Here is a 144,179-nt window from a genome sequence, read left to right as displayed (position 1 = left end):
GGCTCCTGGCAGACACACATAACCAAGTCCTTCATTAGCACATGTATGTACAGGCACCCAAGACTTTTGGTAGACACATATGCAAACACAAATGACGGGAAGAGGGGCAGTTCTTGTCACGCTCAGACCTTAGTTTGTATATCCAGCACTTAGCCCAGTATCTTAAAAGAACTGCCATCTGACTTGATTTGATCCATGAGGCTCTTGATTGACACACTCAAGACACATGAAGTAAAGCTCAGGGCACACCTAGGAATTCTAGTGGGCACCCTAGGATACACACACATACCCAGGTACCCGGAGCTTCTGGCTCACACTCCTACATACTCATGAACAGCTTGTTGTCCTTTGTTTTTGAAGTGAACCAAAACTTACTTTATTAGTCAAGTCACAGTGAATCCAGCTGTGGCTGATCAGACTAATGTGAGCTTGGAATGCTCTGCCTTGGGCTAATTCAATTCAGCTTTGCCCACAGAGCACAGGCCCTTGTCTGATGAGGGCATGCCGCTGGGCCAGTCCTGGGCCACAATCAATTCTAAAATTCTGGAGATAATTTGAGTGTCCTTGTTTTGCCTTTTCTGACCATTTTGTAAGCACTCGCCCTGTGTGAGTTCTCCATAAAATAATTTTTTTTTTGCAATTATACAAATACTGTACTGTAAAATAATATGATTTTGTCTTTAGATTACTGGTAAGTTGGATTTAACTTGAGGTAGAACTGCACAAAGTTGTCAGCCTCTCTAAAGCCACCATTGTCCAGCGGCCGGACATGCACAAGTACAGACACACAAGACACTCAGACTTCTTACTCGTACAGACATGCATGGTTAACAGGGCTTCTGGCTCGCATATGTACACATTCACATCCAAGTATTCGGGCTTCTGGCTCACACATGCATGGTTACCGGGGCTTCTGGTTCACACATGTACGAGACGCCCCGATGGCTTGGAGCGCGGGCTCCTGGTCAGGCCCATCCGGACTGCCCACGTAGGACGGCTCGGGATCATTCTTCCCCTTCCCCCCCTCTCCCTCGGGCCGGATGAACTTCAGATCCTCTCCACCGTCATTCCCATCCCTTTTCGGCCTCCCCATTCAGGCCACGTCAGTCCGCTGGTCCGCCGCGTGTGGCAGGGTACGGGAGGGCCTGTTCAGGGCCGCATGCTTGGGTCGGTCAGTACCTGGAGACTAGAACCAGCCGTGAAGCTACCACCATACATCCCAAGCTGGGGCAGGAGTGAGCCTGCGCCCGAGAGAATTATAACTACAATTCCCAGAATGCGGCTGGCTGCTCTGTTTCTATTTTCCCGCGGTTCCACCATTCCTCCCTCCCCTCCCCACAAAATCTTAATGGTTAGCATTGGTCTGGTCTATCCCTTTCAGGCACTAAGGAATCAACTGGTTCCACCCACAATGACGTCAATGTCTAAACAGACTCTGCCTGAGATGCGCCATACGGTCTCCATGGCAACCTTGAAGAGACAGTTCGGTTCTTTGCTCCTACTCAGATGTTACTGAGTGGGACAGGGAAGGATTATTTCATTTTAAAATCCTGACGTAGACTTGGAATAAAACTAGGGACTCTTTCTCCCTAAGGAAGTATACAGTATAATGGAAAGAGCTCCGAAAAAAGCGAGCAAATGACATATATATAAATATATCCATCACTACAATGATGCAAATGAAAATAGTAAAAGGCAGCTGCACTCAGTCTCAGGTTATTTTCAATAAACAATCATGATTGTGGAGAACAATGGCATAGCATCCTGAATTCTAATTGGCCTCTGACACTAGCAGTGATCCTGGATAAGTTACTGAATCTTTGCCTCAGTTTCCTCATCTACCAAATGGAGTCTAGCATAATCATAGCACTTACCCCCAGGGCTGTTTTGAAGATAACATGAGATAATGTTCATTAATGCCTTGAAACCTTAAAGAGCTGTATATAAATGCCAGCTATTATTATTAAAATAGATTATGAAACACATACTCCTCCTTGAAGTAGAGGAAGCTTGAGGGGAAATGGGTTCAGAAAAATGCAACAACTACCAAAAATAAGGACTGGTTTTTGCCTAGATGTATTTCTTTGTGTCCCTGGGAGGATTTTTACATTTGTTATAAAAGAATTCATTAGAAGTAAGGAATGAGTATGATGCTTTTCCTTCATTCTTGTAGAGGACCATGACATTAGGGAGATGATGCTATGACATGCAAGTTATTGGACTGAGGTGAGGGAAGGCTAAGCAAGGTCACCAGCCTCATTTTCTCTTCCAGAGTCACTGAGTCCAGTGGTCAGATACAAACCAGGACAACTGGAGATAGTCCTGCAGAACATAATAGGGAAATGAATGATATGAAAAACAGCAAAAAAAGGTTTCAATACAAATAATAAATTTCAAAGAAAATAAACAGCACTGAACTTGGATGCCCTAAAGACTGGGTATGAATCTTGTCTCTAACATTAGCTGTGTGACCCTAGAGCAAGTATTTTAACCTCATTGATCCACAGTTTCTATAAATGTGAATTTTTGCAATTTGTTTCCAGAGTTAAGTGGGTGTCTGAAGGTTGGAAAGGTTCTTGGGGAAGGCAGTGTTCCTTACTCAGGGATGTGCTAGAGCCAAGTCCAATCAGCTTAGAAGAGCTGATTGCTGAATTTTTCTTGTCAACACTTACATCTCAGAAATCGATGATGATTTTGTCTCCAAGTTAGAATTATTGTCTTGTTGATTGTTTAGACTAAAGTCCTAATAAACTTAAAAGAATATGTGCATACATTTCCCTTCCTTCCCCCAGAAATCAACTATTAAATATTTACTAACCCTAGAGGGAGTGTTTCTTTGAAGACTGTGGAAAAGTGGTCTTCAAATTCATTCATTTCTTTTTGAAACTGTGTTTTATATGTGCATAAAAATTTAATTTGTGGAAAAGAAAACAGTAAACACAATGACTATAACAACAATAATAACTATATAAATGGGGACATTGAAAGGAAGACAAAGACTGAATAATGGAAAAAATCAGTGAAAGTTCCAAAAAATAGGTAATGTTATACATTTTTTCCACAAGGCAGAGAAGTGGAAGACCACTGGGACAGATTATTATATATACATTATTAGATATAGTTTCTGTATTAGGTCTTAATAATTTTCTTTATTTCAATGGATGGTGCAGCTTGGAGGGGATTGGTGTTGAAATGATTGTAATGTAAATGAGAAAAGGCACATCTGGTACATTATGTTCAGCAGTTGTGGACACCAAGGTTCAAGAAGGACATTGATGAGCCTGGAAAAGATTGTAAAGAGTCATAACTTTATTCAGGTCTCTGAAGGGTCATTATATGAAGAAAGTACTAGCTTGTTCCATTTGGTCTCAGAAGTCAGAACCAGGTAGAAAGTGGAAAGAGATCAATTTAGACAAAGTCAAGAAAAACATTTCCTAAGAATTAGAGCTATCCAAAAGAATGATGGGCTGCCTCAAGAAGTAGTGGCTTCTGTGGCAGCCCTTTTTATAGTGGCTAGAAACTGGAAACTGAATGGAGAATGGCTAAATAAATTGTGGTATATGAATATTATGAAATATTATTGTTCTGTAAGAAATGACCAGCGGAATGATTTGGGGTCTCAGATTCCAGAGAGTCTGGGAGGGAGCATACTTTCCAGATGGGCCTTTTCTAAAGTAAGCAGTGTCATTCAATTGAAGATCTTGAGCAAATCACCCTCCCCATTGATCTTTTGGGGGTAGTTGGATTCCTGAAAGGGAAATTCCAGGTTCTGGGAGTTCTGGAAGATCTGGGCCAGACATTCCTATTGAGTGGCTTGAAACTCCAAGATAAGTATCTAGGCCTGGGGACATTGACTCTCTTTTCAACTGGAATCAAGCCTCAGACTTCTTACAGAAAGACAATTTTGAATTCCAAATCTCTGCAGAAGTCCAAAGTAGAATTATGCTTTGCCAAGAGAGCTCTCATCTTGACACAACTGCCTACCAGGACTCTTGCCCGCTGTGAAGACATTCTCTTTTCAGTGATAATCTTTATTTCCCTAACAGGACTCTTGCCCCTAAGAAGTCTGTCCTAGCAAAACTGGCTTGTCGGTGCCAATAAAAATCCCTCGCCATTCAGACTTTTCGGGTTCATGAATTCTTTCACGTTGGACCTGTGCCTCCAATCAAAGAGGGGATTCTCACATCAATTCTCCACCATTAGATCCACATCAAGATTACTGAGGAAGGAGAGAAGATGACCTATAGAAGATGACAACAAAAAGATTTGATCTGTGAGACATAACTGGTTAGTATAAAATTCATAAGAGGATACTGCATGATAGAGGGATAGGATTAGAACAGGGAGTGGAGAGTTGGAAGTTTGATTACCCTTCCTCACTTTATATATGAGCAATGACTGAAAAAAGGAACAGATGGCCTCAGAAAGGGTGGCCTGGAATACAGTACAATCAGGAGAAAATTAGGCTTCAGCTAGCACCAGAAGATGAAAGGATTGCAAGAGGAAATACTTGAAGATAAAAGGGGGTTGGTTAACAATTGAGTGGATATTCCAGAGGATATAGTGGTAAGAGTGAGTAGAGAATAGTGGCTTGGGAGGGGAGGGCTGAAGTAACTAGGGATTTAAGTTCTTGAAGAAATAATGAGTAAAGTGAATTTCCCCAGGGTAACCAGAAGTTTTGAATCATAAGGAATTAAAGGAGTAGGAAGTCGGCTTCTTTGGGTTGGAGTGTCAATGGGTAGGGAAAAAACTGTGGACAAAATTGGCCCCAAGATATTAATTAGAATGTTCATGTGATGTTGCCTCTATGGAATCTTATAATTGCAGTGGGGAAGAGAAATTAGACTTGTTCTACTTGGTCCCAGAGGACAGAAGTTGGAGCAAGGGGTAGAAGTAACATAAGTCAATAATTAATAATTATAAGAAAAAAAACTTCTTTATAATTAGAGTTATTAAAAATGGAATGATCTGCTTTAAGGGCTCCTAAGTAGTGTATAGTCTAAAGGATACAATCTCTGGGCTGGGAGGAAAGAGCTGGTGATGGTATAGATGATAATGGATTTCAGGAAGAGTCCTTAGTTGAATACCTTTCCAGGTTTTTTCCTCTCTCTCTCTCTCTCTCTCTCTCTCTCTCTCTCTCTCTCTCTCTCTCTCTCTCTCTCTCTCTCTCTCTTCTCTCTCTCTCTCCCCCCCCCATTTCTTCATTTTTTTTTCTTTGAGGCAATTGGGATTAAGTGACTTGCCTAGGTTCCACAGAGCTAGTAAGTGTTTGAGGTCACATTTGAACTCAAGTCTTCTTGATTGGAATCAGATGCTGGTGCTCTATCCAACTGGACAAGTTGGTGCTCTATCCACTGAGCCACTTAACTGTCTTCAAGCTATACTTTCAATGGATGTCCCATTAACTGCTCTATTGCTCCTTTGTTCTCTCCAATTTCACCTCTTCCTGTCACACATGCTTGTGAAAAACAGTCAATCTTAACACTTAGTATTGAGTACTTCCCATCATTTTCTATATAAAAGTCCAGCAGCTCCTGGGAGGGGAACCAAAAGAGTTGGGATGGAGAGGGACTGCTCAGTCTTAGCTATAAGGTTTCATATGAACAATGAAGTCATTTTGAATTTACTTTTCTGTAATTGAGATTGAAACAAGAACAGGTGACCTAATTGTATCCATATATGTTCATGCCAATATTTAGAAAGGGGTAGGCCTTCAATAAAAATAAGGATAAAAATCAGAGCACCTTAGTTATGGTTCAGAGTCAGTTATTAGCATACTATTTTTCAAAAGGCAGGGGCTGCTATTTTTATATTTGTATTCCTTATGTGATGGGCTGAACAGATTAGGTACTTAAAATGAATTTAACTTTCTGTAAGTAAGTTTAGCTTGTTGCTAGGCCATGTATTATTGCCTGGGACTCTGAGGTACCAGCTGATATTGACTGTCTATCAACTATTAGAATGAACTTTTTGAAAAACAAAAAAAACAGAGGGCATTTCATATAGAGATGAGCTGATAGGGGAATGATGTCCTCTCTCAAGAGTCTTAGCTTGGAAGATCACTACTTTTTTGGCTTTATTCTTGACTTTTGGAGTTTATCCACTCTTCCTCACCCCCAGTCTTTTTGTGGGTTTTCTTCCCTTTTCCCTTCCTTCTTGGCTTCCTTTTATGTGTCATTTTCTTCTTTAGAATGTAAATATTGAGGCTAGAGACTGTCTTTCTGCTTGTAAGTGTTCAGTTAATGCTCGTTGATTTAAAATATTCTAGAATCAACAGAATACTTAAGTAACTTTTCCAAAGAGCATGAGTTGTGAGAAACCAAGGAGCAGGGATTGTTAAATTTAATAATTCAATTCAACAAGCATTCATAAAGCACTTACTATTTGCAAGGCACTGGAAGTAGAAAGACAAATATAAAATTGTATTGCCCTCAAGAAGCTTATATTCTACTAATAGAAACAATACATACATAGATATAGCCCATGGCTCAGGGCCTCTCTAAGACTCTGCTTACAAGGATCAGTTCAGTTGTGGGGGCTGATTCCACAGGGTCATCTTCTCTTTTTGGTCCTTTCCTAATTTGGAATTCTCTGGGAAAATCTTTAAAACAAAGCTTTAGTGAGAGTGTTATCTAGTTTTCTCCAAATGTGGAACACAGAGTTCTCAATTCTACAAATAACTCAAATTACATTATGGGTACTGGGTATGTGACAGCTTTTATTATATTCAACACCAAAAATCCATAATAGGCAAAGGAGGCACAGAACTATAAAATTTTCAACTTACCCATTAAATTTATTAGAATTTCCAGGAAATTAGATATTTTGGAGGACTGCTGAACACACACCTATCTCACCCCATTAACTCAGGACTCTGTCATCTAGACAAGTCTTAGAAATGATATATCTTGTCCATTCCCTGGGCCAGTTTTCCTAGTGTTCCTTCACTCTTAAACATACTGTAAATCCCTCAAATCCAGGGAATTTGTTTTCTAGTCACACAACTTGGTCACACACAAAATAAAACTTAGTAAATATTTCTCAAATTAATGGTACTTCTTGAATGGTTAGTTATTTAACTTCTATGACATATTATCTCTTCATTCATTTTCTATCTCTTAGAAGACTTCTCTATTTTCCCCTACCAGCTCTTCTGCATCTCCTATTCCCTAAGCATACATGTTCCACAAAGCCTTCATCCCTTCCCCATCTACAGTCTCTCCTTTGGAAGGCTATAACTCCCATGATTTCAGCTATCCCCATTTAGGAAATGACTCCTAAATCTATATTTCCTACCCTTACCTCTCTCCAGGATTCCAGGTTTACATCTTCACTTGATTGAACTGTTAGCCCTCAAATTCCCCAAGTCTAAAATGAACTCACCATTCTCACAATATGAATAACTCACATTTATGTAGTGCCTTAAGTTTTGTAAAACACTCTATATACATTACATATGATCACCTTCAGCCCAAAATATGTTCTCCTTCTCCACTTGCCTATTTCAATGGCCTCATCATTCTTCCATCTCAGCCACCTATGCTAAAAACTTGAGTTATCTTTTATCACTTCTTTCCCTCATTACTCTATTAGTCATTAAATTCTATTGCTCAAATTGCCCCCATCAACTTAATCTATCCCTTTTATTTCCACTACCATACCTTAGTGTAAATCTGCCTCACTTCCAAAGAGGATTATTTCAATGGCTTCATTGCCTCTAGTCTCTCATCCCATTCCTATTCACCCTAATCCTATTCATTCTCACAAAGTAATCTTCTTAGAGCATGATTCAATCATGTTATTCTTCTATTGTAAGAGTCAATGGCTCTCCATTGACCAAGCAAAGAAAATTCAATTTCCTTTGTCTAAGCATTGAATCCCATCATAATTGAGTGCCAACCTACATTTACAAATTCCTATCATATTTTTTTCTGTACATACTCAATGTTCTATCAAAACTACACTTTCATGGACACATTTAAAACATTCCCATCTCAATGCACCATTCTCTTTTCCTAGAGTGCCCTCCTACCTTCTCAGTATGTTAAATCCAATTCATTCTTCAAGGTCCATCTGAATTGTTCCCTTCTCCAAGAAGCCACTTTTCTTGAAATGCCTTTCACCTCATAATCACTTCCTTTCCTCTTTCCATTAACCTTTCAAAGAATTTCAACATCTCTTATGCACTTAGAATCTAATATGTGGGCAAGTCATGTCTCCACTAGACTGTGAACTCTTTGAGGGTAGGAATATGTCATATATTTTTGTACCTTCTTTACAGTAAAGAATGGTATGTGTTGGAATCCTTACTAACTGCTAACTAATTAGAGTTGATCTAATCTTACAAGAAGATGTTTTGGGCAGAACCTGAAACAAGGTACTAAGTAGAACTACCCATAATCCCTCTCTCTGGAAGGAGCATAAATAGGCCAATGGGCCAGTCGGAGAGTTCTTCAGAGGAAGACGCTACAAGTCGAGATTTCACCGGAATGACATGAAGACTGGAGCTGGCTGGAGGCTGAAGAAAGCAGAGGCAGAGGCTGAAGGACCAGACCTTTGAATTTAAAGACATTTGGAGATAATAAAAGATCTGAACTTTTATCACCTGGCTGCGTTTTTGAGAAGAAAAAGCTCACCACATTTTGGCGCCCGAACAGGGACCGATTCAGATCCATCTGAACTAGATCACGACATTTTGGCGCCCAACGTGGGGCAAACAGACCCCGCCCCCCCCCCCCCCGTGGATTTCAGTGGAAAAGCTACGATCCTGATTCCAGTGGAATAGCCTCTGATCCTGATCCAGTGGAAAAGACTCTTCAACCCAGAAATTAGGGTGAGTGCAACAAAGAAATTTTGTTAGAAGAGTTAAAGTAGAATTTCAGCTAAGATGGGACAGATATTTAGAAAACAGCCTGTTTCTGTTCAAGGAAAATGTTTAGAGAGCATTATTAAAGTTATGGAAAGCCAAGGTTTAATTATAAGTTTACAGCAAATCACTGAATTTTTACAAACTGTAAAGGACATATGTCCTTGTTTCTCTCTTGATAAGGAATTAGATCTAAATGAATGGAAATTGGTTGGAGAGGATCTTTGTCAATTCTATGATAAAAATGGGCCTAACTCAATAATTAATACATATAATGTAATACAATTGGCTATAAGAAGTTATTTAAGTGATAGAATGATGAAAAGGAAAGTACAGGAGGAAAAAGTGCCAACTTTACTAGGTGAAAAGGAGGACGAATCAGATGAGAATGGAGTTAATTACAATTCTGAGTATGATACTTCACGGCAGGAGGAATTAGGTGATTCCACATCTCATGACCCTCCCCCCGCAATTAACCCTTCATGGGTGGAACAAGGGGGAGGGAGAGAGACAGAAACACAGTCAGCTTCTCCTGTAAAGCAGAATTTGACAAGATTAGAAAAAGCATTAATTAAAGCAAAAAATGAAGGAGAAGATATATCTGATTTTATAAATGCATATCCTGTGATTGAAGAGCTCAACTCCTCAGGTCAAAAAGAGAGGAAATACACTCCTTTTAATTTGGGAAAAATTAAAGATTTGAAAAAGGGTTGCACTCTTTATGGGGCTACATCATCTTATGTGAAGATGTTACTAGATAATTTGTCTTATGAAATCTTAACCCCAAATGACTGGAAATCCATCGCTAAAACTTGTCTAGAACCGGGACAAAATTTATTGTGGCTTTCGGAGTTTCATGAATTATGTAGAATTCAAGCCCAACGCAATAGGCAAACAGGAGCTATTGTACAAGTTGCTTTTGACCAACTAGCTGGAGAAGGTCAGTATGCAGAGAGTTCAGAACAGATTTATTATCCCCTAACAGTATATGAGCAAATTTCTAAGGCTGCAATAAAAGCTTGGAATTCTCTCCCTGGACAGAAAGATGGAAATAATGCTTTCACAAAAATAGAGCAAGGTCCCAATGAAACTTTTGCAGATTTTGTGGGACGTTTACAAACAGCTGTAATAAGAACCATTGGAGATAATGCTGCCACAGAAATAATGACTAGACATTTGGCTAAGGAAAATGCCAATGAGGTTTGCAAGAGAATTATATGGGGGCTAGATAAAAATGCTTCTTTAGAGGAGATCATTAGACGCTGTGCCACAGTGGGCACAAATGCTTATTATGCCCAGACTATGATGAACATGGAAAGACAAGGTCCTTCTTGGCAGAGGAATTCTAGAGAAACTTGTCGATGTTTTCATTGCGGAAAAGTTGGACATTTGAGAGCTCATTGTAGATATGGAGATAGAGTGAGAAGACAGGGTGAGAGAAAACCCAAAACCCCATGTCCAAAATGTAACCAAGGCTTTCATTGGGCCTCTAAATGTATATTGACCCAGAGGAATGAGAGGCAAGGCCCAGCTCCAAAGTATCAATCAAAGGACAGGTGGGGCATGATAGCAGCTGAGGTTACACCCAGAGAGACTTTAGAAATTCAGGACTCTGATGTCATCAACCAACAGAAAAGCAATCAGGATTACAGTTGGGAAGAATACAGGCTTTTTAAGACAACAAGACAATATCCAATGCAAACAACTCCAATGTAATTACCAGATGATGAGGAGAAATCCCAAACTTGGTAAATAGAAGAGAATTAAATAGGTTAATTGCTTGGGGAAGAGGATCTGCTTATATTTTCACAGGTGGAAAAGGCTAACAATGAGACTGTCAAAAGAACTTTAAAATCTTCAGCTTTCAGTTCCTGAAAAACCAGCAAGAATCACTGGATTCCCTGAGATGAAAAATTGTTGATGAGACCTTTTGCAGTACTTCAGAGCTTACAGGAATTATTAGATTCCTGGCACATGAACTAATGGACAATGGAATCCTATTGGACTGTTTCTAGGACTTATGGACATGTATAAATTTTCAGGATGATTCATGTTATTTGTTACATTACTACTAGCCTGTGTTATATTGCTATGTGCTTATGTAAATTATGTATAATGCCTCCCATATTGATGGATTTATGTATACCATGTATATCTGTTACAAAGTTCTGGCCCATATTGATGGATTTATGTGTATCCCCTCAGAAACCCCCTATGTTTTAAAACAAAAGAAAGGGGGAGATGTTGGAATCCTTACTAACTGCTAAGTAATTAGAGTTGATCTAATCTTACAAGAAGATGTTTTGGGCAGAACCTGAAACAAGGTAGTAAGTAGAACTACCCATAATCCCTCTCTCTGGAAGGAGCATAAATAGGCCAATGGGCCAGTCGAAGAGGTTCTTCAGAGGAAGACGCTACAAGTCGAGATTTCACCGGAATGACATGAAGACTGGAGCTGGCTGGAGGCTGAAGAAAGCAGAGGCAGAGGCTGAAGGACCAGACCTTTGGATTTAAAGACATTTGGAGATAATAAAAGATCTGAACTTTTATCACCTGGCTGCGTTTTGAGAAGAAAACGCTCACCACATTTTGGCACCTGAACAGGGACCGACAAAATACTGATTCCAGGGAAGGCACCCAGAGAGAACTCCAACATTTGAATTCCTAACATCTGAACTAGATCACAACATATATGCGTATCAAGTATTAAATAATTACATGTTAGAATATTTCCTAAGTTGCATGAATAAGGGGTTAATTATTGATTTGCTTATTAATGGGTTTAGATGAATCAATAAATTACTGAATGTTACATAAATTAATTCATTGGTAAAACAAATTAATGAAAGGATGAATAATATCTAAGAGTCAAGTGATATAAGTTGAATGAGATAGTTTTAAATGCTATTCAGAAGCACATACTGCTTTAAGACCTGCTCTCAGAAGGTGCCCTTTGGAAAGTTATCAAGTTTTAGTTGCTACTATTGCTGCTGCTGCTACAATACTTGATCACTAATACAACTATTACTATTGATAATATTAATAAACAATATTTAAAGCCACTTTAAAATTTGCAAAACTTTTTTTTAATGGTTTAAGTTGTCATTTCTTTTTTTAAATTATTATAGCTTTTTATTTACAAGATATATGCATGGGTAATTTTTCAGCATTGACAGTTGCAAATCCTTTTGTTCCAACTTTTTCCCTCCTTTCCCCTACCCCTTCCCCCAGATGGCAGGTTGACGAATACATGTTAAATATGTTAAGGTATAAGTTAAATACAATATATGTATACATGTCCAAACAGTTATTTTGCTGTAAAAAAAGAGTCGGACTTTGAAATAGTGTACAATTAGCCTGTGAAGAAAATAAAAAATGCAGGTGGACAAAAATAGAGGGATTGGGAATTCTATGTAGTGGTTCATAGTCATCTCCCAGAGTTCTTTCGCTGGGTGTAGCTGGTTCAGTTCATTACTGCTCTATTGGAACTGATTTGGTTCATCTCATTGCTGGAGATGGCCAGGTCCATCAGAATTGATCATCATATAGTATTGTTGTTGAAGTATATAATGATCTCCTGGTCCTGCTCATTTCACTCAGCATCAATTCATGTAAGTCTCTCTAGGCCTTTCTGAAATCATCCTGTTGGTCATTTCTTTCAGAGCAATAATATTCCACAATATTCATATGCCACAATTTATTCAGCCATTCTCCAATTGATGGGCATCCATTCAGTTTCCAGTTGAAAAACTCTTTATATACATTATCTCACTTGAGCCTCACACCCCTGTGAAATAGGTATTCTTATTATCCCCATTTTATAATTGAGAAAATGGAGGCAAACAGAGATTCTAAGGTCAAACAGCTACTACATATCTAAGGCTAGATTTAAACTCAAACCTAAATCCTATGCCTAGCATTCTATCCAATGTTCCATCTAGCTGCCTTTGAGTTACTAGTTTACATCAGCTAGCATGACCTCAACTGGCTTCATAAAGAATGGGGGGAAGGGAGAAGGTAGCACTGACTTGTCCCTCAGTCAGGTCTGCAGAGTTCCCTGCAATGGTAAGAGATGAGTGAAATGAAGAGTTACTTATTAATGCATCTATCCTGGCCGTGACTTTCTCTAGCTGAATCTGTCCATGGTGCTAAAAGACTTCTTTAGTCCTCAGGGGAGTTGCATTCCAATATCAGTACAAGACATCCTAAAACTAGTGTCATTTTTAAGCTATTCAGACTTTTATGATTTGAAAGGCACTAAGACTTTTGGAACACCCAGCATGTATATTACTAAAGCAAATAATCCTCAGGTAAAATTCCTTGGGGGATGATGCATCCAGCTCTTCTTGATCTCCTGAACTGGGATTTAAGAATAGGATTCTACTTGGAGCTTCAGGCAACTCTCCTGTTTTCTAATCTTCCCTAAAACATAAAATATGGAAGCTCAGCTCCCTTAGGAATTTAAGAGGATGCTGAGCATTTAAAGCTCAGAATGATACATGGCAGAATCCCAGGTACTGATGATGCTGATGAAGTGATGAGATCATATTTCTTAAGAGCTTTGAATGACTCAGTAAAAATGACCTTCTATATAATCCATGCAACAGGATCTGGATAACTGACATCAAATCCAAAGATGACTCCTTGGGGTTGCAATATCTTTGAATTAAAAAAAAAACTCATGTTTATAATCTGGCTCCAGCCTGAGAGCTCTTAGATCCTGCTTTTCAGTGTTACTACTCTGAAATATTTTAAGTGACAATAGTTAAGTGCAAGTGGTAGTTGAGACAATTATAACTATTGATACATCTCGGGATGTGAAAGGAGTGGACATGTGGTCTTGGTTTTTGGTGTTTCATAACTTATATCCAAACAAGGGGTTTAGAAATAACTTTGAGGAAATTACAAAACAACTATTTATTTTGGGTCAAGTACTGTTACATTTCAGATAACCACGAGGTGGCACTCCACTGGAGTTGTTTCCTTCTGATGTGGACAAGAGGGAAAGGGAACAAATATTTATTAATCACTTCCAGTGTACTAAGCATTTTACAAATATTATCACATTTTTTCCCCAAAACTCTATGAGGTAGGTGTTATTATTATCCTCATTTACAGTTGAGGGAAATGAGGCAGAAAGAAGTTTACTGAATTGTTCAAGGTCACAAAGCTTAGGAGATATCTGAGGCTGAATTTGAATTCAGATGTTCCTGCCTCCAGGATGAGTGCTCTATCCACTGTGTCACTCAGATATCACTCAGATACCAGGGCTATCAAAATCTTAATAGGCTGCAAATATATTTTCTGGCCAATGAAATAGCACCTTCAAACTCGGAAAAGATCTAACTATGCCTTTCCCCAGCTCTTTTCCCAACTCTTATCTCCTCTTCACCTCTGACAACTCCCTATTTTTGCCTTTTTTGACAGCTAGCCAGCAAGGGGATTTACCTCCTCATAAAAGCTACCAATTCCCAAGTCCTAGTATAGAAGATAAAATGTTCTGAATATTAATTGCTAAAATTATCTGAATCTGGCCTCCAAGCCTTAGCAGAATCATCTGTCTCAGCATCTCTTCCCTCTGTACCTATTAAATTAGACACACAACAAATAGATTGCTATAGTTTTAATAAACATGGAATGAAAGTTATTAGGAAAACAAGTAAATTGTTCTCCATTGTATAGTGATTGTTCCCCAAGTCTTCTTTTTCTTTGCTTTGTATCCCAATTTTTTATGTAGAGCTCCCTCATATAAATGAGACTAGGGCAGAGATACTTGGGACGAGACTTTTACCCATCCTTCAGAAACAAAAAATATCACCAATTTTAAGAACTCTTCCTGGCTCACCCATTTAATCTTGAAACCTCAGAAGACTCTGGATTGCAGATAAGCATGGCAAAGCATCTTCTGCTCATGGAATCCTTTGATGGACCCACTATTCTGGTGTGTGACATCTCAACCCCAAAAGTTACAAAAGGATTAATGAAAAAGAAATGAAATGCAGTCACTGTCCTTTTATTAAAGTCCTCTGTCAACAAAAAGTTGGTGTGACTTCAGGATAGCCAGATTTATAGTAAAAAGTCTTAGAATTTATCCCCTTCACCACCTTCCAAATCATTCCAGGACCCAGTAAAAATAACTCCCAATTTATCTTGATGAATTCACAAACAATTTTAATGCAAAAAGTCTTAGTATCATCTGTTTAACTAGCTTTCCTTCTTTCAGGGGAGGATTCAGGGCATAGCCAGTTCCTGGAGTTTTTGCACCTAGATTACACAGGTCAGTCACACAGGTTTAGGATACATCTTTTTCTTCTATTCTGCTCCTCTTATTTTTTCCTCCATATGAAATACTGGTCCATGGACAATATGAAGAATACTTCAAATAGGAAAGGAGGTGGATGATTCTATATTAGATATATACATCAATGTATATATGCATATCTAAGTTTTAAAAATAATTATTTAAACAATGCATAAATCTTATTTCTTGTTTTTAACATGCTGTAGGAGGAGATTCCATGTTAACATGCTTTAGGAGGAGAGTCCATGTTCTCCTTAACAAATGTGATTGACCCCTGTGGAACCTACAGGTTGTAAAAGGAGATGACATGGGTCTCCATAGAAGCATGTTATATGCTTCCTTCTTCTTAATAACCTGAATCCATCTCTGACTCAGGACAGCCATTGATCAATGTAGTTCATAGCTACAGGGGATAGATTCAGAGAGTTTATTACCAGTTTCTGATTCTCCATCTTAACTAGTTTATTAGTTGAACTCAGAACATAGAGAATGTAGATTCATCAGGGAGCAGAATCAGACATTCATAGGAAACCGATATTCATTAAATAATTTAGTTCATTGAAAGTGATCAATTTTTATTAGAGGTTTGGTGGAAGCAGGAGCTTAGATATTTATAATTAATCTACAAAACCATCAGTCTACCTTAAGAGATGATTGGTTTGTGGTTCATGAGTCCCCTCCAAAGTCTTACTTTTCCTCGTAAGTCATCCAAAAAGACTATTTTATGGAGAACTCACACATGGTAAGGGCTCACTTAGTAGTCAGAAAAAGTGGTGCAAGGACACTCTCAAGAGCTCTTTTAAGAACTTTAAAACTGATTGCACAACATTGGAGACACTGACATGGGCATCAGAGAAGGCTCAGAGTTCTGTGAGCAAAACAGAATTGAAACAGCTCAGAAGAAATGTGAGGTACACAAAGTTAGAGAATCCATTCCAAATGCTCTTCTGGATTATTTGTGCCCAACCCGTGGCAGAGCATTTTGAGCTCATTTTAGTCTGATCAGTCACAGTTACACACACTATAACTTGACTCTAACATAGTGATATCATCTTGGTCCTCTTAAGAACGAGGGACAACAGCTAACCAAGACACAAAAAATTTGATGAAATGATCTCAATGTTGAAATACACAAACATATCCGTGATGTCATCCATATGGGAGTCCTGTCCAGTGATGCAGATTATAACCAATCTGTGTCTGTCCATTCTGTACCACTCTTGTTGATGTTCTTCCAAAAGTTCTCTACAGGAACTCATCCATTTAACAAAATATCATAGTAATAGAAATATAATAGCTCCTTCTTCCAAGAAACTGGTGAATACTCTTCTACAAATATATATAATCAAGAGAAAGAATGGCTAAAGGTAGACATACAGATGGGCAAAATATATGATCAAGATATCCACTTGAAGTACACGCAGGGAGGAAACATGTCATGGCTAAGATATATGCATAGAGAATACATGTGGCCAGGACACATGTATGAAGGGATAACTCAAGCCTCTAACACTGAAGAACTGCTGACAGCTTCTAACAATATCGTATTTCCAGAAACAGCTAGATGGACAGAGTACAGAGTGTGGAATCAGCAACACTTGGTTCAAATATAGCTGTGTGACCCTGAGCAAATCACTTAATCCTTTCTCTCAGTTTCCTCATTTGTTAAATGGAGGCAATAATGTAATCAGGCTTCATTAAGAAAAGTAGAAATGTTCAAAAGTAGACATGTGAATACCATCAGATACTAATGAGATTTTTGGAACTAGAAAATATCATGGATATAGTCTAGATTCTTTATTTTACAGATAAGAAAATTTCTTATAAGGAAATGGAAGCCCAAGAAAAGTAAAAGCTTCAACCAAGTTAATGCTAAAATTGTGGCAGAGACATAACTAAAACTCAAGTCTACTGATTCCCTGAACTTGGCTCTTTCTAAATGATAATGCAATGATTACATGTCCTAATGGTGAATCTATTATCCATTGTTATTGTTAATCCTTCCTTTCAGAAGAGGACCAATGACATCACAGGTATGCTTGTGCGAGAATTGGATTTAAATGAGGCAGAGTTGCACAAAGCCATCAGCTTCTCTCTCTTCCAAAGTCATTTAAGTCCAATGGTAAGACAAAAATCAAGATCACTGGCAATGGTCTGGCTTGCTGTGGATGACTTTGGTGTCTTTGATGCCTGACCAGGGTCTAAGTAAGTGTCCCACAGCACCTGCCTTCATAGCCATTGGAATAAACTGTTTTCACCTGGCTATTCCACAGGGGAAAGTCTTCACCAAAGGATCTGAAGCTTATCTATTACCCTCAATCTGGTTTATCCTATCTGCAAAGATTTTATTAGGATATCTATAATTACTATGGAAATCACATAGAATTTCACAGTTCAGCATCCTCACCCTAGCTTCAGAATCAGTGGCTAGGTTTAAAAGCTGTGAGCATTTGTGATTTTTAAAAATTAATAATCTACATTGTAAATCTTATAACTTTGTAAAGAGCTGTGTATAGTGGGCAGAAATTGCCTCTGAGCTAAACCAAAAAGTTTATCTCTTGTCTGCAGGAGGCCAGATCCCTTGGAAATAATTGCCTAAGGATAGACAATCTCCATTTTCTGAAAGAAAGTAGAGGGAATATGAAGTCTAAAGCCAAGTCTCAAGGACAAAGAAAGGTTGGGGGTGGGGGAAAGTCTGGGCAATGGGGGACCTTGCCCCTTTCTTTTGATGGTACAATGATCTGAAGTCAGGATTCCTGGGTTCAAATCTGACCTCAGACACTAATCTTTATGTGAATCTAAGCAAATCATTTAACTTTACTGAAAGTAACTGAACAACAAATACAGTGACTAGGAAAAGCTTTCTGGAGCAGTGTTTCGGAATCCCAAAGGGCAGCTATAAATGTTGGCACTGTGTAGGAAGCATAACATAGCAGATTCCCAAAAGGAGAAACTGGATAATTATTGTTTGTCATTAACAAGTTTCTATGGGATTTGGCTCCCAAGGAACCAGGAAAGAGAAAAAGATGGAGAATTATACAAAGATCAGAGAAAAGAACGTAGGCTCTTAGAAAAAGGCCTGGAGCTCCATGCAGACCAAATATATAAGCATGATGGATGGACAAGGACAAGGGATAGATCTATAAGGTTTACTTCAATCATGCATTGTATAGCTATTGTACACTGAATTTCCCTATTGTGTCTTCTCTCCTACTGGTCTCCTTTTGCTAAGTCTATCAGTGGCCTGGAATAAGATTGTATTGATGAAGTGAAAATGATGAGGTTAATGGTAGTGAAGAGGTGTGAAAATTGGTGTGGGGAATCCCCTCTGGTCGATGTCCAATGCAAAAGAATTTGCAAACCTGAAATCTGTGTGGCAAAAGGGATTTTTATTGGCACCGAGAAGCCAGCCTGTTAGGGAGACAGACTTCTCAGTGGTCAAAAGGTCCTGTTGGGAAGGCAACAAGGGTTAACACTGAGAAGAGAATATCTTTACAGTGGGCAAAAGTCCTGGCAGGCAGCTTTGCCAAGGAGAGAGCTTTCTTGCGAGCATAATCCTGTTTAGGACTTCTGCAAAGATTCTGGATTCAGATTTGTCTTTTATTAGCAGTCTGAGGAAAATTGAATGAGATTCCTCAATGTTGTCAATGCCGAAGGCTTAGATCTCTAATAGAAAAGAGATCACTTAGGAGTTTGAGCTATTGGGGGTGGTTCAACTCAATAGAGGGTGGGACCATATCTCTGGCCAGATCTCCAACTGAATGAGAAACCACTTAACTTGGGAAGGAGAGTGTTGTCTGGGAAAGGTATGCTTTTCCCAGGGGAGAGCTTGAGACCCCAATCACCCTTCTTTTACAGATTAAAGGGACATAATTTTAGGGTTCACTTCTGTCAGTATAATCTCAATTCTTTCTACTTCTTTCCTAGTCTCAGAGCAGGAAGGACAAGATAAGAAACTTTTTTTCCTTTCTTTTTTTTAAATAACTTTTTATTGATAGAACCCATGCCAGGGTAATTTTTTACAGCATTATCCCTTGCACTCACTTCTGTTCCGATTTTTCCCCTCCCTCCCTCCACCTCTCATGTGTAAAGCAGTCCTTTACATGTTAAATATGTTGCAGTATATCCTAGATACAATATATGTGTGCAGAATCAAACAGTTCTCTTGTTGCACAGGAAGAGTTGAATTCAGAAGGTATAAATAACCCGGGAAGAAAAACAAAAATGCAAGCAGTTTATATTCATTTCCCAGTGTTCTTTCTCTGGGTGTATCTGCTTCTGTCCATCCTTGATCAGTTGAAACTGAATTAGCTCTCTTTATCGAAGAGATCCACTTCCATCAGAATACATCCTCGAACAGTATCGTTGATGAGGTATATAATGATCTCCTGGTTCTGCTCATTTCACTCAGCATCAGTAAAAGAAACTTTTCACTAAAAGCTCTGCCTCAGTTTAAAAAAAAAAACTGTACATTATTTGGACATTATTTTTGTCCGATAATAATGATGGGATGTGCTCAACATTCTCTTCCATCACTGATCAGTACCTATATCAGCCAAAGTCTATGATAAAGAGTAGGTAAGTTTAAAAAAAAAATCAAGGACTGGAGGTAAGGAGACCAATTCAATCCAATATTATCTAAGAAGTATTTGTCAAGCACACGCCATAATTTGAATCACCAGGCTACCAGAAATAAAACATTCCTTGTCCTCACAGACCTTAAATTTTACATAGAGACAGCATCTAAATAGATAAAACATAGATATCATTGTTAGTGGAGTTTTGCAAACACTAACTTGGATGATCAAGAAAGACTTTTCATAGGAGATGCTTTATAAACTGATCTTTGAAGGAAATAGGAATGCTTAAGAAATATAGGTGAATAAGAAACTCATTCCAGACATAAAAGACAGCCCAGGCAAAATAATATCTAGTTTAGGGAATGCAAGTAGAACCCAGGTCCTTCAAACCTAATTACACTGCTTTTGAAGAGGGCATTAGTGGACACGGAAAACCGAATCTCTATTTCCTATTCCTGACACATACAATTGGTATTTCTTCAGCTGATTTCATAATTTATGTGAAGTAGTAGAAAATAAAATTATCAATATAATTTACCCCTTGAAATAAGAGCCATTATTTAGAGGTTTTATTTGTGGAAGGAGATCATATTTTGTAATACTCTATTCATAGAATATATTCATGGTGTGGCCTTGAGTAAGTCACTTAACTCTGCCTCAGTTTTCTCATCTATAAAATGAGCTGGAGAAGGAAATGGCAATCCACTCCAGTATTTTGGCCAAGAAAACCATAAATAGGGTCATGAACAGTAGACATGATTGAAAAATAACTTTATAATAATAACACTCATAGAATACTTCATAACTTCCCTTATACTCCCTATTACTGTCTGTTGGACAACCTCAGAATGATTGAATAAACAAATACTGCCCTCCTCCCATCTCATTCAGTCACTCAAGGAACTCATTCAAGCTATGGAACTATATGTAAATAACTTGGTACATTCAAGTTATAGGCAGAGTAATCAGAAACTGATCTCAGAGAGGAAAGCCCTAGCACTTGATATGGAGGGGACAAGAAAAGGACTCGTGAAGAAGGTAGAATTTGAGCTGTCTAGAAAGAAGCCAAGAAAACTAGGAGGAAAAGCAAGAGGCAGAGCCAAAGTAGAGAAGTAGAGAAACAAAGTAGAGAAACAAAGACAGGAGACAGAATGTCTTACAAGGAACAGGCCAGAATGGCTGGTATAGAATGTATGAAGTACGGGAATATTGGAAAGGAAAGAAATGACCAGTTGTAAAGAGCTTTAAATGCCAGAGGACTTTGTATTTGATTCTGAAAATAATTGAAGTTTATTGAGTAGAAAAAATGATGTGATAGTAACCACCAAGCTATCTAATCTTGGAAATAATGAAGTCCAGATCCCAACATATTTTACCTTGAAAATGCATCCCTTGCAGATAATACGGTGCAGACTCTAAATTGTCTTGTCTTAGGAAAACTGTATCTTTGCCTTTACATTATCTTGTCCTAGTTTACATTTAATGCGGCAGCTGAAGTGAGATGCCTAACTTAACCGTTCCCCAACTCTACCTCTAAGATCAGTGACATGAAGTATGGTTTTCTCTCATTTTCCTATAAAAATAACTCTGTGTTCCTTGCTTATTCACTAATTCCCCTTTGGAATTTAGCCTGCTATCAGCAACATTATAACAATAAAAACTTTGCCTCTTGACTTGGAGATGGTCTATGCCTACTAATTCTTTTGAAATACCTGCAACATGTTCTAGAATATTTTTGAGGTTCCCAACAGAACCCCAATAGAATGACATATTTGCTATTCCTGACATATACTCCCTATTACTGTCTGTTGGACAACCTCAGAATGATTTATACTTCTGGAAAATCACTTTAGCTGCTTAGTGGAGGTTGGATTAGAGTGGGTAGAGGATTGAAGCAGGGAGATTAATATTTCAGGCAAGAAGTAATGAAGGCCTGTGAGAGAAGAGAGTAGGGGATGCATATGAAAGAGATTTGTAAAGGCAAACGTGACAAAATTTGGCAAAGTATGTTGAGTGAGTGAGAGTTAAGGAGTCAAGCACAATATTCAGCTTTCTGGTCTAGGTAATTGGAGGAATCATGAGAAGATGGGAAGAAAAGATTTAGGGGGAAAGTTAATGTTATGTTTGGGACATATTGAATTTGGGATCCCATAGGGCATTCAATTCAAAATGTCTAAAAGGGTAGTTGGTGGTGCAGGACTAAGTGTTGAAAAGAGATTGGGGATTAGATAAAGTTCTAATAATCACCTGCCCATGGGAGCTGAGATGATCAACTTTAACCTCCATACCTTTAGGTAATTCTTAGTGATGCTATCCTTCACTGGTTACCTTTCACCAGAGGCTCCAAGAAGCTGGTAAACGAGTCCAGATCCAGACTGAGAACATTCTTCCTGTTGAGAATGTCAAATAATTACTTTTTACTCCTCTTCAATATACCAGAAGAATTTCCCTGGAGGCAATGAATTATGATTGTGACACGACTACTTGCTGTATACTCTACTATATCACAGCCATGAGCCTTGGGCTCTGTACCCTACTAGTATCTATAAGTTGGGTTGTTAAGGTCCCTCACTTCCTCTTACATATGTTTTTCATAAATGAACTGTCCTTCTCTGCCAATAATAAAATCTTTCACTTCGGCAATAAAAGCAGCTACCATTTCTCTAGCATCTCCTATATTGCCAGGCACTGTGCTAAGCACTTTACAAATATTCTCTCATTTGAGCCTCATAATAACCCTGCAAGATAGGTGCTATTATTGGCTCCATTTTTCAGTTGAGGAAAGTGACTTGCCCAAAGTCACACAGCTACTGGGTGAATCTGGATTTGAATTTAGGTCCTGCTGACTTCATGCCCAATGTTCTATCCACTTGTACCATCTCACTGCATTAATTTTGTCTTTGCAGAAGATTTTCAGTTTCATGGAATCAACTATCTCTTCTATTTTTTGTAATTGCCTCTATCGATTATTTGGTTAAGAATACATCGCCTAGCCATACCTAAGAGGTTTTCAAGTTTCATTCTGCTGAACTATTACCCATTTTTTAAGATTCACTAAAATTTTGTGTCCTTCATAAAAGGCTCCTAGTATTTTTTTCAGCTTTAAAGAACAATGTAAATATTTACTGTCATTTTTATTATCACATATATCCCTTGGTAAGAAATGACTTTTCTGTCCCTTGAGCTACCTCTTTTATACAATTAACCTAATGTATGTTATTGAATACACATTTTGTTCTCCATGGTTGTAAGATTTATATATATATATACATATATATATTTCTTTTCTTTATTCTTCTTCATTGTGTAGTGTTCCTTACATCTGTCATGAGTAAAATTCCAACAAAGGTAAACTGAGGCACGTTTTCTCCAAGTGTAGACTGAGGCATATTTTTCTCCAAGTAATAGAAGTTTATTAGCAGGACATGAACTGTTAATAAAAGGGGCAATGAATGCCTCAGTTAAGTCAAATATTCCAAGATGACAGCTCCTTTTTCTAAACATAGAACAAAGAACAGGACCAGGGTAGGTGAGGAAATACTACAGTTCTAGGTTTGGTAGATGGGGTTGAGGAATTATGATTGGTTACATTAAGAAATGTGGGCCTATAACTTTCTATAACACATTTACCTACTTTAATCCCTCTGGCTCCTTCTCTTTCTTCTCCATTCTTCTCTACTATATTAATTTCTCCTCTCTTCACTATCTCTTCTTAAGATATCATAATACTGCAGTATCCTAAAGTTAGGATCCAGAGACATGGGTTAGATTTAGAGATATTAATATTGGTACTTTCCTTGGCTTATAACTACCCTAGTTTCTAGCCAATCAATTTTTAGGTTGATAAGTTATTTAAAATAAAATTGTAATGGTAAATTCAGAGATCTTAAGAAATCATTTAGTTTATATAATGACTAATTTTGTTGTGTGGATTTTTTGGACAAAGGGATTGGACAAAGGGATTAGTTTTACAATATGTCTGAGAAAAATAATAGTCACAACTTTTAAATGTCCCTGACTATTATAGTCAGCTGAATAATTATAAAATCATTAAATAAAATCTTATAATTCTTGAATTATGCCATCAAAAATATTCAAACGGACTCCAAGAATTATAAACCTGTAAAATCCTATATTGGATCCACCAAACTTTGGGGGAAGTACAAGAATTAAAGGTTCACAATATAATAGCAAGGAAAAGGCAAGTAGCATAGTCTAATCTCTTGACTTTTACAAGCACAAAAGGTAGAAATGACTTGCCTGAGTTAACGAACTTTTACAGCAATACAAGACGGTGGTAACAATAACTTACATTTACACACCACTTTGTTTTCCAAAAGGCTTTCCTAACAACTCCTGACCTTCATTAATTATAATTAATTATAATGACCTTCATTCTACCGTTGAAAAAATTAAGGCTCAGAGAGTTTATGACTTCCCCCAAATCACACAGATAAAAAGTGAGAAAACCAAAACTCAAACCCAAGATTTCTGAAACAAATCTATTACTTTCCATTTAGTCACAGTTTATCAGATTGACTAGAGGATGTAACATTGGCATTTTTAATGGAGAATTGACTAAAGTAATAAGACTGAAGAAGGTGAATTTCACAAAATCATAGAATGGCAGAGATAGAATTTATCTGGGAAGTCAGTTTGTTCATATCCATACCCAGAACACATATTCCACATTGAAGATCTCTAATGATGAAGAATTATTTAGCTTAATGGAAATCTATTTTATTTTAAAATGTCTTTCTCTAGCATTTTTGCACAGCATTTTAATATAAGACCAAACTTTATATTAAATAATGAAATATTGAGCATTTATTAAGTCAAAATCTGACTTTCTAGAACTTAGGATCATAAGACTGTAGTTTGTTAGTCCTAGTTATGTCCTTTGAGCCCAAATTAAATAAGATTAATACCTCTTCTACACAAGAACAATTTATATTTAAGGCAGCTTGGTATCACAATGGATAGAGTGCCCAGCTTGGAATCAAGAAAACTCATCTTCTTGAGTTCAAATTTGGCCTTAGATACTAGTTGTGTGACCCTGAGGGCAAGTCACTTAACCCTGTTTGTCTCAGTTTCCTTAATTGTAAAGTAAGCTAGAGAAGGAAATGGCAAATCACTCCAGTATCTTTGTCTTTTTTCTTTTTCTTTCTTTTCTTTTTTTCTTTTCTTTTCTTTTCTTTTTTTTTGCTGAGTTAATTGGGGTTAAGTGACTTGCCCACGGTTACACAGCCAGAAAGTGTTAAGTGTCTGAGACCAGATTTGAATTCAGGTCCTCCTGACTTCAGGGCTGATGCTCTATCCACTGCGCCACCTAACTACCCCTCCAGTATCTTTGTCAAGAAAACCACAAATGGAGTTAATAAAGAATTGGATACACTGGAAAAAATGACTGAATGATAATCATGGCTTCATTAAATCTTTCCTATATATATTCCCTACTCTTTTAACCTATCCTTATTTGACAGTTTCCAATTTTCTGTCACACGAAATTGTTGATACAGATCAAACCTGTTTGCAGCCCTCTAAAACTCCCTGATATTTTTCACATTAAAAAATGCCCTTTTCATCTTATACAATTGATTTTTTTTGGTCCACTGGTAAAACTCATTTTAACATATTAATTGAAATCATTGTTCAACCAGACAAGATCATTTTCAATCCCAATAATTATCTTTTTCAGCTTTGGATCATTTGCAGATTTGATAAGCATGACTTCCATACCTTCATTCAAATAACTGAATAAATGAACTCCATTAGAAACATCCCTTCCAGTTGAAATTAATAAGACCTATTTAGGTCAAGTTCTTTAATTCTTCTAAATACAATTAAATATGTCATCATCTAGCCTATACCTGAACATCTTGTTCAAAAGATTATTGTGTTGTCAAATCAGTATGGAAAACCTAGAATAGGAGAAGCATTGGGAAAAAACTATGAGACTATTTTGACCTTAAGATAATCATGAATCCCTGATGGCTCATACTAGTCACTGTTGTCATTCCCAAGTGTTTGTAAATCTCCCCTTTAAGAATCTGATCTATAATTTTATAGAAACAGATTTGCAGAATCTCAGAGTTAAATTAAAAGGAACCTCAAAAATCATCTAATTGAAACCACAATTGAACAAGAATTCCTTCTAAAATACCTGACAAATGGGCATTTGACCATTAAGACATAGAAGATTTCATAGATTAAAATTATATGAAGGAAGTCTGTTCATTTAAACCCCCATCTCCTCCATACATACATACTTGAGATAAATTCTAGATGTTAGGCTGGTTTTTCTTATCTCAAGCTAAAATTTTCCATTCTGTAATTTCCAACCACTGGTCCTAATTCTGTCCTAAATAGTCAAACAGAACTGGTCTTATAAGGATCCTAAAAGTGCTTTAGGGCAACTATCATATTCTCCTTAAGTCTTATCTAGTCCCTTCAATCTCTCTAAGAATAGCATAATTTTCAGTTCTCTCACCATCCCAGTTTTCTTCTGAGCACAATTCCTCTCCTTGAGGAATTGAACATCAAAGAATAAATATGGTCTGTCCCTGAACATGACTATTACTTCCCTTATTCTGGATACTATTTCTATCAATACACATTAAGATCGCATAATGTTTATTGACCCACAATAAGTTTTAAAGGTCTGTGAAAACTCCCAGATCTTCTTTCTTCTTCTAATGAAGTGGTACCTAGTTATTTCTCAACAATGCTGTACTTATAGGATTTTATATCTATCTTTATTAAATTTCATCTTATTAGATTTGATCCTTTGTTTTAATCTATTGAGATCTTTCTGAGATCTCATTATGTCACATACTATGTTGGCTATTACTCTTACCTTTGGTCATCCACAAATTTCTAAATATCAATTAAAAATTCTTTTAATAATCAATTCTAGAATTTTGCAATGAAATATTGTTAGAAGAATTGTCCTTAAACTTTTTTGAAAATTAGGACAACATTTATCCATCTGCTGTCAAGATATATTACAGGATCATTAAGTTGAAGGATAGAGGATAACTTAGACATCATCTAGTCTAACACTCATCTTATGAATGAGGAAATAGAGACCCAGAAAGATAAAAAACAACTTATCTAAATTTACCCAATTAAAGAGTTGCAGAAATAAGATTTGAACATGGGTTCTTTTATGCTAACTAATGTCACATCATCATTCCAAGTATTTTGTGCTAAGTCATATATTACTTTTACCATCCTCTATAATCTTTCAGAGATCAGTAACAGTTAAGTAGCATAACAATAGTGTCTATGATTCTTTCAATATCTTGAAATGTAAGTTTTCTGGATTTTTTTTTGACAACTTCATTAAACAGAGTCAGATGTACTAGGATTCAATTCCCTATTAACCATTTTTCCCCCTACCCTTCCAAGTTTGGATCTTGGTTTTCTTGGTAGGGAACTCAAAAAAAAAATTAAGTTAAGTAAGTTTTGTCTTCCCCTTTACTGTTATCATTGGCCCATCCATTTTATGTAGCAGTCATTTTTTTCCTTTGATTTTTCTTTTACCCACAAAATAACTTTGCAAAACTGGTTTCATAGGTCTTAATATTGCCTATTAATTGAGTTTTATTGCTTCTGGCACTATTCTTAGATGATTTGCTATATCTTGAAAAATAAAAGCCTAAGCAATAACTCTAGAAACATGATATGTTTAATATCTTTATATTTCCTTCCTTAATAATTGATTTTCTGTTTTCTCAAAGAGCAGATTTTGTAAAGGAATTTATTTGATGTTTCTTGGCAATATTTGTTATGTCAAAACAAAATACATCCGTAAATTTTTAAAGAATTAAATTTGTAATTTTAAAAGAATCAAAAATTGAGGAGATAGCAAGCTGGCTTCTATTTGCATGGGTGCTCTGCCAAAGGAAGTCTGCAATTCATGTAACAAAGGTGCTACATAACTCATAAATTTGTAATTAGTCTTTATAGATCTTACTGATCTATATCTGATGATATCACTTTCAATAAAAAATGAGACTGTATTAAGGACTATCCCTGACCATTCCTAGATTTTTCTCCCTCTTTTTCTCTGCTCCTCGCCTCCCTTTCTTCATTAAAGTCTCATTGAAAACCGCATCATGTAAGAAGTCTTTCCCAGCACCCTTATAGCTAGTACCTCCCTTTAAGGACTTTATATCCTTCCCTTTCTTTTTCAAATACTGTCAGTGTCTCTTTTTTCTGCAACTGTATCACTACTATTAATTAACCAATGGAGGGAAAAAAAGAAAAAGAAACTCTTGTTACAAATATGTACAATCAAGCAAAAAAAACCCTCCATATTAACCATGTCCAATAATTTATGTGTCATAATGCGCTGGAGTCAATAATCTTTCTCTAAAGAGTTGGAGAGCATACTTCATCATTGGTCCTTTGGAACTGCGGTCCATAATTGGGATGATCAGAGAGAGTTATTGAGTTTTTAAAAATTTTTCTTTATGATGTTGAATGTATTTCACAAATTGTTTTTTGGGTTTTTTTCCTCTTCTCTCTGTACTAGTCCCTTGAAAAAAATCAGAAAAGGGGAGAGAAAGAGAAGATGAGTGGAAGGAGACATGGCAGGGTGGAAAGGGTTAGGAGGGAAATGTCAAAGCCTGATTAATCAAGTTTCTTCCTCCACTCCCAATCAATCAGGATCTATGCATAGTGTTGAATTTCATGTAAAGACTGAATGAATTTTCCTTGGTGAAGAATTCAGATTTCCTTAAGAAACTAACTTTATATCCTAAAAAGAAGCCTAGACTCTCTAGTTCCACCAGAATTATGGGAAACTCTATTTCTCTCTTTGTTAAGTTCCCAAAGGAACATTTAGAAATTCATCTTTTCAGCATTTAAAATGGAACAGTGAGTATAATCTATACTACAAGAGGTAATAAGTCTTAGATACTAAAGATGGTGATCAAGGGATGAGATTATATTTTTCCAAGGAATTTGAGTGACTATGTAAAAGTGACCCACCATTATATAAGAAATCAAATGGAATTGATGTCTAGGCAACTGACATCAGATACAAGAAAAAAAAGAAAGAACAATCAAGATGCCAGAAGAGGAAACTGTTGTGGGATCCTGATTTAATCCCAGTCTAAGAGCTCTCAGCATCTGAATTTCAGAGCTACTACCATTACTCAATCTCCCCATTTTTAAATGACATAAAAAATAAATGGAGTGGCAATGAAGACGATAATTGACATTGATAAATTTCAATTTGTTAAAAGAAATTACACATCTTTTTTATACTAACCACAGACTACATCAATATTTTCTACTCATTCCCAATGCTCAAATTTATTTCATTTAGCGAAAAATGAGAAACAGCACAATTAATTGCATGTGAGATAGCAAAGAAAGTTATGGAAGTTGTTGCATGTTATATACATAGATCTCCACATTTTCTCTTCTCTTTTCTTTTTGCCTTTGTTCCATGTTAAATATATAATATCTCATATAACATAGGGATTAGAAAAACCTAGCTCAGATATACACACAGATACATAACCATAGCTTTAAGTTATTTTGGTAACCTGATTTCAAGACACACATCTCCTTTCTGTCTTTAAATACCTTGGGGGTGGAAGGTGCAAGTGGTGAATAATTTTTATTTTCCTTAACAAAAGAGTTTGACTTACATAAACCCAAAAACTATGCAAGTGTCTAGGAGAGGGGGAAGGGAGGGAGGAAGAAAGAAAAATTTGAAACATAAGGTTTTGCAAAGATGAATGTTAAAAAGCTATTATGTATGTATGTGTGTGTGTGTGTGTGTGTATATATATATATATATATATATATATATATATATATATATATATATATATAGTGTATGCACTTAGGGAAAAGCACAATTAAGAAATGATAGAGTTTTTCTGACCGAAATTTTTTTTAATCTTTTTTTTTATTATTGTAGCTTTTTATTTACAAAACATATGCATGGGTAATTTTTTAACATTGACCTTTGCAAAACCTTCTGTTCCAAATTTTCTTCTACTTGCCCCCACCCCCTCCCCTAGATGTCAGGTAATCCAATACATGTTAAATATGTTAAAGTATATGTTAAATCCAATATATATATGTATATATATATATTTTTTACATATATATATATATTTATACATTTATCTTGCTGCACAAGAAAAATCAGATCTAGAAAAAAAGAAACAACCTATGAAGGAAAACAAAAATGTAAGCAAACAATGTTGCAGTCCACAATCAGTTCCCATAGTCCTCTCTCTAGGTGTAGATGGTTCTCTTCATTACTAAACAATTGGAACTGTTTTGAATCATCTCACTGTTGAAAAGAACCACATCCATCTGAATATAATCTTGTTGCTCATTTCACTTAGCATCAATTCATGTAAATCTCTCCAGGTCTCTCTGAAATCATCCTGTTGGTCATTTCTTACAGAACAATAATATTTCTGACTGAAATTTAAAGCAAACCATATAACTCAAAATACATTGTGTCCATTATTTTAGTCTGAAATCTTTTGGGGTAAATTATTGATTTTGATTTTTAAAAGTTTATCAGCCACTTAAAAATAATTACTATATTAGTCTTAAAATTGATCTAAAAGCAGCTATATCTATTTGAAATTTCAATTTTAAAATGTATGATCACACAAATGGTTAAAGGACATGAACAGACAATTTTCAGACAAGTTAGTCATCTGGAAAAATGTTCTAAATCACTATTAATTAGAGAAATGATAATTAAGATGATTCTGATGTATCACTATACATTTCTCAGACTGGCTAAGATGACAGGAAAATATAATGATAAATATTGGCAGGGATGTGGGAAAACTGGGACACAAATTCATTTTTGGTGAACTGATCCAACTATTCTGGAGAGCAATTTGGAACTATGCCCAAAGGGCTATAAAACTTTGCCTACCCTTTGATCCAGCAACGTCTAATGGGTCTATATTCTGAAGAGAACCTAAAAAAAAAAAAGAAAGGGACCTCCTATGTGAAAAAAATGTTTGTAGCAGCCCTTTTTATAATGATAAGGAACTTGAAATTGAGTGAATTTCCATCAGTTGTGGAATGGCTGAAGAAATTGTGGTATGTGAAAGTAATGGAATATTATTGTTCTATAAGAAATGATGAGCAGGCTGATTTCAGAAAAACCTGGAAAAACTCACCTGAATTCTGAATAAAGTGAGTAGAACCAAGAGAACATTGTACACAGCAACAAGATTGTGTGATGATCAACTGTGATGGACTTGGCTCTTTTAAATAATGGGATGATTCAAGATACTTTCAGAAGACTTGGAATGGAAAGAACATTCTGCATCCAGAGAAAGAATGGAGACTGAGTGTGGATCACATCATAGATTTTTCACCTTTTCTTGATAGTAGTGTTGTTTGCTTGTTTGTTTTTTTATTTCTTGTGTTTTTCCCCCTTTTGATCTGATTTTTCTTGGGCAGCATGATCAATAGGGAAATATGCATAAATTTAACTTATAGTGGATTAATTGTTGGCTAGGGGATGAGGGAATAGGGAGAAAAAATTGGAACACAAGATTTTGCAAAAGTGAATGTTGAAACCTATCTTTGCATGCATTTAAAAAAACAAAAAGCTATTATGAAATATATATGTGTGTATATATGATCATAGCTAGTCAAAAGAAAATTTAGGAATCATTGAGTGCAATCCTCTCATTTTATAAATGAGGAAACTAAGGTCCTGGAAAAGTTGTAAAATATCTAAGGTCACCCTGAGACTTAGTGGTAGGGGCAGGATTTGATTCTAAATCCTTTGACTCCAAATCTAGAACTTTTTTCACTGCCCTGTGTTGTCTCTTTCCTAAGTCATCACAAGGGTTGGGAGGGAGGGAGAAAGGGGGGCAGAAATAGGAATCGGACATAGGAGTCCTAATTAATTGGAGAAATGATAAAAAATCAAATATCAATACACGATTACCAATATTTAAACAATTATCATAAAGCGGAGACCAAAAGAGCTTAGACTCTTCCTCTGCCACCAAATATTTGTTCTCCATGCCAAGAAAAGAGATAAAACAACCTAGGACAACATTGGGTCAAAACTTAAATAAATCTTTTCAAGGAGAGTGGTGGAAAATCATGAGTAGTACAACCTCACAAAAGAGCAATAATCAGTGGGGGAAAAAATAAATATACAGAAATCTTGACAAGAAAATAAAACAACTAAAAAAACAGAACAAAACAACATTTAAAAAAATAAAGGTGGAAAAATGTAGAAACTTTTATAAATTTTTTCTCCATCAATTGTATTGGAACTACCCCCTTTGGATTAATATGTGACTTACTGAAAGATGCAATAGTAGAGATAACCCTAACAATTCTGTGATTGATAATATCAAGTCGTACATAAAACAGAGTTGTTTACTTAGAAAAAATGTTTGTTACTATAACAGAAGATATTCAGTGAAGACTTCAAATGAAAAAGGGATTTCATATGTGTGTGTGTATATAGATATATAGATATATATACATATCTACTTGTGGGTGGCACTGTGCTGATTACATGAAGCCCAAGAGGTTCCTAAGATTTCTTTTATTATTATTATTATTAATTAATTATTTACAAAACATATACACGGGTAATTTTTTCCAACATTAACCCTTGCAAAACCTTTTGTTGCAAAGTTTCCCCTCCTTCCCCCCACCTCCTCCCTTAGCTGGCAGGTAATCTGTTAAATATGTTGAAATACATGTTAAATCCAATATATGTATATATATATATATATATATTTATACAGGTATCTTGCTGCACAAGAAAAATCAGATCAAAAAGGAAGAAAAAGAAAAACTGAGAAAGAAAACAAAATATGAGCAAATAACAACAGAGAGAGTGAGAATGCTGTGTTGTGTTCCACACTCTGTTACCATGATTCTCTCTCTGGGTGTAGCTGATTCTCTTTATCACTGAACAAGTGGAACTGGTTTGAATCATCTCATTGTAGAAGAGAGCCATGTCTATCAGAACTGATTGTTATATAGTTTTGTTGTTGCCATGTATAATGATCTCTTGGTTCTGCCATGTATAATGATCTCTGGTTCTTTCACTTAGCATCAGTTCATGTAGGTCTCTCCAGGCCTCTCTGAAATCATCCTGCTGGTCATTCCTTACAGAACAATAGTATTCCATAACATTCATATACCATAATTTACCCAACCATTCTCCAATTGATGGGCATCCACTCAGTTTCCAGTTTTTTACACTACAAACAGGGCTGCCACAAACATTCTTGCACATACAGGTCCCTTTCCCTTCTTTAATATCTCTTTGGGATATAAGCCCAGTAGTAACACTGCTGGACCAAAGGATATGCACAGTTTGATAACTTTTTGAACATAGTCCCAAATTGCTCTCCAGAATGGTTGGATCTGTTCACAGTTCCATCAACAATGTATCAGTGTCCCAGTTTTCCCACATCCCCTCCAACATTCATCATTATTTTTTCTGTTATGTTAGCCAATCTGACAAGTATGTAGTGGTATCTCAGAATTGTCTTAATTTGCATTTCTCTGATTAATAGTGATTTGGAGCACCTTTTATGTGACTACATATAGTTTTACTTTCTTCATTTGAAAATTGTCTGTTCATATCCTTTGACCATTTATCAATTGGAGAATGACTTGAACTATTATAAATTTGAGTCAATTCTCTACATATTTTAGAAAAGAGGCCTTTATCAGATCATTTGGATAAAAAAGTGTCTTCCCACTTTATTGCTTTCCTTCTATTCTTGCCTGCTTTAGTTTTGTTTGTACAAAAACTTTTAAACTTAATATAATCAAAATTATCTATTTTTGTGATCAATAATAGTCTCCAGTTCTTTGGTCACAAATTCCTTCCTCCTCCACTAATCTGAGAGGTAAATTATCCTGTGTTCTTCTAATTTGTTAATATTATTTTTTATGTCAGATCATGGAACCATTTTGACCTTATCTTGGTATACAAGGTTAGGTGTGGGTCTATGCCTACTTTCTGCTATACTAGTTTCCAATTTTCCCAGCACTTTTTGTCAAATAGTGAATTCTTATCCCCAAAGCTGGGGCCTTTAGGTTTGTCAAATACTAGATTGCTATAGTCATTGACTATTTTGTTCTGTGAACCTAACCTATTCTACTGATCAACTTCTCTATTTCTTAGCCAATATCAAATGGTTCTGGAGCTCCAGTGGCGCAATCGGTTAGCGCGCGGTACTTATACAATATCAAATGGTTTTGATGACTGCTGCTTTATAATATAGTTTTAGATCTGGTATAGCTAAGCCATCTTCATTTGCTTTTTTCTCCATTAATTCCTTTGAAATTTTTGAACTTTTGTTCTTCCAGATAAATTTTGTTATTTTTCCTAGGTCAATAAAATAGTTTCTTGGGAGTTTGATTGGTATAGCACTAAATAAATAGAATAGTTTAGGGAGTATTGTCATTTTTATTATATTTGCTCAACCTATCCAAGATATTTTTGGGTATTTTTCTAATTGCTTTGTGTGGAAAGTGTTTTGTAATTTTGCTCATATAGTCCTGACATCCCCTTGGCAGATAGATTCCTAAATATTTTATACTATTGACAGTTATTTTAAATGGAATTTCTCTTTGTATCTTTTGCTATTGGATTTTGTTAGTGATATTTAAAAATGCTGATGATTTCTGTGGATTTATTTTATATCCTACAACTTTGCTAAAGTTGTGGATTATTTCTAATAGTTTTTTAGGCTAAGATTTCTTATCATTCATAACAATTCAAAATAATTCTGCCTAAAGATTCAGAGAAAATACCAAGTGCATGAAGAATGCCTATATACAGTTAGATGGGTTACCAAAGAGCTCATCTTTCAGTAGATGCATCTTGAACAAATACCTTGAATGGGCACTGAGCTGGACCTAGAATTAAATAAGAGGAAGAGAATGGACAGCTTTGAATTTGGGAAATTGTTTAGTCCTTTAAATGATATAAATGAATCAAAAGTCCATTGTTTTAACAATAATATTCTTCCAGTGATGATATACAGCTATGTATGATGGAATTCAAGAGTCACAGTATATGGCAAAGTGTGGATAAGTTCACTTACCTTGGTAGTATACTTTCTACACTGATAATGGGACTGATATACACATTGACAAAGCCAGGTCAATGTTTGGGAGGTTCCAAAGGAAAGTTTGGGAGAGAAGGATTAGACTGAGTACCAAGCTGAAGGTTTACAAAGCTGTTGTGCTGACCTCATTGCTGAATGCCTGTGAAACCTGGATAGTACCAGCACCATGCCAGAAACCTGAGTCACATCCATTTGAATTGCCTTAGGAAGATTCTGAAAATTACCTGGCAGGATAACAGACCAGACATTGAGGTTCTTTCTCAAACTAAACTATGAAGCATTCCAGTTCTACTGCAGAGAGCACAACTCCACTGGACTGGCCACATTCTTCGAATGCCAAATATACACTTACAAAAAAATTTGTTTTATGGTGAAACACAGGGCAGGTGCTCACAAGGTCTATGGTACAAGGACACTCTCAAGGTATCTCTCAAGAACTTTAGAAAGGATTTATGATATGGGAGACATTGGCACAGGATGGTGTGCCCTCATCAGAGAAGATGCTGTGCTATGAGCAAAGCAGAATGGAATTAGCCCAAAGGAAACATGTGATTCGCAAAACTAGAAAAGCTACCTTAAATGCTCATATGGATTATTTGTGTCTGACCTGTGGCAGAACTTTCTGAGCTCATATTGGTCTGATCATCCACACTGTAACTCGATTCTAACATAATGATGTCATTTTGGTCCTCTTTAAGAACAAGGATAACAACTAAACTCAATCTCCAAATGCCTAAGACCTCTTCAATGAGATACCATAGTTATCCAAAAGAGAATGGTTTAATCACACACACCTGAAAAACAAAGTGAATGAAAAACATTTACTGTTGCATGCAATTGGTTGTGTAGTTCATTGAATTAGTCCACCACTACGTGTGTTTTGCATCTTTGATAGATACTGCAAAGTCACAATAATCTGAGGCAAGAATTGGATAGAAAGAGTTCAGATTTGGTCACATTAAGGAAATAATTCCATAATTTTTGTAATCTCAAACTGCAGTAGTTTACTTTTTAAATGTCAGTAATTCTTCTGGTGATATTCATCACTGTGAATCAGGGAATATCATTATCTTAAAATAATTAAAATTACAGGTGACAAAAATATAAAATGAGTATAAGTAAGCTTTAGCAAGATATTAAATAGTATTTGTGTGTACAGTGTTGTAGAAGACGTCCTCGTGGATTTATGTGATAAGAAAAGATGAACTAGGAATGTACTAAGAATGAAGAATATAGGCAGGCCAAATATTACACTGATATCCACCAAATATTGAAAAAAAAGAAGAAGGCATTCAGAATGATAGAGAATTTATGAAACTATATGGACAAGAATAATATAAGAGAATTACTTATACCAATGAAGTCATAGTCATTTAAGTATTAATGAAGCATATACCCTACATGCTCAATAAGTAATAGTTAAATGAATGAGTGGCTGGGATCTTACAGACTATCTAGGTGAACCTCCTGAAATTCCACATAGAAAAACTAAATCCCAAAAAGTTAAGGTGACTCCACATCATACTAGTTGTAAGAGAAATTCATTGCTAGATGTCTTTGACTTTTTAATAGAGAATGAGTCAAAGTAATGTTGCTGAGAACTGGAATTTCAATTATCTCATTCTTCAATTGAAATACTTTTATTCATTTCAAGGGATTTAGCGCCAAAGTTATTTATGCATTCAATTATGTTGTTCATGAAAACTTTCTGCTAATAGGCCCATGAGATGGTAACATCAAACCAGCATTTTAAAATTCCTCCTCTTGGAATTCTCTAAGGAACGAGTAGCATCAATAACTCTTGTTTTGTTTTATTTTGTCCTTGTATTCAGTTCTCATGCTTGGGAAGTAATTTGGTGGCAGAGAACTCCGAACCTAAGCTACATGAAGTTCTTCATTTCTCTATGTTAGATAGATTGTTTCAGAGAGTATACAATCTATCAACAAGAGAGTCTCTGCCCTTAAGGAGTTTATATTCTAACAAAGATTGTGGAGAACAGGTATGGAGAGGATGGCTAACATGGATCTGGCATAGTTTCACAATGTCTAGGAAGTGGCTGTGGTGCTCTGGTCCTGCACAAAATAAAGCCAAAACCTCACCATCTGAGGTGAGAGTCCTGAGGCAGAGTATAAGTTCTAGTGGGAGGAGGAGAAAGAGGAGAAGGATAGCCAGAGAGACATGGCTTGGAAAGGGTTTGCCTTTTAAAAAGCATAAAAGATTTCATCACCAGTTGGATTCTTCAGCTTCAATACTTGGCCACATAATGAGAAGAATGGGATTACTGGACTTCAATTTTGGGAAAGATTAAAGGCAAAAAGGCAAAGGGGATGGCAGAGGATGAGATGGATAGATAGCATGATGGAAATAACAAATATGAAATAGGACAGACATCAAAAAATAGTGAAGGATAGAACGGTTTGGAATACTTGGTCCATGGAATCATGAAAAGCTAAATGGCTAAATAGTGACAAAGAATTTCTCACAGGAATGAATTCTAAAAAGCCACAATGGGAATGAAAATCTCATTATCATAGATATTCTATTAGAGATGCATTAATTAGAATGTATGAATGAAAACCCTACAGATCAAACTATGAAAAATTATAAAGCACTGAGTCCATTCATTATATAGGACAAAAATATCAAGGAACATGTCAGATTTGTTTTTTCTTTATGGCTATTCTCTATGATGAAAATATCTTTTCTTGGTAAGTTCCCTAGAAGGATGATGAAGATGAGTGTGGTTCCATAAGAAGACAGATATCACTGTGTTTGACAGGATTGATTATTGTAAATTTAATGTGTTAAATTTATGTGATATATTTGCTCTTTTATAGGCTAAGAGGCTGGGGTTCTGCCCATTAGACCTCTGTCAATATGAAAAAGAAAAGGATTATGTTGGAATCCTTACTAACTGCTAACTAATTAGAGTTGATCTAATCTTACAAGAAGATGTTTTGGGCAGAACCTGAAACAAGGTACTAAGTAGAACTACCCATAATCCCTCTCTCTGGAAGGAGCATAAATAGGCCAATGGACCAGTCGGAGAGGTCTTGGGAGAGGAAGACGCTACAAGTGGAGATTTCACCGGAATGACATGAAGACTGGAGCTGGCTGGAGGCTGAAGAAAGCAGAGGCAGAGGCTGAAGGACCAGACCTTTGGATTTAAAGACATTTGGAGAGAGCTCTTGGAACCAAGCAGAGAGATAGGCCTCTAAGCTAACCGGGCTATATTGGAAACAATAAAAGATCTAAACTTTTATCACCTGGCTGCGTTTTTGAGAAGAAAAAAGCTCACCACAGGATTAAGCATTCAATCAGTTTATCTCCTGACAACCAAAACTTAGGAGGGAATCTAGAAGTCTTCTTATCTGGACCAATTCCACTGCTCATGATCATTTCTAAGTGAGAGGGAATTAGAACTTTGAGGAATAGGACAAAGGAGCTAGAAAATGAGCATCAAGAGGTTTGGAGCTCAGGAAAAATCATTATAGTTACTTATTATAAATTTGGAAGTGGTCAAGAGAAATACAACAATTACAATCCTTACCTTTTCCCATTTCTATACTCTTCATTAGTGTCTCATCAAAGCTTCAGTCTATAAGAAGGATGTGAAATGATTTTTCCTAAATCTCATAGGTGACAGTCAAGATTCAATGCCAATCAAGATTCAAACCCAAGAATGATAAATGTTTATAGAGCAAAAATGCAATATAATTAATACAGGATCAGAGGGAATAATAAGGGAGCATACATCAACAGAAAGCAGCACATTCTAGAAAGATTCTAACAACAATAATAGCTCACATTTACATGTGCTTTAAACTTTCCAAAATCTTATACTTATATTAATGAATTTACTGAATCTAATAAGGGTACCAACCCAAACCCAAACTCTGAGACAGAGACTAGGAATGGAGGAATGCATGTTATCTAATTGAAATATTCCCAAATGGTAGTATTCATGAAAAAAACTTGTGGGTTGGACAGAAAACAGAGGAGGTTAAAAGGAAGAGACAGTTCAAGGATATTCCTACTGACAAAATCCCAGAGAATAAGGTTTCAATATGAAATCCTTTTCATGTTGAATTAGAAAAAAGATCTTCCATAATATCTAGTTGTAAAGGGCAGGAACTCACTCAGTGAAAGATAAATTAAGTGGTCTCTACAATCATCAGAAACTTTTATTTCTAATCAATTAAGTCACAAAATTTTTGGTGTATCTTTGAAGATGTAAGTATATTTTATTCATACTAATGGTACTCATAAGGCTTTAATTCTAACTATGACAATTTATCATAGTGAGTCAGGATTCTAAGTCCTGTTCTTAATAAAAATCCCAACCAAGAAACAAATTGAAAATGGATCATGACATGATAGTATCTCATTTAAAGCTATGCCAAGAGTATAATAACAAGGAATATAATCAAGAGACTGCTTATTTGATTCTGTTTAGCTACCTTATCCTACTTCTCAAAGTTTAGCAATGTTATGATAAATTGTTAAATTTATTTCCTTTTATGTTAAATTTTACATTAAATAAATTAATATTTATATTAAATAGGGGGTATACAGTTTTCTGAAATAAAACCCTAAAAAGGGTTAAAACCTAAAGTTTTAAAGCCTAAAGTTCTGCTTTGTATTCTTTAATCCATCAAAAGGTAGCTTTCTACCTCTTAGAAGGGAGGTAGTGGCCAGAAGCAAAACACACTTTTGCTGAGGGACAGAGTAAAAAGAGAGAGGAAAAAAAGGATTAACAGGGAAAATAAGGTGGAGAGAAATACAGTTAATAACCATAACTGTGAATATGAATGGGATGAATTCACCCATAAAATGGAAGTAGTAGTGGAATAAATTAAAAACCAGAATCCAACAAATGTTGTTTACAAGAAACACACAGAGTAAAAATAATGAGCTGGAGCAGAATCTATTATGGTTCAGCTGAACTTTAAAAAAAAAAAAAAGTAAGGGTGTAATCATGATTTTAGACAAAGTAAAAGCAAAAATTGGACTAATTAAAAGAGATACACAGGGAAATTACATTTTATTAAAAGGTATTATAGACAATATCAATACTAAACACATATGTACTAAGTAACATAGCATCCAAATTCTCAAAGGAAAAGTTATATGAGTTATAGGAGTAAATAAAGCTAATTACAAAACAAATATAAAGAAATTAAGGAAACAAATAGATTAGGGCATAAAAAGCTCACAACCAAATGCAGAAAAGCAGGTATATTGAATGCTTCCTTTTCAAACCACAATGCAATAAAAATGACATTCAATAAAGAGCCATCGAGACATAGTTTAAGAATTGGAAACTAGATAATCTAATCCTAAAAAACAAGGCAAAGACCAAATCATAGAAATAAATAATTTCATTAAAGAGAATGATAGCAATGAGACAACATACCAAAACTTTTAGGAAGTAGCCAAAGCAGTAATTGAGAAATATTTATCAAATTATCAATTGTCCAGATTAACAAAAGAGGAAATAGAATACTTAAATAACAGTTTCCTAGAAAAAGAAATTGAACAAGCCATCAAAGAATTCCCTAAGTAAATAGTTCTAAATGGAAAGAATAAATAATTCCATTGTCATAAAAACTATTTGGAAAAATAGACAAAGAAGAAATCTTTCCAAATTTTTTTAAAGACACAAATATGGATCTATGACCAAAAAGACTATAAAACTGTGCATACCCTTTGATACAGCAATACAGTGATTAGTTCTGTGTTCCAAAAAGAGCAAAGAAAAAGGAAAAAAGATTTATTTGTACAAAAATATTTATAACAGTTTTTTTTTTTTTTGTGGTGGCAAAGGATTGAAAGTTGAATAGAACTTCCAACAATTGGGGAATGGCTCAACAAATTATAGTATATAATTGTGATGAATACTGTTGTAGTATAAGAAATGAGAATCAGGATGCTCTCAGAAAAACTTGGAAAGGCTTATATGAACTGATAATACAAATTAAAGTGAGTAGAACCAAGAAAATACTGGTACACAGTAACAATAATATTGTATGATGGTAAATTGTAAATGAGTAGTTATTCTCTTTTTTAAAAATCTTTTATTTATTTTTATTAAAGCTTTTTATTTTCAAAACACATGCATAATTTTCAACATTCACTTTTAAAAATATTTTATTTTATTTTATAATAACTTTATATTGACAAAATCCATGCCGGGGTAATTTTTTTTTACAATATTATCCCTTGCACTCGTTTCTGTTCCGATTTTTCCCCTCCCTCCCTTCACCCCTCCCCAGATGGCAAGCAGTCCTATATATGTTAGATATGTTGCAGTCTATCCTAGATACAATATATGTTTGCAGAACCGAACAGTTCTCTTGTTGCACAGGGAGAATTGGATTCAGAAGGTAAAAATAATCCGGGAAGAAAAACAAAAACAAAAACAAAAATGCAGATAGTTCACGTTCGTTTCCCAGTGATCTTTCTTTGGGTGTAGCTACTTCTGTCCATCATTTATCAATTGAAATTCAGGTCTCTTTGTCAAAGAAATCCACTTCCATCAGAATACATCCTCATACAATATCGTTGTCAAAGTTTCAACATTCACTTTTGCAAAACCTTGTGTTCCAATTTTTTTCTTCCTCTCTTCCTCCCTACTCCCTTCCCAAACAGCAAGTAATCCAATATGTTTAACATGGGCAATTCTTCTATACATATTTCCACAAATATGGTGTACAAGAAAAATCAGATCAAAAAGGAAAAAATCAAAATAAAATGCAAGCAGACAACAACAAAAAGAGTAAAAATACTATGTTGTGGTTCACACTCAGTTCCCAGAATCCTCTCTCTGGATGCAGACGGCTCTCTCCACCACAAGACCATTGGAACTGGCCTGAATCATTTTGTTGAAAAAAGATAAGTCCATCACAGTCGATCACACAATCTTGTTGCCCTATACAATGTTCTCTTGGTTCTACATTCAATATCAATTCATGTGAATCTCTCCAGCTCTTACTGAAATCGGTTCTTATAGAACAATAATATTTCATAACATTCATATACCATAACTTATTTAGCCATTCTCCAACTGATGGGCTGCCACTTAAAGTTTCCAGTTCCTTGCCATTACAATGAGTAGTTATGCTGGACAATACAATATTCTAAGACAATTCTGAAGGATTTAGGAGGAAAAATCCTTTCCACATCCCCATAAAACATATTCTAGAGTTTAAGTGCAGATCCAAGAATACTTAAAAAAAAAAAAAAAAAAAAACCTTTATTTTTTTTTACTTTTCTTTTGATTTGTTTTCGACCATATCGGCAGTAAGGAAATGTTTTGCATGAATGCACAGCTATAATCATTATCGGCTTCTTTTCTTAAGAAGAGAGGGGAAAGAGAAAGAAAAATTGGAATTCAAAATTTTAAAAAAGAATGTTAAAATTTCCTACATATGAGAAAAAAATAAGATTTTTAAAAAGGTGGCTGCCTACTAAAAAAGATGATTCTGTAAACCGTGACAAGTGCATAGAATGATTAGGTCCACGAGTGACTTTTATAGCTTTGCTTTATTTTAACTCCTCACCTAATTCTTTGCAGCTACCAAAAAAAAAAATCTTACGGAAAAAAAATCAAAAGAAAGTTAAATGTTCTTTCAAGAACAGCCGAATGTTGGAACTGCTGGGCTCTGCAAAGAGGAGGGACACAAACTTTAGAGGTAGCAAAGAGAATTAATTGGTGGATTGCGAGAACCTCAGAAGAATTTTAATTAATTTATAGCCATAAGTTTTCTAGAGGCAGTTATCTAGTTTTTATTTTTGTTTTTCTTTTTAAAGGTTATTTGAAAAAAAGTCGGCTTTAGACAACGTTCAGACGTGAATTTTTATTCTCTTAGGGAAGTCACTACATTTGTTATTAATGAGCCTCTGAACTGCACTGATGCAGGGACTTCCAGCCCTGAAAGTTTACATTCCCAACCGCCAAAATTAAAGAATTATCCCTCTCGGGAGGAGAGGAAAATCGATGGTCGTTTCTGGGAGTCCCGTGCCTGAAAGCCCACAGGTCGAGGGGAGACACTTGCGCATGTGCGACACCTGCCCAGAAAGGCCGCAAACGTCAAATTACTCAGGCTGAGCCATCAAGGGACGGATCTGAGTTTGAATAGCGCCCTTCTCTGGGGCGGGGTGGGGGGAGGAGGGGACACCTCGGCTTGAGAAAGGAGTTCTACGCGCCCGGTCCTACGCTTACAACACGGAAATTAGAATGCCGCTACAAAGTCTAAGTAGAACTAGAAAAGGACTTGACGGAAGTAGCAGCGAACTTACTTCCGGTAAGACTGTAAAGCTCCGCCCTCCGTTAGCCAAGCACCAATCACAGGGATTCCCGGGAACCCGCTCACGCAGGGTTTGAGTGCAAAGTACGCATGCTCATTCTATGTTATTGGCGTACCGGGTTGCAGGTGTTAGGTCCCTGGCTGGGGCCGGGCTCGAGCTCCAGCCAGGGCTGCTCTGGGGTCTGCGAGGCCGGCGGCACACGCGCCACTATGCGGCTGGGCTCCGGGGCCTTCGCAGCCAGCTGCGTGGTGATTGAGGTGCTCGGGGTCGCCGTCTTTCTCCGGGGTTTCTTCCCGGTGTCGGTGCGCTCTTCATCCCGGGTCCGTCCCCTGCCCCCTGCGCCGGAGCCCGCGGCAGGTACGGAGGCTGGGCCTCCCCTCCCTCGGTCCTGGGGCCCTTGCTCCGCTCCTATCCTTTCCCTGCCCGTTCTCCCTTCTCCCTTTCCTGGAGCCCCCCCTTCCCCTCAGGTTAGAGAGGGCACGTTCCTGCCGTGCTCCTTTCCTGTAACTTCCGTGTTTTGACTTCCAGCACACCTGGGGGGGGGGGGCGGGGTGCTCCTTCCCTTGATACACTTTCCTTCCTAAGATCCCTTTTGTCTTTCCTCTGGGCATACATCTCAGATGAGGAAGGGTCTCTCCCTTCCAGTCTTTCTATAATAGTCTTCCATTCATAATTTTCCCCGGGAACTTCTCTCTTATGCCTCCTCTCCCGCCCCCTTCCCCCGCCCCCATACACCTCAGGTTAGAAGGGGTGCGTTCCCTTCATGCCCTTTTCCTAGAACTTTTTTCTTGTGTTAAATAATGCTCCTCAAGTTAGTGTGGGGACATCCCCTCCATGTCTCTTTCCCAGAGCTTATGTCCCTCAGTACACCTCAGGTTAGAGGGGCAGTGTCCCCTCCATGCCCTTTTAATACACCTCAGGCCAGTGAGGGGCTGTCCCTTCAATGGAGCTTGTATTCTCCTTACACTCAGTGGGGCGCTCCTCCCCTTGATACTCTTTCCTTCTTAAGGTTTCACTCTGTTCTCCCCCTGGACTCCCATACATCTTAGATGAGGAGGGGTCCCCCCTTCATACTCTTCTCTGCCCTTTCATTCCTCAAGATCTTTCCCTTCTTATTCCCTCCTAAGGCAAGGAGGGCTCCTTGGAGGTTCCATTCCTCTATCCTCCCTCCTGTGTCCCCCTCTTAGACTTCATGTAAAGGGTGGTGGTGGGGAGGGGTCCTCCTTGCTCAGCCCTCCTGGTAAGGGCTCTCCCGCTGAATGGAGATCGTCCATTTGGCAGAAGATCAGTTCCCCATTAGCAGGACTTCTGGGCTCCTCTGCCCTTTTGGGGTCCTTGCCCTCAACTTGCAACCTTCTCATCCTTGAGATTCCTCCAGAAAGGGCCAGCATCTGGCTTCTTTGACCTCCCTAAAGATGCCTTCAGTTCCTCTGTGTTCTAACCTTCAGTTCAGCTAATGAACATTTATAAAAGCCTTCCTGTGCAAGGCATTGTGTTTCCAACTTCCTTGCATTCCATTGATGTATAAAGACAAATTTTTAGTTTGTGTTATAAATTGGGGGTCATTCAAGGCTGCAAGGAGACAGGAACCCTTAGACTCTTCCTCCTGTTTTAAATAAAGCCAAGACCAATTACTTGTCTTTATTTCTGCATGAATTGTATTTAAGTTACAATTGCACAGAGTTGGCACTGGGGGAAATGAAATTGTTTTATAGGCACTCGACAGACCTAAGTTAATCCCTGGAGACCAACTATGTGGTTTGTGAGCTTGTGTTAGGGGTACAAGTGTAGTGTTGAAAGTGTGCTATGGTGGTGAGGTCTTCGTGTAGGATTCTCTGCCCCCTGAAGTTCTGGGCCACAGAACCCTGATTTGTAATTTGCTCAGTCTCCATATGCCCTGTAGAACAAGTTCCTCTGGTCTTGGATTTTAGTCATCCTTCTCAGAACCCCGCTCATGGGGTTCTGGTCTTTGCATGCTACTGTGCTGGTTAATTCCCTCCCCCCCCCTTTCATCATTGCTAAGCAAAAATGTAACAACTTGGAAAAGTAAGCCTCAGTAGTTTGAGAGCCTTTCCTCCCATAAAGAAAGTATTAACATGTTTTCCAGATTTGAATGTATAGATTCTTAAAAGGATGATACTTCAAAACTTTAAATGATCTATTTTAGATCCTGTACATTTAGCTTTACTGGAATTCTACTGACCCCTTTGAAAATGCCTCTAAGTGCAGATTTTTTTGTTTTTTAATAGCATCTGGGAGGTACACAAACATTATCCTTCCCTGTAGTGGGGACAGAGGAGAGGAAGAGTCATGAAGTTTTCTTCTTGCTAGGCTTTGGTGTTAAAGTATCTTCCACCAATATAGAAGTAAATTGTTCCTTTTATGGGTGATGCTTCTGATGATACCCAGAGAGTTTCCTGGAATTTGGAGCATATAACACAACATGATGTTGCTGTACATTTACTGCTCCTTGGTTTCCTGCAGAATTGAGTGACTTTCTAAATATTTCTCCCCTAATTCCCTCAAAGAGTCCCCCCGCCTCAACTTCTGTCCCTCTTCTCCCCTTACACATTTTAAGCTTTCGGTCATCTAATCCACAGTAACATTCTGTGGTGAATGATGCAAAATAAAAAAAAAAATCTTTAATTTCTGAGTCAGACATTTCATAAATGGAGAGCCCTGGTCTTAGATTCAGAAGACTTGGTCTTAAGTCTTCACTCTGATATTTATTACTGTAATGGTGGATTTATTTAACCACCTTAATAATATTCTAATGTTAAGGAGAAGTGAAAAGTATTTTATGAACTCTAAAGTCCATATAAGTGTATGTAATCATTACTGGGTTTGGCATTCCTTAGCCAGGTATATGGCTATAAATTCTCAGTGATTGCTCAGGATTATCAAGTACCTCCAGAGCAAAAGTATTAAGCATAAGGCCTGATGGACTCCAGAGAGCCCTGAACCAGTTTAAAATGTATTTGGGAAATAATTTAACAAAAGAAATGAAAATGCAACTGAATAGAACTTAATATTACATTTTAAAACTAAGCCCTTTTGTGGCCTACGGGGATCTTTATGTCTGGATTAGTAGCTCTCATTTCTGTTTGGTTTTTACACCACTGCTTGAGGACTGAATACTTTCCATATATCTCCTCATTCCCCCAGCTCTTGACCTCCTGTAATCCACCTTCAGTATGGTTCTTATTATTCCCTTCTCTGCTTTCCTTAGCTTGCTGTAGCTCACTTAGCCTTGAGAACCAGCTGCTTGACTCTCCACTTGTATTGAGCTCTTCCCCACCTTCCATCCATCCTGTGCTGCATGCTGCCCGTTCCCAAAATTATTCTTCCAGTGCCAGTATTGAATTTGGATTAACCTCAGCATCAGTACTTTGGATAGCCTATATATGTTGGAGTTTGGTACCTTTTTGATAGTAGAAGTCCCCAGTTGCAGTTTCTCAAAGCCCAGCTCCGTTGAATTCTTTTTTTGTTTACTGTTATTTATCAGCTACTATTTCTGACTAGGGTCTTTCCTCTTGTATCCTGTCCCTGAGTAGGTGGGCAGGTAGTCCTCTTGAGAGTCTCTCTAGTTTTCTTTTTGTTTTTTTTGACTTGAGAAATTATATGCCAACTTTTCCAATAGTTATTTATTTGTAGTGACAAAGTTTTAAAATAATTTCCTAGCTTTTTTCTTGTACAAATTTTTGTATTGGTTTGGATAGATCATGACCATTTCCTCCATCCCTAATGGATTTTTCTTCCTCTTGGTCTCCTGTAACATCATTTTCCTACCTGATGCTCCAGTAGAATAAGATTCATCATAAACATAAATGGAGACTATGGCTGACTATTTTTTTTTTTTTGTTTTCGTCCAGGAAAGCCTTTTTATCATTTCCAGAAGTTACATGTTCCAGTTTCCTTATTAGAATTTTTTGCTTGCTATGCTCTTTCTTTTCCTTTTGTGAGTTATATTGATTTCTGTTGCTCTTCTGCTATATTTTCTTTATGGCTATTCTTTATGTCTGGAATGATTTCCTTGCTTTACCTCTGCATCTAAGAATGCCATTTCTTTCAAAATTCAGTTCAAACACTACTTTTTACACATGATTTTTAACTTCTTTTGTTTTTCTAGTGCTTAGCACATTGCCTGATACAAAATAGAAACTTAATAAATGCTGTGACTTGATCTCTTCCACCTCCAGCTTCTAATACTTTCCTAACCCTAAAAAAAACCTTGAATTTATATTCTGTATACTTATATGTGAACATGTTATCCCTCCAATGCAATATAAGCTTCTTAAAGCAAAGGCCTGTTGCATTTTTGTTTTTGAATCATAAAAGAGCACATTGCCGGACACATAGAAAGCACTTAAAAACAATCCTCATTGATTGATTATGTAAACTATACATTAAATATTCTTATATTATATACGTATTGATTACATGCATTTCATTTCTTACCAGTAGAAGGTCTAGAGAGGTTATATTGCTATCTGGAAAAATTATTTGAAAAAGAAATGGAGTTCACAGATAGAATGAAGTTCAATAGCAGGACATATTTACAGCTCAGTAGCAGAGTATATTTATAGCAAGGTTCTTTTGTTTATATGAACATACTAATAGATTAGAGACTTTTGAACCAGTCTTGGTTCAAACACATAATTATATAAATCTGTGTAATATATAGTATATATTATTATAATAATGTTTAGTAAATATCCCATCATTTTGCAATAGACCTTTGTATATTTTTAATATTGTATTTAATAATTTTGTGTCAAAAGAATTAAAATTCTTTTCCTCTTTTTAATTATTTGTAGAAACAAGTTCCAACTGGACCCAGCTTCCACCTCCTCTCTTCAAGAAAGTTGTTATAATGCTGGTAGATGGCTTGAGGGGCGATTTTGTATTTGGATCAAAGGGTGTGCAATTCATGCCTTATACAACTTATCTTATAGAAAAAGGATTCACTCATAGTTTTATAGCAGAAGCAAAGCCACCCACTGTCACTCTGCCTCGAATCAAGGTAAACAGTCTGATATGGTGTTCTAAAACTTCCTAGTTTAATTGCCTTGGTGGTGCTGACTGGCTCTGTATATTCTTCTGCTTAAAATCTGCTCTTAATGTTTTTATTCTTTCTACTCTGTAATTTAACTTAGAGTTTAGTAGTAATGCAGAAAATGGTCTGAAAATTACACTAATAACATGATATTGGTCCTTGGTATTGTTCTTCTATTTGCAATGAAAATCATTAGTTGCATGATAAATCCCTAGGAAGAGTATTTTGGAATCTTTGGTCTAAGAAGGGATCTAGAGGAAATCATCTTTTTTTGGTCTAATGGAGGAAGGAGATGTAGCTTTCTTATTCAACCAGATTTCCCTTATGGTTTTCTATGCATGATTGTATTTAATTATCACAATCCAAAAGCTTAAAAAAGATCACAGAACTTCAGAACTAGAAGAGATCTAGGAGGAATCTTTGAATAAAAGTGTTATCTCAATATCTGAGGGAATGCACCTCTGGAGAGATACTTGATAGAACTACTTCATAGAAAAGCCTGAACCAGAAGAAATTCTTTTCTTCATCTAAAGTTTAACTAGAACTGTCTGGAAGCAGATTTTGTGGTAGGTATTGTGACAGATACCAGGTTTGACTAAGATATGGTCCCTGAATCTAGAAGGGGATAAGGCATAAACAGATAACTGTGAGAAAAAAAAACACAGTGTGCCCCCAGAATCTTAGTACTGCATTAACCCTTATTAACTGGCACTTCATCCTCCTCTTCTTAAACTTTAATTGCTTAAAAAGGCACTAAGAGTTCTGGGTCATGCTATGTAAGTGTATTAGAAATGTGTAAACAATGTGTTAGTGACCTGTTGAGGATTAAACGTGATCATTAATGAAGTAGGTAGTATTTTAAACTTACAGACTAGATAGGCATTCAGCCAGTAAAGAATGAGAGGATGATGTTCCGCAAATAAAGTTTAGTATGGCACCAAAGTGAAAGGGTAAGTGCATGCTAGCTGGGCACGGGGGATATACTATGGAGAGGGAGGGATGGAAAATCAGTAATACCATGAGATAAGGTAGGAGAGATGTGGAGGAGAAATTGGATTGGGCAAGCAAAGAAGTTATTTATTTGACTGATGACAGGGAACCACTGAAAATGATTGAGTGTAGGAGTAACATGACCAACTGTGTGAGTTTTTGGGTACTGCCACTCATTCTTCCTCTTACCACCCCTTAGACCTGTGATTTCACTGAAACTCCTAATGGGGAAACTCCTTCAGCCCATGCAGATGCACGACTTTGCTACTCAGAGGGCACTGCCAAGTTAGAGGACTTTGCCAGAGTTAGGCAGCCTGGCAGTTGAACCCAGGTGTTTCTGACTGATCGAAATGACCTGGGAACAGAAAAAGGAATGGGTGGAGAAGTTGTGGGGTGAACAGGTCTTGGGAGTTTGGGAAGGGTGAGGAAAGAGTCATCCCAGGGTTTCAGGTTTGGGAGACGAATCTGGTGGAGCAACAGAATAGAAATAAAATAGAAAGAGCCAGAAGGAGGGTCATGCTTGGGAGCAAGAAGAAAAAAAAAGCTCTGCTTAGTACATTTTGATTTTGAAGTATGGTTGGCCCCTGTGACATATAGGCAGCTGGAGGTGAGATTTGAGCTCAATATCTGGAAGGTAGATTTGGAAATTATAGAAAAGAAGGAGCTTAGTGAGAGAGACAGAGGGAGAGAAAAGAGACAGAGGGAAAAGCTAAAGATTTAGAATTTGAAGATGATGCAGAATCCCAACTCTGTTTAATAAATGTTGCCCGGTTGGAATGTTTTCTATCTAAATATTTAACCTCTTGATAACTCCATTTCTTCATGTATAAAAGTAAAGGATTGTAGTAGATGGATGTTTTTCAAGAAATCCTACAAGTGTCAGAAACTGAATCTTGTGGAACACTTAAAGAGTAGTTAGTAAGATAACTGGAGTGTCTCCTTGATGGAGCCATGGAAGGAGGGAATATTCATGTGAATATTTAGCTGGTCTGCTGGGTGAAAAGCATCAGAGACGTCTAGAAAGTCTCCAGCTGGGCAGATGTTATTACATTTGACTACAAGGAGGTTGTTGGTGACTTTAAAAAGAAAAGTTTCAATAGAGCGAGTAGGTAGTTGAAAAATGAAAGCACTGGGTACAAACTACTTCCAGCACATGTTCCTACTTTTGTGAGAAAGTTATTTTCTTGAAATTTAGTTGAGACAGAAACAGCTAAAGAGATAACTATAGCTAACATTTGTATGATGCCTATAGAGCAGACCTCAGGATTTTTGCTGGTTTAAAAAGAATATTGATGATACTAGGGGGCACTTATGTAGAGCTTAAATTTTGTAGAGTGCTTTATTTGCATGTTAACTAGAACCTAGAGAGGAAAATACTCTTAATACCATTGGGACAGAATGTTGAGAATGAGAATTATTTGGCTATGAATGTATGTTCATAGTTACGTTCCTGCTTGACGCCTCTCTCTTCTCCTCTGAGACTTCTTATAAGATTTTCCATTCATAGCATTTCTTGTACCCGACCACTAAGAGAAGTACCTTTACCCTTTTCCCCAGTTATCTTCTCTGATGCAATAGGACGATGCTCTTCTTTCTCCAGGCTGTTTCTCCTTGTTTGGGAAGCAAGGCCTTCTAAATTTTTTGCTGTCCAGGCTGACCTTGACCGCCTGTCTTGGCTTTCCATGATCTTCCCTTCCCTTTTGTGGGTGTCTGCCTTTCTTGCTGGGTTCCAATTTGCTCTGGCTTACTCTGTCAGCACCAAGGACAGGCTCAACACCTAACCCCAACTGCCTCAGCACCACCTTTTTTTCTGCCCTCTCAGCTTCTACTACCTTTCCTTCCATGTCATCTTTTCTCTTATTTGTCTGCGTCTCATATACACCTACTCATGTTAGTGTGATCTCCTTTGCTGCAGGGTATTTGTTATTTTTTTGTGAGGTGGTCGGGGTTAGGTGACTCACCTCGGCTCATGCAGCTAGTAAGGATCTGGTATGTGAGGCGAGTTCAAGCTTAGGTCCCTGATGCTAGTGCAGGGGTTCTGTCTAACCTGCCATCAAGCCGCCCCTTATAAAGTATATTTCTGGAGGTCACAGTTCCTGGCCCATGGCAAGTGCTTAATGAAGACTAGTTGGTTGGCTGAGTAATTGAGAAGATGGATATGATGGCGGCCAAGTGGATAGAGAAACCCCTCATTGCCTATCAGCCTGGAGGTACCTTAGAGATCATGTAGTCCAAACTTAGTTTTACAGATATGGAAGGAGGGTCAGACTGTCAGCACTGTTGTTCTCTAAGCTCTTTATAACCCTCAGCATTTATGTAGCTATTACAGCTTAAAACTATACTAAGACTTTTGGGATACCTTTTAAAACACTTTGTAATTTCCAAAGCACTTATATGTGGATTCTTTTGCATTCTCTTTGGATAGGAACAGGTTTTGTGTTTTTTTTAAAAAGAAAGATCAATCAGATCATTTTGAATCCCTTTGTTTGCTACAAGGGATTTATTGCGATAGCAGGACTTCTCTGGACAGCATTTTAAAAGAAATTATAGATCAGCTTTTCAAATTCCTTAGAGTGATAAGCAAAAGAATTTAAATATTCAGTGTTGATTTTTATCTATCATATTCTTTTTGGTTCAAATCTATGACAATTATATTATATACTAGGAATATGCTTTGATAATACTTTGGAGGGCGGAGTATAATTGGATATCAACAGTGTACTTGTAAATATTTTGTAGGTCTTTTAAAGGGAATCAATATAGTTTAGTAGACATAACAATGGATTAGGCATTAAAAGATTTGGATTCTAGTTCTCTTTGCCTCAAGAACTAAATGGGTGACTTTCAACAATAAATTACCTCCACTTCTGAGTTATTTTTTTAAAAAAACATGTATAGTAAAATAAGATGGCAACACTAGATAGTTTCTAAACTTCCTCTCATTCCTAATACTCTATAACTCTGTGACTTAGAAGACTTATAAATATTTTATACAATTTTAGAGGTTTATAGTTGTGATTTATTTTTATGACTTTTTCATAATTTCTGTAATTCTCAGTTCTATAATTTAGTGCAGCAAACAAATGTTTAAATGCTTTCTGTGGTTAGAGTGGTACATTAATCCCTTCAAGGGAACTTTATATTAATATTTTTATTATCATCAATACTATTATTAATTAATGATATTAATATTGTTAATATATTTTCTGTCCTCAGATTATATTCTGGTAGGGGGAGAAGATACATACAGAGCTATGATGTATAATAATCTATTATGAGTACATCAAAGAGCCTCAAAATGAAGTGCTTACATGAAGAAGCCTGGGATGATGAAGTCATTAAAGGATAAATCAGTAAATCTCAGTGGGAAATGGCTTTAAATTTAAAGATTTAAATGATGGGTAGGAATTCATCAGATTAAGGGCTGAGGTGGGGGAAAGAGAGGGAAAGTGTTGGGTTAGTATATAAGTATGCTGAATGTCATTAGCAGAGACAGATATGTGAATCAGAGAGTAGAATATTTATCTAGAGCAAGAGAGTCTTTAAAATTTTGACTTCATGGAGCCCTTGGGTAGTTAGGCTTGTTAAGCCTAGGAGCTCTTCTTGGAATTATGTTTTTAAATGTATAAAATAAAAGATATAGAATTATAGAGGAAGTCCATGTGTTGAAATATAGTTATGAATTTATGTAAAATACAAGTTCATGGAGACCAGATTAAGAAAGCTTAGTGTAGATTGTTGAGTACATGGTTGAAGATATTATGCTGACTGGAAAAATAAGATTGTATCCCCTAATCATGGAAAGATTAGAGGGCTGGGCCATCAGTAAGGAACCTGTGGTAGTTCTTGAGTCATATGATTAGGCCTTGATCAAGTACTTGGTCAAGAATGCAGCTCTCAATTTAATATTATTTCTAGGGCAAAAGTAGGTCTCACTCTAAAACAATCTGCTTTGTGATTTGTGTGTGTATGTGTGTGTGTGTTTAACTTATTGAAGCATTTTAAAATGTTTTATTTTTTAAATAATATTTTTCTCTAATTACATGTAAAAACAATTTTTAATATTTAGGTTTTTTGTAAGCTTTGAGTTTCAAACTCTGTCCCTTTCTTCTTATTCTCTTCCCACCCTGAGATAGTAAGTAAGTATACCAATATAGGTAGTACATGTGCAATCATATTTTCATATTTTTCATGTTAGTCATTTTTTGCAAGAAAATAAAAAAAGAAAAAGAAAATGAAAATAGTAACAAGACCATTTACAATCAAAATTAGAAGGAAGGCAGAAAACTGGAGGGGAAATTCACAGCAAGTATCTCTGGTAAAGGCTTCATTTCTCAAATATTTAGAGAACTGGCTCAAATTTATAAAAATACTAAAGTCATTCCCCAAAGGATATGAGCAGTCAGTTTTCAGATGAAGAAATTTAATCATGAAAAATAATTTAAATTACTACTGATTAGAGAAATTAAAACAACTCTGAGGTAGCACTTCATAACCATCAGATTGCCTAATATGACAAAAAAGGAAAACTGATAAATGTTAGAAGGATGTGGAAAAATAGGAATATTAATGTATTTTGGTGGAGTTGGGATGGATCCAATCATCCTTTGAGATCAATTTGGGACTATGCCCAAAGGACTATAAAGCTATGTGTATCCTTTGATCCAGCATTGCCATACTGAGTCTGTATCCCAGAGAGGTACTATTTGTTTTTAAATACTTACTCTCTGCCAGCCCCAACCCTCCTCCCTGAGGCTTCCCCTATAACTGGTTTTTTCCGCCAAGTCTAGCAAACTGGGCAGCAATCTGTACCACTGGTTTCCCACTTTTCCAGCACACTGTTGTCTAGTTACATTGGATGAAATATGGAGACTTCGCACCTCTGGGAGCTTAAGTGGGCAGTTCTCCCTCCAGTTTTGATCCTGTGGGCCACTCTAATTATTACAAGGGCTTCTCTGCCAGGTGACTGTCACTTGTACCTCTTGGATGGAGCAGGATAAGAGCAAGTCTGCCCTTGTGTATCTACCTGTCAGGCTCTTTGGCTCTGCTATCCTTGGGGACCCGCACAAGAAAGCAGAAAAGGATGGCATGGGAGGCAAGGCAAAGCTCCCAGGCCCATGACTTTGCTGTAGGGCTTTTGGCAAAGCATGTCCCTACTCTGAAACTTAGTTTACTTCTTTGTAAAGGGTAGTCTTTTTTTTTTTTGGTCAGCAATATGATGAATATTATTAAAATCACAGGTCAGTTAACTTCTTGGGACCTCATTTTCTTCATCTGTAAAATGAGAATGATATTTTCCCACCCACCTCTCAGCGTGGTTGTGAAAAAAACTGACTAAACCTTCAGTTGTTTTACAAGTGTTACCTAATACTATCTGTCTGAGTCCATGTTTTTATGAGCTCATTTGTCAATATTTCCTCCTACACAGGCTCTAATGACAGGAAGCATCCCTGGCTTTATTGATGCTGTTATGAACTTTAATTCTCCTGTATTGCTGGAAGACAACCTCATTGGACAAGCAAAAACCGCTGGGAAAAGAATTATCTTTTATGGAGATGATACATGGATTAAATTATTCCCAAAGCATTTTGTAGAGTATGATGGAACAACCTCTTTTTTTGTGACAGATTTTAAAGAGGTGAGTGATTTGGTGAAGCAAGTTAATATACTTCAGTATGTTAAGGACCTATGGTTTCTTCATTGTTTGTACTCCTTACACTAAGCAGATCTTTCAAGACCTTTACAACTTAATAGACGTTTTCCTTGGCCAAAAACTGTTAGTCAACGACTAATCTACTGGTGAGCCTCTGAATTAACTATGTGGATCTTTGGACAACAAATAGCCTGAGACTTACTAGCTGTGTGACTTGTGCAAGACACTTAAACCTCTATCTGCCTCAGTTTCCTCATCTGTAAAATTGGGATGATAATAATAGCATCTATCTTCTAGGATTGTTATGAGAATCAAATGAAATAATATTTGTAAAGTCCTCAGCACAGTGCCTGGCACATAGTAGTTGCTATGTGAAAAAGTTCTCAGCACAGTGCCTGGTAGGTGTTATGTTAATACTAGTATTATTATTTTTACCATCATCACCAATAATAATAATAAATCATTGTTCCCTTTCCTCTATGTAATTAACAATTTGGGAACTTTCTTTTCTGCCTTATAGCCTATGAAATTAATGATAATTATAATAATTTTTTTATAATGCTTTCAGGTTTGCAGAGAACTTTATATGTTATTTCCTTTGATCCTTGTAATATCCCCATTTTTCCAGATGAAGCAACTAAGACTGAGAAACTAAGTGACTTGCTCAGAGTTCGAATTCATATGTTCTTGACTCTAGGTCAGGTTTGCTGAACACAAACTGCCCATCTTGGCTGTAATTCCGCCTCTCATAAAATTATTGCATTGATTATGCAGAAAAAGCCTTCATTGCAGAGATGGTTTTGCTTTCACTTAGGACCCAACAGCTCTCTACTGCCATTTTCTTCCTTGAAGGAGCTGGGATCTTTTTAGAAAGGTTATTCCTTTCCCTGGTTTAGGTTGCAACTGTACCTTCCTCTCAGTGCAGTTCTTAACCATAAATATGTTATGCAAAGCCTACTAAGTTCACTGAAGGTATTTCTCTTGTTTTTTTTTTTTTTTATAATAGCTTTTATTTTTCAAAATGTAGAGGTGCTTTTCAGCATTCACTCTTGGCAAACATTGTGTGTTCCAAATTTTTCTTTCCCTCTCCTCATATCCCCCTGTCCCCTAAATAGCAAATAATCTAGCATAGGTTAAACACGTGCAATTCTTCTAAACATATTTTCACATTTATCATGCTGCATAAGAAAAACCAGGTTAAAAAGAAAAAAAAAGTTTCTTTTGGTTTTGGAAAAATAAATTGAGAGCTAGGAAGGGTTCTTAGAGGTCATCGAGTCTAATGGCCCCAAGAGGGGCCTAGTGACTAACCTCAGGTTCCATAGGTCATAAATGGCTGGCCAGATCTCCCAGCACAAGCCTCATACTGTCCATCCTTGGGTCTCACCATATGACAACCCACTTTTCTGGTCATCCTTTTTTATATAACTTCTTGTATGTGAGCCATTGCCAATAGCGGACTGCACACAGCTTGCATATTTTTATCCTCTCTGTGTTTTTCTATTGCCCTTTGGGTCATTCACAGTTTTGATTTTTTTGGCAATGATGATTCTCATAATTTATAGTCCTGAGTTATAGTCCTATAGCATCACCTGAACATTGTTGGCATCGATAAGACTGGTGTTAGTCTTGGCTTTCATGAGCAAACTGTGTCACTTGAAATTTAAAAGCTACAAAGACTTGGAAGTTTATCATTCTTTTGGCCTAATATATTACAGTGGTGTTATTTTATTGTATTAGAAGAGAAAATCCTGCTTTAGCTGTATAATTCAGCCCATTATTTCATTTTCACTCACTGGGGAAAAGGAAAATGAGATAAGCTTCTAAAGGCATTTTTTTCCTTCCTTCTAAAGGTTGATGATAATATTACAAGGCATTTGGATAATGTATTAAAAAGAGAAGACTGGGATATGCTAATTCTTCACTACCTAGGATTGGATCATATTGGTCATGTGACTGGGCCACATAGTCCTATCGTAGGACCAAAACTTAAAGAGATGGATTACATCCTAAAGAAGATCCATATTTCGTTGTTGTCCAAGGTAAGCTACTTTGGGGGCATTACTCTAGTACAGTGGATTTTTTTTCAATTGCTGTTTGGTTATTAGAAGAAAGAGAACAAATAAGAAATCTCTACTTTCACATTTTTGCCTATCCAGGCCTATACTCATTTAGGTAAACATTAATATCAGGGAGAATTTGTGCCTTGAACATCATAGGTGTTCAAAAACCATTTAGCAAAGAGATGGCATGAATTAAGACTTTCCAGTCATCTGAAATTACTTACAGTCTTATTTCCTTAGCATTGGATCTTGCCCTCAAGCTTTCCTAATGTATTAGGAGTGCTGTGGAATGATAAGGGTTGTTTTTCTTCCACAAGTGCTTTTATTTTGAAGATCTTTTTACAAATATCTACATTATATTGACATGGAAACTTAACATAACCTTAATTATGTCTGATTTCTGGGCATACTTTTGATTCATTTAGAGATGAATTGGGGAGTTCAAACCATAAATCTCTTTAGAGTTCATCTGCTATTAGAATCTCTATATATTAAAGTGGCAAAACATTTTATTGGAGTAAATTTGTTGTAGTTGGGGAGATGAAAGATATTTTCAGTGAAGTGATGAGGTCAGCTTTGCATATGTTTCCCCCAATACAGAGAAACCCCATAGCATGGCTCTTTACTTCGTTAATACATAATGGTCACCAGACTGCTCTTCTACGCCTATTTAGGAGTACTGTCTTTTTCACACCAATGCCTATGTTATAAATTATTGCTTTCCTATTTCTTAATACTTCCATTACTCCTATGGAATCATCGATCCACCTAGGACGTATTTTCTCATAATTATGCCTCTTCTATAGTGTTTCAGCAGCTACTAATCAGAAGCTGTATAACAGGCTGATGAAGATTAGAATTGAACTCTTAACTATGAATGATGGAGAAATTCTTAAAGACTTTAGGACCTTCGGGAGCTAGTGCAGCCAAATTCCTTTAGTTCCTGAGCCTTATCCATCTCCTGTCCCAGTGTTTAGTGTATGTTACAGTGCTGGAAAGCACCTCAGGGACTCTAGAGCTTATGACAGCCCTTCAATTTGTAATGCAGTTGAGAAGTTTGTCCTTTTAATTGTAGGAGAGAGAGGCTTCTTTGCCCCATTTATTGGTCCTTTGTGGAGATCATGGGATGTCTGAAACAGGAGGCCATGGAGCCTCTTCAGTAGAGGAAGTGAGCACACCTCTGGTCTTGATCAGCTCTGCATTTCAAAGGAAAAGCGGTATGACTTTTGAAGTTTTTTTTTTTTTTTGGTTAAATTTATTGTACTGCATTTATATTCATGGTTTGTACTAGAGTCTCCATTTTTCAAGAAAATTTTTTTTAAAAAAGGTTAACCATTTTGTCTCTGCCATCTCTTGACTTCTGTCCAGTACCATTACCCTATATAGCATCGACTTTTGCAGCCATCCTTCTCTTTGACTGATTCCTGTTCTGTATGCATAGACCTGATTATGTGGGTACCTTGTTACCCATACCTGTTAGCAGTTCCTTGTTGCTTACTAGGGAGACTTTAGCCTGGCATTCTAAACTCTTAACAATATGGAGCCTTCCTACCCTCTCCACTACCTTTTTTCTTCCTGTTCCCCTCTACATACTCTACGTCCCAGACAAAATAGATATTTACTGTCCTTAAAAGCTCCGTTTGCCCCTCACCCCTCAGGTTCCTGCTTACCTCAGCCCTTACATGTGGAATCCTCGATTCAGCTCAGATGCTTTTTCTCCTCACTGTTGCTGTTTACCTGCCTTGACCTTCATCTAAGTCTTTGTGGGCCTCTCATTCACTTAACATGTGTTTGCAGCAAAGGTCTTTGTGTATTTAATATAAGCTTCATGAAAATGGAGATGATCCTTATCTGAACATTGTGTCTCCCTAAGTGGCTTCCACAGTGCTGAGCCTAGGTTAAACTCTTGCTGAACTGAGTTTCTGGGCAGTTTGGCCCTTAGAATTAGGGTTTGGAATCACTTGCCTACTTCTGCAGTGTGTCTCGTACCGGAAATGCTACAGCGGGAAGAACTCTGGCTCAGGAGCCCGTGACTCTGGGTTCCAGTCCCCCCTCAGATTCTAGCTGGCTCACTGATCCAGACACTTGGCTTCTGTGGGCTGTAAAATTGAGGGGGTTGGTCTAGGGCTGTGAAGTCCCTGCTTGCTCTTGATCTGTGAGTCTGTGAAGCCGGGTTGTAAAATCTGAAAATGATTGCCACAGTATCTGGCAATAAATGCGGATGAGCATTGCCCAGCCAAGGCCACCCTGGCGAGGCGGTGATCAGCCCCGTCAGAAGGAGCCGTCCCATCTCTGCGGGCACTGATCCATTGAAGTAGTGAGAGTTATTCATATGTATTGTGGGAGACTGAGGATTTCTAAGCAGCTTATTTAGATTAGAAGGAGAAAGGAATATTTCATTTTATGAGAAAGTTTTCATCTTCTAAAGCTGAATTTTTTAAAATAACATTAGCTGGCCCTAACTAGGTCACCGGAGATCACAGGCAGCCCCTGAGGACTCTCTTGAATGTAGGAGTCCTTTGTAGTCTCCTAGCTGATGAGGATTGGTTGTAGACAGGCACCTTCCTTCTCCTGGAGGGTTCTTAGAGAGTTTATATTCCAATTTATTCTCCAGCTGTGGTCTTAGCAGGGATATGACTTGCCTAATTAAGAGAGGTTGTAGGTAAAGTGACACCCTGTGAGGAGGGTGAGAATTTTTTTTAAAGTTAAGACTAAGAGTTGTCTGAACCTTCAGACAAAGGGGGTATGGGATTAAAAAAAATCAGCACCAGTTGCTTATGATAAAATGATCTTTCTCTTACTGTTGATGGAAAGATGAGAAAGATTTACTTTAGAAATTGGTTTAAATTTTGGATCGTGTGATTAGTAAAGAAGAATTCTTCTGCAGAAAGCTCTCTCTGACGCCTCACTTTGTCATGGAGGGAAGCCTGAGCCGGCAGAGATGTTCCCGGTCACACACTAGTTCCTGCAAGCTTGGCTAAGACAAGAAGGATCTCATTGTGATCCTGGCAGCAGACTGCCCGCTGACGGTGGGTCAGTCCTGCCCCCCTCAAAGACCTCCAGGAGCCAGCAGCTTCACTATTGGGTAACGAGAAGTCTTTGGCCTTAGCAGGCTGTGAAGTGAAGTTCTCTGCTGTGCCTCTCACTACCACAGTGACCGTCATGGGAAAGCCTGTGGCGAGCTGCTTTTTAAAAAATATCCCATTACTTCCCAGTGATTCCCCCAACCCACCTTCTCCCTCATAAGAAATGAGATAGGCAAAACAATTCAATACATTGGCCATATGTGAAAATATGTGTGTCATTCTACTCAGTAAGTATTTCTGAAGTACCTACTATGAGCTAGGGCCTGGAGATACAAATACAAAAATGAAGCTATCCCTTCTCACAAGAAGCTTGCATTCATTCTTTTTTTTTTTTTTTTTAATAGCCTTTTATTGACAGAACATATGTATGGGCAATGTTTCAACATTGACCCTTGCAAAAACTTCTGTTCCAACTTTTACCCTCCTTCCCTCCATCCCCTTCCCTAAATGGCAGGTAATCCTATACATGTTAAATATGTTAGAGTATATGTTAAATATAATATATGTATATATATTTATACAGTTATCTTGTTGCATAAGAAAAATCGGATTTAGAAAGAAGGTAAAATAACCTGGGAAGAAATACAAAAATGCAAGCAAATAATAACAGAAAGAGTGCAAATGCTATGTTGTGGTCCATACTCATTTCCCAGTGTTCTTTCACTGGGTATAGCTGGTTCTCTTCATTACTGATCAATTGGAACTAAATTGGATCCTCTCACTGCCAAAGAGATCCACTTCCATCAGAATACATCCTCATACAGTATTGTTGTTGAAGTGTGTAATGATCTCCTGGTTCTGCTCATTTCACTGAGCATCAATTCATGTAAGTCTCTCCAAGCCTCTCTGTATTCATCCTGCTGGTCATTTCATTTTTTTTTTTTAATGGTATATGAATGTTTTTTTTTTAATGTTTATTTTATTTTTTTATTATGGCTTTTTATTTGCAAGATATATGTATGGGCAATTTTTCATCATTAACCCTTGCAAAACTTTTGTTCCAACTTTTCCCCTCCTTACCCCCACCCCCTCCTCTAGATGGCAGGTAGACCCATACATGTTAAATATGTTAAAGTATATGTTAAATACATTATATGTATGCATATCCATACAGTTATTTTGTTACACAAGAAAAATCGGACTTAGACATAAGGTAAAATAACCCGAGAAGGAAATCAAAAATGCAAATAGACAAAAGCAGGGAGTGCAAATGCTATGTTGTGGTCCACACTCATTTCCCAGTGTTCTTTCACTGGGTATAGCTGGTTCTCTTCATTACTGATCAATTGGAACTAAATTGGATCCTCTCACTGCCAAAGAGATCCACTTCCATCAGAATACATCCTCATACAGTATTGTTGTTGAAGTGTGTAATGATCTCCTGGTTCTGCTCATTTCACTGAGCATCAATTCATGTAAGTCTCTCCAAGCCTCTCTGTATTCATCCTGCTGGTCATTTCATTTTTTTTTTTTAATGGTATATGAATGTTTTTTTTTTAATGTTTATTTTATTTTTTTATTATGGCTTTTTATTTGCAAGATATATGTATGGGCAATTTTTCATCATTAACCCTTGCAAAACTTTTGTTCCAACTTTTCCCCTCCTTACCCCCACCCCCTCCTCTAGATGGCAGGTAGACCCATACATGTTAAATATGTTAAAGTATATGTTAAATACATTATATGTATGCATATCCATACAGTTATTTTGTTACACAAGAAAAATCGGACTTAGACATAAGGTAAAAATAACCCGAGAAGGAAATCAAAAATGCAAATAGACAAAAGCAGGGAGTGGAAATGCTATGTTGTGGTCCATACTCATTTCCCAGAGTTCTTTCACTGGGTGTAGCTGGTTCTATTTATTATTGAACAAATGGAACTGATTTATTTCATCTCATTGTTGAAGAGGACCACATCCATCACAATTGATCATCATATAGTATTGTTGTTGAAGTATATAATGACTTCCTGGTCCCGCTCATTTCACTCAGCATCAGTTCATGTAAGTCTCTCCAGGCCTTTCTGAAATCATCCTGCTGGTCATTTCTTATAGAACAACAATATTACATACATTCATATATCATAACTTATTCAGCCATTCTCCAACTGATGGGCAGCCATTCATTTTTCAGTTTCTAGCCACTACAAAAAGGGCTGTCACAAACATTTTTGCACATATAGGTCCCTTTCCCTTCTTTAAGATCTCTTTGGGGTATAAGCCCAATAGTAGCTCTGCTGGATCAAAGGGTATGCACAGTTCGATAACTCTTTGGGCATAGTTCCAAACTGCTCTCCAGAATGGCTGGATCCATTCACAAGTCCACCAACATGTATCAGTGTCCCACTTTTCCCACATCCTCTCCAACATTCATCATCTTTTCCTGTCATCTTAGCCAATCTGAGAGGTGTGTTGTGGTATCTCAGAGTTGTCTTAATTTGCATTTCTCTGATCAATAGTGATTTGGAGCACCATTTCATATGGGTAGAAATAGTTTCAATTTCATTATTTGAAAATTGTCTGTTCATATCCTTTGACCATTTATCAATTGGAGAATGGCTTGATAAGGAGCCTGCAATATGCAGGAAATACAATATGCACACATAAAATATATACAGTGTTTTGTTTGAATTTTAACAGAAGGATAAACTGAGGCAGATGTCTGAGCAAGATAACATTTATTAGGTCATTGGCTTGCCTCCCTAGCAAAAGAACAGTTCTCTTTATCTAAGTTTTGGGAAGTTCAAAACTGTCTCGACTGGCGAGACCTAGTTACTCGTAGGGGTTTCGAGGAGGATCCAGCCTGAGGAGAAACGGGCGAGAAAGAGGAGGGAGACCAAGCTGATTGTTGCCAAGGTCTCAGTTTATTGCTCTCAGGGTACAACTTATATAGGAAAAAGCATGGGAAAGAGAAGTAGGGTAGGGTCTGGGAAAAGAACATGGGCTATAGCTGGTCCAGTGAGCAGGAACATAGTGTGGTGACAACTCAAGATTGATTCTCAAGACCGTTTTGCCCAGTTGCAGTTCTCAGGATTGTTTGACCACCTGCGTGATTCTGTTGCAGCAAAGGGTGGGGAAAAGGCACCTGGGCTAGGGCCATGAGAAAGGCACCTGGGCGGGGGCCTTCGGCTTGCAACACAAAACAAAAGAACAAAGCAAGATAGATAACATCATCAGATTAAGGGCTATATGATAGATCACAAAACTGAGGTGCAGGGAACAACATGATATTTGGAAGTTGTAATAGGGTACTAGCAATGACCTGTCTTCTCTCATTAGGTAAAAAAATGCTTTTTGTTTGATTTGAGGTGTGAAATAGTAGACCACACATAGCTTGGTGTGGAATAAAGATATTAGGTCTGACTTCCTTTCTTTTCACATGTATTCTCAAAGATCAGTCAAGGAGAGATGGATTTTTAATCTTTAGCCATTACAGGCCATTTGTACTAAGTTCAAAGACAAAGAACCATGATTTTAGCAATTATAGGACAAAATAAATTAATTGAAAGTACAATTAATAAGAAAATGGCATAGAATCAATCTTAATCTTTTCTATAGCGTCCATATAAAGTTAATAAATACAATTATATACAGAGGAGTTAAGTATAAAAGAGGACACTAGTAATTATGAGAGTGGGGTCAGGAAAATGTTTTAGCTAAAGAAAAAGATGTACTCTGCAGCCAAGGTGAGGAAGGAGTACTTCTCAGCTTGTATAATGGCTGATGCAAAGGCATGCAGATAAGAGATGGAATACCCCTTGTGAGGAGTAGAAAGAAGACTAGTTTAGATCAATTACTAAGTTTAGAAGGTAGAATAATATTTAGTGAAGCTAGAAAGACAGGCTGGAGCCAACTTATCCAGGACTTTTTTTTTTTTGATTACTTAATTTATTTTTAATACACATTACTTTATGAATCATGTTAGGAGAGAAAACACAGAACAAAAGGAAAAACCATGGGAGAGAAAAACAAAATAGAAAAAAGAAGTGAACATAGCGTATGTTGATTTATATTCAGTCTTCATAGTTCTTTTTCCAGAGGCAGATGGCATTTTCTATCTAAAGTCTATTGAGATTGCTTTGGTTTACTGAATCACTGAGAAGAACCAAGTCTTTCATATTGTTCATCGCACAATCTTGTTGTTACTATGTAGAATACATTCCTCATTCTGCTTGTTTCACTCAGCATCAGTTTGTGTAAATCTTTTCAGGCCTTTCTAGAATCATCTTGTTCTTTATTTTTTATAAAACAATAATATTTCATAACTTTCATGTATCACAACTTGTTCAGCCATTCCCCATTTGATGGGCATCTACTTATTTTCCATTTCTTCGCTACCACAAAAAGAACTGCTATAAACATTTTTGCACCTATGGATCCTTTTCCCTCCTTTATGATTTCCTTGGGACACTGACCCAATAGTGACACTACTAGGTCAAAAGATAAGCACAGATAGATAGCACTTGGGGCATAGTTCCAAATTGCTCTCCAGAATGTTTGGATCATTTCACAACCCCAACAACCCCCCACTTCTTAGTGTCCCAGTTTTCCCATATCCCCTCCAACATTTATCACTATCTTTTCCTGTCATCTTAGTCAATCTGAGAGGTGTCAACAATCTATAGAGTTGTTTTAATTTGCATTTCTCTAATCAGTAGTGATTTAGAGCATTTTTTCATATTACTGTAGATGGCTTTAATTTCATCATCTAAAAAATGTCTGTTCATATCCTTTGACTATATCAATTGGGGAATGATTTGTATTCTTATAAATTTGACACAGGTCTTTATATATTTTAGAAATGAGACCTTTATCAGAAACACTGGCTATAAAATTTTTTCCCCCAGCTTTGTACTTCCTTTTAAATTTTGTTTTGTTGGTTTTGTTTGTGCAAAACCTTTTTAATTTAATGTAATCAGAATTGTCCGTTTTGCCTTTCATGATGTTCTCTAGTTCTTCTTTGGTCATAAATTCCTTCCTTTTCCAAAGATCTGATAGATAAGTTATCCCTTACTCTCCTGATTTGCTTACAGTATCAGCCTTTATGCCCAAATCATGTACTCATTTTGCTTTATTTTGGTATGGGGAACTTGTACAGGATTTTATAGCTCAACAGAGTTGTTTGTGTTTGATCTCAGAGGCAGTAGAACCTTTAGGATTAATTGAGTTGGGGTCGTCACAGAATCATCTCTTCAAGGCTCATTTCTCATAAGTCATGACTGGACATGGCCTTGAACTGAGTTCTGAAACCTTCTGATGATGTTTTTCTTTGTTATTGGCTGGCATGGTTTTTATACCATCTATAAAAATAACTACTAGGATTTTCTGTATATAAGATCTCTGCCTACTGACAAACGGGTTAATATATTACGCATATTAATATTCTCCTAAGTGAAATCCCAAAGTTGTAAAGTTGCACCTAAATACAATAATGATTCACAAACTTACCTTGGAGAGGCAAATGATGTAGTCAGTAGCATTGGTTTTGTCATGCTCCCAAAACAATGAGAAACATTATTTTATGGGGTACTTATTCACATTGCCTTGCAGTTCTCACTGTGGACAAGGACTACAATGACAATTGTAGCTTGTGTCAACATACATTACAGAATATGAAATGACAGAGAAATTCTTAATTATAAAGATCCTTCAAATTAAAGTGTATTTTGATACTTAGTGAAAATAGGTCTGAAGAGGGCAGGAGAAAATAGAGTGAAAAACATGGTTGAGGGGGAAGAAATGGGAAAAAAAAAAAAGACCAAAGCCTAAAGATTATAGATTAAGTTGAGCTAAAGGTGACCTTAGAGGTCTCCTTAGTCCAATCCTCTCATTTTAAATTTGAGGCAACTGAAGCAAGAGAAGTTTAAATACTTGGACATTTAAGATCTTAACTATCTGGTACCATCTCATCTTTGTAGTCTTTTTTCTTACAACATTATCTGGCAAATACCCTAGTATCCAAACAGTTATTTGCCATTCCTCTTATATTTCCTCTACTTTCCTGCCTCTTAAGTCTTTGCTCACACTTGCTCTGTATCTGGAGTTTCTTTAAACTTCTCTGAATTATTTGCCCTTTTTTTTTTTTAAATTAATTTTTTTTCAGTGAACAAAAATCCATTTTTCTGCTTTTCCAATAACTGTGCATAGCCAAGCACACTCACAGTGTGTATCATGTTCTTTATCCTATCACCTCTCAAGCAGGAAGTGGATGGATTATTTCATTAGTACTATAGAATCATGGCTAATCATTGTATTGATCAGGATTCTTTAGTCTTTCAAAGTTTGTTTTTAAAATATGCTTGTTCTTTAAATTATTGTTTTGTTCTGCTCTTCATTCTCCATCAGTTAATGTAAATATTTCCAGATTTCTCAGAAACTGTTCCTTTCATCATTTCTTTAGCACAATAGTATTCTATTTATTTATATAAGTTTTTCCAACATTTCCCAATTGATTTTGGTTCCAGTTCTTTGGCATTACAAAAAGGCCACTATAAATTCTTTTTTTTTGGTACATATGGGTCCTTTTTTTCTTTGATTTCTTTAGGCCTTTTTGTCTTACTTATCTTTTCAAACCTTAATTAATATGCTACCTTTCCCAGAAGTTCTTCCCTCAGGTAGCAGTTCTTCTCTATATTTTTAAGACAGTTTTACTGTGATTATTTAGCTTTGCGTCATATTTCCTTGTTAACTTCATTCCATGAGCACAACAACCAGATCTTGCATTTCCTCATTATCTACCGTAAGGCTCCTTACCTAGCAGGCACCTGAATAGTATTTGTTTAATTTATTCATTCAAAGAATCATTCCGAAAAACACCAAGACAGAATTTAATCACATTGATTTCACCCCGGTGACATGAGGACGTTCTTTTTTGTCAGTGAAGAAAGAATTATTACCAGGTTCTCAGAGAGAATGATGGTGTTCGTGATATTGCAAAAGAAGATCAAAGGGAGCAAGCTCCAAGGACTCTTCCATACAGATTCCTCCACAGGAGCTTGTAGGCCTTAGGTCAGGAGCGGAGAACACAGGCAGCAATGATCACGCTGGCTGCTTCACAGGCTGCACCATGCGAGACCATTCAGCCAGCACACGGAACCCGCATGAGTGCAGCAGTAAAGTGGAACCCAAGCGGGGAGGCAGGCTGCCCCAAAAGGGGCATCCCTGAGGGCCCAGGCCCTAGATCAGGGTCAGACTGGACAACAAAGAGTTCAGAAGGCTTTGCCTCCCGAATGAAGAGAAATCGCCTAGAGAAGGGAGGAAAACATTGTCCCTATTATAGCAGAGAAGGTTGGTCATGTTGAAAGATGAGAACACTTATGTCATTTGCAGAAACAGATTCTATAGTACTCTGTCTGAATCATAGTTAGGTCTCAAGCACTGCTGATACGTAGTGACATAGCAGCAGCAATAGAGTAAGTCCTGTCAAAAGGCAATCATAACATCATGAGATAAGACTACTCCCCACAGGGAAGAGCTAAGTAATGGCAAAACCCTCATTCTTTTCCTTTGGGAACAGCTGAATTATGAAGATGGAAGGGTCTACTTCTCTGAGAAGCACAAGCACTTTCCCAGCTTGGCACAGATTGGTTAGCAATGAAATAGCCCAGGCAATAAAATTCAAGACGGCCATAGTAATTCATAAGTTAGAAATAATTTATTTGTAACTGGCCTAGATAGTCTGCATGGCCAGGACGGACTCCAGTAGGATTCTGGCATGGTTCCGTGCCCAACTGAAGTAGGGACAGTCTTATAAGCATTCTTGTTCACCCTTGCTGGCATATTTTGACATTAAACAGTAACTTGACTTTACAGGAGGAAAGATACAAAGGCAGATGTTTTAACATAGATAGGGATCAGGGTTAGGTGACCACCCTCATGGAACAGATATCCTTGGGAACATTGTTGATCTGGCACTTTAAAGAAAAGAAGTCCCCTAATCTAGCTGAGCAGACCCTTCTCTGGCAACTCCAGGCCCTAAGACTGAGGGAGGGGAGGGGAGGCCAGTCCTTTGTCCATTTCAGCACCTGTCTTGCCTCCCAAGGATATACAGTGAGTCCAGCTTGGGGTATAACAACAATTTATGTTGTTTCATATGTGTCCTTGACACATTCTCGGACTCCTACATGCTCTAGATCAAGTGTTTCTGGAAAATATGGCAGTAGACTTAAATCCACGAAGTAAAAATGGCTAACAAATGATGAAATTCTTCCTGCATATGTCAAAAAGGACTTCATTCAAGATATCTACAGCTGTGGTTCTCCTTACATCTCACATGGTCAGATTCCTTTGGCACAGAAACTATCAAAGCTATTTAAAAGGTGACCTGGAAAGTTTCAGATTTACAAAAAGTCTTGGACAAAACCTGCACAGGACAGGAAGGTTTGGAAGAGTATGTTGTGAATATTTTCTTAACAAAAAGAGTTAGAAAGTTCTGCATGTGGTAGACTGAGCATTGTTTCAAAAAACAAAATTGATTTCATCTTGGGAATTAACAGGTTACTAATGGAATCATTTCCGAATCATATAGTTAGACCACTTAGAGCAAAAATGAAAATCAACATTAAAAAAGAGGTAGATGAGCAGACAATAGTTACAGTTATAATAATCCCCAAGAAATCTTATTTAAATAAGATGTTGAATATATTAAATTAGAATTGGGTAAAAGGGTCCATTTACTCTGATTGTAATCATTGACTCTTAATTATCATCATGCCTTGAGAAGATGATCATTTGAAGCAACCAGGGATATTGCGCCTTCCATTTCCAGCCTTCTTTCACTTTATTTTCCTTTACATATTCAACCTTAAAGCTAGTCTCTCCACTTGATATGTTTCTTCCTTCCATTTGTGCTGTTCATTCTCATTGTCTCCCTCCTCATCTACCCTTTCAGAATCCTTCAAAGCTTAGCTCAATTGCTCTCTCTTCCATTTATTCTTTCCTGATCCCTCTGCTACCACAGAGCAGGGATTTGAGTGGGTGTTCAATAAATGTTAATTGAACTGAATTAAGTAAGATCATTTTGCCTCCATTCAATTCAACAGACCTTTATTAAGCACTCACTGTGTGCAGCGTACTGTGTTAGAATTGATGCCTGCAGGGTGGGAAAAAAGAGGATGAATACAAGGTTTAGTTAGTTAAGTCCTAAATTATAAGGGGCTAGAATTTTGTATTGTTCCAGCTACTAGTATTCAGTTAGTAAAATTGGTTTAAAAAGTTTTTTTTTTTTTAATTTGTATTGATGGCTTTTTTACATCCCCAAATTTCCCATAATATCCTTCCTCTTCTCCATTCCCAGAGAGCCATCCCATAAAACAAATAATAGTTTAAAGGAAAAAAACAAAGAGAAAAAATAACAAAACAAATTAAATTAATGTATTGGAAAAAGTGAAAATAATGTGCAATGTGTTATACCCTGGGTCTTTCACTTTTGCAAAGGAATAGACTTGGGGGCTTTCTTTTTCTTCTTTGTAAATGTGCTTGAAAATTGATTACTTTTAGAAGGCTGTAGAAAATCCTAAATTGGTAGAATTTTAGAGATATGTTAGACATCTGCTCCCTCAGTCCCTTTCTGTTACAGGTTTGGTACCTGATGCCCCAAAGCTTCAGGGAGGAACCCAAATATATGTAATTAATACAAGAGATGGCATTAAGGTTTCAGATTCAGGGCTCACCTTCTAATTTCACACTACCTTGAGTAAGAAGCTTTTTTTTTTCTCATGTTTTCAGGTAACTTCCAATCTCCAAAGCATGTCCAGCAGACTGACCTGGCTGCCACGCTAGCAGTGGGCCTTGGTTTGCCAATTCCAAAAAATAGTGTGGGGAGCCTGCTATTTCCAGTTGTAGAAGGAGCAACAATGAGAGAACAGCTGAGGTTCCTGCACTTAAATTCAGTTCAGCTCAGCAGACTTCTGCAAGAGAATGTGCCGATGTTTGAGAAAGGCAAGTCACAGGCTTTTCCTGTTTCCCTAACAGTCCCCTAGGAAAGAGCTGTTCTTCCCTTTGAGCACACATACATTTTTTCTAACATGGCTTTTTTTTTTTTTTTTATGAGGCACAGTCATTTGTTTTCCTGTATGCAAATGCTGCTGTTGCCTTCTTTTTGTTAAACTGCCATGCTCGTATCAGCAAAATTTGTGCATGAGATTATCTTCATCAGGGTTACTTCTGGGAAGGTTTTGCCAGGCCTCCTTTTTTTACTTATGGCACTTAATGTGAGTTGGCTGGCAGTGTTTAGGGAAGAACCAATGGGAAGATGAATTTTTATATGTCTGTTAAAGTTATTTGCTAATGTCAGAGTGGGTCAGGCATAGTATAGCAATTTTTAAACTTTATTACTATTGAGTACCAAGTAAAGAAAAAGAAAGAGAAAAAGCAATAGAAATTCATTGGGGAGGGGATAACAAAGATGGGGAGGAAGGGAACTCATCTGCACAGAAGAATGAGTCAATTGGGAGAAAAGAAGATAGCTCCCATATTGTTTTTGTTTTTAAATGCCTAGAACCATTTGAATCTTGTCAGTAATTTATGATTTGATAGATGAAGAGATAGTGGAGAGAATTTTTTTAAAAAACATAATTGAGGTTCTAAAGGTAAAAATTATCAGAATTGGTAAATGTTACCAATAACTGTTAGCTATAACAGATTTGTTTTAAAACACTGGGACTGATTTGGACTCAAGAGTCTAAAGGAAAAGCCCATAGTTACTCTGGGACACATTTAAAGTTAATACATACTACGTTAGCCCATGGGCTTTGAGATTAGGTCTGCTCCTTTGCTTCCTGCAAAAATGAGCTTTGAGTTCCTATGTTTTAGTGTAATTTTAGATTATTAAAACCTAAAACTTCACTAAGACTTTGGAGACAATAAGTACCCCTAGTTCTTGAAGTAGTAGAGCACAAGTTTTACCTTGAGAACTCTGCAGCCTGGCCCCCATGTGACAGGTTAGCTAAGTCAAAAGTGGAATTTCTGTAGATTAGCTGAAAAGTGATGAAATTTTTAGCCATAGTAACTCTTGAGGATGTACTGAGTCGTGGATGAGTAGCAACTCTATCTTTGTACTTATAGGAGTACATATACTAATGAAATCATGGGTTATCGAAATGATCAGTGTAGATGATAAATTCAAATATACTTGAGTTCATATTAGTAAATATATAAGTACAAGGTTGGCAAGATATGACTAGGTACCAGTTGATGTGAAAAAGAGCTGAAATTTTTGTTGAATGAACCATAAGATAAATATGAATCATTGTATTTCTGATACAGCAACCAAACTTCCTAAGAAATTAGGCCACATTAATTAAAAGTATCATGTTGATCATAGGGATGGTGATTGCATATTGTCTTTGTAAGACTATAGCTGAAGCATGATGTTCAGGTTTGGTGTCATATTTTAGGAATATGAGACAAAATGAAGCAGGCCCAAACAGTGAGACCAAGATGGTAAAGGAACTTGAAATTAAACCATGTGAGTATTCATTGTAGAAAATGAAAAAATCTAACCGAGAAAAAGAGATTTAGGATTGACATGATTATTGCCCTCAGATATTTGAAAGGTTTGCCTAGAAGGTGGGTTGTTGATCTGGTTTTTCTTAGTGAGTAGAACTAGGACCAAAGGGATCTTATTTCAGTCATTTCACTCCTAACCATTAAACATATCCAACATGGAATTGGATTGTCTTGGAATATAATGGAATTGTTCAAGTGGAGGCTGATTAATCAGTTGTTAGGAATGTTTTAAAAGAAATTGGCACGTTAGGTGGGATCCTGAGTTCCCTTTCATCTAAAATGCTATTTCTCCTTGGAGTGGCAGAATCAGGAACCAGAAAGGTCTTAAAAAGTTAGAACAAATAATAGGCAGATGCGAATAGAATTACATTTAATGGCATCCCACATCAAATCCTCAGTTTGGGTTCAGAGTTTCTGTACAAGTACAGGATAGGGAAAGACATGGCTTGACAATATTTCAAGGGGAAAATACCTGACTTTTTATCACTACAACCTTTAGATAAGCCAGCAGTTTGACAGCTTTCAGAGAAGTTAACATATTTTAGACTGCATTAATAGAGGCTGAAATATTGTGTCCATTGCTGGGGACCACATTTTAAGAGGAATGTTGACAAACTAGTGTATTGAAAAGAAGGTGATCCCTATAGTGGCAGAGACTGAAAACCAAACAGTGAAGATTAGTTGAAAGAACTTGAAATTTTTGTCCTAATAAGGTGTAACAGAAGACAAGCTATGAGAACTGTATACAGGTGTTTGAACCCCACCACATGTGGGGTTGAATAAATTTGTTTTTTTAGGCTCTAGTTGAAGAAAGTCAGAATCAATAGGTAGAAGTTCCCTCTTTCTGATTTCAGCCTACTCTTGGGAAGCTGTTTTTTCATTCATTGCCCCTTAATGGCCTTTGTTTATATGGTACTACATTGTCCATCATTTAACTGATTTAAGACATAGCTAGATGTCAAATTATTGGGCATTTCTATTTAGAAAGCAGATTGAATTGGATAGGATACCTTTGTGTCATTTCTAACAGATTTTTATCAGGTTCAGTAGTACTTAGTAGAACATCAGCATTCTTTTTACACTAGAGAAAGTAAAATATTTCCAACTTCTAAAGGTGTAAAAAGTCTTATTACAGCATATGGAAACCTGTCTTCTGAATAATAAGTTTATAGATAGCATCCACCAAAAAGGAGATAAGAAGTAGTATAAATTTACAGTATGATTCTAAAATGAGGATAATAGCATCTACCACACAGGGTTGTGGTGAAGATCAGATGAGAGATTTATAAAAGTACTTAATAAGTGCCATATTCCTTTTGCCTTCTTCTCTCTCTCTCTTTTTTTTTTTTTTAAGAGTCAGAAGTTATTAAAATGTGTTCCTTCATTTGTGCGGTTCATTTATTTATTTATTTATTTTGAGATTAACATACATAGCTCTGGATTAGTATGGCAGTTACTGAGCTCCTTGTCATTGGGTGTACTCCTCAAGAGACTGGATAAATATTTATTGAGGATGTTGTAGGAAAGTATTGATACTGGATTATATGACCCAGTCTAAGGTTTCTTTCAGCTCTAAGATTCTTTGGAGGTTTCTACTATTTAAGGGCTTTTTAGATATATATTTATTGGCTAGAAAAGCATTCACAACAAAATATTAAAACAGATGTGATTAAAAATGAAAGTGTTTACCAGTTTTGGCTATTTTTTGCAGAAATATCTTAGGTTTTTGTTTTTTTTTTTTAAAGCAGTTTTCATTAAACTATACAAAGTATCAATTTTCAAAATGACTTCCATTTGTCAAATATAAGGATTTGAAAATAAGTGACAAATTTTCTTCTTATAATTTGCTGTTTTCAAACTTTTTTTCTTCTCATATTAGATCCTGGATATCAGCAGTTTAAAGTATCAGAGAAGTTGCATGGGAATTGGATCAAGCTCTACTTGGAGGGAAATAATTCAGAAGTTCTTTTAAACCTTGGCAGAAAAGTTCTTAAGCAGTATTTAAATGCTTTGAAGACTCTGAGTATGTCACTGAGCAAACAAGTAGCCCAATATGATATGTACTCAATGATGGTCGGGACTGTCATTGTCTTGGAGGTATGGCTTGTTATTTGTAAATACTGTGGTCACAGACCAGCACCACAGAGCTCGGCTGTGTTCACAAAAGTGGAAGAGTGCTTTGGGTTTCCCCAGATCCTCCGTCTTCCAGCCCAACACTTCTCCATCCTAGAATGGCAAGGGGCCAGCTTTGTTGAAGGGCACCGGCACATGCCTTCCCTGACAGCTTCTTCTGCCACAGCTGTGCTGCTCTCTCCCAGCCAGCCTTGTAAGCTTGAGAAGAACCTAGCCTCAGAAGGTTGGCCATAAGGTGATTAAATACCTTGAGATGGGCAGTAGCTGTGGGGATGAAATCCCTTACTGATGACATATTAAAGAGTCATCCTTGCCTGGCCTCTACAACATGGGAGACCAGCGTTTTCCTAGATGTGGGCCTTGCCCTCGCTTTCTTGAGCTCTGTCTCTGGGCACGTGGGTCAGGTGCCAGATAATTCCTTTTGACTTGGTTACTTGGTGAGGGAGAGGAGGAGGCTCAGAGGCTGCTGCTCCCAACTTACCGCCCTCATTAACTTCTGGCACTGGTGCTGGGAAAAACAAGTCAAGCTTCATTACAGTTGGTTGTAAACAAAATTTGAGAAATTTCCCTGCATTCAGTCCTGGGTGACTTGCTGGAATAAATGGAGGCAAAGAAGCACCTTATCTATTTTAAGTATAAATTTCTTTAAGGAAAAAAACCCCAAAAAACTAGGAATTAGTTCATGAGAATACTTTTGCAATTTTCTATTCTAGGTTCTGATTCTCCTTTTACTCAGCACCCCAAAAGCCTTGTGCCAGAAGGCTGAGTTTGAGATTCCGCTGTCGACTTCCTTGCTTTCTTTGCTGTTCTTCTTGATGCTCCTCATTCTCTCTGCGGTCCATGTCATCGTGTGCACCTCAGCTGAGAGGTCATGCTACTTCTGTAGCATTTCCTGGCTGATGGCTGTTGGGGTGATGATGCTGATTTCTGCACTCCTCTGTGTGATCTTGTCTCTTCTCACCAATACATTTGAGAATGTCAGACCTCCAGCTAAGGTGAGACATTTTTCCTTTTTGGTTTTGTTAGTAAAGTTGTAGTGATATTCTTGGTTCTTGAATCACAGTCACTGCTGGGAGTACTATCTGCTAGCTCCCTTTGCCTTCCTGTAGCCTTACCAATGAAGCAAATTGGGTCAGCTCAGAACCCCAACTGGTGGCACATGAAATCCCACTCATACTTGCCTACCTCTAAGGAACAGAAGGAAGTGTGAGTCCTTCCTTCTCCAGGACCAAAATTGGTGAAGATATTTAACCAATGTACAATTTTCTTTTAGTATTTATTGTTATATTATTTTCGTCATCTTGTTTATTGTTTCCTTCATTCTGTTTACTTCTTTTTTTTTTTTTTTTTAATAACTTTATTGATAGAACCCATGCCAGGGTAATTTTTTTACAACATTATCCCTTGCAGTCAATTCTGTTCTGATTTTTCCCCTCCCTCCCTTCACCCCCTCCCCAAGATGGCAAGCAATCATTTACATGTTGAATAGGTTATAGTATATCCTGGATACAATATATGTGTGCAGAACCGAACAGTTTTCTTATTGCACAGGGAGAATTGAATTCAAAGGGTAGAAATAATCCGGGAAGAAAAACAAACAAAAATGCAAACAGTTTATATTCATCTCCCAGTGTTCTTTCTTTGGGTGTAGCTGCTTCTGCCCATCTTTGATCAATTGAAACTGAATTAGCTCTCTTTATCGAAGAGATCCATTTCCATCAGAGTACATCCTCAAACAGTGTCATTGTTGAGGTATATAATGATCTCCTGGTTCTGCTCATTTCACTTAGCATCAGTTCATGTAAGTCTCACCAGTCCTCTCTGTATTCATCCTGCTGATCATTCCTTACAGAACAATAATATTCCATAACATTCATATACCACAATTTACCCAGCCATTCTCCAGTTGATGGGAATCCATTCATTTTCCAGCTTCTGGCCACTACAAACAGGGCTGCCACAAACATTTTGGCACATACAGGTCTCTTTCCCTTCTTTAGTATCTCTTTGGGGTATAAGCCCAATAGAAACACTGCTGGATCAAAGGGTATGCACAGTTTGATAACTTTTTGAGCATAGTTCCAAATCACTCTGTAGAATGGCTGGATGTGTTCACAATTCCACCAACAATGTATCAGTGTCCCTGTTTTCCTACATCCCCTCTAACATTCCACATTATCTTTCCCTGTCACTCTTGCCAATCTGACAGGTGTGTAGTGGTATCTTAGAGTTGTCTTAATTTACATTTCTCTGATTAATAATGATTTGGAGCATATTTTCATATGTTGTTTACTTCTTTCTATATATGTTCATCAAAGTCAGTTCCTCATATTGATTCTTTTTTTCTCTTTTTCCCTTTTATTTTAAATCAAGGACTTAAGCATTAATAGAACAAAAAAGACAATTGTATATCAACCTGGAGGGGACACCAGAAATTACCTTTGCCCAGTTCAGGATAGGGTTCTCTTTGCAACTTAGTATTCAAGAATCACCTCTGGCATTAATTATCCAGGGTCATAGATGTGGAACTTTAACCAGGGCTCTCCTTAATGAGCTGAGAAATGTTACCTCCCTTCTGCATTCTCTGTACTCATGAAATCCTAGGTTCAGTCCCTGCCTTAACTCCTGTTCTGTATAAGAAACCATAAATTTCTGTTTTATTTTTAAAAAACATATAATAAATTTAGCAAAGTAGCAATGAAGTGGCCCAGTGCATGTCCCCTTTTAAATTATTTTTCCTGTGTATTTTTTGTTTTGTTGATTTTTTTTTTTAAAGTCTCATTTCTTACTTACTTCCCCATTCTTAAATAGAATCCCTATCTAATAACAAATAAATATCATCAGGCAAAATATATTAGTAAATTGGATTGTTAGAAAATGCAAGTCTAGTGTCTAGTCCTAAGTTCCCTGCCAAGAAGCAAGAAGCATGTGCTTCCATCATCCACTTAAGTTATGATTGTTCATGGTATTGATTATAGTTTTGAAGTCTGCCCAAGCTGTTTGCCTTTATTGTGGTCATTATGCAAATTATTATCCAACCTCTGCTTATTTCATTATACATCAGTTCATACAAATCTTCCCAAGTTTCCTAGAATTCCTTATGTTATATTTGTTATTTCTCCTGGTGCAATAATTTTTTATTACATTCATATTCCACAGTTGATCAGTATCCATTTTGTTTTCAGTTTTTTCCTTCTACAGAAAATGCTTCGATAAATATGGGGGGCTTTCTTTCTACCTTTAAGGTTATATGTCCAAAGATGCAGTCATTAAGATATATAGTCATAAGACCTGCCTTTTTTTTTTTTGTGGCCTGTGCCTTAAAGCTGTATTTTGCTTTTGTTCTTTTGGAGTAACCTCAGGTTCAGGAATGTGGAATAATATTATCAAATTGAATGCTTTTTGTTACCTATTGTAATTATGCTGAAAATTACAGACCATTGGCTTTTTTTAAAAAAAAAAAATAAGCTTTTTGGGATACCTTTGTTTTTATATTTTTTGTTCTATTCTTTCCCTAATCCTCTCCCAGGGAGCCATTTAAAAAAAAATAAGGAATTTAAACTTTTGTTTAAATTGTAAAGATGTTGGGGGATTTATTCTTTCACATTCCTTCTTTGGAGCCAAGCTTGATTACTATAATTTCAGAGGGCCATTGACTTCCTTACAGTGCAAATTTTTTTTTGTTAGTGCAATTTTTAAATTATTTTTTCTTCTTTGTGTGTGTGTGTGTGTGTGTATGCGTGTGTGAAGCAATTGGAGTTAAGTGACTTGTTCAGAGTCACATAGCTAGTAAGTGTTGTGTCTGAGGTCAAATTTGAACTCAAATCTTTCTGACTTCAGGGCCGTTTCTCTATCAACTGTGCACCATATAGTTGCCGCTTATTTAAAATTTATTTGGCCTGTCAGTCAACATTTAAGTTTTTGCCAAGCACGTGTTAAGTGCTAGTCATTGAAAATAGTACAGAAGTGGAAATGGTTCCTGTACCCAAGGAGATTATAATTTAATTTGTTGGATGAGACTAAAATATTTGGAATGATAGTAAACAACGTGACATAAACTGCCTATTTATAGGAATTCAAAGTAGAGAGGTTGGAGTACTTGGTAAACCTTAGGGAAATGGGATTTGAGCTGGGCCTTTGAGGGTAGGATCTGGTCATTTGCAAGAAGAGGAGAACATAAGTTAATTCATGTAAGGAGAAAAGGATGCATGGAGACAGAAATGAATAGTATAGGTTTATAAGTGATGCTACTAAGAGGATGATAGTATTTACAAACATTTAGGGGATAGAAACTGATTTAAGGAAACAGATGATGAGTTTAATTTTGATATGCTGAATTTGAGGCAACAGTGAGACAGCCAAGCAGAAATGTCTAGTAAAGAGTTGTAAACATGATCTTTAAAACTTAGAGGATGAATGAAAGATAAGGATAAACAGAAAAACCTTGGAGAAAATCTACCTTTATTAATTAAAAAAATGCCAGACTCTGACAACCTTGTTCTATATACATTAATGTGCAAAAGTGTGACTGAAATTATGTCCACAAAGGATTATAAATGGAATGTACCTTAGTCTGGGTTCAAGTTCCACAGATAAAAGATTATGAAAGGAGAACTGGCCTAGAGGCTACTAATCTCTGTTTAGCCACCTGTAAACTAGGTTTGACGAAGGGCACATCAGTTAACTGTTCTTGGGCCTTCATTTCCTCCTTTATAAAATACGGGGATTGGTTAAGGTGACCTCTAACATTTCTTCCAGCTCTGACATTTCAGTGATTTTATATTCGATCACCTTTCCTGATTTATAGTGGACTGACAGAGGGCTCTCTCCATCCCAAGTCTATTGGAATTGGCCCGAGTTACCTCACTGTTGAACAGAGCCAAATCCATTACGGTTAATCATACAATCTTGCTGCTGCTGTACACAATTGTCTATGGGTTCTGCTCACTTCACTTAGCATCAGTTCATCTCAGTCTTCCTTGGAGGTCTTTAAGTAGAAGCTGAATTATTTGTTTTGTGATATATAATAGAATATGAGCTGGTGCTAGAGGACCCCCCAAGAAACCCTCCCCCCAAACCTTGTGCAGTCTTTTCACAGATCTGAGGTGATTGTGACTTTATTATGTGTTTCCCTATTAGGCAACCATCTGTTATGCGTGGCAAAGATGCTGACCTTCCTTGAAGAAAGGAGCTGTATTGTGTACTTTCTTGGAGTTTCTGGGGCCTTTTGAGTTCTTTGACTTTTTCCTAGCCTATTCAGACTTTTTTCTTTATGATTATGAGAACCAAGCATTTTGTGTAATGGATTTGGTGCTTCTCGTGATTCATCATTAACATGAAAGAAAGAGACTGGCAGGAGACTATGTTCTGATAGACTTGGAAGAATTCCTGTTTTGTCTATAAACAGTGAAAGAGCCAGGAGGTGTAGTGGAAGGAACCCAGGGATTCAAGCAGCAAGAATTCTTGAATATAGAATGCTTTGGGTTTGCAAAGCACTGAAATAGTTAGTGCAGATTTTATTATGTCTATTTTAGACATTAGAAAAGAGGTTCAAGAGGTGGACTGTCTTATCTATGATCACATAATGAATCTGTAGACTTCTTGACTGCAAGCTGAGCATTTTAACCCCTACACCATCCTGCCTCCCTGCCTTGGAGCCTGGCTGCTGATCCCACTTCTAGTGCATAGTAACTCTTTGAAATATTCAGGTCATATTCTCTGAGCTTCTGTCTCTATATCCGTTATGTCTATAGAATCTTTCTCAAAGGTTTACTCTGAGAACCAATTGACATGTTGTATGTAGAGTGGTTTGTAAACCTTAAAATGCTATATAAATGTCAACCATTGTTATTTCTCTTTGTGTCCCTGTTAATAAGCTTCCTTCTCTCATGCCCTAGGGGAAATATCTTACTATGAATACGGAGAAGGAATGTCTTCCACATTCTCTTAGACTAGCCTCATTATCCCCAACCTTTTCAGGAGAATGGGAAAATCTGTTGATAGCTCTCTAGACACACTCTGACTGTGCAACCCTAGGAGATGCCATCACTTTGCTCCCTTTTAAAGACACAGGAAGAAAGTAGCAGCTCTCTTGAACTTAGTGAAGACATATAATGTACAACCATAACCCTTTTCCTCTCTGATAACCCCAGGCCTTACCTGATTTCACCACCGTGGCCGGGGCTGTCTAAGAATGAGAGGTTCATTGTATTATCTCTCTGAATGTAAGAGAGAAGGAACTGATCTGCTGCCATTAATTCAGCTTCTGCATAGGCTAGAGAATTGAACTTTGTTCCAGGTGATATGACATTTAACATTTTCTGATGTGCAGTTATTTTATAAATTATAAGACAGTGTTGATTTTTATGTTCCTTTTCAGTGGAATATGTTATTCTAATATCATGGCATGCATTCCATTGTTGGCTTTTAATAAGTTCTGGGCAAAGTGTTATTTTCCTCTGCCCCGAATATAGTTTTGATATGTTTTTACAGTATCCCAGGTGTAAGCCCCAAAGGTCTCTAAATTGTATAGAGGCCTCACATATGAATTTGGAAAGGGCAGCCAAACTTCAAGGCAGGGAACACAGTCTGCAAGATTGTGGAACTACTCACATTGATTTGATCGCCTTCTTCTGGGATCTACATTATGACACAGTTCCATTAAAAGTTGGTCATTTGATGTCAGAATTGCAATATATTGATACTTTCTGCTAATTGATGAGTACTTTCATATGTATTTTGAACCCAGATGTAAGACTCGAGCTCAAAAAATACCTTTACAGGTATGAGATAAAGGAGGTATGGTTAGACCACTCATCTGAAAAAGGTATGGGTTCCATATTAGTGAACATATGTGACAGAGCAGCCTGTAACGCCAAGATAAGAAGCAAAGCATCTTGGTCAAGACTAGAGACGTGATAGACATGGCAGCCCCTCACTGTTCTTGTCTTGGTTATACCATGTCATAGATGTCTGTGTTGCCATGTTTTAGAAGGGAGGCTGTTCAGCTGGACAGAATCTGTAGGACAGTCAGAGGGTTCAGGGCCTCCCACATGATGCTTCATGAGGATTGGTTGAGGAAACATGAGGTGTTTGGTGAACTGGGAGAAGAAAAGTTGGGAGAGACAGGATAGCTGAGAGGAAGTTACATGGAAGCAGGGTTGGACTTGCAGTATTAGGAGCAGAATGGCAACTGGTACTGTAGATGTACTGCTGAATGTGGAGTCAGACGACCCGGCTTCGTAATCCTTATTCTTCCACTTATTGCCTGTGTAATCTGGGACAAATTACATACATTCTCTGAACCTCGTCTATAAAATTGGGGGCAGACTGGATGACTCGTGTAGCCCTTTTCAGTAAATCTGATCCTAAGTTGCAGAGAGTTAGATTTAGACTTGATGTAAGGAAAAAGCTTCCTGATTATTAAAACTTTCCAAAATTCAATTGGGCTACCCCAGGAGGTGATGAGTTCCCTATGACTGGAGATCATTTAAAAAAAAAAAAAAAAAAAAAAAAAGACTGTATGACCACTTGTTAGGGATGTTGATAAGGTAATTATTGTGCAAGGATGATCTTTAAATTCCCTTCCAACCCTGAAATTGTGAGTCCATGATTTCCGAAAATTAGGTGGCATTGACAGTCAGTGGAGAATTAGAAACATTGTGTATTCTGACTTTTTTTTTGACCACTACTGGACTCCTTTTTTTTTCTCCTTTTATAAACAAAGGGAAAGGGCCAATTCTTATCTTTTGTTTCTAAACAAAATTAGTAAGGGAAAACCTCAAGTCTCTAATGTCAGATGTTAAATGAAGTAGAGAATTGAGGCAATTATCTGAATATTTCAGGCTCTGTCCAAATTACTTTCCTCTGAGATAGCTGAATAATTCATGCTTTCTATGTTCTAACCACACTGGACCACCAGTTGTGCTTGCCTCTGATCATTTGCACAAGCTTCCTTCATGCCTAGAATGCTTTCCCAGAATTCTTCAGGATTAGGTCCTTGAAAGGTCCTGAAAAATCCTTCAGGATTAGGCTCACTTGTCACTTCTTTGGTGAATGAAGCATTCCTCTTCCATTAGTGCACTCTCCTTCAAATTACCTTGTATTTACTTGCCTCTGTGCATGTTGTCCCTCTGTCTTTTACCTTACTTTCTCTTGCTCCTCCCCATTCAATGTAAAGGACTTGAGAGTGGGGACTGTTTGATCTTTGTTGTTGAATTCAGTGTCTTTCCCATTTTAGACACTGAATAAATATTTGTGGGATTGAACAGAAAATTTCAGGTAAAAGTGAAAGTTTGCTCCTATCTCCCAAATGGTTTTCACTTTACTTTCGTCATTTAATAAGCCTTACTTAATAGTATTTATGGTTGAAGTAATTTTTGAAAAACATTTTTCTTAATCTCTTTTGTCTTTATATCAATTTCCATTCCAAATACAGACTTCTCCCTTTCCTCCCCATAGAAAACTGAGCCCTTGAGTGAATCTTAACAGTATACTCAATGTTCTTTCACCTTTGCTCAATTATATTTTCTTCCTTCCTTCCTTCCTTCCTTCCTTCCTTCCTTCCTTCCTTCCTTCCTTCCTTCCTTCCTTCCCCCCCCTCGCTCTCTCTCTCTTTCTCTTCCTTCCTTCCTTTCTCTCTCTCTCTCTCTCTCTCTCTCTCTCTCTTTCTCTCTCTCTCTGTCTCTCTCTTCCTTCCTTCCTTCCTTTCCTTCCTCTCTCTCTCTCTCTCTCTCTCTCTCTCTCTCTCTCTCTCTCTCTCTCTGTCTGTCTCTCCCTTCCTTCCTTCCTTCCTTTCCTTCCTTTCCCTCCCTCCTTCTTTTCCTCATTTGGAATGAAGTGACTTGCCCAGGGTCACACAGCTAGTAGTAAGTGTTAAGTGTCTGAAACCAGCTTTGAACTATGTCCTTCTTCTCCAGGGCTGGTGCTTTATCCACTGCGCAATCTAGTTTCCCCACTGAGTTATATTTTCAACAGCATTGTTAGTTCTCTCTCCCTTGGAAGTATTGATTTTTTTTTAAGGTTTTGCTTCAAATGTAAGATAACTTGAGTTCAGCATCACTAAAGATACAGTTTTGCTGAACTGACTCAACAATAAAATTAACTTTCTTGGAGTAAAATGCTGGAAAATCCAAAGAGAATTGTGACCATTGTTTTCCTGGTTTTTTAAGGGTCTTTTTAAGGGAAGGAGTAGGCAAATGTTTTAAGACTATGCATGAAATAGTTTTAGTTGTTTCTCAGGTGATTGTTTACATTGGCCCATTTCTTTTCACAGAATCAAGCTGCCTCAAGTTCCAGCTGGTCGGGATTAGATCTGCTTATTTTATTTGGAACTCTGGGTCACGTTCTAAGTTTAGGTGCAAGCAGCTTTATAGAGGAAGAACACCAAACCTGGTATTTTCTTATTAATACACTCTGCCTAGCTCTGGGCCATGAAATGTGTAGAAACCATTTTCTTGGGAAAGACTTTGATCATAATTTAACTATGGAAGGGGATTTTCAAAAAGACACTGAGAAGATTTTACAATATAAAAATGACCATGTGGATGTCCCAGAGTACAATAAAACACACAAGTTACCTTCTTCTTTAGAACTTTCAGAAGGCTATGAAAAGTGGTTGGAATTGGCCAGTCCATGGCTTATACTGATTTGCTGTAGACTGCTTCGCTCATTAAATCAGACAGGAGTACAGTGGGCTCATCGATCAGACTTTGGCCATTGGCTGACCAGGTAAGAATGTCACGTGGTTGTTTTTTTTTTTTTCCTGTGCTCTTGAATTATTGTGTTTTTTAAAATGAAAAGTTCATATTTTTATATTCTTAGCTTCACACTGATATAAAAATTATTTATTAAACACTGTTTAAAATTAGAGGAGACAGAAGAATATTCGTTAGTCTGTAATGTTAGGGGAGAAATACATCTTGAGTGCTACATAATTAGTACTAACTTTGCTAGTATTGGATCTGTCATTACTCTTAGTTTTTTTCTTTTTTATTTATTTACATTTTTAAAAAATAACTTTTTATTGACAGAACCCATTCCAGGGTAATTGTTTACAGCATTATCCCTTGCACTCACTTCTGTTCCGATTTTTCCCCTCCTCCCCTCCCCCCCTCCCCCAGATGGCAAGCAGTCCATTACATGTTGAATAGGTTACAGTATATTCTAGATATAATATATGTGTGCAGAACAGAACAATTCTCTTGTTGCATAGGGAGAATTGGATTCAGAAGGTAAAAATAACCCGGGAAGAAAAACAAAAATGCAAGCAGTTGATATTCATTTCCCAGTGTTCTTTCTTTGGGTGTAACTGCTTCTGTCCATCCTTGATCAATTAAAACTGAATTAGCTCTCTTTATTGAAGAGATCCACTTCCATCAGAATGCATCCTCAAACAGTATCGTTGTTGTACTCTGTTAGTTTTAAGTAAGATGCAATCTTTCCCATAGTCCCCAGTGACTGATTTTGAATAAAGATTTCTTTCTTTTTTTTTTTTTTTTTTTTTTTTTGCTGAGGCAATTGGGGTTAAGTGACTTGCCCAGGGTCACACAGCTAGAAAAGTGGACATTGTCTGGGGTCAGATTTGAACTCAAGTCTTCCTGACTTCAGAGCTGATGCTCTATCCACTGCACCACCTAGCTTCCCTGGATAAAGATTTCTAATGATTAGTCATGAAACATTTTTATACTAGACAATGGAGCAAATATAAAAACAGTCCCAGCCCTCAAAAAGCTTAAATTCTAAAAAAATAAACTGTGTGTGTATATATGTGTATGTGGATATAGATATATTTATAGGTATGTCTACATATCTGCACATATATCCAAATCTCTTTCTCTCTCTCTCTATTTATCTAATCTGTATTTAAAGGGAGAGAGCGCACACATTTATATAGTGCTTTGAAATTTGCAAAACCTTTACATATATTATCTCATTTGACCCTGATAACGTCTCTGTCAGGTGGATAGTATATTATCCTCATTTTAGAAATAAAGCAGCTGAGACTTTAAGAAGCTCAGTGATTTGTCCGGTCACCCAACTAGTCAGTGTTGGGGGCAGGAAGTGACTGCAGGTCTTCATGTCAGTTCTGTTTGTCATGCCATAATGCCTCAGTGCTGTTCTAGAGGAGACCCCCACAGAGAGAACAGCAGCCTAGGACCCGGGAAGGCCCGACAAGCTGGGATGACCAGGCATGATGTCCTGTGAAAAGTGGCGTTTGAATTGGGGATTAAGGAAATTGGGCATTCTGAGGGCTGCCATGTGGCAGAGGGGTGTTCTCGGCCTGGAGGCGGGCAGTGGGGGTTGTGTGGGAGACTGATCGCCAGACAGACGAGTGGGAGAGTCATGGGGAAGACCAAAGGCCCCAGATGGTGCCAAGCAAGGGTCTTTGGATCTAATCTTAGAGGGGAAAAGCAGCTTCATGGCCATGTCCTTTCGGCTTTTTGCCCGCATCCTTGTCGGCCTCTCTGCCTGGCATTTTGGCCACTTTCTTCTCCTGGAGATGCTCTCTCTTCTCTATTCCGCTTCTTGCATGTCCACCCTCTGTCCAGTCTCTTTTGTTGGCTCCTCATCCATAGCCCTCCTGATTAGTACACATTTGACTGTGTTGGGATCTTTGGGTTCTCTTTCTTGGTGACCTTTTCCATTCCTCTGGATTCAGTTATCCTCTCTACAGGTACAGAGGGTGGCTTGATGGTGCAGTGGATAGGGTACAGGGCCTAGAGCCAGGAAGACTGCTCTGAGTCCACAGGTGGCCTGGATGCTCTCTAGCTCTGTGGCGCTCAGTGTCCTTATCTGTAAAACAGGATGGCGAATCACTCCCGGGTCTGTGCCAAGAAAGCCCCAAATGGGGTCAGAGTAAGACATGACTGTAAAACTGCTGAACAACAACAAAAGTACAGACCTGTACAGACATAGCCTCAGCTTCTCTGCTGAGTGGCAGGCTTGCATCATGAATTACCTGTTAGCCATTTCCAGCCGGATGTCCTAGAGGTACCCTAAATTCTTCATGTTCAAAATGGAGCCATGGTTTTCCCTCAATCCCCCAACTCTTTCTTCTTCTGGGTTTCACTGTTGCTGTTCATCTGGTTGTCCAAGGTCAAACCTCACATTCACCCTCATGTCTTCCCCTTCGCTTCTCTTCCTCTCTCCCTCCTCCCTGCCATTTGCAATCAGTTGCCACATTTCTTTAATTTTACTTCCACAACATCTCTCAAATCCGTTCCCTTTTTTCTACTCATAGAGCAGTTTTTTCATCATTTCTCATGTAGACTCCTGCATGGCCTTCTATTTGTTCTTCCTGTCTCCATTCTCTTATTTCTTCAATCAGTCCTCCACACAACTATTAGATAAATATTTTTAAAGCCTAAGTCTGACCATGTCATTTACCTGTTGAGGAAGGTCTAGTGGTTTTCGTTTGATTAGAACACATAAATTCCTTTTAATAGCTAATGGCATAGCTCTTGCTATATATCAGGCATTCTGCTAAGCACACATCTCATTTGATCCTCACCATAACCTTGGGAGGTGGTAGGTGCTGTTATCTCCATTTTACAGGTGAAGAAACTGAGGCAAATAGTTTTAGGTGTCTTGCTCAAGATTACACAGTTAATAAATATCTGAAGCTAGATTTTGAACTTGGGTCTTGACTCTGGCATGGTCTGTGCACTGTGCTACCTTTCTGACCCACTGCCCCAAATATTTAGCATATAAATTCCTTGATAATTTGACTCCAGCCATACTTTCCCCTTATGCACTATTCTCCTTGCATTTTGCATTGCATTCAAGCTGGCCTATTGCTTTTCCCATAGGTGACTGGTCCTCTCTCTGTGTTTTTACTTAGGCTACCCCCGTGCATAGAGCTCACTCTTCTCACCTCTGCCAGTTCAGATCCCAGATTTTCTTCAGTTCAACTCATGTTGCTGCCTCTGTAAAACTTGCCCTTATTTGTTCCCCTTTACTATATACCTCTACTTTTGAAATAGTTTTGTATTTGCTTTACACACACACACACACACACACACACACACACACACACACACACACACAGAATATTTACTATTCTATACTCATATTATTTCCTTCCAGAGCAAGGACTTATATTTTTGTCTTTTATATTCTTAGCACCCACTACAGCGTCTAGTAAATATATGAGGTGCTTGAATGAATGAAAATAGACGAAATCTCCAATAATAGCAGTATTCATTATGCTGAGACTTATTTGAATTCCTTGTGACCATCTGAGTTGTCTGCCTGGGCCATTTGGACACATAAATGGACGTGGTTTTTATAGCCCTTATAGGGTATGTGGTTGTTGGATAATTGACTCTGGGATTATGAAGATTTTTTTTTTCTTTAAGTCATTAATGAAAACCTAGAGCACAAATGGAGATAATTACACTATTGGTTGTGGAAAATGCAAAGATGTATTTGGCAACTTATGCAGCATAAGGATTTCTTTAGAGAAGAAAAGGCTACCCTAAGGAGTTGGGCAGGAACAAGGACTCAAGGAGAGGGGATTTTTGGCTGATTCTGATTCTTAATCCAGTTCTCCTATTTCTAAGTATGAACAAGCTTCTCTGGATTACCCTTCCTCTAACAGGGCTCCCTTTCTCTTCCTTTTCCCTTTTTCTCTCTCTTTGTCAGAAGATATCTATCAGTTAGGAATGAGAATAGTATCTGGAGCTGATGATAATCTGATTATTCCATTGTCTCCATCTACCTTCTTACATAAGAGAGAGAGGCAAGGAAGTGATGAGGGTTATGAGTGTGTAGATGTGCATGGTGTTTTCACTTTGTAGTGTTCTGAACAAATTAATGTAGATCCTCCAATAGACACAGAGACCAGACAATCCAGATTTTTAAAATTTCATACCAATTGATATTTCATGATTGTAAGAATATCATGGCTAAAGAAACTACAAACCAGTCAACTGTGATTTACAGAATAATTTTATTTGATAATACTTAACAAGGTATTATAATTGGCAAAATAAGTAGTGGTAATTTATTTGTAATGTAGTATAGTGAAATTTAGAATAAATGACTTATTTTCTTGAATTCTTTCTATTTATGATAATTACATATAAGTAAAACAAAACAAAATTATTCATACGTACAGAGGTTTCATTCTTTTTGGAGCCTAATTTTTCCATAAAGGTTGTGGATGCTATTGTTAAGTTTCTGCTAAGCCCATAAAAGCTCTGAAGATCATTATCTCAACTCCCATTTTTAAAAAATTTTTAATAGCTTTTTTATATACAAGTTATATGCATGGGTAATTTTACAGCATTGACAATTGCCAAACCTTTTGTTCCAAATTTTCCCCTCCTTCCTCCCATCCCGCTAGATGGCAGGATGAACAATACATGTTAAATATATTAGAGTATAAATTAAATACAAAATAAGTATACATGTCCAAACCATTATTTTGCTGTACAAAAAGAATTGGACTCCGAAATATTGTACAGTTAGTCTATGAAGGAAATCAAAAATGCAGGTGGGCAAAAATATAGGTTTTAGGAATTCGATGTAATGGTTCTTAGTCATTTCCCAGAGTTCTTTCGCTGGGTTTCAGTTCATTACTGCTCCATTAGAACTGATTTGGTTCATCTTATTACTGAAGATGGCTGGGTCCGTCAGAATTGATCATCATATACTATTGTTGTTGAAGTATATAATGGTCTCCTGGTCCTGCTCATTTCACTCAGCATCATCAACTCCCATTCTTAAAGACCAGTGCCAAGTCTTGAGAGCAAGACTATATCTCTCCCTCTGGGTTCTAGTTGTTCTCCTGAATCTCTGGCCTACGAGAATACTAGAAAGATGGGAAGATGATAAGTACAAAATATTCTAGACCTTCAAAATGTGCAAGGTTCTTCTCCAATCACAATAAGGGTCAGGGAGGGGATGTCTGTGCCAAGATTGGAGCTGGCATCTTTCTTCCCTCATCCCTATTTAGTTCTAGTTCAGGGTTTAATGAATGAAAGAAACTCTTGCTCCAATTTTTGAAATTTTTTCCAAAGAAAACAATTTCTCTTATTTTTTATTATTTAATGTGATACACAAATAGAAACTTTTTGTTCAGGAAATAATAAACAAAACATAATGGTTCTGAATATTATTGTTTAAATAGAAAATCTAAATAGTTTATTCTGAAAAATTAGAAAACATTTTAAATTAAATGCATCTTAGCCATTAACGGATTCTTAGAAATGCAGTAATTAGATTATAGTTGGCAATAATTTGTGGAATTTTCTGTTTTCTTACAGTTCTGATCATAAAGCTGCACTCTCTGTTCTGGCATTTCTCTCCCTCGTTATGATCTTTATTCTGGTTCAGAGAAGATGCTCCCCTGTTTCAAAAGTGGCAATGGCACTAGGGCTCTTGGGAATCTATTGCTACCGAGCAGCATTTGGAAATGTCTTTTTGCCATGGCAACGAGACAACAAAGATATTTCTAAGTAAGTTCATAAGCAGATATGTAAATCTTGTTTTATATTATTTTAATGACTTATGTACTAAAAGGATATGCTGTTGCTTATAATGTCAATTTAGTTCTTAAAAGTCATGTGTTATGTTTTTCACTAATTGTAATATGATAAAATTTTAATTAACTGCAACCCAACTAACCATTTTGCTTTTAGGAGGAAGAGAAAAGCTTATGAAGATGTATTTTAAAAATAAACATGCAAAGAGTCTCCGAGTTTATTGGGCATGTCATAGAATAAATTTTTAAAAGTCATAAAAATCTTTTAAATTCTTTTTTTTTTAACTCCTGCTTTATGTTTCCCAAGTTCTATAGTTGATTTTGTGTTAAAGTTGTGTTTTCTCTGAAGCTTTGCTTACAGATGTTTTGGTTTCATCCTCTACTCCTTTGTATCTTGAGCTTCTCTGCCATCCTAACATTTCTTTCTGGTGAGATTTCTTTTTGTTTGTTTGTTTGTCTAATCTTCCTGTCTTCACTCAAGAAGTATCCTCACTTTGAACTTGATATTGGAGCTGGGCTCCGTTGCACTTATAGTAGGAAGGCTTGGGCTGGTCTTGTTGCAGCTTTCTTGGGACTACTGAGTATTGTGCTATTCTAGAAATTCTGGGACATCCTGGAAAATTCCAAGTTTTCAGTGGTTTGATCTAGAGCAAAGTCTGCTATCCCCCTAGTCTGAGAAGGAGCATGTGTAGTTTAAAAAAAAAAAAGATAAACTCTATTTTAAGTATATTGAGTTTTAGGTGTCAAAAGGGTATTCATACAATGATGTTCTGTAGATGTATATCCAGATGTACATTTGGAGATATAGGTCTTGAGCTTTGGAAAGACGTGAGACTAGAAACGCAGATTTGAAAGTCAAAATCATGAAGGTGAATAGCATTGCCAAGGGAGAGAACATGTTGAGAGGGAAGAGAACCAAGGACAAAATTCTGGAGAATCACTAGTAGAATGAAAACTCCTGGAGAGCAGTGATTCTTGTTTCTGATTTTATATTACTTAATAAGCACCTTGTAAAAACTTTCAATAAACATTTATTGAACTGAACATCCATTCTGAGGAATTTAGAAAAGGACAAGGATCAAGAAAAAGAGACAGAGAAGTGGTTACAGTTGAGACTGCTTGGAACACAAAAGTTCAGCAATCTAAATGGAGAAATTTAAGGGAGATAATTTACCTTTTTCTTAGATATTAATTCCTTTATGAACAGGATTGTCAGCAGAGTAGCCAGTCACCAGAAGTGGGTAAAGGCAGTTTGGAATTTTTCCATCCAGAAAGCTGCTGATTGCCTTAAAGAAAGCACTGTGGCAATTAAGGCACAAGCAGAAGTTTGCTAATTACTGATTGCTCTCATATCTGAGAATATTAGCACCAGATAAACAAAGGAAGTCCATAAGAATACTACTCTAGGGAGCTATAATCACTTACTTGGTTAGGGGCCAGAAAACCGGATAGTTAGAGCAAACTCCCTGAAAGTTATAAGTGCATGAAATGAGGGAAGCTATACAGAACCAAGGACCCAGGTTTTGGAAGGTGTGGAAAATAATTGCAGTAAATTATAGAGATTATACAGAGATTATGAACCATTTGGGCTTCTAGAAATAAAGACCAAATTACCCTGCTAGAAGAGAAAATATTTCTTGATAGAATAAAAATTATCTGAGAAAGAAATCCTGGAAGAAAAGGCTCTGAGGACATGGAGAGAATTAAAAAAAAAAATACGCATTGCCTTCTGCCTGGCTTATTATAATAGTCTAATAGGTCTTTGCATCTCTACTTTCTGTTTCCTTTATACCTTTAATGCTGCTCTTAAGCATAGACTGGTTTCATAAACCAGTCAAAACTTTTTTTAATAAGGAGTTAAGGAAATTCAGAATCCACAGTTCAGGCGAATGAAGCAACGGGAAAAGATGACTTAATATACTCTGATGGTATCTTAGTCTTCCTAACTAAAATAAGAGCAAATGTTTTTCACCTTGGTTTCTAAATCTTTTAAGATGGGGATCCTCTGTTTGTCCTTCATACTTCATACAGTCACTTGGAGAAACAAAAGCAAAACCTTGGCTCACCTCAAAGTGGTTGGTATTGATGGCCACACTTTTATCAGCAGCTGCTAATGGATGGGACAAACTCATTTTTCTGACCTCACCTTGATTTCTACTTGTAGGTCTACTCCCTTTTCTTTCCCTCCTCTTTCTCTCCTTCCCCTGCTCTGTTTCTCTCTCTATCTCTCTTTCTGTCTCTTTCTCACTCCTCTCTTGCTGTCTCTCTCTTTATCTCTGTCTCTATCTCTTGTTCTGTCTCTCATTCCTCTCTTTCTCTGTCTCTTTCTCTTTGTCTCTTTCTCTCTATCTTTGTCTGTCTGTCTCTCTATCTCTCTGTTTCTCTCTGTGTCTCTGTCTAGCTCTCTCCTCTCTCGCTCTCTTTGTCTCTTTCTGTCTATTCTCTCCTCTCTCTTTCTGTGTGTGTGTGTGTGTCTGTCTGTCTGTCTGTCTCTATCTCTTTCCTCTCTTGCTCTCTTTGTCTCTTTCTCTCTGTCTCTCTTTCTCTCCTCTCTCTCACTCTCTATTTCTCTCTCTCTCCTCTCTCTCTCTCTCTCTGTGTGTGTGTGTGTGTGTGTGTCTGTCTCTGTCTCTTTCTCTCTCTCTCTCTCTTTCTCTCTCTCTCTCTCTCTCTCTCTCTCTCTCTGTCTCTGTCTCTATCTCTATCTCTTTCCTCTCTTTGTCTCTCTCTCTCTCTCTGGGTCTCTGTCTATCTCTTTCTTCTCTTTGTCTCTTTCTCTCTGTCTCTATTTCTCTCCTCTCTCTCTCTCTCTCTCTCTCTCTCTCTCTTTCCTCTCTTGCTCTCTTTGTTTCTCTCTCTCTCTCTCTCTCTCTGTCTCTGTCTCTATCTCTTTCCTCTCTTTGTCTCTTTCTCTCTATTTCTCTCCTCTCTCTCTCTCTCTCTCTCTCTGTCTCTGTCTCTATCTCTTTCCTCTCTTGCTCTCTTTCTCTCTCTCTCTCTCTCTCTCTCTGTCTCTGTCTCTGTCTCTATCTCTTTCCTCTCTCTCTCTCTCTCTCTCGGTCTCTCTCTCTCTCTCTCTCTCTCTTCTCTCTCTCTCTCTGTGTGTGTGTGTCTCTGTCTCTTTCCTCTCTTTGTCTCTCTCTCTCTCTGTCTCTCTCTCTCTCTCTCTCTCTCTCTCGCTCTCTCTGTCTCTGTCTCTATCTCTTTCCTCTCTTTGTCTCTTTCTCTCTGTCTCTCTATTTCTCTCCTCTCTCTCGCTCTCTCTGTCTCTATCTCTGCAGTGCTCTCTGGCTAAGCCTCTTGGAAGACAGTTGCTACCTCCTTGTGCTCATAGCATTCCCCTGGGGGACCAAGGCGCAGAACAGGGCACCACAGGCGGCGCTGCTTTCCCAGCCAGGCACCCAACAGGAAGCCTTAGTCCGAGCCCTGGCTGGGGTTCTCTCGGGTCTCAGCTCACACAGGCCCGGCCCATCTAATGGCTGCCAGTAGAGGTTCCCCAGCTCTCCATCCGTTGGGGCCAGGTAGCAGAGAATACAGCGCTCTCCTGCTCATCCTTGGCTTTTTCTAAGTGAGGCTTGTGGGTGTCCTTGGGGCTAGGCCGGACTCTGCAGGGGAAGAACTGAGCGCCTTTGGCCCTAGGGAGGGCTCCAGAGGGAGGCAGGGTGGGGCTGCTGAGACCCGCAGAGGTCCCCAGGACCAGCAGGGGGCAGCAGCGGCCCAGCTTCTGATTGCACAGTGGCAATGGAAGGAAAGCTGCTGCTTGGGGGTCATCTGGTTCCCAGAAGGGGGCCGTCTGCCAAGGAGTGGCCAGAGCAATGGTGGGTCAGTCTGGCTGGGATGGCAGGTGCAGAAGAGGGATCTCATGCCCAGCAGCAGGCCGGGCTCAGCGGCAGCGCTGACGGGTGCTAATTAACCAGTTCTGGGGCTCTGGGAGAGGGTCCCTTCGAGGAGCCTGGAGCTGCAGCTCTTAAGGTTTCTTTCTTCAGACTGCGCTGCTTCTTCCAGGAAGCCTTCCATCAGTGCTCTCATTAAAGGGGCCTGCCTTTTTTTTAACTTCACTTCCCTATTCAGTTTCCCCTCTGCTTTTATCACATAACTAACTCACGTTATTACTCTAGGTGTGAAAGAGGGATTATTTGTTCTTGTTACCTGAGGCAGAACTACAGCCCAGGATGGACTTACAGAAAGAGAGATGTCATTTCCTTATGAGAAAAGACTTCTGGAAAAACTGGAGCAATCCAAAAGTAGGATAGGCTGCACTAGGAAATGCTGAGTTCCCCATCTCAGGAAGATCTCGTTTTGGGGAGGTTAAGAAGCTTCCTGCGTGGGTAAAGGTTGGACCAAACGACCTCTGAGGACCCTTTCAACTCTTCAGTTCAGCAAACTTTAAGCAATTTTGTATGTAGAACCCCGTGCTAAGTAAGTGAGTCTCAGTACCTTAGATAAGGCTCAATTCCTACTCCTTGCAGCTTACAGAGAGACGATAATGGCTGACATTTATATACAACTTCTTATGTACTGGTACAATGCAAAGTGCTTTACAGTTATCTCATTTGATCTTCATAACCACTCTGGGAGCTATTATTATCCCCATTTTACAGATAAGGAAACTGAGGCAAGAAGTTAAGTGGCTTATCCAGGGTCTCACTCACATACACATACACACATGTATATACATATGTCTGAGACTCTATCTAAACTCATGTCTTCGCAACTCTTGTCCAGTGTTCTGTTTACCATACTCCCTGGCCTTCCCCTCTATAAGATGCTAACAGACATACCTCATCTTATTGTGCTTTGCAGATATGATAGGGATTTTTTTTGCTTTTTGTTTTTACAAATTAAAGGTTTGTAGCAACCCTGCAATGAGCAAGTCTTGTTAGTGCCATAGTTTCAACAGCTTGTGCTCACATCATGTCTCTGTGTCACATTTTGGTAATTCTCACAATATTCCAGACTTTTTCGTGGTTATATCTGTTATCATTTATCTCTGATGCTATTTTCGAAATTGTTTTGAGGCTCCACAAATTGCACCCATATAAAAGCAATATCAATGAATTTTGCATGTGTTCTGACTGCTCCACAGACAGGCTATAGCCCACCTCTCTCTCTTTTTTCTCAGGCCTTTTCTCTGAGACACAACATTGAAATTAAAGCCAGTTAATAACCCTACACTGTCCTTTTAAGTGGTCAAGTGAAAGAAGAGTCAATCAGTGCAGCAAACTCCATCAATGTCCTATTTTAAGAAATTGGCACAGCCACCCCAACCTTCAGCAACCCCCACCTTAGTCAGCAGCCATCAACATTGAGGCAAGACCTGGCACCAATTAAAAAATATATAATTCACTGAAGGTTCAGATGATAGCTTTTTTTAGAAATAAACTATTTTAAATTAAGGTACATTCATTTACAAAATATTTTTGCACACTTTGTAAACTACAGTATAATGTAAACATAACTTTTATAAGCACTGAAAAACTAAAAGATTTGTGTGACTTGCATTATTGCAATATTTGCTTTCTTGTCGTAGTCTGGAACAAGACTCACAATATCTTGGAGGTATATCTATAATATTATAATTTGTAGTTAATGTACTTTAGAGAATGGCAAAACAGTAATTCTGCATTAGTAATTTATGGCTCAACCAAGGGCCCGATAATGCATCATTTATTACAATCTTGTTAAAGTTGTTTATTTAAAGCATCTTGTTAGAATTGAACCTTTGGTAATGGAACCACCATAGTGATTTTCAAACTATTTGTGGCAAACTAGTGGAGCATTTTTTTGGTTTGCTGGGATCACATAGATTTTACCTTGAATCTTATGATCCAGGTTCCCCCATCCTCTCTCAATCCTCTAAACACAGAGCATTGTCAGATATTGGCATATAGAGGGATGTCATTTTTCTTTTTGACTCATATATAAAGATTGTTCTCAGTGTCCCCTGGCAGTGGGACGGACAATACAGTTGATTTTGTGGGAGTTTTCGCCGGCAGAACAAGCTTGTGATAAATGTTTCCTTTGATGCAATTAGAATTGTATGCTACACATGAAAGTACTTGGATTTTGTGGAAAGATGCTAATAAGTCTAATTTGTTCTCTTTTTTTAGGGGAATTATTGAAGCTCGCTTTGTGTATGTCTTTGTTCTGGGTATTCTTTTTACTGGAACCAAAGACTTGCTTAAGTCTCAAGTCATTTCTACAGATGTCAGTATCAAGAGTCGAGGTCTGTGGGAAATATATAGTGGATTAGTTCTTCTAGCAGCCTTGTTGCTTCGACCTCACAATCTTCCTATTTTGGTGTTTAGTCTGTTGATTCAGGCTGTGATGGCAAAATGCATTTGGAAGCCCTTGAAACATGATGCAGCTCAGATTACCATAATGCATTACTGGTTTGGCCAAGCATTCTTTTATTTTCAGGTATGTTACTGTCACTAAGGGAAGACTGTTTACCTTTACATGCTGCAGTTTCTGTTTTCTTTAATGTGGGGAAAATTATTAACAATATTACAGGTCTTGAAGATGTCTTTGCTGAAAGAAATAATTGGTTGCAATATGGCATTATGGATTATATGTATTATAAAAATATTTTATTAATGTGTTTTTCATGTCACCTTCATTTCCAAATATAGCCCTATGCAATGAACTGTGTCATGTGACAAATAATAAAAAGAAAGGGGAGAAATTTTTTTCAGCAAAACCAACTAACAAAACCATCTGACACAGTAGGCATTAACACTTTGTCGCTGGACCCAGATGGAACTGGAGGACAAAGTGAGGCTGGGGACTTGCCCATCCCTCCCTCCCTTAAATTCAGTTTACTTGCATGTCATGGCATCCCCCTCCCTGATGTCTTGGTCCTCTTTTAGAACAAAGGATAAACAACCAATCCCTCACCTCTGCAAAGAAGGGAAGAAAATACGTTTTGTAATCTTTTCTCCTAGGTCAAACGTATTCATTATAATTATACAGGGATCACTTTTTTTATTGTTGTTCTTTCCAGTTACTAAATTGCCATTGTGTAAATTGTTTTCTTGGTTTTGCTTACTTCATTCTATATCACTTTATATGTCTTCTGTTTGTCTGTCCTTTATATTCATTGTTTTCTTATTGTGTGATAATATTCCATTAATGACAGTTCCTTTGTTTCTAGTCTTTGCTTTTCTAGAAGGGGATGCTCTGAATAGATGAATAGTTTGGTATATATGGGAGCTTTCTTTTCTGTTGTAGACTTCCTGGAGCTAGGGGAGGGGGGAGGAGAAGGTGGTGTGTGTCTGTCTGTCTGTGTATACAGATATGTGATCTTTTAGTCCAAGGGTATGGACTTTTTAGTTACTTTTTTTTTTTTTTTTTGCATGATTCCAAATTGTTTTCCAAATTGCACCATTTCACAACTCTACCAAGAGTGTATCTGTGTACTAGCTTTCTGTAGTTCTGACATTGACTATTTCCATTAGCTTGTCATCTCTGCCAATTTCCTGGATGAGAGGTGGAACAATAACTATTCAACAGAATTCAATTCAGTCAGTTTTTTTTTTTTTAATAAATGCCAACTCGGGCATGGCAATAACTGTATAAAGATAAAAGACTGTAGTCCTTGCCCTCAAGGACTTTAGTCTGATTGGGAGGCTATATCAGGTACATAGATAAGTATGACATAGGTAGAATAGGATAAGGACAAAGAGAGCCCCAAAGTGATTTAAAAAAAAAAAATGTGGAGAGGGAGGTCCCTTTGAACTGGAGTGGGAGGATTATGGAAATCCTTATGGTGAAGGTGGTACTTGAGCTAGACCTTGGAGAAAAAAGAGGATTATCTCTAGGGAGTACATTCTAGGGATGAGGCTATACTGTATCAGAGGGAAGGACTAGATTATGAAATAATTAAAGTTCAGTTTGACTGGCAATCAAAGTGTGAGAAGGGAAATAGTGTAGAAATAAGGCTGGAAATAGTGTAGAAATAAGGCTGGAAATAGTGTAGAAATAGTCAGATTATGGAGGGCCTTTAAAAACTCCAGCCTAAGGAATTCATGTTATATTTTGTGGACACAAAGCACAGAATTTTGGAGCAGAAGAGTGTGTTCATTAGGAAGATGAATTTGGCAGTTACGTGAAGGATAAATTAGATTGCAGTCTAGGAGACCAGGATCATAAACTTTAGGACTGGAAAGGGCCTTGGAGAACAAGTCATTCCAATCTCCTGGTTTTACAAGTGAGGAGACATTGGAAAAAGTCAAACAAGTTAAGTAAATTTCCTAGAACCTGTTCAATATTTTATCAGATCAAGGCATAAACATCATAGATAAAGTCTTAGACAACATTCTTATAATAGATAATCCTAGACAATTGGTAAGCATAGAGAACATAAAGCTGAGATGGAGGGATAATTAACATATTGAATAATAGATTTTTTTCAGTTGGAGGAGGAAGGGGGTTTCTAGCCTTATTTCATCAGTGTTTTCTTGGTTTTGTTTGTGGGATTTTGTGATAAAGAAACTCACTGTTCTATAATTGATAATCTTAGAGAGTTACCTGATGTATCAGTGAAAGATTTAGGAATTTGCATAAGATCACACAGCCAAGGATATGTCATAACCAGAGCTTTCTGATTCTGACACTGACTTTGTCTTTTGGGCTGTGCTCCATCTCAAAATTAGGAGACAAAAGAGTTCAAGAATTAGAACAGATTATGAGCTAAGACTAATTGCAGATTAAATTGAATTAGGATCAATGCAAAATCCTAGAAGTTAGAACTAGAAAAGAAGGACCTTGGCCCAGAAAGACTTGGGGGTCACCCAAGTTCTCAAAGTAAATACCACCCTCAAGTTTCAAACCTTGGTTCTTAAACAGGGAATTAAATGCTCTTTCTATTATACTTACCCTGTTTTTTTGGGGTGGTTTTTTTGGTTTGGTTTTGTTTTGTTTTGTTTGAAAAATCAATTGTACAAGTGAACTCTGTTGGAAAATAGCAAATAATTCCTGTGAAAAGGTCTTAGTGCACTGGAAGCTCAGTGTGAGTCAACAGTTTGAGCCAGAAAACGAAGAACATTTTAGAGTCCTTAGGGAGAAACAGAGAGTCCAGGAACAGGTTATTGAAGGTCTGTTGTCCTCTAGTCAGGTCGCATCTGGAGAATTATTTATATTTAGTTCTGGGAGTCAAGAGTGTCTAGAGTTGAGCAGTCAGGATGGGGGAAGGAATTCAACACTTAACTAAGATGAGAACACTTGGAAGACTGGGGATATTTTCCTAGAGAAGAGTGAACTTTGGGGACACATTCTGACTGTCTTCATATAGGATGTGAAGGGCCTGCATGGATAATCTCATCTATTGAAACAACATGTGAAGTGCTTTATAAACCTTAAAACACCAGCTTTTATTATGATTGAAGGATTCGACTTATTCTACTTGGTCCAAAGAGAGTGGACAGTGGACTTGAAATTCGAGAGCCTGGTTTTGAATCCCCTTCTGCCACCTTCTTTGTGACTGTCCAACCATTCTGGACTTCAGTTTCCTCCTCTGTAAAAATGGAGTTTTTGGAATGGGCTGCCTCAGGAAGTGGTAGATTGCCTGTCACCAAAGATTATTTTTTTAAGTAGTAGCTGGAGAGATGTCATAGAAAGGATTCCTTTTTAGCTACAAAAAGCCAAGAGTCTTCCAACTGTCGCATTATTTTTGTGTGTTTTTGGCCTGAACTAGAATAATGGGAGTAGTAAGGAGGGGTTGTATATAAGAACATTTGCAAAGATGGAATCTGTAGGAGTCGGCAGTTATTAGAGAATGAAGAAGAGAGGAAGATGATTGAGGTTTTGAGCTATGGTGTCTAGGATCATCAACAGAATAATGAAATTAGAATGAGAAGAAGATAATTCAGCTTAATACATACTGAGTTTCAGGGACTGTTGGGACATCTAGGTGGATATAGAAGTCAATCACTTAGAGATAATCCTTGGAGTTGGGAGAGCAGATGTAATAATCCATGATGTAGAGAGAAAAGAGAAAGAGGGCCAAGATGATCTCTAATAAACTTCTTGCAATTGAAATGTGTTTTTTTTTTGGGGGGGGTGAGGGGCAGACAAAATCCAGTACAAAGTTTTCTACTTGAAAATGGAGCTCTCCCTTCATATTGACCCATTAATCCATATTCTTTATTTAGGTATGATCCACCTCTTCTGCTATCCAATCCACATTTCTCTATCTTGTTCAGAAAGATAGATTGAGAGACTTTTTCCAAGATTTCCTAAGTTTACTATGTGGTCAACTGAAATCTTGCTTATAAAAATCAAGCTCTTTAATTAGTAAGAGACAATGTACTTGCATTTCATGAGCATGTGTGAATTAATCATACACAATCTGGTATGTTCTATCGTTATTCCATCCTTAACATTTTTAGAGAATACTGTAAATACTCAAGAATACTCAAGAAGAAGCTAATACATGATGATCCTTCCCAGTAGAACTACATATGGTGATGTTAGATAACAAATGTGTTCTTGGTTTTTAGCCTCAACAATTCATTCTAGTGAATTAAGGAAAATAATGGCAAAGATTCTTTCGCCTTTAATCCCCACATCATCTGTATTCAGTTTATCAAGATATCAATTTATCAAGGGATTAAAATTTAAAAAACAAAAACTATTAAATATGGGTAATCTAAAAGTCTAGGAATTCACTAAGTTATGCTGTAAAGAGCTTTAGATAGAATTGTTCAGCTGCCTAACTTCCCTAGATCATCACTTATTCCCTCTTTGTTAGAGTTAGATTTCCTTCTAGATTTGTATGCAGCCTTCTGACTTCAAATGTGATTTCAGAGGACAGGGAGAAGAAAGATAATTTAAAATTCTTCTTTAAGAGACAATGGCTATTAATATGAAAAGTTTCCAAAGTGATTGGAAACCATGAATGACTATTTGAGTACCTGCTCCACATTAAAATGCTGATTTTACCCAACACCCTACAAAATGGTAAAGATGGAAAAAATGGAAAACCATATTGGAGGGGCTATGGAAATATAGGCACACTAATAGGCTGAGGGTGATGTGAGTTAGAGCAACCATTTGGATAACAATTAGAAATTATGCAAGAAAGTGATTAAACTGTTCATACCTTTTGATTCAGAGATCCCATTACTAGGCAGTCTAATAAGAAATAAGAATTTCAATATAAATCAGAATATTTATAACACTATTAGGATATTTAATGGTATGTATGAACTGGAAACAAAGTGAGCACCTATTTGGAGAATGGCTAAATAAATTTTGTATATATGAATGTAATGTAATATTATTCTGCAGATAGAAATAAAGAATGTAGGGAATTCAGAAGAATGGGAAGATTTATATAAATTGATGCAAAATGAAATAAGCATAGGATCATAGATGTAGACCTGAAAGGAATCTTGAAGACCATCTAGTTCAACTCTCTCATTTTAAAAATGTTATTTTATTGAGCTCTTTTGCTTTTATATCACTTCTTTCTGAATAAGCTCATCCCCTCTCCCCTGCCCTTCAAAGCCCTACTTATAACAAAGATATAAACAGAAAGAGAGGGGGAAAGTTTAGAAGAGTCATCAATAAACCAATTGTATTTGATAGTATATGTAATATTACATTGCTATAATCCCCCATCTCTGTAAAGAAGAGAAGAAATTGATTTTCTCAACTCTTCTATTGAACCAATCATAAATATTATAATTATATATGGTTCAGTTTAAATTATTTATTCTTTCTGTTTATATTACTATAGTCATTACATATAATTTTCCTGGTTCTTCTTTCTTCCGTTTTTTTTTTTTTTAATCACTTCAAATAAGCCTTCTTATGCTTCTCTGACCACAGAAAAATACTTTAGAAATGATTGTGGTGTAATAATAAAAGGCATCAATGGAACTTGCTTTTTAAGAAATAGCTGAGCTGAGGTAGACTGTACACCACTTCTTAAGGGCATGTAGGGCTTCATATAAAGCAGGGCTTCTTAAACTTTTTCCACTTGCAACCCCTTTTTGCCCTAGAAATTTTTACATTACTTTGGGTTTATAGCATATAAAATAGATATATAAATCAAATATTTACTGATTACAAATCATAATTTCTCCAACCCCACATTCAATCACGCTACCCCATATAGGGTTGCAACTCCTAGTTTAAGAAGCTGGGAATTCTGAGAAATAAGACATTGGGGAATTTAGAGGCAATAGCAAAATTCTTATCATTATACAATCCAGGAAGTGGAGGAGTCCTAAAAGGTATTTAGTTTCCAAGTGTCACACTAAAGTGAGAATTACCTTCAGCTTAATGTGATCATTTCATTTCTGCTTAGATACCATCAGTGATGGGAAGGTCACTGCCTAGTGCTACAGCCTATTGGATTTTCACCAGGTTAGAAAGTCCTTCCTTATTTGAGGCTGAAGCTGGTTCCCCTGTAACTTCTTCCCATTGAGTACAGCTCTGTCCTGGACATGTGTTAGCTGAGCCTTGTCCTTGCTTCATCCTCAGAAGCACTCACCTACTTGAAGTTGGTGATCAAGTCCCTCTAAGTCTAAAAAGCCTAAAACTTCCAAAATTTAATTGAAAAGCAAGCAGTGCTCTCCTTGTTTCCCTATAACGATTCATATTTTTTGTGCTTTCTTAAAAGTTTTTTGAAAGATTTTTCTCACAACCACCCTGTGAAGTTGTGATTACAGATGTCCCTCCCTTTTTGTTGTTGAGTTGTTTCAGCTACGTCTACCTTCATGACTATGCTTGAGTTTTCTTGGCAAAGATACAGGAGCAGTTGGTCATTTCCTTCTCCTGCTCCTTTTACAGACAAGGAAACTCAGGCAAACAGGGTGAAGTGATTTGCCCAGGGTCACATAGCTATGTGTCTGAAAGTGTCTGAGGCTGGATTTGAAGTCAAGTTTCTCTGTATTCCAGGGAATTTTCTGATGTGCACATCATAGTCTATTTTATATTATGATTATGTGAGTTATTCATCTGAATTTCCTTTGCCAAACTATATGTCAACTCCTTGACAATAAAAACCTTGTGTCTTTGTACCTCTGGCAGTACTTAGCATGGTGTCATGTTTATATTGTCTTAATAAAAAGTTTAATGAATAAATATATAATTAAGATTTGACTATTGGCATTAAACCCTCTAAGCATTATATAATCTTTTAAAATGTTTTAATAAATTTAATAGGTAACTAGACTCATCTGCCTTTCTTATCCTCTATTTTCAGGGCAATTCCAATAACCTTGCCACACTGGATGTTTCAGCAGGCTTTGTTGGCCTAGACCACTATGTAAAACTACCAGCCGTGTTCCTCACAGCCTTTGCAACATACATAGGACCTATCCTTTGGGCTGTTCACTTACTGAGTTTTTTGAGTTCAGAAAACACCAGGTAATGACTTATTTTAACTACAAATCTAGTGAATAAGTAGATAGAGTTAAGAATAAAACTTGCATTCATAAAATCATATATAAGACTTTATTTTATGCATTAAAAAAAAAAAAAAAACTCTTAGAAGGGATCTATAGGCTTCAGAGCCATGACATACACACAAAAAAGGTTAAGACTCCTGATGTAGACAAACTTTATTGTATGGTTGAGGGAAATAAAGCCCTAAAGGAGAATTAAATCGCTCAGGGTAGGAATAGGCCAGGATTGTTACCCAGGTCCAAGTCCAGTATTCTTCCTCCATGATGCGCCTCCTTTGCCTTAATAGTAGCACCAGGGAGCCCAAAGGATTCCTCCCCTCCCCCCCAAATTAGTTATTTATGTCCGTTGTTCCTGACTATTTTATGTAACAAGAAAGAACTATTAAGCAGCAAGAACTTGGCAGATGTCCACATTTGAGACAGTCAGGAGCTGTAGGGGGAGGTATCCTGATACCTTCAGTGTTGGATTGTCTTTCCCCGAAAGAGCTTTCTATGAGAGCTCTTGGCAACATCCTAGTCTGTCTGTTAGTTCTTCGGACTCAACTTTAGTCAGCTAGCTTCCAAGTGCAGAAGAGACAACATGTATTCCCCTGTCCTCAGAGATTTTATCCTTGGGCGTTTGACTTGATGGCAAGATTTATTCTTTGCCTTTCTGGAGCCTATGGATAGAGTGATAGCTACAAAACCTCTGGAGAATCCTATAGACCATCTTCTCAGCTTCCTGTTAAGACCTGCCCCAAAGATCTGCAATGTGCCAGAGTCTTGGAGTAGATTTGTTGGGTAAATAAAGTGTCTGTGAGGAAACAAACTTGATTATGCCTTGGATTGTGTTTTTTAAAAGAGGCATTTAAAACTGTATAGTTTTTTAAAGTTTTTGATTTTTTTTTAATATCACTTTTTGACTCTTCATCCCTTCCTTCAAAATAAGCATAGTCAAATCATATCTACTTCAAAATAAGCATAATCAAATCATAACTACACTTGACTCTGTCTGAAAATGTTTGCCTTCTTCTGCACCTCTAGTTCACAAACTCTTCCAAAAGGTGAGAAGTGTGCTTCGCTCAGTACTCTGCAGCCATGAATGTTTATGGCAGTAATTGGAGTACTGAAGTCATTTTTGTATTATTTTCCTTGTGATAGTGTGGTTACCATGTACATTGTTCTCTTAATTATATTTACTTTACTCTGCCTTGTTCTTTCTAAGTTTCTTGTAATTCTTCAGTCATTTCTTTTTATGGAAGGATAATATTTCTTTACATTAGCATACTATAATTTGTTCAACCATTCTTCCCTATTGGCTATTTGCTTTTTTTCCCCACTTCTTGGCTAATACAAATATTTTTGTATATTCGACATCCTTCCCTCTGTCTTTGACTTCCTTGAGATATATGCCTAATAGCTTTGCCTCTTGTGTTAATGTCAACAAAGAAAAAGCCATTGAATGACTGTCATATACAAGGCCCTGTGAAACTGGCCATGGGGAATTCCAGAGTACTATGAGACATAGTCCTTCCTATTAATAACTAATAGTCTAGCCAGAAAGACAAGATACTTTTCAAAAATTAAATAACTGTGCTAAGCCAAATAGGTCTTAGCCACTGTACTAGATGAGTTTATAAGAAAAAGAAATCATTGGGTACAGAATTGATCAGGGATATTCCCTTGGAATAGCAACATTTCATAGCTAGGAAGATTTGGATAGGCTGAGAGAAAGAGAATATATTTTAAGCAAGAGAACATAAATTTCTACATTTGGGTCTTTGCTTAGACCCAGTTGTGTTTAGGGCTCAGTAACCACATCATTCTGTGGAGCAGAGGATAGAAATTGAGAAAAAGATAATAAAGTTAGAACAGTGGCTTACAACCGTATTTTAGAAGACAGGCTAAACAGTTTAATGATGCAGGCATTAACAGACATTAATAAATGTTAAACATTTATTTGCCTAAGGCACTGTTCTAGGGGTTAAAAATAAAAAAATGACATAGTCTATACCCTCAAAGAGCATATCACCTAAAAGGTGAATTTCTGGTATTAAGACATTAAGGCATTAAGAAAACATCTAAGTTTGTCAGAGAACTAACATGACAGCATCAGCATCTTGGAAAAATCCTGTTTAACAAACATTTATATGCTGGGCATTCTGCTAGGTTGTGGAATAGACAGGCAAAATGAAATAGTCTTAAACCTTCAAGGGTTAAGAGCCATTTGTGTGGTTCAGGGAATGCAATGTATATACTGTATCTTAATACATATTATTAATTTCCTTAGTTATTTCAGGAGGGAGAGAGTGCTAATACCTGGGGAGACAAGCTGGTACCATTATGGATGCCAGTCTTTTCTGTCTTGGGGAGGGAGAAGCAGATTCCCTTAGGAGAAACATAAGCAAAGGCTGAGAGAGATAGCACTGGTTCCTCTAGGCAGAATAATCCTAACAGGGTGATATCATTCTCAGCTTCCCTTGAAAAGCAACTTCTAATGGACTTCGTAGAAATCTCTTATTTCCTTTACAACTATATAGTACAGGTAGATATAGTAATGCCTTATGATGACAGTATATTCTAAGTAGAAGAAACACAGAATTCACACATTGTCCCCTGTGCAGTTGGAGGGGAGGTGAGGGGGTGATTTTGATTCTTCATGAGGAGTAGAACTCAAGGAAGTTTTCACAAGTTCTGCCTGTATTCTCTTCCATATTGGTGTTTAGGGAAAACTCATTGTGGTTGAGTTAGATAGATAGCCTTGTTATATTCCATACTTGATTCTCATAGGCTTTATTACAGTGTCCTTTGAAAAACTGGCTTGTAATCCCAATTCTCTCTTTTTTTTTTTAATTTGCAGTAGTATTCTATTTTTCCATATACCTATAAAGATAGTTTTCAAAGTTCATTTTTGTAAGACTCTGTTACAAATTTTTCTCTCTTTCTCCCTTCCCCAAGACATTAAGTAATCTGATATAGGTTAAATATATGCAGTTCTTTTTAAACATATTTCCATATTTGTCATATTGTGCAAGAAAAATCAGACCAAAAGGGAAAAAGCATCAGAAAAGGAAAAAAAAAAAACCTATGCTTTGATTCACATTCAGTCTCTTCATAGTTCTCTCTCTATATATGAATGACATTTTCCATCCCAGGTCTATTGGAATTAACTGAATCAACACATTTTGAGAAAGAAGAGTCCATCACAGTTGATTTATCACATAATCTTCTTGTTGCTATCTACAATGTTCTCTTGGGTCTGCTCATTTCACTCAACATTGTTTTATGTAAATCTTTTTAGGCTTTTCTGAAATCAGCCTGCTCATCATTTCTTATAATTACTTTACTTATATTTACTTTATAAATTATATTACTTATAATTACATTATATTCATGTATTATAACTTACTCAGCCAGTCCCCAATCTATGGGCATCTACTCAATTTCCAATTCCTTGCCACTACAAAAAGGGATGCTAAAAACATTTTTCCCTATGTAAGTCCTTTTCCCTCTTTTATGATCTCTTTGGGATACAGAGCCTGTAGGGACACTGCTTGATCAAAGTATCAAATGTACAGTTTTATAAACCTTTGGGCATAGTTCCAAATTGTTCTCCAGAATGGTTGGTTTATTTCACAACTCCACCAACAATGTATTAGTGTCCCAATTTTCCCAAATCCCCTCTAAGATTTATCATTGTCTTTTCCTATCATCTTAGCCAATCTGTGAGGTATGAAATGGTACCTTGGAATTGTCTTAATTTGTATTTCTCTAATTAATAATGATTTGAGCATTTTTAAATATGATTAGAAATGGCTTTAATTTTTTCATTTGAAAATTGACTATTCATATCCTTTAACCATTTATCTATTGGGGAATGACTTGTGTTCTCAGAAATTTGGCACAGTTCTATGTATATTTTTAAAATGAGGCTTTTATCAGAAACATTGGCTATAAAAACTTCCCCTGTCTTTCTGCTTCCTTTCTGGTCTTTACTGCATTGATTTTGTTTGTGCAAAACCTTTTTAATATAATCAGAATAATCATTTTGCATTTCGCAGTGTTTCCTGGTTGTTCTTTGGCCAATAAAGTCTTCCCTTCTCCACATATCTGACAGGTAGACTATTCTGTGCTGTCCTAATTTGCTTATAGAATCCCCCTTTGCACGTAAATCATGAACACATTTCAACCTTATCTTAGTATAGAATATTAGATGCTGGTTAATGCATAGTTTCTGCTATATTATTTTCAAATTTTTTGGTAATTTTTGTCAAATAGCAAGTTCTTATCTCAGAAGCTGGAGTCTTTGGGTTTATCAAACACTAGATTACTGTAGTCATTGACTATTGTGCCTTGGGTACCTAACCTATTTCACTGATCCACTATTCTATTTCTTGGGCAGTACCAAGTGGTTCTAAAGAGCACTGCTTTATAATATAGTTTTAAATCTGTAGTGGCTAGGCCACCTTCCTTTGCATTTTTTTTTTCCATTAATTCCCTTGATATTCTTGATCTTTTGTTCTTCCAGATGAATTTTGTTATTATTTTTCCTAGCTCTATAAAGTACTTTTTTTGGTAGCTTGAGTGGTATGGCACTGAATAAAGAGATTCTAATTCAAGATAATGACAGATTTTAGGTTAATTAAGTAAATGACAGATTTTAGGTTAATTAGGTAAATTAGGTTAATGGCAGATGAATTTAGGTAGAATTGTCATTTTTATTATATTCAGCCTACCCATGAACAATTGATAGTCTTCCAAATGTTTAAATCTAACTTTGTGTGAAAAGTGTTTTGTGATTGTGTTCATATAGTTCCTGGCTTTGTCTTCAGATAGACTCCTAAATATTTTATATTACCTACAGTTATTTTAAACGGGATTTATTTTCCTAGCTCTTACTGCTGGGCTTTATTGGTAATATCTGGAAATTCTGATTTATGTTGCTTTATTTTATATCCTGCCACTTTGCTAAAATTGTTCATTGTTTTTAATAACTTTTTAGTTAGTTCTCTAGGATTTTCTAAATATACCATTATATCATCTGCAAAGAGCGATAGTTGTTTTTTCTTGTTACCTACTCTAGTTAGCTGCTGATTAGTGGCATAGGATACTGACTGTCACTAAGCATTTTCCCATTCAGATTGTGACTATTTGGGCTGGGAATCGGAGAAAAGGCCAAGGGAGAGCTTTTCCTCTGTGACTTCGGATGGTTTGGTTTTAGCTTTCTCAGATCTGCAATAGAGAAGTTAGCAGAATGACTCATAGGATCTCAGAGTCGAAAAGGACCATAAAGGGGACCGAGGCTATTCTCTTCTTAAAGCCAAATTCCTTTTACAATATTCTTGACTGATATTCAGTCCACTTCTATTTAAATATATTTGGAAACCAAGAACTCCTGACCTTTCAAGGCAATCCATTCCAAAGATTTCTGAATAGTTGGCGAAGGACCAAATGTTTTTAATTTGAAGAAAAACTTAATTGACAAACCTAGACCTGCCCTATCATATATTGGCTTATATATCTCCTTTGTGGGGAGAAGTAGGAAACTGGAGGGTAGGGGGAGCAGGGTTGATAAGAAAAAGTCTAGATGGATGGACATGGTTCTTCTCAACAGTGGGGTAATGCAGGACAATTCCAATGGACTTGTGATGGAAAGAGCCATCTGCATCCAGAAAGAGGACTGTGGGGATTGAATGTGAATCACAACATTGTATTTTCTCTTTTTTGTTTGCTTGCTTTTTTTCTTTCTCATTCTTCCCCTCTTTTGATTTGATTTTTTCTTGTGCAGCATGATAAATGTGAAAATATGTATAGAATAATTGCACGTGTTTATTAACATGTATTGGATTACTTGCCATCTAGGTGGTGGGGAAAAGGAGGGAAAAAATTTTGGAAAACAGAGTTTTGCAAGGGTGAATGTTGAAAATTGTCTTTGCATGTATTTTGAAAATAAAATGTCTATCTTAAAAAAAAAGAAACAAAAAGTCTAGATGGAACAAAACTGGGAGAAAACACACACCAGATGACAGAGTGAGGATCCAGAAGTTTTGTCACATGAGGCCATTGGCCTGAATCTACTAAAATGCCTTTCAAGTTTGGATAAATAAAAATTAAGAGAATCAAGTACAAGTCAGAGGTGGGGTGTGGTTAAACAGCAGAAAGGGTGCAGAGGGTTTCTGCGGATGTCAGGTTCTGACGGAGCTGGCAATGGGATGGGACAGCCCCAAAGGGCTGCAGGATCTGGGGCTGCTTGAGGTTGGTTAATTTCCAACGGGTCAGACAGTGTCTCCAGAATTTGGTTCCGTTTTGGGCGCTGTTGTTTCAAAAGAACACTGGTGGACAGAGTTAGAAAACCTCAGCATCAGGAGGGCCTTTGACTCCGACTACTGGGGGATGCTAAGGAGGTCCTCGAATCCCTTGGGCCCCAGTAACCCTTGGGCTGCCCTGTTTTTGTGGAAGTAATAAGAGCCTTCCTCATTTGTGGTCACAAGTCCAGTCCAAAAAAGAGGGAGAGGGTGCAGTGGGAACACTGCTAAGCTGAAGAGAATCCAGAGGAGGCTGCTGGAATTGGGAGGCTTCAGAGGATGGAAGGACCAGCTAAAGTGACTGGGGATCTGTAGTCTTGAGTGGAGGAGATTTAAAGTACATGAGAGGTGTTTCCAGATCATTGGAGACCATCATGTAGTAACGTGAAAGGCAGGCAAGGCTTCTCTTGGCCTCAGAGGGCAGAAGCAGGAGCCTGGGTTGGGGAAGGAGAAACTGAGGCCTGAGATTAGGGGGAAGCTGTTTGCATAGAGCGCTGTGAAAACAGACTAGGGCAGTGCCTTAAGAAGGGGTTATTGGATACATATGGAGTACATGGGGGCGGGGGGAGAATTCCTCTTAGCTAGAAATTGGACTAGATTGACCCAGAAGTCCCTGTGAAGGACACAAGATGCTTGGGACGGGGCACCTGAGAGGAAAAGGGAAACATCAGATGGTCCCCAGAGGCCCCAGGACGACCTGGGCTTTCAATCTATGGGACTGTTTAGGAATATCAAGTAGCAGCATCAGGATGAGTGTTAGCTTGAAGGTTGAAACCTTGGACTGGAAGCAGTGGTCCAGGGAGTGTGGAGAGAGCCAGAGCTTTTGAGGCAGCGGTTCTGGTTGTAGGGTGCATTGAGAGTCGTTTTAGTGTGAGGGGTTTCAGTGGGTTGTGGAGAAGAGTGAGTTTTACCCAAGTAAAAGAACAGTTTGAGAGCTCATCTGTGTATGCAGATCTGGTGGAGAAAGATAGGTTAGGCTGACTTATTCATCTGTTTCCTTTCTCCTCGCAGTATATACCAGCAAGGTATGAGTAAGAGGCACTAGCAGGGTGTTTTGACAAAGGCCTAAAAATGGTAATGGTGGTGTCAAATGGAGAGATGACAGAAGTGAATTATGGAGTTAGATTCGACAGAACATGGCAGGCAGCAGGTTAGAAAAATCTCTAGTTAGATTCTGTTTTATCATTCAGCATAACAGAATCCTTGGTTTCCAAGTTCTTCCTGGCCCGAGGCTGGGGCAAGGTTTTGGCTTCCTCAGGCTTGGGGCATTTTGGTTGTTTTGTGACACAGGTATAGATAATTTTAAAACTCAGACATCTGGATGGGACATTTAACATGGCAAAGGATTCATTCCCCACTTTGGGCAGAGAGCAAAATCCATTTCAGTGGTCAGATCCCAAGAAAACTTCCTTTCACTGCCTCTCCCTGTTGTCTTAGATGGTTTTCCAACAGCTTTTGTTTTCTCAAAGCAGAACTTTGCTTCATCTGTCTCTTTTTTTAAAAAGCCCTTTATCTTTTTTAATGGACAGTTTGAATCAGTGTGTTGTATTCTCTGACTGATCATACAGGTCATCTGCAAAACCACCCCTAAAATCTGAGAGTCATCTGCCTGTAATTGGAACAGACCAGAATTAAGTGAGTAGACAGGGAACAAATGCCTTCTTAACAGAACCATCAAGTGCCTATTGTGTGCAAGACCCTGTGCTATGCGCTAAGGACACAGAGCTTGCCTTCAGAGAGCTTTTGTGCCAACAAAGGTCATATAACACATATGCCAGATAGGAAAATAAAATAGAGGACAAAACAAAAAACAAGGTAGTTTAAATAGGGAGAGAGCACGGATAAATAGAAAAGCAGATGAGGCTTTGAGTAGAAAGCCTTGAATAAAGCTAAGGAATCCAGAATGAGGAGGGTATTCTGGGCGAAGAATGCTGAGTTTGGGAACAGTTTGGTCGGGGCCTTAGAGCCTAAGAGGGTTAATTTGGAATGTCTTGAAAGGCAGGTGGCAGGTAGACCGAGGAGTTTGTATTTCATCCTAGAGGCATTTGGAGTTAGCTGAAGTGATATCTCTCTGAAATGTGATTCTGTTAAGATTTTTGTGCAAGGGAATGGCACTGTGAGGTTGTACTGAGGAATGTTATTTTGGCAGCCATGTGGAAGATGGGTTGAAAAGGAGAAGATTGCACAAGGAAAACAATGGGAGAGAGCTCACGGAAAAAGATGATGAGGGCCTGAAGTAGAGTAATGGTGGTGTAAATAAAAGGAGACGGATGTGGAAGACATTATCAAGATGGATTGGGAGCGGGGCACTAAGGGAGAAGGAAGAAAAGAGTGGTGTCCTCAAGAGAAATAGGGAAATGGAAAGAAAGGACGGTGGGTCTAACAGTGACTTCTCTTTAGGAAATGTTGAATTTTGAGGTGCCAGTCAGACATCCGGTAGAAATGATCCAGCAGGCAATTGTTGATGTTCAGCAGAGAAATGAAAACAGTTGTTAGGGGCAGCCCCATCAGTGTAAGCACTTAGGAACTACTAAGGACTTGGCCACTTTCCTAAGTGGTTTCATGACATGAGACATGACATTAACTTTTTGAGCAGTAAATTTGTAGCTAGAAGGGTTCCTTGGAAGGGGCTCAGGTGGGATACTAATTCTCACTAGCTGATAATGGCTCTTCTATACTTTACTGCTATTGTATGTACTCTAGTGTCATTGCATACTGTTTGAAATGAGAAATTGGAATGAGAACTTCTTTGGTTCATACAGTATAGGAGAAAACCTTGAGTTGATGCAGAAGGAACCCAGTTGCTATTTCTCTCTCTTCCCCAGCTTGGCAAAAAGAACTATAGAAAAGGAGAGGAGGCAATCTCTCTGCATGTACTGATGGAGCAAGGAGCCCCTGTAACATTGCAGAGTTCACCTTTCTACCTAATCAGTGCAATTCAGCAAAAATGATTAAGCAGCTACTTTATGCTAGGCATTGGGGGAAATAAAAAAATAATTAAATGTATGAAAAAGATTACTGACCAACATTATGCTCAGTCACAAAGCAGAGATAGAGCTATTCTCTGAAAGTGTTAGAATATGTAGAAGGCCACAACCATCTTTATGATATATTAAATTAGGATATAACCCTGAGATTCTGTAGCTGTAGCTCAGAGAGGATAGGCAGCTGGTACTTTAAATATCTGAGATTCATATATGTATAATCAGTCTGCCTGTATTGTCAGTGAAAAAGTACAGGTCTATCATTTTGCTTTCCAGACAGTGCTATTTGTGGTCCTTATGTGACTAGCTGAAAAAACTAGATCTATTCTTATAATAATTTCTGTGTAAATATAGCATTTTACAGTTTACAAAATATTTTCCTGACAGCCTTATGAGATAGGTGATACAAGTATCATTATCCTGATTTTATAGATTTTTTTTTATGCTTGAGGCCCGGAGAGGCTGATGTATGCATGGTTAAACAGGTAGTAAGTATGGATTATCTTTCCCATGGAGGGAAGAGCATATCCCAAACTAAGATTTTAGCAAAGGTCAAAGAGAGCGACTCAACAGGGAATTGGGATGCAGTCTCCAGAAAACAACTTTAGGAAAATCCTTCTGGGAGAAATCAGCTCAAGGAAGCATCCTTTTTAGGACTATAGTGTATTAGTTCACCCTTGTCAGTTAGCTGCAACTTGAACTGAACCCCTGCTGGTAATCAGCAGAGCCAGGATGCCTGATTCCCAAGTCCACCACCATGTCAGTGTTCAGAGGCAGAAGCCCCAAGGACTCCCAGCTGACTGGGCTGAAAGGCATGTCGTTGCTTGTGGGGGTTGCAGACAGTGGTGCGTGACTTCAGTGAGATTGCTCTCATTTCTGCTCATCCTCGCATGGTTCATGGCTCAGGGGTTTGCCTGGAGCATGGATTTCCTCTCTGCTCTGACTGACTGCCCAGCGGCTCCCCCACTCCTGCCATCCCAGGCTCTCATTTTCGCTGGCCCGCTCTCAGCCAAGGCGCGGCTTCACACTCCAGCCCACTGACAGCCTGGCCTGGATGCGGCTTTAGTTTCAGCCCCCTCGGAGGCAGCTGGCCAGCCTGGGTCCTCATGGACCTGAGGGACCGCTGTACCTCCATGTTAGACACGAAGTCAGAGGCTCCCTCTCTCCCAGAGAAGACAGATGGGGCAGACACACTCTGAGCAGGCCCGGCCTCGGACCGGATGGGATTCCAAGGGTGAGCTGGGCCGCGGTGCGCCAAGCTTGGAATCAGCAGGACCCCAGTACAGCTCTCCAGGGCAGCCGCCTCTCTCGCCACTGACTTTCCCAGTAGAAGAGTTGAGGGAACCACTAGCCCCACCCACTCCTCCATGGGAGCTTCCCTCCCCTCTGATTCCAGAGATCCCAGTGAGAGGCTCCTCTGTGGGCCATCCTTCCTATGGGGCAGCTCCAGCCACCGGGAGGCACTACTGTCTGTACACTGCCCCCGTCTCCAGAAGCCATACTCAGTCCAGTCCTCCCTGCAGGACATTCTGCGGCTCCTGAGGGTTCTCCTACTGTGGGCCGCATCCTGGCCTCAAAATCCACAGAGGCTCAGCCCCTGGTTAGCTGGATGGCAGGGCCACTGAACCCTCAGCTGTGTTCTCTCCTCATTTTCTTCCTCTGCACCTGCTGGGGATCGTCAGACATGCAGTCTTTGCCTAAAGGGGCTATTGTCAGGTCAGGAGATGGCGACACTGAAGCTTCTTATGGTTCTTACAGTCACCCAGAAGTAAACAGTCGATGTGAGTGGGACTGTCAGTGGGATAACTGACGGAGTTGTCAGCTCCCTCCTTGCAGCCAAGGTCAGCTCAACTTCCTGGTTCCTTTGGTCACTCCGAGTGACCAGGCAGGCCACTAAAAAGCCCAGGTTGCTCCCCCCACCAGAAACTGCCACCATCACTACCTTATCCTATCTTTGTGAAGCTTATTTTTTTTTTTTTTTTTTTTTTTTTTTTTTTTTTATACTTCAACAATGATACTGTATGAGGATGTCTTCTGATGGAAGTGGATTTCTTCTTTTTTTTTTTTTTTTTTTTTTTTTTTTTTTTTTAATTTTATTTTTTTTTTTTTTAATTTTTTTATTTAATAATTACATTATATTTACACTCATTTCTGTTCCGATTTTTTTTCCCCTCCCTCCCTCCACCCCCTCCCCTAGATGGCAAGCAGTCCTTTATATGTTGGATATGTTGCAGTATATCCTAGATACAATATATGTTTGCAGAACCGAACAGTTCTCTTGTTGCATAGGGAGAATTGGATTCAGAAGGTATAAATAATCCGGGAAGAGAAACAAAAATGCAGATAGTTCACATTCGTTTCCCAGTGTTCTTTCTTTTATCAATTGAAACTCAGGTCTCTTTGTCAAAGAAATCCACTTCCATCAAAATATGTCCTCATACAATATCGTTGTCGAAGTGTATAATGATCTCCTGGTTCTACTCATTTCACTTAGCATCAGTTCATGTAGGTCTCTCCAAGCCTCTCTGTATTCATCCTGCTGGTCATTTCTTACAGAACAATAATATTCCATAACATTCATATACCACAATTTACCCAGCCATTCTCCAATTGATGGGCATCCATTCATTTTCCAGTTTCTAGCCACTACAAACAGGGCTGCTACAAACATTTTGGCACATACAGGTCCCTTTCCCTTCTTTAGTATTTCTTTGGGATATAAGCCCAATAGAAACACTGCTGGATCAAAGGATATGCACATTTTGATAATTTTTTGGGCATAATTCCAGATTGCTCTCCAGAATGGTTGGATTCGTTCACAACTCCACCAACAATGCATTAGTGTCCCAGTTTTCCCGCATCCCCTCCAACATTCATCATTATTTTTTCCTGTCATCTTAGCCAATCTGACAGGTGTGTAGTGGTATCTCAGAGTTGTCTTAATTTGCATTTCTCTGATCAATAATGATTTGGAACACTCTTTCATATGAGTGGTAATAGTTTCAATCTCATCCTCTGAAAATTGTCTGTTCATATCCTTTGACCATTTATCAATTGGAGAATGGCTTGATTTCTTATAAATTTGAGTCAGTTCTCTATATATTTTGGAAATGAGGCCTTTATCAGAACCTTTAACTGTGAAAATGTTTTCCCAGTTTGTCGCTTCCCTTCTAATCTTGTTTGCATTAGTTTTATTTGTACAAAGGCTTTTTAATTTGATGTAATCGAAATTTTCTATTCTGTGATCAGTAATGGTCTCTAGTTCATCTTTGGTCACAAATTTCTTTCTCCTCCACAAGTCTGAGAGATAAACTATTCTATGTTCCTCTAATTTATTTATAGTCTCGTTCTTTATGCCTAGGTCATAGACCCATTTTGATCTTATCTTGGTATATGGTGTTAAGTGTGGGTCCATGCCTAATTTCTGCCATACTAATTTCCAATTATCCCAGCAGTTTTTATCAAATAGTGAATTCTTTTCCCAGAAGTTAGGGGCTTTGGGTTTGTCAAACACTAGATTGCTATAGTTGACTATTCTGTCTTGTGAGCCTAGCCTTTTCCACTGATCCACTAATCTATTTCTTAGCCAATACCAAATGGTTTTGGTGACTGCTGCTTTATAATATAATTTTAGATCAGGTACAGCTAGGCCACCTTCATTTGATTTTTTTTTCATTAATTCCCTTGAGATTCTCGACTTTTTATTGTTCCATATGAATTTTGTTGTTATTTTTTCTAGATCAATAAAATATTTTCTTGGAAGTCTGATTGGTATAGCACTAAATAAATAGATTAGTTTAGGGAGTATTGTCATCTTTATTATGTTCGCTCGGCCGATCCAAGAGCACTTAATATTTTTCCAATTATTTAAGTCTGACTTTATTTGTGTGGAGACTTTTTTATAATTTTGCTCATATAATTCCTGACTTTCCTTTGGTAGATAGATTCCCAAATATTTTATGGTATCAACAGTTATTCTGAATGGAATTTCTCTTTGTATCTCTTGCTGTTGGGTTTTGTTGGTGATGTATAAAAATGCTGAAGATTTATGGGGATTTATTTTGTAGCCAGCTACTTTGCTAAAATTATGAATTATTTCCAATAGCTTTTTGGTAGAATCTCTGGGGTTCTCTAGGTATACCATCATATCATCTGCAAAGAGTGATAGTTTGGTTTCCTCATTGCCTACTCTAATTCCTTTTATATCTTTCTCGACTCTTATTGCCGAGGCTAGTGTTTCTAATACGATATTAAATAATAATGGTGATAGTGGGCAACCTTGCTTCACTCCAGATCTTACTGGGAAAGGTTCCAGTTTTTCCCCATTGCATATGATGCTTACTGATGGTTTTAAATATATGCTCCTGACTATTTTAAGGAAAAGTCCATTTATTCCTATGCTCTCAAGTGTTTTTATTAGGAATGGATGTTGGATTTTATCAAATGCTTTTTCTGCATCTATTGAGATGATCATGTGGTTTTTGTTTGTTTGGTTATTGATATAGTCAATTATGTTAATAGTTTTCCTAATATTGAACCAGCCCTGCATTCCTGGTATAAATCCTACTTGGTCATAGTGTATTATCCTGGTGACAATTTTCTGTAATCTTTTTGCTAATATTTTATTTAAGATTTTAGCATCAATATTCATTAGGGAGATTGGTCTATAATTTTCTTTCTCTGTTTTCAGCCTACCTGGTTTAGGTATCAGTACCATATCTGTGTCATAAAAGGAGTTTGGTAGGACTCCTTCAATCCCTATTTTTTCAAATAGTTTATATAACATTGGAGTTAATTGTTCTTTAAATGTTTGGTAGAATTCACATGTAAATCCATCTGGTCCTGGGGATTTTTTCTTAGGGAGTTGATTGATAGTTTGTTCTATTTCTTTTTCTGAGATGGGACTGTTTAGGATATTTACTTCTTCCTCTGTTAGTTTGGGCAAGCTGTATTTTTGGAGGTATTTTTCTATTTCATTTAAGTTGTCGAATTTATTGGCATAAAGTTGGGCAAAGTAACTCCTAATTATTGCTCTAATTTCCTCTTCGTTAGTGGTGAGTTCTCCCTTTTCATTTTTAAGACTAACAATTTGATTTTCCTCTTTCCTTTTTTTAATCAGATTTACTAAGGGTTTGTCTATTTTGTTGGTTTTTTCATAGAACCAACTCTTAGTTTTATTAATCAATTCAATAGTTTTTTTACTTTCAATTTTATTGATCTCACCTTTTACTTTTAGAATTTCAAGTTTAGTGTTTGACTGGGGGTTTTTAATTTGTTCCTTTTCTAGCATTTTTAATTGCAAACCCAATTCATTGACCTTCTCTTTCTCTATTTTATACAAATAGGCCTCTAGAGATATGAAATTTCCCCTTATTACCGCTTTGGCTGCATCCCATACATTTTGGTATGATGTCTCATTATTATCGTTTTCTTGGGTGAAGTTATTAATTATGTCTATGATTTGCTGTTTTACCCAATCATTCTTTAGTATGAGATTATTTAGTTTCCAATTATTTTTTGGTCTACTTCCCCCTGCTTTTTTGTTGAATGTAATTTTCATTGCATCGTGGTCTGAAAAGGATGCATTTACTATTTCTGCCTTACTACATTTGAGTTTGAGGTTTTTATGTCCTAATATATGGTCAATTTTTGTATAGGTTCCATGAACTGCTGAAAAGAAAGTGTATTCCTTTCTGTCTCCATTACATTTTCTCCAGAGATCTATCATATCTAGCTTTTCTAGTATTCTGTTTACCTCTTTGACTTCTTTCTTATTTATTTTCTGGTTTGATTTATCTAATTCTGAGAGTGCAAGGTTAAGATCTCCCACTATTATAGTTTTACTGTCTATTTCTTCTTGCAGCTCTCTTAGTTTCTCTTTTAAGAATTTAGATGCTACCCCACTTGGTGCATATATGTTTAATATAGATAGTGCTTCATTATCCATGCTACCCTTTAGCAAGATATAGTGTCCTTCCTTATCTCTTTTAATTAGGTCAATTTTTGCTTTAGCTTGATCTGAGATCAGGATGGCTACCCCTGCTTTTTTGACTTCACCTGAAGCATAGTAGATTTTGCTCCAACCTTTTACCTTTAACCTGCATGTATCTCCCCGCTTCAGGTGTGTTTCCTGTAAACAACATATTGTAGGATTCTGGCTTTTAATCCATTCTGCTAACCGCTTTCTCTTTATGGGGGAGTTTACCCCGTTCACGTTTATGGTTAGAATGACCAATTCTGTATTACTTGCCATCTTGTTAACCCCGGTTTATGCTTTCCTCCCTTCTTTCCCCTTTCCCCCCCTTCCAAGTATTAAGCTTGTGAGCACCCCTTGCTTCTCACAGCCCTCCCTTTTTAGTATCCCTCCCCCCTCCTTAGAGTTCCTCCCCCTATCTTACCCCTTTCCCTCCCAGTTCCCGTATTCCCTTCCCCTTAGCTTATTCCTTCCCTTTCCACTTTTCCCTTCTCACTTTTCAATGAGATGGGAGAAGTTTCACCATAGATTGAATATGTCTTAAGATTTTTCACTTAAAGCCAATTCTGAAGGCAGTAAGATACCCACTATATTCATCCCCCTCCATTCTTTCTCTCAGATATAATAGGTTTCCTATGCCTCTTCATGAGATGTACTACCCCCACTTTACCCTTTTTCTGGTACAATGTCCTTTCCACATCAATTTCTAGAACAAGGTATACATGTATTCTTTATACATCTATATAGTCAAAATATAGTTCCCAAGATTAATCTTTACCTTTTTAGATTTCTCTTGAGTTCTATATTTGTAGATCAAACTTTTTGTTAAGTTCTGGTTTTTTCATCAGAAATAGATGAAATTCGCTTACTTCGTTGAATGTCCATCTTCTTCCCTGGAAAAAGATGCTCATTCTCGCTGGGTAAGTTATTTTTGGTTGCATACCAAGTTCCTTAGCTTTTCGGAATATCATATTCCAGGCCCTTCGATCTTTTAATGTGGATGCTGCCAGATCCTGGGTGATCCTTATTGTGGCTCCTTGATACTTGAATTGGGTTTTTCTAGCCGCTTGCAATATTTTTTCTTTCACCTGAGGGTTCTGGCATTTGGCCACTATATTCCTTGGTGTTTTGATTTTAGGATCCCTTTCAGTGGGTGATCGATGAATCCTTTCAATGTTTATTTTTTCCTCTGTTCCTATGACTTCTGGGCAGTTCTCTTTGATAATTTCCTGGAAGACAGTGTCCAGGCTTTTTTTTTCATCATGTTTTTCTGGGAGTCCAATGATTCTCAGATTGTCTCTCCTGGATCTGTTTTCCAGGTCTGTTGTCTTCCCCAGAAGGTATTTCACATTTTTCTCCATTGTTTGATTTTTTTGGATTTGCTTGACTGATTCTTCTTGTCTCCTCGAGTCATTCAATTCCACTTGTTCAATTCTGATTTTCAGTGAAGTATTCTCTTCACTCACTTTTTAAAAATCTTTCTCTAATTGTCCAATTGAGTTCTTTTGTTCTGTGGAATTTTTTTCCATTTCGCCAATTTTGTTTTTTAGAGAGCTGTTTTCTGTTTCCAGTTCACTAATCCTATTTTTCAAGGATTTTACTTCTTTATCCACTCTCTCTTTAACTTTCTCCAGACTCTTTTCCCATTTTTCTTCTAGCTCCCTTGTGAGAGCCTTTTTAATCACTTCTATGAGGTTCATCTGTGCTGAGGAACAGCCGATCTCCTCCTTTGGGGAATCACCTGGGGACTGCCTGTTTTTAGTCTCCTCAGGATTTAGAGTCTGCTCTCTATCTGTATAGAAGCTGTCAAGGGTTAAAGTCCTCTTCAGCTTCTTGCTCATTCTGTCTATTAATCAGAGATAAACTACCAAAGAAAAACAGAAAAAACTGGAGTCTTTCTTTGGGGGAGGGGCTGGGTGTGTTATCGAGCTTCCTCTACAGACTGCAGGTGGCAGCAGTGAGGCACTAGCAGGACTGTGCTGCGCCTGCGCTCTGAGATCCCAGAGCGTGCTGAGTCACTAAGGGGGGGGAAGGGGGGGGGGGCCAGGTCCTGAGAGACTTCAGCTGTTTGCGGTTGTATTCTTCAGCCCCGGTGTTTTTAGCTTTTCTGCTGGGCTGTTGACTTGCTGCCGGAGGAAATTATCCAAACCTGTAGCGAAGCTCTCCCGCAGAAACGGCTACGATCACTCTCCACCCCCTCTCCAGTCTGCTCCCGTGCTCTCACTGCCGCTGCCCTCAGCCTGTGCCCGATCTAAAACCGCCCCAGCCCTCCAGTAAAGACAGACCTTTCTTGGCGGATCTCAAGGATGGCTTCTCTTGGTAACTATTTGTGGGTTTTTTTCAGTCAAGCATTGATTCAGAGGCTTGTAATGAAGTGGATAGTGAGAGAAAGCGCGGAGCTTATGCAACTGTGAGCCTCCTCTCCGCCATCTTAACCGGAAGTCCCGAAGCTTATTTTTTGAAGCCAGGTGTAATACTGTGTGTTTATCCTTCTAAAACTAGTCAGGGGGAGGGTAGAAGGGATAGAGAGGAGACTTTGTTCACAAGTCTGGATTCTTTATTTCATGAAAGATTCCTTTCAAAATCGGAAAGTCCCTTAGTAAATCTGAATTATGATTTGATTTATATGGACCTTTTCAGTAACACTTCAGTTATAAAAAGTGAGGTGATCTGGTATCATGGAGTTTTCCTAAGGAAGCAACATAATGTGTCAATAATATATGAAAATATCCTCCAATAAATGGTCATATTTTTCTTTTCTTTTTTTTCTTTTAATGTTTCACAGGCTTAAGGCAGCATGCCAGGATTAATTTTCATTATTTTTTGGTGAATCAGGAAAACTAGAAAAGAAAGAATGATGATCCTCCCTAGCTCCCCACTCCTCTCCTAACTCACTATGGTCAAATCTTTTTAACTGTTTTCTTGTTTTAGTATCCTCCTCTATAAGACTGGAAGATAGCTGAGACATTCTCTAAGACCCTATAAAGAAATTGTAGCATTCTTTAAAAGAGAATAAAAAAAATTACGACTCTCCTCTAGAGAATTCTAAATAAGTAAGCAGATCTGATTGTAATGGACACCTGCTGTTGTCTAGTTCTGAAGCATTTACTTTTTCAAGCTTTGTCAGAATTGACCCTCAATCACATTTACTTACATGTAAGTCATTCATTTATTAGAATCTGATGTCACTATAATCTCTATACAAAATAATGTATAGTTTAGGATTTTCTGGAAAGGTGTCTTGCAAGAGGAGAGGCTTGAAATGAAAGTTAAAAGGAAGGATAGAGATGAGACCAAGGAAATGGGGACATGGGGCATTCCAGATAAGGAGCATAATGAATAAAAAAGGCTCAGGGGAACCAGATGCCTTCGAGCCCGAGTCTTAGAGTCCGTGTATGGCAGTCAGATGGGCCCAAACAGAACAGAAGAGTGGTGGAACATTGGTTGGGAGGTTTTGAAGGGAGGGACATGTCCAATGCAGTCTTTCATAAAGACTAATTTGGCAGCAGGGTGTATTTCCTAATTAGAAGAGGGAAAACCAATACAGACACAATTTCAGTAGTCGAGGTAAAACACAAGGTTAATGCTGGATGTTGGAAAGGTGTATGGTGTCTGCCCGTACCTCTCCAGGTGAGGACTGACGCAAATGTTCCCTAGAAAGCCTGAGTTTGCCACAAGTTCCCAAAAGGCCAAGCTAATTAATAAATCTTAAGCATGGGGACAGCTGTTATCTGGGGAGAGAATTTCTAGGAAATTTGCCGTGTTAATAGAGAGGATTCCCTCAGAACTAAGTCCCTTGGTTGTCTTAACCTGGACTCAGGAATTCTCCAGTAGAGCTCATCCACTGGGTAACAAGGGGATTTCCTCAAGCTCTGAAGTGCCTTTTTTTCCTCCCTTCCTGAGAGTCCTAGCTCCTCTTCCTCCACTTTAATGTCTAGTAGAAACTTGCATCCCTTCCATGGAGCAGCCATTCTCTGCAACTCAGCAATAGCTTTGGAATGAAGTGTATATACTTAATATAGTAATGTTATTGCTCTGGTTAGTCCTCTGTTCATTCCCTCTCTTAGAAAAAGAATAATATCCTAGGGAAAAAATCATTCTACCCTTTTCCTTCCTTCTCTCTTTTTCCCTGATTCCTTAAATTGTACAAGCTATTATTATCTATTGTAACATAATACATAATGCAGTTATGCCTTGTGTTTAACTAAAAATTGGCTTTTTCTAAACATTGCAATTCTTCACTTATAATTACTAATCAGCATTTTTAGTCTGCTTGTGTGTGCAATACTATATGTTCTGCTAATTTTCCAGCATCTACCGATATCTCTTTGACCTTCATCTTTTGTCCATTTGCAGAATTGGATGGATTCCAGGTTTCCTCTTTATTTTGTTATATGGAAGTGCAGCCCTAAACCCCACCTGCTTGTTCATTCCTTATCTATTGCTGGTTCAGATCTTCCTCCTGGCTCTTACTGTTGATAGCACTAATTGCTCATCCCCCTTCTCTATGCCAGCAAACTAATCACCTGCTTGAAGGGAAGATATGCTTGCTGCTGCACATCCTAGGCCTATAGCATATTCCAAAAACCTGAGTGAACTAGGGTTGTACCACTGAGAATGGAAAAGAATAATTGAGATATTTGCTGAAAAAGAATTAATAGAACTGGATGACAAATTGGCAGTTGGTAAAGAGGAGAGAAGTAGAAATTTAAAATAATCTAGAGATTTAGAACCTTGAGACTATGGATTGACTAAACAGTGACAGTTAAAAATTTTGAGATAGTTTCTGGGAATTTAATCATTTTATTAAGGCCAGAAGGTTGTTTATAAAAGAATGGTCTCTCTTAGGCCAAAAACGCAATGGGATCACAGTTTATATCAGCTTTGAAGAAGAGGTATTCCTGAAGGGGATGCTTAACCACTTCTGATTGGTTAACTAAATGGGAGATGAGCTGTTCTGAAATAGGTGACTTAAATCACTCATATCTTAGGCAATGAGGTGGCAAATTCCATATCACCTGTCTTAATAATAAGGAGAATTAACATTTTCCCAGAACCTGTTTGAGCAAACATAATGAGTAGAAATATACTTATTAGCCAAAAGTTAGGATTTTGACCTGGGCAAATCTTCTAAGAGATATTTCCCACATTGATTGGTTTCTGGATGAGGAAGTAGAAAAGGAAAAATCTTGATCTTAATACAGTAATTAGTTACCAAATGTAAGAGAGAAATATTCGTTTTTCAATACCATTAACAAAATAAAAGCAGTCAAGGCTAGGATCCTATTTTGGGAGAAAGATGATAGTTGAGTTTCATATGTATTGAGTTTGAGGTGAGGGGTGGGACTTCTTCAATACTTTGATATTATTTTTATATGTGTGAGTCAGTACTCCCTGCATGACTGTATAACACGATCCATCTGTGCTTCTCATCCTATGTAGTTTATATCCTTATCTTTCTATAAATCCTATACAATCTACCCAATGTGCTGAAGGCCTTCCCCTTGTAGACAGTAGTACATGGGCTAACCACTCCACATCTTGCCTTAATCATTTTGTGATGTCATCTTTGACATTTCTTGTTATTTTTGGTAATATTCTATGGCCTACCGTGTGACTTTCCATTGTCCCCTTTAGTTCACTTGCATTTTGATTATTCTGTGATTATGATTTTTCATGATTCATATCTCTGTAGTATTACTGAGAGATTGTTATGTTAAAATGATGGATTTCGGTGGAAGGAAGACAGATCATTGAAAATGCTACCAATTATTCATCCAACTGTAATCTGAACTAATCTTTTGTTCCTACTGCCCATTTTTAATAAGTATCAAATATATACATGTATAAATTGATAGATTTAGTGAGATGCACCTTCAACTGCATGACAAGGTGATCTAAACATTCTTTAGCCATTTGGTTTTCCCTTTGTCTAATCCTAAACCCAGTCTCATTTTTGATTAGTCATGGATCTGAGGAGGCAGTATCATATCCCAGGGCTTAGTGCACCTAGCACTATGGCATCTGCAGCTATCTGAGCATCTGTGTAGGGAAATCTTTTATTTATTTGGCTTTTCAATAAAACTGAACATTTATTAAGCACCATCTGTGTTTAGGGCACTTTACTGAACAAAGAAGGACACTATTAAGATAAAAATCAAACATTTCCCATCCTTAATAAGCTTATGTTAAACTGGGGTACATACATCATATACATAGAGAAGTCTAGAGAACACTAACAGCTTTGTGGGTTAGGAAAGATTTCTTGTAGGAGATTATGTATGAGTGAAGGAAGCGGCCAGGAGGGAGTCCATTCCATTCATGCCTTATGGTACTGAGGCACTTATCTCTAGTTGCCAGAATCCTTATCTTCCTGTAAGGCTTTCTTTTCCATGAAGCCATTCCTGATCTCCCCCACCTCCACTTAGTGTTCTCTTTTTCTTCAAACGTCTTTGAACATGTTCTATCCTTTCCCAATAGGGAATGATAGAATTATAATCCCTTGAGAATTAGAACTTGAATTTTTGTCTATGTATTCTTAATTTAACCAACGGGCCCTTAATATGTGTTTGTTGAATGACATTCACATTTTTTGAAAATAATGGTACAGCCATTCATTTTTACATTCATTTTAAAATTGTCACTGTTTGCATGATTTCACCTAATATGTACTTGATCAGAATGTGCTACACTTCTGGAATTCATTTTCTTGAATGCCATTTCTGGAATTAATCTATTTTTTTAAAAAATTTTTATTTAATAATTACTTTATATTGACAGAATCCATGCCAGGGTAATTTTTTTTTTTTACAACATTATCCTTTGCACTCGTTTCTGTTCCGATTTTTTTCCCCTCCCTCCCTCCACCCCCTCCCCTAGATGGCAAGCAGTCCTTTATATGTTGGATATGTTGCAGTATATCCTAGATACAATATATGTTTGCAGAACCGAACAGTTCTCTTGTTGCATAGGGAGAATTGGATTCAGAAGGTATAAATAACCGGGAAGAAAAACAAAAATGCAGATAGTTCACATTCGTTTCCCAGTGTTCTTTCTTTGGGTGTAGCTGCTTTTGTCCGTCATTTATTCATTGAAACTCAGTTAGGTCTCTTTGTCAAAGAAATCCACTTCCATCAAAATATGTCCTCATACAATATCGTTGTCGAAGTGTATAATGATCTCCTGGTTCTGCTCATTTCACTTAGCATCAGTTCATGTAAGTCTCGCTAGTCCTCTCTGTATTCATCCTGCTGGTCATTTCTTACAGAACAATAATATGGAATTAATGTATTGATCAGAATAACTAAGTCTTTCATAATTTGAGCATCATTACAATTTTGGGTGTAATCCAGAATTGAAAAGCAATTTGAAATTATGCAAATAGTGACTAAAATGTCCATATCCTTTGAGCCATTATGTGGCTGATAGCCCAAGGAAGCCATTGATAAGAGCACTGAGAACAAAAAGAAACAAATATATATATATATATATGTGTGTGTGTATATATATATATATATATATATATATTTTTTTTTTTTTTTTTTTTTTTTTTTTGGCAGAGGCAATTGGGGTTAAGTGTCTGAGGCCAGATAATAATAATCTTAAAAGAGCAACAACAACACCAAAAAAAAATCTACTTGCTAATGTGGGAATCATTTCAAAATCAACTGCACTTCAGGTCTTTAAAGTATTAGGTATCTAAGATAAAAAATTGGCTAATTGGAAGCATAAAGATGGGATAATGCATATAATTTCACTATTTAAATTTAAATCAATTGTTATTTCTAAAAAATGGATAATGTACTTTTTTTTTTTTTAAGACACCAAAGGAGTAAACCAAAAGAGTTCAGGCCAACTCAGCCAGCACTTAATCTCTTTGCAGGGATACTTAATAACCAAAGGCAACAGCAGTTTAAGAGCACAAGTTCATTTTCAAAAGATTGTGAAGAGGGATAATAGCAGATAATTCTAAAGGATTCTTGATGAAAAATGCTTTCTATTCCAGACAGAAAACTGATGAACTCTTTGAAGGCAGATTGAAGCATATTTTTTTTCACTTTATTTTTCTTACTTTTTGGGGGTGGGAGGGGAGACATAACTAACATGGAAATCTGTTTTGCATCACTTCACATGTATAATAGGTATCACGTTGCTTGCTTTCTCAGTTAACTGCAGAGGGGCTGAAGAGAGAGGTTTTGGAACTCATAATTTTAAAATGAATGGCCTAACCATTTCACAGCTCCATCAACAATGTACTAGTACAACAGAGCCTCTCATTTCTTACTTCTCCAGCTTTGACTGTTGCTATTTTTGTCATATCTGCTAGTTTGCGGGGTGTGAGGTGCAATCTTAGTGTTGTTTTCATTTGCATTTCTCTTATTATTCACATTCTTTCTTGTGGTTATGCATGCTTTGCAATGCTGTCTTTCAGAACTGTTTGTTATCTACTGGGGAATAGCTATTAATCTCATATGCATTTATTAATCACTTATATATCTTGGATACTAAATCCTTATGAAATTTTTTTTTCTTTCAGTTGTTGCTCTTGTCCTAGGTGCATTAATTTTTTGTTTCAGTTTTATTTAATCAGTTATTTATTTTTATATTTTGTAATTGCCTCTTGCTTAATTAAGATATATTTCTTATCCATACCTGGGAGAAGTATGTAATCTGTTTCCTTTCTAATATTTTTATAGTAAATATTATGGTTATGCATCAATTTAGAATCTATTGTGGGATATAGAATAAGGTGTTGATTTAAGACTGATTTCTGTCAGACTGCTTTCCAGGTTTTTTTCCCCCAGTAGTTTTATTCAAATAAGGAATTTTTTCCTAGATATTTTATGTCTTTCATTTAAAAAAAAAAAGGATTTTTGAATTCCATTGTTTTTTTTTCCTCCTTGACTCTAATCTGTTTCACTTATCTGTTTCCCTATTTTTTAAATCAATATCAGACTATCTTGATAACTGCTTCTCAGTCTCTCTTTAAAGAAAGAGTTTATTAAATCAAGTATAAAACTTCTGAATAATCTACAAGTCTCTTATCTCTGAATTTCTTTATCTGGAACCATCTTTGCCAACATTTTTTGCCTTTCTTTTACTTACCTTCTCATTAATATTGCCATGTATCAAGATGTAAGTTGCCTTTGTAGTAAGTTGTCAGATTTTCCATAAAATATCTCTGTTTTCAGTATCTCCAACAAATGGGGCAAATAACCCCAGTTATTTCCTTTTCTCACAAGGAGTGTTTCAAAGAGTGATGACCAGTATCTCTTGAAATATTTTTTCATTGTTTGTTAGCAAATGATTAATCTAACTGCCAACTGCTTTGTTCATCATCCTAGGATCATCTGTTCCTAGGATTTGATAACAACTTTGTTGGTTTAATTTCTAGCAGAAGGTCAATTTGATTATGATTGTGATACTAATAGTGTATAAACTTATTAGATGTTTACCAAAGGCCTCATATTCATTTTACCAATGGCTAAATTATTGTTTTCACGTAGGCTTTTTAAAAAATTGTATTTCTTACTGCCCTTTACCTTGTTGTTGGTTTTTCTGCTAATAGAAGGCTGTCCAGGACTGAGAGCCATTTTGTAATTACAAAAAAGAAAGTTACTTCATTGTCTACCTTGGCCAAAAAATGAAAGACTTAATAGTCACTTGCAGTTGATGAGCTTATCCATATTTAACTTATCTGTTCCTCATCCAGGTAACATAGTTTGTCATTGGAACTATATGCGAAGTCTTTTCAGAGTTTGGAAAACTCAGAATGGGACATCCATCAAGTATATTCCTAGGGAAAGGTTTAAAAAAAAAAAAAAAAACCTTGAGAGTAGAAGAGTTCTTTAAGGAAGGAAGTGGGGAAATAGAATAGGCAAGGGGAGAAGATTCTGCCTTTCAAATGCCCATATTTAGACTAGAAAAGGGTATAGTGGAAGAAAAAGAAATGATCAGAGAACTAGGAAAAACAGGATAATTATACTGTTGGAAGCTAGAGTTCAGGAGAATCAAATAAAAAAAATTTTTTTAATAGTGAAGGTTTTTGTTTTTAATCTTACAACAGAATAGTTCCTCAGTTTTACTAGTTCCTCAATTTAGGCAAAGGTAGTTTTCATAGAAGAGCTGCATGTTGAAGGGTCAAAGGAGGCAATAACATGAAAAAGCACAAAACAGTGAGAAGGCTTACCTATGGTGCTGGAGTTTTTCCATAATCACTTCCTTTCACTTTCCCACTCTTTTTTTCTTGAAAGCTTCTGACCCAGTAGAGAAGATAAAACTAAGCCTTTACTAAAATTAAACCCAGACTTTAATCCAAAGAAAATTTCTTCATTTATCATTCTAGTCTGTCTTCCCTGCATGGTGAATGTGCCTACTGTCAATTTCTTTCATGCTCTCTGTTGAACTCAGATTTTAAAACAATGTGTACAAAAGATAGCATCAAATACAAAAGAATGACATGGGCCTGTAGGATCAACATGAGGACAGCTAAAACCCAATGTGAACTGGTCTGAGGCTTGGGGAAAATGCCAAGGACAACAAAAAATATTTTGAAGTTTCATTGGTGGCAGGAAAAATAAGGAAAGGCTGAGTTTATGCCTATGGGAATGTGGCAGTAGATAATAGAACTGTTCAGTTTTGCTTCTGTAGCCTCTGTTAATGAGAATGATTTTCATATTGAAAAGGAGAGAGAAAATAATTGAGGAAATTGAAACCTGATGTAAGTGAAGGGAGTAAAGAATACTTACCTATTGCTAAATGAATTTAAGTCAGCTGGTCTGGACAGATTACCTTCCAAGGTAGTGAAAATGTTAGTAATGTGATTCACTAACTTATTCTTGGTAATCTTTGAAGGACTGAATAGGAAAGATCCTCCCAGGACTTCAGATTGGCAAACATCTGTACCAATTTTCAAAAGGAAAAGGAAATTAGATTCTACAAACTCTCACAATGTGAATTTGATGTTGATGCCAGGGAATATTCCAGAAATCATTCTTAAAGGGCTAACTTGTAAGTAATTGGAAAGGAAGGTTAACAGCATGGAGTCATTATGAAACATTCAAGTCCAAATAAATTAATTTCCTCTTTTTGACCAGGTTACCTGTACTGGTGGATCAAGAAACATGGACATAACTGACATATAGAATTTAGCAAAGCTTTTGACCATATCTTACACTATGTTCTGGTGGACAAGATGGAAAACTGGAGTTAGTCGAATGATCAGACCCAAGTAGAGTTGAATCTATTGAATTGATTAAATGATTTATATTAGCCAGAAACAGATTGATAGTGGCAAGCCACAGGATTCTGTTCCAAACCATTGTACTAAGCACTTTTATAACTAATCTGAATGATGGTAGTACACTTCATCTAATTTATAGAAAGCATGAAGCTAGAATAGAATAAGTGACAAAACAGAGATTCCAGATCTCCATAGACTTGAATAATGAGTGAAATCCTATTTAAATTGAAAATTTATTACAGATGAATTTAAAATCTTGTACTTAGAAATACAGGCTAGGGGCAAGATGGTTAAACAGTTTATGTTTTAAAAAAAAAAAAAGATTTGAGTTTTGGTGAACTACAAACTCAATAGGAGTTAATCATTAAAAAAGCTTTATTTTTCCACTTCAGAAGAAGCCTTTATTGATAGTCTTCATGAATTGCTGTAGGCAAAAAATTCAACACTTAATATTCAATGTTCCCATGAGCAGCCATTTATTTAACAGCTGTTATTTAAAGGCCATTTATTAAGCTTCCAACTTGGGCAAGTGGGCTTTGGCCACTGGAGAGGCAACGTAAAAATGAAATAATCCCTCCTCTCAGGGAACTTGTTTTCTGGAGGAAACAGCAGCAAAATGTAATGTATGCACAAATAAGAATGATAGTAGAAAAATTAAGGCAGAAAAGAACTCTAATAACTAGGGAGCATCCAGAAAGACGATGAGCTAAACTTTGAAAGAAAACAAGGATAGGGAGAAGTAAGGGCATTCAAGGCATGGGGATAGCTAGTGCCAATATATGAAAGTGCAGATGGAGTGTCAAGTTGGAGAACAGCTAGAAGTTCATTTTGGCAGGAATATGGTTTGTGAAATAAATCTGAAAAGGTAGGGAGGAGTCAGATTTTGGAGAGTTTTAAATGCCAGGCTAAGGAGTTTGTTCTTGTAGGCAGTGGGGAGCAGCTGAAGGTTTTTGAGTAGAAGAGTAATATGGTCAGATTAGGGAAATTTTTTGGCAGCTGTTTACAGAGGAGACAGAATAGAAGCAGGAAAACCAAGTAGGAATGCATTACAGTAGTTTAGGAGAGAGAGGGTAAGAGATTGCACTAGAGTGGTAACCTTATGAGAGGAAAGAATGGAAATAGTACAAGAAATGTGGTGGAGTTGGACTTGTTAACTGATTGGGTACCAAGGAAAAGTGAAGAATTAAAAAAACTGAAGAGTCAAAGATTATTTCAAGGTTATAAAACTGGATAACTTTGTGGGTGGTGGTGCTCTCAATAAAAATAGAATAGGGAAATTTAGAGGAAGGACAGATAATAAATTCTATTTTAGATACTGAGTTTGAGTTGCCTGTGAGACATTCAGGAGGATATCAACAGACACAGTGCCATCATTGTATTTAAAGCCTTTCCAAAAGTTGGTGGGACTTGCTAGCATGGTTTTGGGGAAGCCAAGATCACCTCTGTTATACGAGGAGGCAGATGTTTCTCTAAACTTTTTTAATGGAAGTATCATATCCATAGCAAAATTGTCATGTAGAAGAGGGGTTAGGTTTATGTGATTTGATGGTGAAGTCCTACTGGATAAAACAATGGATAAAATTACAAGAAGATTAATTTGGTTTAGCTTGAAAGGGAAAAAAATTCCAAGAATCAGGGTTTTTCTAAAAGTAGAAATGACTGCCTAATGAATTCACCTACACTGGAGTAGAATTTACATGACTACTTGTCAGGGAAGGTGTAAAAGGATTTTCTGTTTTAGGTAAAAGTTGGGCTACAATGGTTTCTACAGTCTCTTCTAATCTTGAGATTGTTTCTGTCTCTGTTTTTATGTAGAATATGATGAATGAGCTGGATGTAGTCTAAAGCTGGTATATCAGTGGAAAGACAAATTGTAGTAGCATAGCTAATGTATAAAGGAATAAAAAGAAAAATGGAATCTGTTACCAGCGAAAGCCAGAAGATTTCTTATGGCTTATTTCCCTTTCTTCTTCTACTCGCCATTTCCAGTCTTATTTCTCATCATATTCTCTCCACTCCCCCACCAAGAGACTCCCTGAGCCTTAGGACCTTTTGTTTTTCTGAGTTCAGCAATGACTTAGACTTCTTCCCATTCCCTAATCTATGCATGTGTTTAGCTTGGGAGTGGAGGCTGCTGTTTTGTGTGGGCCATACTTGAGAGAGTCACCTTGTTTACTGGGATGACTCCATCATGTGCATCTATTTCAGTTGCTACTAAAATTTAGCCTTTTCTTACTGTTGCCAAATCCCTTATACTCTATTTCATTCTTTCTATCTTTTAATTCATAAAGCAAATGATCTAACCATATATTTAACTTGTTCATCTGAAGAACTTTCTCTTTTTCAACCCCTTCTTTTATTTACATGTTGGTAATGTCTCTGTATCATGTTGTCTTAAAGCTACTGCATTTGGATAGCAAAGTATTGGTAGTTTGGATGTTGTGCATTGTTATTTGTTGAAACTCCTGTTTTATTTGCTTGTAAACTGGAATTATTTGTCCAGGCTTCCAGTGTGGCGGACTGCCTTCACCCTTGAGCACATTCTGTTTTTGTTTGTTTGTTTAAATTTGTGGGCTTGCTCACTTTTTTTTTTTTACTTACTGTGAAGTTTGGAGCCTTCTGCATCATTGGTATTCTCTGGAGCCTAATGACTTCAGTGGTTTTGGTATGTAAAAACAGTTTCTTATACAATTTTTTAGATGCTGTTGTGCCTTCTTGAATCTTTGGAATATAGAAGAAGCAGATCTTGGGAAACCTTCCTTATATCATTCTGCAAATGTATTCTGTAGTTCTTTCCAATCTGGTGGTCTTGATATGTAGTGCTTTATTAGAGTCAATCAGTAAACATTTACCAAGCATCTGTTTTGTGCCTGACCCAATGCTATGTGCACAGAAAACAAAAAAAAGATTTAAAGCCAGTTCCTACTCTCAAGGAGCTCATACTCTTAATGAGAGAGACCTATCAATAACTGTACAGATGAGCTGTCTATAGGATAAATTGAAAATAAACCAGCAGAGGAAGGCAGTACCTTTGTGCATGGCTCTGGGTCAGAGACATCAGGCCTTAGGGACATCTGTCTTGTCTGGCTCGTTACCCCTCTCCTGTGGAACCTGAGGCTCTAGGACCCAGCATCAGTGTCAGAGAATGGACCACTTTCCCCAAGAGACTTGCCCTATATTCAGCCCAGCAAAGGAGTAGGCAGGATTCCTTTTTCTGTGTCATTGTTCAAATCTCATGCCAAAGACTCTTTTCCAATCAGTGTTTCCCCTCATCTTCCCTTCAGTCACTCCAGGGATCATGGGTCCTTTACTCCCACCACTGTGGCTGTCCTTCAAAGTCCTTCTAGGAAGGTTTCCCAAGATCTGCTTCTCCTATATTCCAAAGATTCAAGAAGGCACAACAGCCTTCTTGTGGGTGACTTTTGTGCCTGCCAGCAATTCAGTTTATTTTTCGCATTTTGCTGTTATAGGAAAAATGCTCTGAAGGTGGTGAGGCTGGTTGGCCCAACATGGCTGTGCCCTGTGGTCATTGTGCCTTCAGCCTTTTGAATCTCTTGTCTTACACCTAGATCACACAGGACTCACCCCCTAAACCTCCATAATATATAAGCTCTTGAGGTGGCACTTCAGGTTTCTTCAGGTGGCACTATGAATGACTTCTTTTTTGAGCTATCTCCGGAGTCTATGTTCTTCTGGGAGATGCCCTTATCTTGAGCACCTGGGTAAAACTATTCTCTCTCTGCCTATCTCTCCCCCCCCCCCCTTTCCTCTTTGGGTAATGTGCTTTTTTTATTGTTGTCCAGGGGCTCCAGAAAGTGAATCTCTGTCTCTCTACCTTGCATCTTCTTCCCAGGCAGTTATTCTGGATTATACAAATTATTCCAGATTGCTTCTTGAAAGATCTTCAAAGGGAAGAAGGAGGAAGTGGCTGGCTCCATTACAGTTATTTGGTTTGTAGGAAGGGGGATCTCCATTAGGATAAGGTTTTTTAGTCTGTGCTACATGGGTATATGAAAAAACCATTTTCAGAAAAGAAGATTCAACAAAAATCTATCATTGTTTAAAGTGGCCTTCTCTAGATTAAGATCTTTTTATGCTGTGCTGTAATTTAACATTTGCAGATTGGTGGACTCAGCATTGTAACCATGATCTAAGTAAAACAATCTTTAAAAGACTCATCATAGCTTTTTAAGCATTACAAATAAGCATCATGAGTTGTATTCTCCATCTTTTTTTTTTTTTTGCTGAGGCAATTGGGGTTAAGTAACTTGCCAGGGTCACACAGTTAGGAAGTGGTAAGTGTCTGAGATCATATTTGAACTCAGGTCCTCCTGATTTCAGGGCTGGTGCTCTATCCACTGCACCTCCTAGCTACCCCCATCATTTTTTTAGTCTATGTAAACACAAGATTTTGTTCCCATAGAATTATTGGCATGCATATTATACATGTTAGTGTGGCCTTTGCTTTAGGGAACATGCTTTTCCTTGTCTAAATCTCTCATATTCATCCATTAACCCAGTTTCTACTCTGGAAAATGCCTTTCTTAAAACTGGTTTTTATGGGATCTGACTCCAAGACTTTGTACCTAAGCATCATTTGGAATATCAGGATATTCAGTTAGCATTGGTCTTTGTAGAACATTAGACTGCAGGATGATTAATCCCTAAATATTTTAAGAATCTTTTTTTTTTTTTTAATCTGGGATGAATTAGAGAAAGGCTAGTCTGAATTAGTAAAAATTTTAATTACTGAATTTTTTAAGAGGAATACAGCTTAATTATTTTCAAATAACTAATCATTAACATTGTTATTAAGTAGAGTGTATTGGGGATCCTTTCTAAAATAACAGAGTCCTGTGTAATAATCAGAGTCATTGTTAGTATTCAAATAGATACTGCCAAGGTAATTTAAAAGTCTGTGTTTTAATCAAGTAAGGCACTTCCCCAAAATTCTCATTTATACTATTATTTGGTTTAGCAGATACTTTTTTTATGATACTTATTGCAAAAGTGGACAGCTCAGGCTTTTACCATGAATTATCATAAATTAGAGAAGTAAAAATTAATTGCCTTCCTTAAACTCATTTGTGAAAATCAGATTATTGATTACTTTTTAAATAGCTGCATTTAAGATGAAGTGTGAGTATGCCATGTGTATTAACATTAACATTCTTTATGGTTTTTTCTTTATTAGCAGGAACTCAGCAATGGGTCACGCCTGTTTCTGCTATGCGGTGATATGTTCCATCCCTGTGTCTGCGTACATCATCCTGGTGACGTCCCTACGTTACCATTTGTTTATATGGAGTGTGTTTTCTCCAAAACTTCTCTATGAGGGAATGCATCTTTTACTCACAGCTACCATTTGTGTATTTTTCACAGCTATGGACCAAACCAATCTCATAAAACCTTAGTCTATTAAGTATGCCAGAAAAGAACTGTGCTTTTAAAAAAGCTATTAATTGCTGATTGGATTTGAGTAATGGAAGATAAGTTTAATTGCAAAGAAGATAATTCTAGAAAAAGACTAAAAGTTATTTATGGCTTATGAGTTCTACCAGTTGTTTAAAAAAAAAAATCTTCAACTTCTTTGACTTCTGTTCTTGAATTTAGATTTACTGTAACAGACTTTTGGTGGTCGAGATGGAGTAAGGGTCTGGGGAGAGAAGGGAGAAGAAAAGGAGAAACTCTTTGAACATTTGAAAAAGTACTAACTTTGTGGCAGAATATTAAATTTGATTATAAACCATGACCATTTTCCCTTAATGAGAATCACTTTACTTCATATATGTTTATGAATATGATTCAAGAGTTTGGTTTGTTAATGAATGGCAGTTTTTAAAAGTTTCCAGTTTTACCCAGGTACTCATTGTACCTGATGTTGAGGGACTTAAGTAGAGGGAAAAAATGAATTCTTACTGAGATTACTATATGAAGCACATGTGTCTGTCTAAAATGTTATTATCCAACACTGCACTGATTATTCATGAGATGGCATGGAGAAAGAAATGGGGACATGAGTATAACTATATGATCATCCATGAGCAATAGCAGGCAGTAAAATTCCTGGATTGTAGTCACAGGACATACTGGGCTGAAGGAAATACAGTAGGAGGAAACTGAAAGAAAGGAAGAATATCTGATTCAATCAAGCCACTGAAGGTACAAAGAGCTAGAGAAGAAATATTAACAAGAATCCCGATGCCCAGCATTGTCCCTTGGCTGGTCAGTGGTCTGGAAGAAGAGAGGACGCTCGTACAGGCTAAGCCTGTGCTCGTAAGATAGGTGTCCTATCAACATTTGGAAACTTTCCTTAGAGAGAAACAAGGACAGAACAGTGAGAGGTGGCCGTTATGAAAAAGTTTGGAGGTTGGTCATTCTAAGGTCAATGTGAGTTGTCATCAATGGCAGCTAAAACCCCTACTGTGATCAATAAAAACATCTTGTCCAGAACTTCAAAGATCAAAGCCCCTCTGCCTTCTGACTTGGATGACTTAATAGAGAGAAGACATGAATTTAGATCCAGCCTCAGACACTTAATAGCTGTATGTTCCTGAGTAAGTTCCTAGCTTCTCCCCTTCGACTTCCATATCTGCAAAATGGGAATGATAATAGCACTTCTCTCCTTGGGTGGTTGTGAAGATCCAATGAGATGATATTTGTAAAAGGTGTTGCATACCTTAAAACTTTGTATAAATGCTAGCTGTTATTATTTTTAACATTGTGATCAGCAGGAAGGACATTAAACTAGATCACATGTAGGATAAGATGACCTAGATGGTTGGACAGCTCAGGAACTTATTCTATTAATATTGATTGAAGCTATTTACCTGAGAAAAGAGGAGGTTTAGGAGGAAAGTGACATATGTCTTCATATATATTTAAAGGGTTGCTTTATGGAAGAAGTACAGAAGGGGAGGGGCATCTAATTCAACTCAGTACTAATATAGAATATTCGGTAACATTGAAGATATTCAACAAGGAACTGACTTTATATTAAAAAATAAAAACAAAATTTTGCAAAACTCATGAAGTTTGATGAAAACCAACTGAGCATTCCCAAAGAGCTTTGGAAGCAGCTATTTGGCTTTGCCCAGAATTGCCAAAAGTGCTTTCCCTCCTTTGGGTTTTAAGAGAAAACATCTTCAGAGAAAAAAAAGATCCATAAATAGACAAGAATAGGTGCAATCATGAAGCACATGTAGTAATATTCTGATTTAAACCTTGTTTAAGCATTTCTGATCCTCTGGTCTCTACCACCCCTTTTAGTAGGATTACTCTCCTTTAGAAATGAGGAGGGAAGAGCAAGGGCACTGGATCTGGTTGTTGAGACCAAAATGTTTTGTTTTGCCAGTCAAATGGGAACTTCTTGAGGGCAGGACCTGGATTTTTAAAAATATTTGTAACATAAGCTCTAATATCTTAAAATTGCACTAAGGTTTTGGGGGGGTGTCTTATATCTGCCTGCCATGAAAATAGGTGTTTAATGAAATGCATTATATTGAATTAGTAAATGCAGGTATTTAAATAATTGACCTTACAACAACTTAAATTTATTTTTAGACTTGAGATTTCATATTGTGTTACCGAAAAATTGGCATCCAGTCACAGCTAATCCTTCAGCAGGGAGATAATAGGCTCTGCTATTGGTGATTCGAATAATTAGAAAGAAATTGAGCTGGAGAGGCTTCTATTTGTTACTTTCAATTCCTGAGAATTAGATATGCCTTATTACATAGGTCTTTTAGTATATGAGTGTCTGTATGTTGTGTGACATATGCCTGGGACCACTGGCTAATAAGTTGAAAGAACAAAATCAGCCCAGAAAAAATATTGACAAGCCAGTATGATAGTGTCAGCATTTCCAGTAAACAAGATTGTTTAGAGACGGTTCTAGTCATGCCCTTAGGCAAATGTAACTGTACCGGGAGTCATCAACCCAACCCAGAGTGAGTATGCTAGTATGGCTGGGGCAGAGGCTGAGCAGCCTAAGGGCAGCAACATCAAATTACTCTCTGTTGCACAGGTAAGAGATTGCTTTGATGCTGGTGTTCTGGAAAAAAAGAGCAGCCTCATATTCTAGGAAAGTCAATAAGTTTGCATTATTGTTCTGATATCAAACAAATCTGCACATAATAATATGGAGTTTTGGTCTCCTTTGTGTACGTTCTTGCCTTTTCCTGCTTCCCTTGTCCTTCCCCTGCTTTCTTTTAATTCACAGACGACCAGTCCTGGTCTGAATAACATTTCCAAGAGGGTTGGAGATCACTAGGGACATTCCATTGGCCTTCTGGGTAGTAAAAAAGGACCTGAGAAATTATCTGGGCTACTTTGATAATAGCAGCTCAAGTTTTATAGTGCTTTAAAAAGCACTTTCCTCACAGTAGTATCACCATGGGAATTCACCTTTCAAGGCATCTGCGGCCAGACTCTTACTGAATGCATTTCAAAGACTTAAGGCTTTCCCTTTCCTCATAGCTTAAAACAGATGGGGGAGGGGGACAGATGGTCCACAATTAACAAGATGACAATTAGCATAATTGTCAAGTTCTCTTAAGTTCAAAGAATAAACTGTACAAGGACAGAGCAGCCTTAGTTCATTAGAAAAAATTCTGGGGATTATCTTGGACTATGTGTATACTTCCTCATTGTAAATCAGTGTGTGATAATAGCAGTCTTTGAATTAATAATGGCAGAGTTTTCTAGGACTAATAGTGGGGTAATATTCTTGTTCCATACCCTGGCCAGCCTGTAACTGGAGTATTGTATTTAGTCTTGTATGCAATATTTTAGAAAGGATCCCTGAAATGTATGGAAAGGGAGACCAGCATGGTGAATGAATTTGAAACCTAACATACCGAGGGACTACAGGCATTTCACATAGAGAAACACTTTTGGTATATAATTGTATGCACCATCAAAAAAAAAAAAAAATGTGAAGGGCCATCATAGAAAAAGAACTAGACTCGTTCTGCATGGCCTAGATGGTAATAGGAGCAAAGGACTAAAAAAGAGCTTAGGGAAGATCAAGGAACCTAAAACTTTGTGACAGTCCAAGAAAACACGATGTGGTTATTGGATGAAATTTTGATTAAAGACTGATAGTGAAAAAACGGAGTGGGGTGGGATGGGGCTGAGGGGAAGAGTGGAATGCTGTCCTTACAGACTATTGTGAATGCATTCAGAACTCATTGTCCAGCTTAGATTAGGAAAAAGAAATGCATAAAGATGGCAGCAAGACCAGACAACTGGAGATGAATACAAAAGAGTGGTGTAGTCTTGTGACATCAGTATCAAGAGGATTAAAACTTAGAAGATGCTGAGTGTGGAAATGAATGCTAAGTCAAAGATAAAGAGCCAGAGCTCAGTGGTAGGCAAGAGGAACTTCAAAGAAGAGACAGGATTGGTGCTGGTGGGAGGGGAATGAGGGAAGAAGATTTGGAATAGGATGGGCCCCCAAGGAGGGATGCCAAGATGAAGGACTTTGAGTGGCATTTGCACTTTAAAAAGTGGTAGCTTGACTTTTTAAAATTACAGTGCTGCAAGTACAACAGGGAACATGAAAAGAAGAGAACTATTGAGGGAGAATTCTAGCAAACAGAGCACTGAAAGGTACGTTAAGCATAAGGCAGTGAACCTACAATGTGAATATATTTTCTGATGAGGACTTCCATGTAGAATGACCAGTAAAGTTCATCCAATGGGTATAAGAAAGATGGATAGCAAAGATAGGAGAACGAGGGTCCTAGATGAACTCTGGAAAGTTGAATTGGTCCATCAGTGGACCGCAGCAACTTGGTCTTGCCAAAGACACAGAGCTTGAAGGGGCTTTGGAGGTCATTTAGTCTAATCCTCTCTTTACTGATGAGGAAATTCGAGTCCCAGAAAAATCAGATAATTTGCCAAAGGTAACACAGACAGTCAGTATTCGAACTCATGGTTTTGGATGGTAAAACCATTGCAGTTCATACATCACTAAGACAGTAGAAAGGACAAAACATTTTTGATCTTTGTTATCCTGTAACTACAAGCCTCTCTAGCTATGACGAGAATTGAGAGCTAATGAACATTCAATCTGTATTTTGTTTTTGTTTTTCTCTACCAAAGAAAATGATCTTTGGTCTGTGAGGATTTAAACAAAGATTAATAGTTAAAACCCAGTATCATGAGGCAATGGAAAGAGTACCTCACTGCACTCAAGTCCAAGTCTTCAGGCCAGGATAAACTACATCTTAGGACAATGAAGTAGCTGGCAGTACAGAATATGATGAGAGGATCAATGATCCCAGTTTTGATAGATTTACAGGTTAGTAGATCAGGGGCATGCCCGAGTTAAATTTTAGCAGAATATTTAACAAAGTTGTTGTGTATGCTGTTATGGAAACGGTAGTAATAAACTAGATATTACAATAAAGTGGAAAGGGAAGAGAAAATGCTTGTTTATAAAAAGCATCTCTATGTGTCAGGCACTGGTAAGTACCTTATAAGTACTGGATTTGATTTAGGTGGATTTTTTAGTTGAATGACTGGACTTGAAGAATAGTTATTAATGGATCTCTATCACTGGAAGGAAGTGCCCAAGAGTCTGTCCTTGGTCCTGTGCTATTTAACTCTTTTATCATTGACTTGGACTTAAAAGCATAATTGCCTTTGCTTTACATACTTACCAGATTTGCTGATATCACAAAGCCAAGAGGAATAGTTAAAACTGGCAAAATGAGGTCCAAAAAGATCTTAACAGAATGAGGAAAAGAATTGTGTTACTTTTTTAAAGGACCTGAATTCAAATCCTGCCTTTGATGCTTGCTACCTGCATGAAAATCAACCTCTCTAGGTCTTATTTTCTTAATCTGTAAAATAAAAGTGGTTAGACAAGATGGCCCTTAAAATTCCTTCTAGCTCCAGATGATTGGGTTAAATCTAATAAAATTAAAATTTAATAGGGATAAACAAAGGCTAATCTGAGTTAAAAAAAAATTTTCACAAGGTAGAAGAAATGTATATAGTTCTCAGTTTTTATGAAAAAGATCTGAAGTGTTTAAAGAACTGAAAACTCAGTATGATTTAACAATATGATGGCACAGAAAGAAAAACAAAAGCTAATGCTTGAAGAGAGATATGGTTTCAAGGACTACAAAGATGAGTTGGCCGTCTTTCCTGATCAGACAATATCTGGAGTATTTTGTTTAGTTGTAGGAGCCACATTTTAGGAAGGACATCAACAGACCCCAAAGCATCTAGAGGACATCAATGAGGAAGAGCTTATGCTGTAAGAGGACTGGTTGGAGGAATGTGGGAGAGCGGTTAACCCAGAGAAGGGATGCTTTGGGGAAGCATAAAAAAGCTGGCTTCCGGTACTTGAAGGGCCAACCCCTGGAAGAGGAATTTAACTTTTTCTTCACAACATCAAATGGCAGAAATAGGAGCAGTGGGTAGAGAGTACGGAGAAGTTGATTTTGGCTCATTATAAATAAAAACTTGCAATAACTAGAGGTGGGAACAGGACCTGTGATTTCATTGATATAGGAGATAATTAATACAGGTCAGCCCCTTCTCTGCAATTACAGTCTTGCAGGCCACTGAGTGGTTGGGATTGGCCTAAGGTTAGTCAGTCATGTGAGCCATTTTTGCCAGAAAAATTTTATATGACCCTGGGCATATCGGTATATAAAATAGGTACACAGATCAGACATATGCTGTTAATAAATCATAATTTTGTGACACATTCAGTTACACAACCTCATATGGGGTCAAAACTCAGTTTTAACAAGCTTTGCTCTAGATTATGTTTTCCAGAAAGGCACAGGGTGGGGTGGAAAATTCTGCTAATTAAAACTAACCCAAAAAGAATAGAATGGTAGACTAAATAACCACTGAATGCTTTTCTAGCTCAGAGAACTTTGCTTGATTTTTCTCTATGTTGTCTGTAAAATGGATTACAATGATGAAGCCTTCAGGTTTACAAAAGATATTTAATTTCTTCCCAGTAATGAAATGCCTGTGAAAGGCAGGATACACTTGCAGATCCCAAGCTATTTGAGTGGTAGGAAAGAACACAATTTCAACATGGGGAAACAAAGTGAGAAAAAATTATCTAAAATATGCTTGAAAAACAGTGGATTCAGTTTGGTGCAAGAATAGGATCTGGGTGTCATTGATTATTCCCTGAAGATATAATCCCAAAGATATTTATTTACACACTACTTTTTCTACATGTGAGTCTTATCTTCTCCAAAACAGTGACCTTCCTAAAGAATAAATCTCTGTTTTTTTTTTTTTTTCAATACCTGGACTATAAACTCCCTAAGGTCAGGGACTGGATCTGTTTCTACTCTGTCATAACACAGGGCTGAGCAAATGGGTAACTGATAAACGCTGATGGTTTGGTAGATAGCAAAGAAGGGCAGTGATAAAAATCAGGTAGGATCATAGTTCCAGCAAACTAATGTTTTGACCAACTTGACATTTTATTATCAGGAAAGCCAGTTGCTTCTTTCTCTCAAGCCAAGTGCTTTTGATTTACTCTGGGTAACCTTAAATAGAGTTTATTTGCCTAGTCCATAAAGAAATTCAGATGAACTGATTTAGGTCTCATGTGAAAATATTTTGAAATAAATACCAGAAGTTTTTTTCACTTAGATAATTAATATGAATATTAATTAAATGTGAATATTTTGCATGTCCAGAGTACATTGTCTCAATTACATACATCATTCACTTAAGGGGAAGGATGGAGCAGGCAAAAGGAAGAATATTCATGATATAGATTTAGAACAGGAAGGAATCTTAAAGGTTATCTAATCCAACCTAATTATTTTACAAATGAAATTGAGAAGCGGTTGAATAAGGTCACTCAAAAATTAAGATAGCTTGAACTCAAGCTCTCTAACTGCAAATCCAGCATCTTTCCATGGTACCATGTTGTCTCTTAATTCCCAATGAAAATAGCCTTTTAGTAAAATGGTGGATTAGGGAGAGGACAACATGAAACCAGAAAGATGGTATGGGCAGCCAGCAGCTGATTATAGATAAACTGGGGTTTCAGCTGGTTCTTCAGGGCAGGAAGGAGAAGTGGTTTCTTTGGGACACTGTAGGGGAAGGGCTCCATCAAGGCTTCTAGGATTGAGGGAAGGCTCAGATACTCTTGCTCTGACTTAATTACTTTGTTAGTAGGTGGAAACTAAAGCAATTTCCTATTTGTCTTTTTGTTTGCTCAGCAATTCCTACCCTTGGTGAATCATTGGTTATCATGGATCATCCCTGAATTATCTATCCAATGGAAATGAAATCTTGTCATCACTCAGATGAGTGGCACTCAGCACTTGAAATGCTCCCTGGAAATTACAGGAAATACAGTAGACCTGCAAGATCATAAGATCACCAGGAAGGAGCCAAGGGCATCAGGCTACTTGTATTAGATGCACTGTGCTTTAAAACAGGTTTTATTAATCCTGAAATGACAAAGTATTTATTGACATTATGCTGAGGATCAAAAGTCAGATCAAAAGGCAAAATGGAGACTAGGGCTTCCTTGAATGGTTTCACATAGGTACGTGAGAGGTTCCCTCCCAACCCAAATACCTTAAAAAACCATTTAACATGACAACATTAGATTTGAAACATACAGTTCTGCAATACCAACAGCCAGGCTCTTCTCTCATCAACACCAGGAAATCCTTCAGAGAAGTCAAACTGTATAAAAGAATCATGATCTTTTAATACCATTTTATTCCTGAACAGAATGAAACTCTCCCCACCCCATCCCTGGCTTTATAGGTATCCTGTCTTGTCAAATACAATACAAAAAAAAAGAAGAAGAAGAAGAAGAAGAAAAGAAAGAAAGAAAAAAAAGAAAAAACAGAATCAGGTGAATATATTTGGAGCATATGGGATATCAATTGACAACAGGTGGGAACTTTTCCCCTCATATAAAAAATAGTTACAGAGATATAGAAATGATTTATCCTTATTCACATGTCAGAAGTAATTTTCCATTCAAGTCTCTGTGACATATTCATTTCCTCAGGTCTTACTGTATTATAAAATGAAAGAAATAATTTTTTGGCCAACAATAACTGGACAGCACCAAAGGATAGCACTGAAAATGTGCATCCATTAACTAAATCCCTCAAGGAACTGAACAAAGAAGAAAGATAGCATATCAACAAGATTACAGTTATGTCACGGTTATACCCACTCTGGTCAGATTAACCAAAAAGGTAATTGCCAAATCTTAACTCCACTTTATTCTGTGATGAGACTGCTGGACATTGTTAATTCTCATTCTGGCAGCCTGCTTCCAATTGGGTATGGCAGTTTGTACAGACACTTAGCACAAGTGTTTAACATTTTGGTAATCAGAAGGGGTTCCGAAGACCTGGCCTTGTATTTCATGTGTAAAAGCTGCCTTTTGCCCAATTCTACTGTCCTCTTCAAACTCTAGGGACCCATTACTCTAAGCTTCTACCCAGAAAGAATGGCCTCTAATATGGACCCCTTTGGAGACCTCCCTTAAGACAATATATCCTCCAGTCTACAGGTCAGAAAATTAATGCAACTAAAAAGGAAACATATTTTGTCTTTATGTTGGAGCCCCTGCTGACCAGAATGTGGTGACAGATAATTTTTGATATTCCTAGAAGTAACAAGAATCACAGTCAGGCCTGATAGGCCACATTTACCACTTCAAAGCTCAATAAAACATTGAAATACTAATTAATGGGCACAGGACAAGAATCCATTCAGCCAATCTTGTTTGGTGTACATGACACTGAACAAGCAATCACTTTGAATGATTTTTAAAAAATGAAATAGTTAATAGTTTAGCTGAATTTTTCACTCAAAAAAAAAATCCATTACCTCAATCAATACTGTTTCAAAGTGATTCCCCAGTACCTTCACAGTGTTACTGCATTGCTTGGGGTCTCAGGCCACAGGAGTTTTATTTAACCAATGTTTTATGAAAGCTTGGCTTTTCTGGTAAGTTTACTTTCCTAAGTCTGTATATGACATCACTTGTTCCCCCAATTCAGCTGTTCTATATTTAAATAAACAATGTATGAATTTGAGCTCAGAAATGTCACCACTGCCTCAAACCATAGCATGAAGTTTAAAAATATTAAT

General features: G+C 37.4%; 2 protein-coding genes across 3 annotated transcripts in view; one reads left to right on the top strand and one right to left on the bottom strand.

Moving 5' to 3' along the window:
• The first annotated feature begins 43,289 nt into the window (after positions 1-43,289).
• PIGG (phosphatidylinositol glycan anchor biosynthesis class G) lies at positions 43,290-134,808 on the top strand. Of its 2 annotated transcripts, XM_051967479.1 has the most exons (14): positions 43,290-43,540; positions 48,001-48,206; positions 54,658-54,867; positions 56,733-56,921; positions 58,018-58,159; positions 69,756-69,968; positions 73,417-73,634; positions 74,384-74,665; positions 82,945-83,399; positions 88,940-89,131; positions 95,268-95,577; positions 102,371-102,534; positions 125,635-125,715; positions 134,251-134,808. In XM_051967479.1, exons 1-14 carry the CDS (start codon positions 43,393-43,395, stop codon positions 134,468-134,470), a joined length of 3,030 nt encoding a protein of 1,009 aa, XP_051823439.1. In that variant the 5' UTR covers positions 43,290-43,392; the 3' UTR covers positions 134,471-134,808. The 2 variants fall into 2 exon arrangements, with proteins under 2 accessions (XP_051823439.1, XP_051823438.1); XM_051967478.1 differs by lacking the exon at positions 125,635-125,715.
• A 5,942-nt stretch (positions 134,809-140,750) lies between these two features.
• The window catches only part of TMEM271 (transmembrane protein 271), a 9,509-nt gene continuing 6,080 nt past the window's right edge, over positions 140,751-144,179 (bottom strand). The window contains exon 1 of the mRNA XM_051967480.1: positions 140,751-144,179. This exon is cut by the window's right edge and continues 6,080 nt beyond it. The gene's annotated coding sequence lies outside the window, so the exon portion shown is untranslated.

The sequence above is a fragment of the Antechinus flavipes genome, chromosome 6 (assembly GCF_016432865.1).
Source record: "Antechinus flavipes isolate AdamAnt ecotype Samford, QLD, Australia chromosome 6, AdamAnt_v2, whole genome shotgun sequence".
In the NCBI taxonomy this organism is placed as follows: domain Eukaryota; kingdom Metazoa; phylum Chordata; class Mammalia; order Dasyuromorphia; family Dasyuridae; genus Antechinus; species Antechinus flavipes.
This window is presented reverse-complemented; position numbering and strand designations above follow the sequence as displayed.

Coding starts and splice junctions, on each gene's coding strand:
- PIGG (XM_051967479.1), top strand. CDS start 43,393: ATGCGGCTGGGCTCCGGGGCCTTCGCAGCCAGCTGCGTGGTGATTGAG. Junction 74,666..82,944: donor ATGTCAGACCTCCAGCTAAG/GTGAGACATTTT, acceptor TTCTTTTCACAG/AATCAAGCTGCCTCAAGTTC. Junction 125,716..134,250: donor GGGATACTTAATAACCAAAG/GCAACAGCAGTT, acceptor TTTCTTTATTAG/CAGGAACTCAGCAATGGGTC.